We start from the raw sequence: 144179 nt of genomic DNA on the forward strand, positions 1-144179 counted from the left end.
GATATACAGCTGCATTAACTGACTCCTGTAAAGAGAAAGGCCCGCTTACTAATAGGCCCAAAGGTATCATTAGCAACCCACTGATGATGCTTCAACAGAATCCTCATAATTACCTTTAAAGGGTATGAATTTAACTGCTCAGATGGATGAACACTGCAGTTGCTATGATATTTTACAATCTACTACCTTGCTCTTGGCATATCAAACCTAGTAGAATGTGCCGCCGCAATCAAAACTGTTTCCTTCCTTCTAGCTTCCCTAGAGGATCCACACAGCAATTCACATCTAATTCCTGAAATCTAATAGGCGGAAAATTGTTGGAACTTATCATTTAATACATATGAAAGCTCAGCACTATTGTATGTTCTTTCTTTATGAATTCTACCTCACACCTTTTCTCAGCATCCTTCTACCTACTGTTTCTCTGAGCTTATCTGCCTTTCCCATGGATGACCAGGAATAATCCTTGGATAACTAGGATTTGGAAATTAGGGGCAGGAAAAATCGTCATCTCTTTGCAACTTCTACAGAAAGCCTTGCAATAGAAACTGCGCTCCTCTCCACCATACGGTCACCAAAGGGTAGACTATATAAAACCTGGCAGACTATTAGAGAAGGAAGGAATAAATACAGAGAGAAAGATACTTCGTATTGAAAGGGAGGGTTCATCTTAGCAGAAATAGCCTGATCACTGTCACAATTATCATGATTTGAATAGAGGAGCAAACTTACCTTTTCATTGTGTCTTCCACACCCTGTAAAGAAAAAGAGAGGAAGGCTTAGTTTTCAGCACAAACTCTCCTCTTAAGTCTAGTTTCAGGATATGAGATTATACTGAAAAATTCATTATTTCCAGTTTTCTTCCTTAGATTAAAATCATTTGTCATTTCCCTTCTCCTTATAAATATGAAATCCAATCTCACATTTACATTAACTGACAAGATCATAATCTTAATAAAATTGAAAGTCAAACGTTCTTAGGGTGCATGAATGACTGTTCTTTGTCCTGATATACAGAAGTATTCACAGGGGTTTCCCCAAAGTTCTTTGGTGTGTGGACTCCAAATCTGCTGCTGCTGCTGCTGCTAAGTTGCTTCAGACGTGTCCGACTCTGTGCGACCCCATAGATGGCAGCCCACTAGGCTCCTCTGTCCCTGGGACTCTCCAGGCAAGAATACTGGAGTGGGTTGCCATTTCCTTCTCCAAAGCATGAAAGTGAAAAGTGAAAGCGAAGTCACTCAGTCATGCCCGACTCTTAGCAACACCATGGACTGCAGCCTACCAGGCTCCTCCATCCATGGGATTTTCCAGGCAAGAGTACTGGAGTGGGGTGCCATTGCCTTCTCTGAATCTAGAACTTCAAAATAGAAAGGATGAATGCATCCTATGGTTACACATGTTACACATATTATCAAGTGCAAATATAAAGTTAACTTATCTGTTCAACACAGTCATCCCTCATTATATGAAGGGAATTCATTCTAAGAACCCCCTTGGATACTAAAATCCATCGGGTGTTCAAATTTTTATATACAATGGCACAGTATATCTGTATAATATACACACATTTTCCTGTATACTTTAAGCATCTCTAGATTACTTAAAGGCTTCCCAGGTGGCCCAGTGGTAAAAAGTGCACCTGCTCAGCTGGAGACAAGGGTTAGATCTCTGAGTTGAAGATCCCCTGGGGAAAGAAATAGCAACCCACTCCAGGATTCTCCAGGAGATAGTGAAAGACAGGGAAGCCTGGCGTGCTGCCATCCACAGGGTTGCAAAGAGTCAGATACAACTTAACAACTGAACAATGAACAACCAGTATTCTTGCCTGAAAAGTCGCATGTACGGAGAAGCCAGGCAGGCTATATATGGGGTCGCAAAGAGTTGGACACGACTTAGTGACTAAATAACAAGATTACTTATAAGATCTAATATAATGTAAATTCTATGTAAATCATTGTCAGCATTGGCAAATTGAAGTTTTTCTTTTTTGAAATTTCTGAATTTTCTTAAAAAATATTTTCCATTGGTGGTTTGTTGAGTCCCTAGATGCAAAACCTGTAGAGAGTTGGAAGGGCAACTGTATGGTAGAAGGATATAAGAAGGTTTGGGAGATTTTTTTTTTTCTGGCTCTGTTACTTGAATCTTGCCACATAGCCCTCCTTCTTCCATAGAAGGCAAAACTGATGTTTTGTCTCCAGGTTATACTGGAGGAACAAAACCTACCATCACAGAGGTAGAAGAGTCAGAATCTGGACTTTGGAGTCAGAAAAATAACGGAAGTCAAAGAAGATATAATGTCAAATGATACAAGTGTTTTCCAAGCAGGTTGGTGTTCTGCAGCCAACATCCGTCCTTAGTCCTTACCTGGAGCATGTCCACATCTGCTTTAAGGCACATTTCCTTCAGTTCCTCATATGTTTTTCTCAGGAGTTTCCCCATATGAATCATTCTGGCTACATTTCTATTGAGTCGCTGAAAAATAACTGTGCCTTCAATTGCCAACATCTCTAAATGTTTTTGCTTTTCTTCCTGGAGATACTGACACACTTTAGGGTATTCAGCTCGTATCATCACCAGTCGTAGATTTATAAAACCCTGCAGTGACATTGGATGAATTAGATCATGTATTTGGATGGGATTTTATTCTTCCCTTATTATCTGTTGTCTATGTGTTGTATATAGAATGCTTGTCTTCGTTCATTTGGACTACTAACAAAAGTACTAAAGACTGAGTGCTTATTAATAACCGAAATTTACTTCTCACTGTTCAGTAAGGTAAGAAATACAAAATTAGTGCCAGCAGGTTTGGTGTACAGTGAGAGCCCACCTCTTAAATAGGCATCTTTTTTTTTTTTTTTTTGCTTAATAATAATTAAAATATACTCCACTTTACAAAGCACATTCACATACTTGGTTTTCATTTTTTACCATATGCATGTATTTTTTTGTTGAAGTATTATTGATTTTCAATATTGTGTTAGTTTCAGATATACTGTAAAGTGATTCAGTTATCCATATACATGTGTATAGCTAATTCTTTTTTCCAATTCTTTTTCACTATAGGTTATTACAAGATACTGATTATAGTTCCCTGCTGAGTGCTGAAGAGTTGATGCTTTTGAATTGTGGTGTTGGAGAAGACTCTTGAGAGTCCCTTGGACAGCAAGGAGATCCAACCAGGCAATCCTGAAGGAAATCATCTCTGAATATTCATTGGAAGGGCTGATGCTGAAGCTCCAATAATTTGATCATCTAATACAAAGAGCCAACTCATTAGAAAAGACCCTGATGCTGGGAAAGATTGAAGGTGGAAGGAGAAAGGGACGATGGGATGAGATGGATGTGAGTTTGAGCAAGTTCTGGGAGTTGGTGATGGACAGGGAAGCCTGGTGTGCTGCAGTCTGTGGGGTCGCAAAGAGTTGGACACAACTGAGCAACTGAACTGAACTGATAGCTCCCTGTGCTATAAAGTAGGTCCTTGTTGTTTATCTATTTTTATGTAGAATAGTGTATATATGTTAATCCTAAATTCCTAATTTATCCCTCCCCTCACCTTCCCCTTTGATAACCATAGGCTTGTTTTCTGTGACTATTGGCCTATTTCTGATCTGTAAATAAGTGTAATTGTATCATTCTTTTAGATTCCACACGTGATATCATATGATATTTGCCTTTCTCTGATTACTTCCCTTGGTATGATAATCTCTAGGTCCATTCATGCTACTGCAAAGGGCATTATTTCATTCTTTTTATGGCTGAGCAGTACTTCATTGTATAAATATACTACATTTTCTTCATCAACTCATCTGTCAACGAACATTTAGGTTTCTTCTATGCCTTGGCTAAATAGCCATCCTCTGGTTTTGTCCTCACATGGCAGAAGGGGCAAGTCTCTACTAAGCTTCTTTTTTTTTTAGGGCTTCTTTTATAAGAATCCCATTAATAAGGATTCTTTCCTAATGACCTAATCACTTTCCAAAGGCCAAACCTCCTAACACTATCATTTTGGGGGTTAGAATTTCAACATTTGAACTATGGGGGACCCAGACTTTCAGACCATAGCTTCTGTCTTCTGTGCTCCAGAAGGATGTGTTCTCAGAGACCTTCTGGCTCACTCCCTTTGATCCTTTTAGATCTCTACCCAGATGTAACCTTCATGATGGGTATTCTCTGGCCAGCATACATCCCCCAAACCTGTACTATTTATATATATCCCTGCTTTAATTTTCTTCCAAGAACTTTACAAATGTGATGTATTATAAATGTTATTCTTCTTTATTTGTTGTATGACTTCTTTTACAAGATTATATCCTACTGAAGTCATTGATTTGTTTCTTTTTGTCCATTTCCATATCTCTCTGTGGACCTATAACAGTGAGCAACATATCACATGCCCTCCTATGAAAGAATGGTTCATTAGGAAAACCATCTTAAATGATCAGGGTAATTTTGTTATTGTCCTGCAGTATTTTTACAGCACTATGTACAGATTTCTCTTTAATGAAATATTCTGTAATATAGCCTGCTGATGTATCTTCTTTAGAAGTCATTGAGTTCTTTGAAAATGAAAATGTAGTTCAACTTCTTTAGTTTCAGGCTCTCCATTCATAAATGTGAACCAATGAATAATAAAACCCCAAATCCTTAGCTAGGCATCTTGCCGTGGCTATAATTACATTGCCAGCCATACCTCTCACTGCCTGCCTCGTACCGTATGTACTAATTAATAGGAGCTATCTACATGCCCCAGATAATTCTATGATTTTTTCTCATATTTAGCTTTCTTGTCCCTTAGATCTCTGTGTTATGAATTTACAGGTTCTACTAAAACATTAGCTTCAGGGTGATTTTTATTTTTTTGAGAAGCTTTACATTCAAAGTTTATTAAACTCCTACAGAACTGTTTTTTTACCTTCATCCGAGTGACCCTTGCATTTTGTTTTGTGATACTGCATTTTCTTGTCTCTGCTGAAGTATTAGTGGTAGATATTGCTTTATCAAGATAATCAGGAAAAATCTTTTATTTACCTATTGGGGTCATTCAACATGAAATCCTACATTGAAGGTCATGTTTTTCCATATGCAGCCCTCTTTGATCACCCTCTCAGGGGACATTATGATTTAATTCAAGTTCTTCCACTGTAAGTTACCAGGTTATTTGTTCCAAACTGGCTCCAAGGGATTCAGGGTCTGCGGCTTACCTCCCATGCTCTGAATGTGTTGGTCACTTTTTTTATATTTCGTTGATTTTCCTGTTTCTTTTTCCAAATAGACTTCATTTGCATCAGAAGGTGCTCCTGCAAAATAACTATTATTTGTAGCACTAGAATAGCAAAGTTAGTACATTTCAGATATTTTAAAGAAGATATAAGGGGATGAACATGGGACAAACAGTAAAAAGAGCAGATATGTCAGTAATTTTCCTTTGGAATACTATCTCCTAAATCTGGGGAGATCAAACAAAGATGGAATGTCTAAATTTGAAAAAATGTAATCCATTATCTGAGGAATCTAGCATTGAATTTATAATAACCTGGTCAGTTTTCAGAAGTGAATCTTGCTTTTGTTTCTGGGTTTGTTTTTTTTTTTTTTTTTTTTCATGTTACACATTTTTTTAAGTCAACATGAACAAATTCCTAGAAAGACACAAATTACCAAAATTAACTCAAGAAGAAATGGAAAATGTGAACAGGCCTGTATGTAGTAGAGAGAGTGAATCGATAATGAAAAATTTTCCAACAATGAGAAGCCAAGAACCAGATGGTTTCACTGATGAAATGCACCAATCATTTAAAGAAGAATCAATACTAATCTTTCTCCAACTCTTCTAAAATAATGGAAGAGGAAGGAATACCTTTTAATTCATTCTGTGAGGTCTCTTGCTTTATATTTAATTGTGAAATATTAGCCCTCAGTTTTCCTGTGGCACTGTTAGAAAATGTTGGCCAGTGTTTCTAAATCTGCTATAATTAGAACAGGACCATTATAATCATGTTTGTGGTAGCCAATGACTTTTACTGAAACTAGATATTTATCTTCCACACTGTGTGCACGCTTAGTGGCTCAGTTGTATCTGACTCTCTGCGACGCCATGGACTGTAGCCCACCAGGTTCCTCTGTCCATGGGATTCTCCGGGCAAGAATATTAGATTGGGTAGCTATTCCCTTCTCCAGGGGATCTTCCTGACCCAGGGATCAACCCCACGTCTCCTGTATTGCAGGCAGATTCTTAACTGTCTGAGCCACCAGGGAAGCCCATCTACCACATTACTTCTGAAGTACCAGCATCCTAATCCTCATCAATTTCATCATCATTCCTCTCTTTCAGCTCAACAGAATTTAAACATCAGGAAAGCAAGGATGATATCTAGTTTCTTCACTGCTTTATCTCTAGATTTCAGAATAGTGCCTGGCACATGGTGTTCAAAAATTGTATTTGTTAATAGCATAAAGTGATAATGGTTGTTAACCAATGTATTTTCCTCAGTGCTTATCAGATACAGGGTCTTCCACATTTTAAAGTTCAGTCAGAGATATTACTTACCCTGTAGTGCTCTGCAACCTGCATTACTGAATAGTGTTCATGAGTGGCATGCCCTGTGGAACGAGAGCAGAACAAGCACAGCAGGCTCTTGTCAGCTTCACAGAAGTAGAGCTTTATCACTTGGTGTGTCCTACACATCTGCTTGGCAGAGCCAGGTAACTGGCAGATAACTGAGTTTCCGGTGGAACGAATATGTTTCTTAGCAAGAATAGTGCTTTTGAGGTCCATTTTTGGAGATGCCGCCTTGCACACAGGACAGCAAGTAACTGTTGGGGCATCTTCCCACAAGAGACAGAGGCAGGGAGTACAGAATCGGTGCCCACACCTAATGGTGGCAGGGTCTGTGAACGTGTCCTTGCAGATGGAGCAGATGATCTCAGTGGGGAGACACTGTGCGGAAGCAGATGCCATGTTTCTAAGAAAACAAAAAGAAAGGACTTTCTTGACTTTCAGCATGTGAGCTGAGCTTAAGCTTTCTCTCGCCAATACACATATGTCCTATAGGAGGACAGCCCATGTTTTGAGGATGGTGAAGAAAAGAGAGTCCTATAGACCAGTAAAATGTGTTATTATTTTCCACCATTGGCCTCCAGCACTACTTCTCAGTTCCCTATTAGAAATCCAGTATTTTCCACATATATTATCTCTTTTTCAAAGACAAAGAATCAGAGGTTCTGGGATCATTCATAGGTAGCTAATCATATTGTGTCCGAAACTATCACAATTTTCCCCTTTTTTACTCTCTCTGATTGGTTAACACAAGGTATTTGTTCAAATCCTGGCCAATGAAATAAGACGCTAAAATTCCTAGGACAATTCTAGAAAAAATTTTCTTGTTCCAGAAGAGATGCACAGAATTAATGGATGGCTTTTTCTGTTTCTGGTCATTTTCCAGATATAATGCCCACTTGCATAGCCATTTTGTGATCACAGAATGAGTTGGCCTGAGGAGAAAAGCCAATAGTCTAAGGATAACAAAAACAGAAAGAAATGGTTTTTAACAATGGCATTGAACAATAGTTAACTAATTCTGAAGAAGCCAATTCCCAACTAAATTAACACAAATCTCTAGACTTAAAATCCTAGCAGAAGAAAGTTTGTGTTTACCACCACATACAAAAAGAACTTTGCACAGGATCTACTGCCATATACATGTCGGGGGTTCAACAAAAATCATGCAGCATATCATAAGGCAAGAAAAATTTAGTCTAAACAGACAAAGCAGTCATCAAAACCAGACTTAGATATAAAACAGATATTAGAACTATTAAGATAACTAAGATAGTAACGATGACCCTATATGCAAGACAGCAAAAGAGACGCAGATGTAAAGAACAGACTTTTGGACTCTGTGGGAGAAAGCGAGGGTGGGATGATTTGAGAGAATAGTATTGAAACATGCATATTATCATATGTGAAACAGATCACCAGTCCAGGTTCTATGCATGAGACAGGGTGCTCAGGGCTGGTGCACTGGGATGACCCTGAGGGGTGGGATGAGGAGGGAGGTGGGAGGGGGGTTCAGGATGGGGAACACATGTACACCCATGGCTGACTCATGTCAATGTATGGCAAAAACCCTACAATACTGTAAAGTAATTAGCCTTCAGTTAAAATAAATTAATTAATTTAAATAATAATAACTATGATTAGTATGTTAAAGACTTTTATTAAAAAAATGTTGACAACATGCAAGATAGGTAATTTCAGGAAACAGATGAAAAGTATAAGATAAGCAGATAGGCTAGATATAACATATGCAGAGAATTTTATGTTTGGGTTCAGAAGTAGGTACAAGTAAGAAAATTACCAGTGAGCATGGGAGTATGTCAGTGTAAAATACAAAAACTAAACACAAAAAGGAAAAACAAAGAATAAAAAATTACAACAGAACAGAGCATCAAAGAGCAGTAAGACAACATTAAATGTTGTTTAACATTGTTTAACATCTGTGTGATTAGATTTCCAGAAAGAAAATGAAGATATAATAGGGCAAAGTGAAGTGAAAGTCACTTAGTCATGTCCAACTCTTTGCAGGCCCATGGACTATACAGTCCATGGAATTCTCCAGGCCAGAATACTGGAGTAGGTAGCCTTTCCCTTTCTCCAGGGAATCTTCCCAACTCAGGGATCGAACCCAAGTCTCCCACACTGCAGGCAGATTCTTTACCAGCTGAGCCACCAGGGAAACCCAACAGGGCAAAAGAAGCATTTAAAGAAATAATTTTAGAGGCTCTTCCAAAATTAGTGACAGACAGCATAAAAGAGATCTGTGATATTCAGAGAATATCAGACAGAAAAATACAAAACGAATAAGCAAACAAAAACACAACTAGGCAAGTTACATTAAAACTAAATAAAAACAAATAACAAAGAGAAATTCTTTCTTTCCTTCTTTTTTTTTACAAAGATAAATTCATTAAGGGAGTCACAGAAATAGGAAAAATAAAGATTATGCACAGAAAAATAAAGATAAAAATTAGAGCAGAAACCATGCAGGCAAGAAAACAATTAAGTGACATCTTTAGATTGCTGAGAGAAAACAACTATTAACCCAAAATTCTCATATGTAGTGAAAATATACTTCAAAAGTAAAATATTATAATTTTTCAAAAAGAAGAAAGAAAACTTGAGGGAATTCAGTTTTATCAGGTCTAATCTATAAGAAAGAGATAAAGAAGCTCTTCATTTAAAAGCATATGTTGTGCTAAGAAGAAAATTGATCTACTCACAAAAAATAAGTGATACTGGAAATTGAATAAAGGCAAAACATAAGCTCTTATATTTTTCTTTAACTCACTATTTTTTTTAATTTTTTTTAAACTTTACAATATTGTATTGGTTTTGCCATATATCAACTATTTAAAGCAATAGCTTAACAATGAACCATGTGTTTATGAAACTTATGACAAAAATGACACAAGAAATAGAAAAGAGGAATTGGAAATATTATAAGGATTTTACATTAAATGAAAAGCAATATAGTATTACTGAAAGTGGACAAAGATTATTTAAAGAGGTATATTTTGAACGGGGCTTCCCTGGTGGCTGAGTGGTAAAGAAACCGTCTGCAATGCAGGAGATGCAGGTTTGATCCTTGGGTCAGGAAAATTCCCTGAAGAAAGAAATGGCAACCCGTTCCATATTCTTGCCTGGGAAATTGCATGGACAGAGGAGCCCGGCAGGCTACAGTCCTTGGGGTCGCAAAAGAGTCGGACGCGAGCTAGTGACTAAACAACAAGAACATTTTAAGCTAACTATGTATATTCATAGATGATAAAGCTATGAGTGTAGAAAATCCCAAAGAATCTTGTCGGGAGCTGCGGTAGGCATTACTGACAAAATGGAGGCATGGCCCCAGACCCCTCTCCTCATTCCGCAGGCATGGATCCCGGGATGAAGGAGTTAGGCCTTGTAATTCTGACTTGTCTTTTCTTCTCCTCAGCTGAGTTGACTGAAAAGGAATATTAAGGTGCTTATTGTTCTTGAGAGGAGCGTAAGAAGGCACAAAAGCCTTCTGTAGCTGTGCTCAGAAAATAATTCATAAAGTTAATCACTGACATTTGTTCAAGGACTTTTACAAAAGAGTGTTCCAGGATGAGCACAGAGGCCATAGCTTGAGGCCATGGGAGGGATTGCTATCTGAAGCTTATTTGTGAGGAGAATGTTTATGACAAAGGAGTTTACTGAATTTAGGGCTTAGAAATAATTAAAACAGAAGTTAAAGATTTAAGGAATGTTGTAAAGTTAGCATATTTTACTATAGCTTATAGAAGTTAGGAATTTTTAGAGATGCTATAGCTAGAAGCCTTTTTAAGAGATAGTGAGCTCAGGATGTTAGGGGCAAACAGGATTTAGGAAGATAAGTAGTAAACTGAGGAATGTAGCATGAGTTACAATGTAATCACAAGTTAACTACAGGACACATTAGAAGAGGTAGATAATAGATGATAAGGCTGATTCCCAGAGAATCACTAAAGCAGGAACTCTGTTTGAAGAGCAACAATGATTTATGGAGATAATAAATCTGGGAGAGGAGGGACTGAAAATGTCAAACCTCTGGCCCAGTATTTTTGTAAAAATATAAAAGAGAATCTTAAACTTGGAATAAACAGGCAGTCCACAGAAAAATGAGAGGCTGTCTCATTGCAGACACTGTCCATCTCTTCAGGTTGAATCCCTGGCTGCTGGAGTTGGACTCTGGCAGAATCTAATATAAAACATCCTGGAAGTAATAAGCAAATTTAGCAAGGTCAGAAAACAAAGGGCCAATATATAAAAATTGATTTTAATGCCACACACCTGTATGAAAATTTTGTATTTGAATTTCTTTAAACTTCACATTTATAATAACTTCAAATAATGAGTTAGTCAAATGCAATAAGTTCTAGAGATTTGATAAAAAAAAAACATTGTACCTATAGTTAGTGATATTGTATTGTATCATTAAAAATGTGTTAAATGGGTAGATCTCATGTTAAGTGTTCTTATACTACAACTTAAAAAAAAGGGCAAAGGAAACTTTTGCAGGTAATATATTGATATGTTCATTATCTTGGTTTTGATGGAGGATTTGTAAGTGTATACATGTATCAAAAGACTGTCAAATTGTACATTTTAAGTATGCAGAATTTATTTTTTGTCAATTATGTCTGAACACAATTATTAAATTTTAAGAAAATGAAGGTGGCGCAAGTGGTAAAGAACGTGCCTGCCAATGCGGGAGACATAAAAGATGCAGGTTCAATCCCTGGGTCAGGAAGATCCCCTAGAGGAGCGCATGGCAACCTATTTTAGTATGCTTGCCTGGAGAATCCCATGGTCAGAGAAGCCTGGGGGGCAACATCTGTAGGGTCACAAAGAGTTGGACACAAGTAAAGTGACTTGGCATATGTGCATGCCAAAAAAATGAAATAACTAGTTATAATTTTAATAAAATATCAATGGAAGAAAAGAATTAAGATCTAGATAAATGGAGAATTATGTTTATACACTGGACAATTTAATACTGTTAAAATGGCAATCTTCTTCTATATGATATATAAATTTAACATAATCTCTGATAAAACTCTAGAAAAATTTTATAGGTATATACGAACTGGTTTTGAAATGTTTTATGGCATACCAAACAAATAGAATAGCCAAAACAATCCTAAGAAATAAAATCAGAATACTCACATTACTTGATTTTAAAAGTTAGTAGAATTCTATAGTACTAAAAACACACAGTATTGGGAAAAGGAAAGACATACTGATTATTAGAACGAAACTGAAAGTAGAGACCTGCAAAGATATAGTCAGCTGATTTTTTTTTTTTTTACAAGTGTTTAACTGTAGCCAGTATTCTTGGGCTTCCGTTGTGGCTCAGCTGGTAAAGAATCTGCCTACAATATGGGAGACCTGGGTTCGATCCCTGGGTTGGGAAGATCCCCTGGAGAAGGGAAAGGCTACCCACTCCAGTATTCTGGCCTGGAGAACTCCATGGTATAGTCCATGGGGTCGCAAAGAGTTGGACACGACTGAGAGACTTTCACTTTAACTTTCATCAGCACTTCACTGGAGAAAGAATAGCCTTTATCCAGATAAAACACCAAAAGCACAATCCATGAAAGAAATTAACACACTAGGCTCCTCTGTCCAGGGAATTCTCCAGGCAAGCATACTGGAGAGTGGGTTGCCATTCCCTTCTCCTGGGGATCTTCCTGATCCAGGGATCAAACCTGGGTCTCCTGTATTGCAGGCAGATTCTATTTCACTCCAAAGTATTTATCCAAATGAACTGAAAAGACTGACAAGACAAGATAAGACTTCTCTGGATCCACAAAGATTACAGAGATATCTCACTCTTCCTATTAAACCTGGAGCTGCTATGTAAACACAGTAGAAGTTTCTCCCCTATGAGTCAATGGGGAGCCCTTCAGATTCTCTCCTGGCTTATTTAATCCTCAGCAAAACCTAACCATGAAGACATTGGGTCTAACTGAGAATTAAGGGACTGTATCCCAAAGAAGCTGGGATAATTATCCAGTGTGCACTGGCAGAGATTGTGAGAGTTCCCTTAGGACTAGATTTTGAAATACTTGATCAAAGGGCTGGGACATAAAACAGGATAAGAGAGAGTTTACTGGATGGGGACACTTCCTCAGGATACAGAATATAATAGTTTGACAAGGACATTAGAAGATGGGGCACATTTGATGCTTGCAGGCTCCTACAACCCTAGGAAAATGATGGCCCATGCTTAACAATGAAATGCAAGAACTGCTGTGTAAGATGGGACTGGACAGGATTAAAAAGCCAAAGGGCATTTTCATGTTAAAGTGAATATGTTATGAAATCAGAAGATCAATCACAGCATTGTGTTTATCAATAAAGCCACACTATCCACCAAGATTATCACAAATGTGCTGCCGAGAGAGATATAGCATCAGAATGCAGTTCAATGGTAGCTGTCCTCTCCAGGATTAGGACAGTGATAAAGAGTGTTTAGGTAGCTTGGCTACTGATCTCAATCAGATGATAGGATGTTTAACTACCAGGTGCCAGCAGACTGAATCTGTGTAATGACTAGCAAGGGTTGAGCAGGAACCAAGATGACTTGACCCACATGGAATTGCAGAGATAGTTAATAAAATGAATAGCACCCCCAGGGGCAGAATAGATACAAGAGAAGCCAATAATACTGCTGTAAGATACGAACAGAAGAAGGCAAGAAAGTATTATCAAGAGGCAGAGGGGTTTTTTCTCTAGTTAATGATCCTTCTTTCCAGACTTTCCTTATTTTCAGACTTAGAGCTCCTTGATTGACAAGGTGACCACATCCCTTGGAATAAGTTCTCTGTGACATCATGAAAAGTATGTACTGTAGAGATTACCCAGTCCTTATCCAAAGGGACCTATGGTCAATAACCAAAGTGACTTAGGAAAATGACTTAGGAAAATGCATTCAGTTTGACTTCAAACAAGGTAGGAGTTTTAATTGACACTTGAAGACCTGAAGCATAATCCTCATCTCATGTTAGACTAAAAACAAATGAGAATCATTTAACAAAAGCAGCTCTGGAAGACTCCCGAGTATCCTGAGTCTCTTGGGTCTATAGACTCACCTAATAGCATTCTCTTGGAAGCTGAATATGTACTGGACACAAAAGACCTCACTCACAAGTCTGGCAGATGACACTGTCTGGGTTACCTCTGCTGGGGCTGCTGCCCAGAATATCTTCACCTAATCACTCATGTAGCTTCATGGGCTTCCTCACAGCCTGGTAATTAGTTTCCTAGTTATTTCCATCCCAATATTGTCAGGAGGAATTGTGCAACACAACATATCTCACCTGTTATGGTCATAACCCTACCCAGATTCAAAGGGATGGAACACTTTGAATTGTGAGCAGTTTTGAAGTTACATTATAGGACAAGAATGGGAAATGGGATATTGTTGAATCTCTTTGGGGATGAAGAGGAGAGGAATAAATCTTGCTATACCTGCTCTTCCTGATAAGTTGACCTCAGGGATCTGGATCCAGAGAGTGAAGGCCCTGGATTCAATGAGTCTTTTATAGATCTACCTTTCAAGCTCCAGATTTCTATTAAATGGTTCTCTAGCTCTCTGGAAATTTGGTACAATAAATATTTTTAATGTGAGAGGGCCCTTTAAGGGTTTGGTGTCAACTGGACAATCACTCTGAATACAACATAGTAAAAGGCATATTGATACAGATATGCACAATTCTGAATGGGAGAGATGTTCGTTTCCTCACAGGGCACCAGGAACAGACTTGATAATTCCAGGCCAACGGAGTGAAGAAGGTCAGAACCTCTCTTCAGCAGGAAGCCCCTTCTGATGTCTCCATATTTCACTGAAAAGTCTCATCAGTATAGGTCTTGGGGCTTCCCTGGGAGCTTAGTGGTAAAAGAACCTGCCTGTCAATGTGGAAGACACATGTTCAGTCTCTGGCCCAAGAAGATCCCATATGCCGAGGAGCGACTAAGGCCAGGTGCCACAACTGTGGAAGCTGGGCTCTGGACCTGGGGAACAGCAACTCCTGAGCCCAAACGCTGAAACTACTGGAGCTCATGCTCAGCAGCAAAGGAAGCCACCACTCTAAGAAGCCATGCACTATAATGAAGACACAGCACAGACAGAAATAAGTAAATAAAATGATAAAAAATAAAAAGGCAGGCCTTGTGGACTTGTGTCCATGTGTGTCTTCCTGAGGAGAGGGTAGCATATCCAGCCTGTAGTAGACAGATGTTCAAAATCTGTAGCTGAGCCATCCCCTAGACCTTACCACTAAGTGCAGCCTGCAGAGCTTGAAACATGGCCCCATCTTTAGAAACTGCTCTGTTTGCACAGTCTCTGTGCCTCCCATACTCTGAAGGACAGTCAGGCAAGTTCTTCTGACGTCCCACTCTTCTGGACTCTGGAAATTTCTGATGCGGTCTCTGAGACATGGCATCTCTTTGCTAACATCTAGTGTCTGTACTGTCATTCTGCTGTGAAGGAATAGGCCCCGTCCTTGCCACACAGTTTTGAGTGTTCCTGTGTGTATCTCTACTCTGGGCCTACTGAATCAGGATGTCTGACAAAGCCACCCTGAAATCCTTTCCCTTCTCCTTCATTCTCTGTCTGGCCCAGATCTCAGCACAAAGCCACATTCCAGGGCTCTGCTCTTGCTGTTCGCTTTCGTAACATAAGGTGTGTTGATCATCAAAATATCCCAGAATGAAGAGTCAGGGCTGCCAGTTCTTCCCTGAGAACCAGCAATAAATATATAGGATCCTAAAGAGGAGGTGCGGAGAAGGCAATGGCACCCCACTCCAGTACTTTTGCCTAGAAAATCCCATGGAAGGAGGAGCCTGGTAGGCTGCAGTCCATGGGGTCGCTAGAGTCAGTCATGACTGAGCGACTTCATTTTCACTTTCATGCATTGGAGAAGGAAATGGCAACCTGCTCCAGTGTTCTTGCCTGGAGTATCCCAGGGACAGGGGAGCCTGGTGGGCTGCCGTCTATGGGGTCGCATAGAGTCGGACACGAATGAAGCGACTTAGCAGCAGCAGCAGCAAAGAGGAGGTGGCAAAAGGTGAAGCTTTCCAGAATGTTCAGTCTTTTTCCTATGATGTGACTTCAAGAAACTGGAGTGACGTTTCTCTTGTTTTGACTGATTCCACAAACGTGAGAAGGTCGTGACTTACAGGACAAGGGATTTGGGGTATTATATCATAGGAAGAGAGGAAGAAGAAAGTAACGTCCAACGGATCAGAGATGAGAGGGAAACAAGAGATACCAGGAGTAGAGAGGCACTTAGAGAAAGCAGTATGAAAAAAGAAAAGAAATGTAATTGTAGAGAAAATTGGATAACAGGGTTACGTGACCTTGTGGGCAGTTATAGAGAAAAAGTTCAAACAGTGCCTGGTCCAAAGTAAACTACCCTTGCTTTAATTGATGAACCCAAGAGAAAGATAACCCTTGGGCAATATCAGCAAAATTGTAGAGAATATGAGATACTGATAAAGGAGGCAACAGGCAAAATTTTCTGCACATTTCAAAACTATTCTTGGTGGTTAATGTTTAGTTGCTGAGTTGCGTCCAACTCTTTTGTGACGCCATGGGCTATAGCCCACCAGACTCCTCTGTCCATGGGATTTCGCAGGCAAGAATACTGGAGTGGGTAGCCATTTCCTTCTCCAATTCTTGGTGGTAGAAAACTCCCATTTCAAGAAGTTGGCATGAAGCTTCTGCAGTTTAACACCCAAAGTGAAAAAGACATTGGAGACCACTATGGTCTGTGGATAAGAGTACAGATCCTGAAGCTAAATTGCTGAGTTAGACCCGTTGTTCTCTAGACCCTGCCATCTTGAGACGATTCTGTATCTCCACTTGCAAAACAAACCAGGTACCTATTTGAAAGAGGGATAATTGGATCAGCATCTTGTAGAAGAGTTAATTTCTACTAATTATCAAGTAAAAATGACAACAAAAGAGAAAGGGAGCTCAGTCACGAGAAAGACAACAATGTAAGAATTGGAAGAAAAGTAGAGAGTCTTAAGGAAAAGCTAATAAAAATAAAGCAAAGAGAGAAAAGAAAAACCAAATTTGAGATGGTAGTTGATGAAAGGAAAACACCCTTGTCAAAAGGTAGCTGAGTTCAGGAAAAGCATTTAAAAGATTTTTGAAACTTTTAAAATTTATTATAGAAGAATGATGTAGGAAAACATATATCTATGTTTATAATCCAGGTTGGGGATTTCATTTGTTTTCCAAACTCAGGGTTCTAAGTTCCCTGTATTCAGGGACAATTGATGGACGATGGGTCTTATCAAACAAAAGGAAAGTTGAATTCTGATTGTGGGCTGAGTTGGGTCTTTGGGGAAAAAGAGGAACTTGTGCTATACTTGGTCACTCAATCGTGTCCAACTCTGTGAGCCCATGGACTATAGCCCACCAGGCTATTATTCTCCAGAGACAAGATTCCCCTCAAAGATGACAAAATCTTTTGGAAAAGTGGGAATATCAGACTTTCTTTTCTACCCTTCTCATGTGAATTTGTGCCTGCCACCAAACACTAACATTCAAGAGTTTTTCAAAAATGCAGAGATTGCTGTGATTTGTGAGATACATTTTAAAACATTATTTAATCCCTAGAATATGTGCTTGGGTGTTCATTGGAAGGACTGACGTTGAAGCTGAAACTCCAATACTTTGGCCACCTGATGCAAAGAGCTGACTCATTTGAAAAGACCCTTATGCTGGGAAAGATTGAAGGCAGGAAGAGAAAGGGACGACAGAAGATGAGATGGTTGGATGGCATCACCGACTCAATGGACATGAGTTGGGTGGACTCTGGGAGTTGATGATGGACAGGGAGGCCTGACATGCTGCGGTTCATGGGGTGGCAAAGAGTGGGACACGACTGAGCGACTGAACTGAAATGATATGTGCTCAGAATTTTTCCCAAAAAGGATATCAACCCTATAACTGATTTCACACCATGAGGATCTTTTCTATTTATCTTCCCCTCAATCCTTATTTCAATATTTATGAAAGCAACCTTACCAGTCCATCTCAATAAATTTTGCTGGCTAATTTTTTTTAATAAAACTTTCTCCAGTGAAACACAAAATTAAAATAAAGAAAATACTCATACCAAAAATATTAACAAATATTAACAAAATCACTAATAGATGCTAATTATGTATTATGAGTTAAAGTAGTTTATTTTTGTTATTTGGTACTTTACAAATTTGCAAGTAGCAAAAATATTAGTGCAAGACTGTGTTAGGAAAGAGGATGTAGATGGCTGTCTCTGCAGTATCCACAGACCTTGGAATGAACTGTAATAAAGCCTCCTTTAATGGAAGCAAACTCAGAACCACCAAGGTATCCAGAAGGGAGTCTCCAGGTGCAGAGAGCAGCTCTCACCACAACTCCACTTCTTTGAAGATTTTCTGGATAACCCTCGAGGGGACCACAGGTGGGGTTTTTCCACATAATATGGTCCTGGTTTCATTTTTATTCAAACAAGGGTCAGAGAGGAAGCTGGAACTTTGATTACAGGCTTTCTTAAAGGCTCAATTAAAACTACAAGGAAAGACAAACACTAACCAAAAGCAAGGCAATCTTGTTTTATACAACTCACATTTCTCACCTTTCAGTTGGTGCTTCTTCTCAAGGAACCTCTGTGGCCTGATTTTGTTTGTCCCCAACACCAGGGACTGATTCTCTGTCTTTGCCCGCTGTCCACATTCAGGAAGGTGAGGAGATGAGAGAGAGCAAAAGAAGCTCCCCTTCCCAGCTGTGCTGTTTCCCTTCTTAAAAGGGATGTTAGGCCCATTTGATGTTAATTGTCAAGGCCGACGTAGCCTAGTAGGTACATCAGAATCACCTGCAGGGCTTGGTAGACCACAGGCTGCTAGGCTTCAGCCACAACGATTCTTGATTCAGTAGGTCTGGGGTCACAGAGTTTGCACGTCTAGTGAGAGGCGAGTTTGCATATCTAATGAGAGGCGAGTTTGCATAGTTCACAAGGTGCTGTTTCCTGGACCATAATTTGAGAATCTCCGACTGAGACTATGTCTATTACAGGTGATACTTTTAGGTTGTACAGGAAGGATAGTTTATAAAGAATCTTATTGCCAAAAACAGGCTGGAAGCACACTGTGACCTTGCTGCTGCTGCTGACCTTGCTACTATCGCCTTTTATAGTCTGTGGTGGAAAGCATAAAGTGGCTGAAAATGCTGGCTCTTTCTCCTATATAGCTACAGGGCCTTGAGAGGAATTCAGGAGTACCACCATGCATCCTTAGCTTGCAGGGCCCAGAAAATCTAGCAACAAGGTACAGGCCTCTCGTCCAGGGGCCCAGGCAGCCCCACCTCTGGATCATTCCTTTCCCTATCCCAACTTCACAGGAAATATGTCCTTATTACATCAGTTCTCAAAGTGTGTTTTTGAGAATTGTGGGAGTCTGTGAGGTCAAAATTATATTTAAAATAATATTTAGAGAATATTTGTCCTGTGGCCTAGATGGCTTTATAAATATTATTTTATAATTATTTTATAAAATTATTTAGTAATTAATTTTATAAAATTAATTTTATTTTATAAAATTATTTAGTAATTAATTTTATAAAATTATTTAGTAAATAAATATTTAATTATTTTTAGGTTTAATTTCTAATATGGTGTGTGTGTGTGTGTGTGTGTTAGTCTCTGTTGTGTCTGACTCTTTGCAACCCCATGGACTGTAGCCCACCAGGCTCCTCTGTTCATGGAATTTTCCAGGCGAGAATACTGGAGTGGGTTGCTATTCCCTTCTCCAGGGGATATGGCATATTCTGATATTAAAAAAAAAAAAAAAAGCCCAGTTAACAAAAAGCTTGTGGGACTGTACAATAATTTATTAGTTTAACTGAGGTGCAATGTATATACCATAAAATTCACCCACCAAATATGTACAGTTTAATGACTTCTAATAAATGTTTGTTAAGTTTATTTTATTCAACCATCATCACGTCCACTTCTAGTATACATCTGTCTTTCCAAAAGATCCCTCCTGATCTATCACAGTCAGTCCCTACTCCTATCCTCAGCTCCATGCAACCAGATACCTTTCTGTCTCTCTAGTTTTATTTTTTTAGAATCATCACATGTATGAAATCATATTACACATAGTTGCCGGGGTCCAGCCCCAGCTGATCCAGGGTATTCGAAGGAGAGACGGCGTAGGCGACCTATTTATTTGTTTATTTATCAAAGATGTAAAGAATAATAGAATGAGGATAGCTCAGTAGGAAAATTCAGTGGAGAAAAGAAGCTGAGTAGCTTGGTTTACGCGGAAAATCAATATAACCCATGACACCGGGTTAGCTCTGACCATGGAGGCCGCAGGTGCCCTCTCAAATAGCGGAAGGTGCCCCACCTTAGACATCTTCTCGAGTGCGTCTTAGAAGCCCAGGCAAATAAATGGTCACAGAGGATATCCGCGCTCCAGATGGAGACTCAGCTGGAAATTGAGGGGAAGAATGACATGGGGAGACCAAGCTTTGGTGAGCAAGGCCCGTAGCTTTATTTTCAACAGGGGTTTTTATATCCTAAGTTATACATAGAGGATAATAGGGGATGCAAAGTCAGCAGTCTTTGATCCTTATCAAAAACCAGGGTTTCTATCCTACAAATTTATCGTATACAAATGGTTTAGGTGATTTACATCATCTTCTGGCCAGAAGGCCTATTAACATTTTATGACTCTTGACAAAAACTTATCAACAAAGACTTATTTTCTCTAAGAATAATTATTTTAAGGTTTGGCGCCATCTTCCGAAGATAAAATTACATTCCTATAGGGCGGATGTGTAATGGGTTTACAACAAAGGAAAAAATTTATTACCTTAAGGGTCTAAAGTTACTAACACCAAGGCCACTACTTATTTTTTCTACATACCAACTATATTAATTAATACACATTCAAGGATACAATACAGGGGATGTGGAAACTTGGCAGCAAGCATTGGCTCATCAATGAAATCTTTTACTAGTTTTATTCTGACGGTTTCTAACTCTCTGAGAGGTTCTAAGCTATTTGAATATCTTCAGCTTCCTGTGCCCCTCGAGGCTGGGAGACTGTAAACAATCGTATGCATAGCTGTAGGAGTCCGGGTAAACTTGTCAGGCGATTTAGAGAGCCATCTGAGGGGTTTGGATTTAAACAGTCCTAGTTGCCCAGGAACTATATTAATTGGAGCTGTAAGTTAACTCTTTGACAGAGAGAGCGAGATGGTGGTGGGCAACAGCCCCCAGTGAAGTCAGAGGTGAGAGCACAAAGCAATAAAGTAGGCAGACTCTGGTTTGTTGGGGGTAGATGCTCGAGAATATCCGGGGGGACTCCCGAGGCTCGACCCCGCCTTTGCATATGCCGAGCCTCCTTCCTCATGACCTTTGTCACGAGTGAAATGTCTCTCGCCGGCTCCCGGCACATAGTCCTTTGTGTCTGGCCCCCTTCACTTAACAAAATATTTTGAGTTTATTATGCCTTTTTCGTCAATGTAGTTTATTCCATTTTAGCTGAATAGCATTGCATTTTATGAATATATTGTAATTTACATAATTATCCATTAAATAATGGGCATTTGGATTATTGTGAGTTTTTATCTAATATGAATAACACTGCTATGAAATTTCATGTGTCTTTCATTTATTGTGGGTAGATATTGATGTGTGGAAGTGCTGAGTTACTTGTTTTATATATTTAATCATTTAAGAGTCTGTAAAACTGTTGTTCAGGATAGCTGGACCATTTTGTTTATTTTTGGACCATTTTATTTTGTTACCAGCTATTTACAAGAGTTCTAATTCCTCCACATTCTCACCAGCATTTAGTATTGTTTGCCTTCATTACTTAAGCCATTTCACTTTTTACTGTGTAGTGGTATCTCATCGTAGTTTTAATATGCACATGTATTACTAATAACTAAGGATGTTGAGCATCGTTTTATGTATGCTAGACTAGATGTCTGTTTCCCTCAAAACTCATATGTTAAAGCCTAATCAGGTTTACATGGTGGCTCAGACAGTAAAGAATCTGCCTGCAATGAAGGAGACCTAGATTTAATCCCTGGGCTGGGAAGATCCCCTGGAGAAGGGAATGGCTATCGACTCCAGTATCTTGCCTGGAGAATTCCCAGGACAGAGGAGGCTAACAGGCTAATCAACATTGTAATAATGTTTGGAGGTAGGACTTCTGGAGATGACTAGGTTATAAGGGTGAAGCCATCATGAATAGAATTAGAGTCCTATTAGAGAGAGCACCCTTACTCACTCTAACCTGTGAGGGCACCAGGAGACACCGAACCAGGAGGCAGGCCTTCAGCAGACGGCACATCTGCCAGCATCTTGACCTTTGACTTTTCAGCCTCTAGAACTATGAGATATAAGTTTCTGGGGCTTAAAAGCCATCCAGTCTATGGTATTTTTGTCCTAGAAGCTAGAACAGACAAAGGCAAGGTCATTATTTGCCATGGAGATATTAATACTTTCTTTGGTGAAGTGTCTACTCAAGTCTTCTAGTTCGTACCATGGTTTCCTTTGGATTATTGGTCTTATTGAATTGTAAGTGCTCTTTTGGATGCAAAACCCTTAGCTGATACATGTTTCACAAATTTTTTTCTTTCAATCTATAGCTTATCTTTTAATTTTGTTAAATATCTCATTTGAAGAATGAAAATTTTAATATTGATGAATACAATCTAGCAGCTTTTTATTTTGTTTCATTTTGGTGCCATGTGCAAGAAATCTTTGTTAACACGAGGTCACTAATTTTTCTTTTTTATAAATACAATTAGATCAATGATCCACTTTTAGTTAAATTTTTATATGGTATAATGTGAGGATGAGGTTCATTTTGCATATAGTCTCAGTGTTTAAGCTCTATTTGTGGAAAATATTTGTCCTTTCCATTTTTTTATTTATCTTGGTATCTTTGTTGAAAATTAATTGACCACGGTGTTATCTATTTCTGGATTCTAACTCTGCTTCATTGTTGTACATATTTATATATTTCACTTTATGCTAACACCACATTCTGTGTTCATTATAGTCTTCATTACAGTAAATGTACTATACATTTTTAAGCTGGGTAATGTAAATCTTCTAACTTTGTTATTTTTGAAAAATATTTTGAGCACATTAGGACTTTTGTATTCCACAATGATTTTAATAATTTATTAACATATCATTTTTACAGAGTCCAGAGAACCCAGAATCCCTGACCTAATTGAATTTTCCTACAAATGATGAGACCAATTATAGGAATTTAACAAGTGAGCACACACTTGCAATTAAATGATTTTTTACTTCTTTCCTTTAAAAATTAAAAAAGGAATTTAGTTTAACTGTCAGCAGGCTTAAGACTTTCCTAAGCAGATTTATATGCTTAGTTAGTAAAGTGAAAGTGAAGTCGCTCAGTCGTGTCCGACTCTTCGCGACCCCATGGACTGCAGCATACCAGGCTCCTCCGTCCATGGGATTTTTCAGGCAAGAGTACTGAAGTGGGTTGCCACTGCCTTCTCCTAAATCAAATGTTACATAACCTAGCCAGGCCTAATACCATGGCCCCAGCCCTTGCCCTCGGCAATGGTTCACACCCTGAAGAGTGGCTTCTCTCTGGATCCTAAACAAATCTACCTCTTACCCCTTTGTCTCTCAATGAATTTTTGCAATGAGACATCAGAGCCTGAGTTTCATTAGTTTTAGCCAGGCTTGAGTCCCGGGAGAGAGCTGAAGGACAGGAGGAAAAAGCAGTGGGAAAAACGTGCCAAGGAATCCCCTTCATAGCCCACTGGAAAATTTGCTAAATAACTGACCAGTGCTCGCAGTTTCATTGGTCTGATCCTTGGCACAGAGAATAGAAAGGACAGAACCCCCACCGGCTTGGGTAACAGCTACTGGGGCTCAGCAGATAACGCCTTTGGGACATGCTGAGGAGTAGCCTCTCCAGAGTCCCTCAGTTGTGCCCCTGCCACCCGCCTGTTCACGGGAGGTTTGAGGAAACAAGAAACAAGAGATTGTAAAGGTCCCTCCAGCCATAGGAGCGAGGACCTCTTACCTTAACCGGAGGTCTTCTGGACTCTGAGACTGGGCCGCGTGAGCTTTCTGCTGAGTTCGTTTTTCGCTGTCCTGGTTTCCAGCACGATGGGCCTTCCCCTGCACTGGGTTTCTTCACATTCTGCTTCTAGTGCGGGAGCTTCGCTGAGTTGGGTTCCTGCTGTGCTTGGCCTCTTCCATGCGGAGGTTGTTTCAGCCAGGTTAAACCTGAGTCACAGCACCATAGATGTCACGCGAGTGTATGTTCCTCGGTTCTTTGTCTCGTCACAACAAAGATTTGGAGCGACAGACATTAAAGCCCTCAGCGCGTCACAGCTCTCGGGTCTTGGACAAATCGTGTTATAGCTCTTAGGCAAATCAGCGTTACAGCTCTATTTTATTTAGAAGATAACAGGAGAGAGAGAGTTAAAACTTATGTAATTACTTTCACTTAACTCTGAACTATAGATTTTTACATTATTGTTTTGACATTTACAAATTTATATGTTTTCTTTAATTTAATTTTGATATCTAGAGAAAAGTTCTAGGTTTTGTGTAGTTTTGTATTTAGCATTGAAACCTAAAAGTTAATTGTTAAATGAGGAACAGTTAAACCAAATAAAATTATAAATGTTCTATAATTCTCATTTGGGCCTTGACATTTGAAGGGAGAAGTACAGTTCAATAGAAAGCATTCATTCTCCTGCACAAGATCCTATATATATCAGTATGTATATATATGTGTGTATATATATATGTGTATATATATATACTGAATAATCTATATATCAGTCATAAGAAGACTACGGTGGGATGCATCTGTGGAGGAGCTCCTTGGCTTGTCACATTTTATTTCTAACTCACACCATCAGCCATGGACACCTAGGCAGCACTTAGAAAGTGGCCATACTCAAAGTACTAGAGAACAAAGGTCTTTTCCCTTTTAGCTCTTTCTCTTTTCATTGTATATTCTTATACTTCTTCCCCAAGTCTTTTTGTGCAGCAGAGACATTACTTTGCCAACAAAGGTCCATCTAGTCAAAGCTATGGTTTTTCCAGTAGTCACGTATGGATATGAGAATTGGACTATAAAGAAAAGTAAGCACCGAAGAATTGATGCTTTTGAACTGTGGTGTTGGAGAAGACTCTTGAGAGTCCCTTGGACTGCAAGGAAATCAAACCAGTCCATCCTAAAAGAGATCAGTCCTGGGTGTTCATTGGAAGAACTGATGCTGGAGCTGAAAATCCAGTACTTTGGCTACCTCATGCGAAGAGTTGACTCATTGGAAAAGACCCTGATGCTAGAAAAGATTGAAGGCAGCAGGAGAAGGGGACGACAGAGGATGAGGTGGTTGATGGCATCACTGATTCAATGGAAGTGAGTTTGAGCAAACTTCAGGAGTTGGTGATGGACAGGGAGGCCTGATGTGCTGCCATCCATGGGATCACAGAGTCGGACACGACTGAGTGGCTGAATTGAACTGAACTGAGCTTCTTAAGAGAGCAGCCAGTTTTCGGTCTACTTCTTTGTATTTAAGACAGAACTTGGTGAGGTTTGGCAGAAGGTAGGCTGGAGTGGAGGGTGACACTTTTGGAAAAGTACAAATGTGGCATATGAAACTGAACATCAATTTCAATTCAGAATAGGCAATATTCCACTTATATTGTTAAGGAGATTTAATTATACAAGGGACATATCCCAAGTGGGTTTGTGATCTTCTCATGAATTTCCTCTCTTTCTCCTCAGAAATATGTAATAACACTTACACACTTCCAAAAATAATTCACCTGCTGGTCTTGAGAATGAAGAAGTTTGAGCTCTTACTGAAATGTCTGCATAACTGGGATCTTACAAGTGGCCCAAAGACCTAAAGATAAAGTCTAATGGCCAAGACCAGTGCTCTGAAGAAGACATTATAAAGTCATTAGTATATAAGGAGAATAATCTTCCACCCAATGACAACCACTTGTTCAAGTCTACCCAGTCATTGAGGGAATGGGGGGGAAATAGCTTTAAATTTTTTTTCTGAACAACTGTGCAAACTTAAATACTTAGACTTATAACTTGAGAAAGTTTTGCTCTTTGACCGAATTAGTCCTGGAAGCTTAAAAATATGTTAAAAATCACTCCAGAACCAAAACACACAAGAAACATTAGACTTGAATAGAGAGCAAGTAGGGAAAGGGATGGTGGAAGTGACGTCCAGATGGAGGAAGCAGCATGTTCAAAATTCAAAGTGCAACCCTCAGAATAGGAGAAAATATTTGCAAGTGAAGCAACTGACAAAGGATTAATCTCTGAAATATACAAGCAGCTCATGCAGCTCAATATCAAAGAAATGAACAATCCAGTCAAATAATGGGCAGATGCAAAAATGGCCGAGGAGTAGGTGGACATGGAGTATGTCTGTCTCCACGGATACATCAGGAATACAGCTTAGACACAAAAGGGCATGCAGAACACCAGCTGAGAGCAGACAGGAGGACCTGACCAGTGGAAAAGAATATATAGAACACACAAAACTTAGTAGGATAAAGGAACTAGGGGGAAAACAGGAGTGTTAGTAGGACTAGACCTGCCCTCAGCAGGTCGGGGCATTTCAATGCAGGGGTCCAAATCCCCACATCGGGGCAATTGTCTGAGTCAGAGGAGAAACATTTAAGTATGAGAGTGAAACAGCTGATCTGTGGCAGCCTAAATGGAATGAGAATCAGACATATGGCTGCTTGCCACAGCCATACAGTCAGTTCAGTTCAGTCACTGTCGTGTCCGACTCTTTGCGACCCCATAGACTGCAGCACGCCAGGCCTCCCTGTCCATCACCAACTCCTGGAGTTTACTCAAACTCATGTCCATTGAGTCGCTGATGCCATCCAACCATCTCATCCTCTGTCGTCCCCTTCTGCTGCCTTCAATCTTTCCCAGAATCAGGGTCTTTTCAAATGTGTCCATTCTTCTCACCAGGTGGCCAAAGTATTGGAGTTTCAGCTTTGATATAAGTCCTTCCAATGAATATTCAGGACTGATTTCCTTCAGGATAGACTGGGTGGATCTCCTTGCAGTACAAGGGACTCTCAAGAGTCTTCTCCAACACTACAGTTCAAAAGCATCAATTCTTCAGTGCTCAGTTTTCTTTATAATCCAACTTTCATATCCATACATGACTACTGGAAAAACCATAGCCTTGACTAGATGGACCTGTGTGGGCAAAGTAATGTCTCTGCTTTTTAATATGCTGTCATATTATATGTTGGTCATAACTTTTCTTCCAAGGAGCAAGTGTCTTTTAATTTCATGGCTGCAGTCACCATCTGCAGTGATTTTGGAGCCCCAAACAGTGTCACTATTTCCACTGTTTCCCCATCTATTTGCCATGAAGTGATGAGACCAGATGCCATGATCTTAGTTTTCTGAATGTTAAGTTTTAAGCTAATTTTTTCACTCTCCTCTTTCACTTTCATCAAGAGTCTCTTTAGTTCTTCTTCACTTTCTGCCATAAGGGTGGTGTCATCTGTATATCTGACATTATTGATATTTCTCCCAGCAATCTCGATTCCAGTTTGTGCTCCATCAAGCCTAGAATTTCTCATGATATACTCTGCATATAAGTTAAATAAGCAGGGTGACAATATACAGCCTTAACATACTCCTTTTCCTATTTGGAACCAGTCTGTTGTTCCATGTCCAGTTCTAACTGTTGCTTCCTGACCTGCATACAGATTCCTCAAGAGGCAGGTCAGGTGGTCTGGTATTCCTATCTCTTTCAGAATTTTCCACAGTTTATTGTGATCCACACAGTCAAAGGCTTTGGCATAGTCAGTAAAGCAGAAATAGATATTTTTCTGGAACTGTCTTGTGTGTGGGTTGTTTTTTTTTTTTTTTTTTTTTTATGATCCTACAGATGTTGACAATTTGATCTGTGGTTCCTCTGCCTTTTCTAAAACCAGCTTGAACATCTGGAAGTTCACGGTTCACGTACTGTTGAAGACTGACTTGGATAATTTTGAGCATTACTTTACTAGCGTGTGCTCCTGCTGCTGCTGCTAAGTCACTTCAGTCGTGCTTGACTCTTCGTGACCCCATGGACTGCAGCCTACCAGGTTCCTCCGTCCATGGGATTTTCCAGGAAAGAGTACTAGAGTAGGGTTCCATCGCCTTCTCCGACTAGCATGTGAGATGAGTGCTATTATGCAGTCATTTGAGCATTCTTTGGCACTGCCTTTCTGACTGGAATGAAAACTAACCTTTTCCAGTCCTGTAGCCACTGCTGAGTTTTCCAAATTTGCTGGTGTATTGAGTGTAGCACTTTCACAGCATCATCTTTTAGGATTTGAAATAGCTCAACTGGAATTTCATCACCTCCACTAGTTTTGTTCTTTGTGATGCTTCCTAAGGCCCACTTGACTTCGCATTCCAGGATGTCTGGCTCTAGGTGAATGATCATACATTGTGATTATCTGGGTCCTGAAGTTGTTTTGTTTTTTTTTTTTTTGTATAGTTCTTCTGTGTATTCTTGCCACCTCTTCTTGCCATACATAGAGCAGGCAGGAACTCTGGTCCTCTGGAAGGCGCAGTGACTGGGAGCTGGAGTTTGGGGTTATGGAAAAATCCCAGGGCATGCGCTGCTGTTGACTGTGGAGACATGGGTTGAGGGGATGTGAGGGAGGAGATCGTGGTGGGAAATGCCTGTGGAGGAAAGCCAGGAACCATGGAAGCAAGGTGATAATGTGAGTCATGCATGGGGGCGGGGGAGGGGGGGGGCGCAGGGGTGGAGCCATCACCATAGCCTCTCTCTCTTCACATGCCAGCATAGGCAGCAGAACAATAGACAGGCTGGCCCATCAAATGCCTGATGCACCAATCTACAGAATAGGACCCCAGCCAGGGGAGCCCCTCTATGTGCCTGACACAGCAAACAACAGAGAAGGACCCCAAGCAAGGGGCCCTCTAAGTGACTGAACGGGCGGAGCTATGGAGAAAGACTGGCCAAAGAGGCCTTCTAATCACCAGCTACAAGAGGCTGGAAAAAAGACTCTGATCAGGCCACAACTCCTGCGGTGGAGGCAGTCCATGTCCCTGCACACTTGGTGTCACCAGGGTCCCTGCAAGCCAAGTAGCTGTGCCAACTTCATGCTCAACCCTCAGTGGAGCAGAGCTACCACAGGCAAAAAAAAAAAACTCTTGTGTCTATGCGCTCAGGGTTGTTTCTCTCATGTCCAACTCTTTGCAACCCTGTAGACTGTGGCTTGGCAGCCTTCTTTGTCGGGGGGGTTCTCCAGGCAAGAATACTGGAGTGTATTGGCCAATACTGGTTGCCACACTCTTATAGAGCACTGTATTTCCTGTTGCCCTAGCCTCCAATTCCCCTGAGTACCTGGTGCTGCCAGAACCCCTGGGACCCAAGCAGCTGCACTACCTCCACACCTGGCCCTCACAGGAACAAACCCAAGTCCTCCAGGGCAGCCTCAGGAGCAAACCCCAGTGGAAGACCCATATGCAGAGGTGAAAATAAAACCACAATTGAAACCCAGGGGCAGTGTGGCTAAGGAAGAAGACCCAAAACCCTCCCACCAGCTGTACAAGCTGCAGATTAAATACACATGATCAACTAGGCAGACTCTGTGTCTATGGAATATATAAAAGGCCTTTGAGAGTTCCCACAAAAGAAAATGAACTACTTCAGATAGCTTTGGACATTGGAGGCAAGAACACACAGGGGTAGGACCAGATTAGACTCTGACCTGCCCCCACAGCAGGTCCAGAGATCAGCACAGTGTTGGAAGGCATCCTAGGGAGGTGAGGTGGGCTGTGACTCCCAGCGAGGGAAAGGGTGCTTACAGCAGCGACTCAAGAAAAACATTTATTATTCTTATTTTTTTACTTATTCTGTAGATTCTTTTGTATTTTTTTTTTCCTTTCTCTTCCCCTCACCCCCACTCTGTTGTAGTTGTCTATATTTTTGACACTAAGAAATCCAGTTAAGATTTTTTGCTTTTTTTTTTTTTCAGTCATATTTTTTTATTGTTGTTATAAACCTCTGCCTCTACGTTGGGCTTTTGCAGTTCTGTTGAGTTTTCCCCCATCTTTTTTTTTTTTTTTTAATTTTTCTCATTTTTAATTTTTAAAACCTATTATTATTTTTTCTACATTTATTCCTTTGTTTTCTTTTCCTACTGTTCTTTTCTCCTTGGAGTTAATCTTTATATATATAAATCTTCTTTATCTATCTCTATTTAACTTTGCATATCTATTCTTTCTTTCTTTTCTTTCTCCCCTTTACTCTCAACATATTTGTTAGTTTTATTTTCATTGCCTTATTCCCCAATTGGCACCTTGCTTTAGTTTTGTTTTCCAGTTTGTGTTTTAGTTAATTTTGTTCTGGTGGGTATAATTTTTGGTTTCCTTTGTTCACTAGGTCAATCTATTGTACTTTATTTTTGTTGAACTGGTTTGATTTTGATTATGGGTATATATGTATATGTCTATATTCAGTCACATTTTTTATTGTTGTTATACACCTCTGCCTTTATGTTGGGCTTTTGCAGTACTGTGGAGTTTTCCTTTTATTTCCTTTTTTTTTTTCTTCTTTTTTTTTTCTTTTCTTTCTTATAATTTTAATTTTTTAAACCTATTATATTTTTCTACATTTATTCCTTTGTTTGCCTTTCCTACTGTTCTTTTCCCTTTGCAGTTAAACTTTAACATATATAAATCTTCTTTATCTACATCCATTTAAGTTACATATCTATTCTTTCCTTCTTTTCTTTCTTTCCTTTCCTCTCAACATATCTGTTAGTCTTGTTTTCATTGCTTTATTCCCCACTTGCTTTAGTTCTGTTTTCCAGTTTGTGCTTAGGTTAGTTTTGTTCTTAACTGGTAAGTATAATTTTTGGTTTCCTTTGTTTGCTGGGTCAATCTACTGTACTTTATTTTAGTTGGACTATTTTGACTTTGCTTATGGGTGTATATGTGTATAATCCATTATTTTAATTATTATTTTGTAACTGCCATTTGCTTGGGGTTCATCTTTGGTTTCTTGTTCTTGGGTATTTGTTTTAATCTCACTTAATGCCATAACAAACCACTTGTGAAACCTTCGTTCCTGACCAGAGATCAAGCCCTGAGCCTTTGGAGTGGGAGCACTGACTCCAAGACCCTAGACTACCAGAGAACTAACCCTCAGATCAGATCAGATCAGTCACTCAGTCGTGTCTGACTCTTTGCAACCCCATGAATCTCAGCACATCAGGCCTCCCTGTCCATCACCAACTCCCAGAGTTCACTCAGACTCACGTCCATCGAGTCAGTGATGCCATCCAGCCATCTCATCCTCTGTCTTCCCCTTCTCCTCCTGCCCCCAATCCCTCCCAGCATCAGAGTCTTTTCCAGTGAGTCAACTCTTCAGGCTGAGCGCTGAAGAATTGATGCTTTTGAACTGTGGTGTTGGAGAAGACTCTTGAGAATGCCTTGGACTGCAAGGAGATCCAACCAGTCCATTCTGAAGGAGATCAGCCCTGGGATTTCTTTGGAAGGAATGATGCTAAAGCTGAAACTCCAGTACTTTGGCCACCTCATGTGAAGAACTAACCCTAGGGAGTACCCAATAGTGAGAACCCACACAAAGGAAACCACTTGAATACAGAACCCAGCATCACCCAACCACAAGTACCACCCTGTGCAGGATGCCTAATCTAAACAACAAACAAAACAAAAATGCAAACCCAATCATCAGCAGGCAGAATTACAAACCCCACTCAGCCTTGCCCATCAGAGGAAAAACAAACAAGCAAACAAAAACTCAGCACAAATCTCACCCTATATGAAGATCACACCAACCACTGGACCAATCTTAGGAGGGCAGAAACCAAAAGGAAGCATTCAATTTTCTTCAAAGAAAGATTTCAACTTTCCTTGAAGCCTGGGAAAAGGAGACCTCAAACACAATAACTTATAAAAAAATAATGAAAAGGCAGAGAAATACTACACAAATGAAGGAACAAACTAGAAACACAGAACTCCAAATACATGAAGAGGAAATAGGCAAACTACCTGAAAAAGAATTCAGAATAATGATAGTAAAGATAATCAAAAACCCCGAAAACAAAATGGAGAAAATGTGAGAATCAATTAACAAAGACCTAGAAGAATTAAAGAATAAACATACAAAACAAACAACACAATTACAAGAAATAAAAATCCTCTAGAAGGAATCAATAGCAAAATATATGAAGCAGAAGAACAAATCAGTGAGCTGGAAGATAAATGGTGGAACTAACTCTGGAGAGCAGAATAAAGTAAAAAGAATGAAAAAAACTGAGGACAGTCTCACAGACCTCTGGGACAATATCAAATGCACCAACATTTGAATCATAGGGGTCCCAGAAGAAGAAGAGAAAATTAAAGGGTCTGAAAAAATTTTTGAAGAGATTATAGTTGAAAATTTCCCCAACATGGAAAAGGAAATAGTCAGTCAAGTCAAAGAGGCACAGAGAGTCCCATACAGGATAAACCCAAGGAGAAACACATCAAGACACATACTAATCAAACTAACAAAGATTAAACACAAAGAAAGAATATTAAAAGCAGCAAGGGAGCAGCAACAAGTAACATGCAAGTGAAACCCCATATGCTTAACAGCTGATCTTTAAGCAGAAACTCTGCAGGACAGAAGGGAATGGCAGGATATATTTAAAGTACTGAAAGGGAAAAATCTATAACCAAGATTACTGTACACAGCAAGGATCACATTCAAAATTGATGGAGAACTAAGATGCTTTTCAGACAAGCAAAAATTAAGAGAATTCAGTACCACCATATGAGCTTTACAACAAATGTTAAAGGGACTTATATAGTCAAGAAATACAAGAGAAGAAAAAAGATCTACAAAATCAACCCAAAATAATTAATAAAATGGCAATAGGAACATATATATCAATAATTACTTTAAATGTAAATAAATGACATGCTCCAACCTAAAGACACAGACTGGCTGAATGGATACAAAAACAAGACCCATATACATGCTGTCTACAAGAAATCCACTTCAGACCTAAAGACACATATAGTTTGAAAGTGAGAGGATGGAAAAACATATTCCATGCAAACAGGAAGCAAAAGAAAGCTGGACCAGCAATCCTCATATCAGATGAAATAGACCCTAAAATACGGAAGATTATAAGAGATAAGGAAAGACACTACATAATGATCAAGGGATCAATCCAAGAGGAAGAGATAGCAATGGTACATATCTATGCCCCAACATAGGAGCACCCCATTATATAAGACAAAAACTAACAGACATAAAAGGAGAAATTAATAGTAACACAATAATAGGAGGAGACTTTAACACCCACTCACACTAATGGACAGATCATCAAAATGGAAATTAATAAGGAAACACAAGTCTTCAATAATACATTAGATGAAATGGGTCTCATTCATATCTTCAGGACATTCCCTCCAAATGCAGAAGAATACACCTTCTTCTCAAGTCACATGGAACATTCTCCAGCATAGACCACATCTTGGGTCACAAATCAAACTTCAGTAAATTAAAAAAAAATGGAAATCGTATCAAGCATCTTCTCTGACCACAATGCTATGGACTAGATATCAATTACAAGAAAAAAAACCCATAAGAAACACAAATACATGGAGATTAAACAACACGTTTCTAAATAACCAACAGGTTCCTGAAGAAATAAAAAGGGAAATCAAACAATTTCTAGAAACAAATGACAATGAAAACATGACAACTCAAACCTATGGGATGCAGCAAAAACTTTACAGCAATACAATCCTACCTCAAGAAACAAGAAAAACATCGAATAGACAATGTAACTTTACATCTAAAGCAACTGGAAAGAGAAGAACAAAAAAACCCCAAAATTAGTAGAAGAAAAGAAATCATAAAGATCTGAGCAGAAAAAAATAAAAAAAAATGAAAGAAACAGTAGTAAAGATTAATAAAACTAACAGCTGGTTCTTTGAGAAGATAAACAAAATTGACAAACCCTTAGCCAGACTCATCAAGAACAAAACAGAGAAGAATCAAATCAACAAAATTAGAAATGAAAAAGAAGAGGTTACAACAGACAATGCAGAAATACAAAGGGTTATAAGAGACTATTATGAACAACTATATGGCAATAAAATGGATAACCTGGAAGAAATGGACAGATTCTTAGAAAAGTTCTATCTTCTAAGACTGAGCCAGGAAGAAATAGAAATTATGAACAACCCAATTGCAAGCACTGAAATTGAAGCTGTGATCAAAAATCTCCCCCCAAAAAAAGCCCAGGACTAGATGGCTTCACAGGAGAATTCTATCAAACATTTAAAGAAGAGCTAATGCCTATCATTCTAAAACTCTTTCAAAAAACTGCAGAGGAAGGAACACTTCAAAATTCATTCTACGAGGCCGCCATCACCCTGATACCAAAACCAGACAAAGACAACACACAGAAAAGAAAACTACAGGCCAATATCACTGATGAACAAAGATGCAAAAATCCTCAACAAAATTTTAGCAAAAAGAATTCAGCAACACATCAAAAAGCTCATACACTATGATCAAGTTTGGTTTATTCCAGGGATGCAAGGATTCTTCAATATATGCAAATCAATCAATGTGATACACCATATTAACAAACTGAAAGATAAAAACCATATGGTCATCTCAACAGATAAAGAAAAAACCTTTGACAAAATTCAGCACCCATTAATGATTAAAACTCTTCAAAAAATGGGCATAGAGGGAACCTACCTCAACATAGTAAAGGCCATATATGTTAAGCCTACAGCAAACATTATTCTCAATGGTGAAAACCTGAATGCATTCCCTCTAAGACCAGGAGCAAAACAAAGGTGTCCACTTTTGCCACCATTACTCAACATAGTTCTGGATGTCCTAGCTACAGCAGCCAGAGCAGAAAAAGAAATAAAATCAATCCAGATAGGGAAAAAAGAAGTAAAGCTCTCACTGTTTGCAGATGACATGATACTGTACATAGAAAACCCTAAAGATAGTATCAGAAAATTACAAGAGCTAATCAGTGAATTTAGCAAAGTTGCAGGATACAAAATCAATACACAGAAATAGCTTGCATTTCTATATACTCACAATGAAAAATCGGAAAGAGAAATTAAGAAATAAATCCCATTCACCATTGCAACAAAAAGAATTAAATATCTAGGAATAAACTTACCTAAGGAGACAAAAGAACTGTACACAGAAAATTTATAAGACACTGATGAAATAAATCAAAGATGACATGAACAGATGAACAGATATTCCATGTTCCTAGGTAGGAAGAATCAATATTGTGAAAATGACTATGCCACCAAATGCAATCTACAGATTCAATGTGACCCCTATCAAATTACCAGTGGCATTTTTCACAGAACTAGAACAAAACATTTCACAATTCATATGGAAGCACAAAAGACCTCGAATACCCAAAGCAGTCTCAAGAAAGAAGACTGGAGCTGGAGGAATCAACCTTCCTGACTTCAGGTTATACTACTAAGCCACAGTCATCTAGACAGTATGGTGCTGGCACAAAAACAGAAATATAGACCAATGGAACAAGATAGAAAGCCCAGAAATATACCCATGCCCCTATGGGTACCTTATTTTTGACAAAGGAGGCAAGAATATACAATGCGGCAAAGACAGCCTCTTCAATAAATGGTGCTGGGGAAACTGGACAGCTCCATGTAAAAGATTGAAATTAGAACACTTCTTAACACCATAAACAAAGATAAACTCAACATGAATTAAAGACCTAAATGGAAGCTCAGAAACAATAAAACTCTTAGAGGAAAACATAGGCAGAACACTTGATGACATAAATCAAAGCAAGATCCTCTATGACCCACCTCCTAGAGTAACAGAAATAAAAAGTAAACAGGTGGAACCTGATTAAACTTAAAAGCTTTTGCACAGCAAAGGAAACTAGAAGCAAGGTGAAAAGACAACCCTCAGAATGGGAGAAAATAATAGCAAATGAAACAACTGACAACAGATTAATTTCCAAAATATACAAGCAGCTCATACAACTCCATGCCAGAAAAACAAACAACCCAATCAAAAAGTGAGAAAAGACCTTAACAGACATTTCTCCAAAGAAAACCTACAGATGGCTAACAAACACATGAAAAGATGCTCAACACTACTCGTTATTAGAGAAATGCAGATCAAAACTACAATGAGATATCATCTCACACCAGTCAGAATGGCCAACATCAAAAAGTCAACAAACAATAAATGCTGGAGAGGGTGTGGGGAAAAGGGAACCCTCTTGCACTATTGGTGGGAATGTAAATTGATACAGCCACTATGGAAGACAGTGTGGAGATTCCTTTAAAAACTAGGAATAAAACCACCATATGACCCAGCAATCCCACTCCTAGGCATATACCCTGAGGAAACCAAAATTGAAAGAGACACAAGTATCCCATTGTTCATCACAGCTCTATTTACAATAGCTAGAGCATGGAAGCAACCTAGATGTCCATTGACAGATGAATGGATAATGAAGTTGTGGTACATATACACAATGGAATATTACTCAGCCATAAAAAAGAAGGCATTTGAGTCAGTTCTGATGAGGTGGATGAACCTAGAACCTATTATACAGAGTGAATTAAGGCAGAAAGAGAAAGATAAATATTATATTCTAACACATATATATACGGAATCCAGAAAACTGGTACTGAAGAATTTATTTACAGGGCAACAGTGGAGAAACACACAGAGAGAATAGACTTATGGGCCTGGGGAGAGGGGAAGAGAGGGTAAGATGTATGGAAAGAGTAACATGGAAACTTACATTACCATATGTAAAATAGATAGCCAACGGGAATTTGCTGTATGGCTCAGGAAACTCAAACAGGGGCTCTGTATCAACCTAGAGTGGTGGGGTGGGGAGGGAGATGGGAGGGAGGTTCAAAAGGGAGGGGATATATGTATACCTATGGCTGATTCATGTTGAAGTTTGACAGAAAACCGCAAAATTCTGTAAAGCAATATCCTTCAATAAAAAATAAATGCCCAAAAGACCTGAATAGACATTTCTCCAAAGAAGACATACAGATGTCCAACAAACACATAAAAGGATGCTCAACATCACTAATTATTAGAGAAATGCAAATCAAAACTACAATGAGGTATCACCTCACACTGATCAAAATGGCCATCATCACAAAATCTATGCGCAATAAATGCTGGAGCGGGTGTGGAGAAAAGGGAACTCTCTTACACTGTTAGCAGGAATGTAAATTATTACAGCCACTATGGAGAACAGTATGAAAGCTCCTTAAAAAACTAAAAATAGAACCAACATATCACCCAGCAATGCCACACCTATACTTAGAGAAAACCAGCTGTTGCTCAGTCACTCAGTCATGTCTTTCTTGACTCTTTGCAACCCCACGGACTACAGCACGCCAGGCTTCCCTGTCCTTTACTATCTCTCAGAGTTTGTTCAAACTCATGTCTGTAGATTTGGTGATGCCATCCAACCATCTCATCCTCTGTTGTCCCCTTTTCCTCCTGCCTTCAATCTTTCTCATCATAAGGGTCTTTTCCAATGAGTCAGTTCTTCACATCAGGTGGCCAAAGTATTGGAGCTTCAGCTTCAGCCTCAGTCCTTCCAATGAATATTCAGGACTGATTTCCTTTTAGGTTGACTGGTTTGATCTCCTTGCTGTCCAAGGGACTCTCAAAGGTCTTCTCCAGTGCCACAGCTGGAAAATATCAATTTTTAGGGCCCAGCTTTCTTTAAGCTCAAAGTCGCTTCAGCTGTGTCCGACTCTGTGCAACCCCATAGAGGGCAGCCCATTAGGCTCCTCTGTCCCTGGGATTCTCCAGGCAAGAATACTGGAGTGGGTTGCCATTTCCTTCTCCAATGCATGAAAGTGAAAAGTCAAAGTGAAATCCCTCAGTCGTGCCCAACTCTTAGCGACTCCATGGACTGCAGCCTACCAGGCTCCTCCATCCATGGGATTTTCCAGGCAAGAGTACTGGAGTGGGTTGCCGTTGCCTTCTCCCATTGCTTTGACTAGACAGCCCCAATTCGCCCTGCAACAGAAGGCCATTTGCACAAGAACTCTCTGACTTTCAAAAATCTGTAGAGAGAGGAGGAGTGGTATATTTGCTGGCCAACTTCACAGGCTGAGTAAAATTTAAAAACAACAACAACAAAAGAAGAGCCAGGAGAGGACCTTGGAGCTCATCTCTCACCAAAGCAGAAAATGAGGGACCGCTAGAGAGCCAGGGAGAGGAATGGGCAGGCAGACAGGTGGCCATAGCTTTGAGCTTCGGGTGACCCCACCTGGCTCGGTGGATCTTCATTGGGGGAAGGAAGGGTCTTCCCAGCCCAGCCGTCCAGGGACCCTTCCTGGACGTCGAATGTCGAAGTTAGTGATGGCATAGAAAAAAATGAGTGTGCTGATACTGATTGCTGTCCGGTATCCAAAAGCAAGGGCTTCCCGGGTGGCATTGGTGGTAGAGAACCCACTTGCCAATGCAGAAGACGTAAGAGACGTGGGTTCGATCCCTGGGTTGGGAAGATCCCCTGGAGGAGGGCATGGCAACCCACTCCAATGTATTCTTGCCTGGAGAATCCCATGGACGAAGGAGCCTGGTGGGCTACAGAGTTGAGTCGGACACACTGAAGACTCTTAGCACAGCACACACATCTGAAAACCAACCTGGGATCTATCTAAGGACCTAACTCAAACACAACTCAGGGTGGGTGTATGTTAAAAACAAAACCAAAATTCACAGCTCAAAGGCCTAACTAGGGTCAACACCTCGCCAACCTTTCCTCAGGATTTCTCAGGCTTGGTAAAATGGATGGCCAAGAAGCACCAGCTCCCTCCGATCCTCATCCATTCCAGGTAATTATGAATTTCTCTTAATGGTAATGACAACACATCCGATTTTATATGAAAATGCATTCCGAAGGATTTCTCGTCAGTCTGGGACCTTTGGGCATTTAATTCTGGGTACTGGGAGGAGGCGGAGAAGGCAATGACACCCCACTCCAGTACTCTTGCCTGGAAAATCTCATGGATGGAGGAGCCTGGAAGGCTGCAGTCCATGGGGTCGCTAAGAGTCAGACATGACTGAGCGACTTCACTTTCACTTTTCACTTTCATGCATTGGAGAAGGAAATGGCAACCCACTCCAGTGTTCTTGTCTGGAGAATCCCAGGGATGGGGGACCCTAGTGGGCTGCCATCTATGGGGTCGCACAGAGTCGGACACGACTGAAGTGACTTAGCAGCAGTAGCAGTAACTGGGAAGAGGATAGACGAATGAACAGACAAAGAGAAGTAGACAGACAATTTTCCCTCAAGAAACATTTTTCATGCAAGTTTTCATACAAGGGAGAAAAGTACTGATTCATTTGTGTCCTACTGTTTAAGACCCCATGGACTATATCCCGCCAGGATCCTCTGTCCATGGGATTCTCCGGGCAAGAATACTGGAATGGGTCGCCATTTCCTCCTCCAGGGGATCTTCCTAACCCTGGAACCGAACCTGGATCTCTTATGTCTACCTACATGGGCAGGTGAGTTCTCTGCTACTAGTACCACCTGGGAAGCCACCTCTCAGTCACAGAGAAAATAATAAATTGACCAAACAGGAAAAGGAAAACAGACTGCTTGTCCAAGATATGGGGTTCAGGAGCCAGGGCAATGTGGCTTCTGACATTACTGGCATCTTCCCGGGAGCTGCTCAACTATGTTAAAATACATCTCGAGGGCTGGAATTTTCACCGCCTTGGCAAAGTGCTGCAGCTCTCACAAAGACAGGGTGGGAGAGAGAATGGAACGAGAAGAAAACATAATAGGAAAGGAGAAAAGAAACAAAAACTATGGAGACACAACAAAAATATCCACCCTTTCTCACAAGTCTTCACAGATTCTGCAGCAGTTAGCGGGAAACCTTTCTCCCACTTACCTGTTAGACGAGGTTCAAAATTTCTCTTCTCTTTACTTCTATTAATTTATTCCTCTATAGTTAATATCCTCATTTTAACTTTTTTTTAATAAAAAAAATTTTTTTTAACTTTTTCAAAAATTTTATATTATACACTCTAAATCTGTGCAGTTTTACTGTATGTTAATTATCTGTATGTTAATTAATTTTATCAATAAAATTGTTTTCAAAAGCCACAAACAGAAGTCCGGGTCTGCATGGGCAGCTGGGGACTCATCCAGGAGCCCCCTGCCACATCACAGGGAATGTGGCGCCCCTGCCACTCAGGGTGTGGTCCCTGGTCCGGCTTCTAATGACAGGAAGAAATCAAGCCAGGAACCCTGGCAGGACAGTGAGAAGCCTGAGGTTCACATCCTGTCTGCTCCGGCATCAGCACCAGACCCTCAGCTCTGTCTCCTCAGCTTGGACAAGTGGTGTTGCTGTTGTTCAGTTGCTAAGTCATGTCCACCTCTGCAACCCTAAGGACTGCAGCATGCCAGGCTCCCCTGTCCTTCACCATCTCCCGGAGTTTGCCTAAACTCATCTCCATCCAGTCGGTGACGCCATCCAGCCATCTCATCCTCTGTTGCCCCCTTCTCCTCCTGCCATCAATCTTTCCCAGCTTCAGGATCTTTTCTAATGAGTTGGCTCTTCATATCAGATGGCCAAAATATTGGAGCTTCAGCATCAGTCCTTCCAATGAATATTCAGGATTGGTTTCCTTTAGGATGGACTGGTTTGATCTCCTTGCTGCCCAAGGGACTCTCAAGAGTCTTCTCCAGAGCCATAGTTTGAAAGCATCAGTTCTTCGGCACTGAGCCTTCTTTACAGTCCAACTCTCCATTCATATGCGACTACTGGAAAAATCATAGCTTTGACTAGATGGACCTTTTTCAGCAAAGTAATGTGTCTGCTTGTTAATATGCTGTCTAGGTTGATCATAGCTTTCCTTTCAAGGAGCAAGCATCTTTTAATTCGTGGTTGCAGTCACCATCTGCAGTGATTTTGGAGCCCAAGAATAGTATACAGCTAGAAAACATGAGTAAAATACAAACAACAACAGAAGAATTACAAGAGAATGATTTTATTCAAAAAAGGAAACTATTTAGAAAGTACAATTCTATTTGATTAACTTTTAAAAAACCTGCAAACTGAGGAAACATCGTATTAAAATAATTTAGAAAACAAAAATAGTCAAACAATACAAAAACATACAGCCTACAATGGGCATTGTTGAGAGTGTGAAAGAAGAGATATAAATAGCAAAACTCACACACAGGTGCCTTCAAAAGTACTTTAAAGGTCTAGTTTTTGGATTTCCCTTGTAGCCCAGTGGATGGGTATCCACTTTGCCTCGCGGGGGACCAGGGCGGGGGACCAGGGCGGGGGACACCGGTTCAATCTTCCACCTGCTGAGGAGCAACTAAGCCTGTGCACAACTGCTGACCCTGCTCTGTAGGGCCCTACAGTCACAGAACTGAGCCCACAGGCTGCACCACCCGCTACCAGCAGGCCTGGAGCCTCTCCTTAACAGGAGAGGCTCCAAAACAAGAAGCCCACACACAGAAGCCACACCTGAAGAAAGTCCAGGCACAACAGCGATGAAGCCTACTTTTATAGAGAAGAAATTTGGAAATGAAAAAAATAAAAAGGCAAATCAACTTTTTAAAAATATTTGTTCATTTTTGCACTAAAGAATCCACCTGCAATGCAGGAGACCCCGGTTCCATTCCTGGATCGGGAAGATCCGCTGGAGAAGGGAAAGGGTACTCACTCCAGAATTCTTGGGCTTCCTTTGTGACTCAGCTGGTAAAGAATCTGCCTGTAATGTGGGAGACCTGGGTTCGGTCCCTCACCCCAGTATTCTGGCGTAGAGAATTCCATGGGCTGTATATCCATGGGATTGCAAAGAGTGGAACACGACCAACCGACTTTCGCTTCCCTTCCCTTCCCTTCACTGATGCACTGGGTCTTGGTTGCTGCGCACAAGCTTTCTCTCCTTGTGACAGGCGGGGGTTGCTCTCCTTGCAGCGCCTGCGGCTCATTGCGCGGGCGTTTCTCCGTGCGGAGCACAGGCTCTAGAGGTCTCAGGCATCAGTAAGTGCAGCAGGCGGGCTCGGACTCTGCAGTCTGGATCACGGGCTTAGGTCCCGCGTAGCACGCGGGATCTTCCGGTACCGGGGATGGAACGTGTGTCCCCCACATTAGCAGGCGGATTCTTAACCACTGGATCACCGGGAAGTGTTGGGAAATCAACTTTTAAAAGACTTTTAATGGTTCAAAAATGCAGAATAGAGAAAAATCAACTTCTAAGACATCTGAAGTTTTCCACATTAGAAATAAAATTATATAAAATTATTATTACTTTAAGTTTGTAAATATTTGCAAATTTGATATGGAGGAATTTGCAAAATTGTCAGTTAACATTTTTTGACTTAAATTGGACAGATTTGAGTAACTCAGAAATCTCTCGCCTGTACTTTTCTTCTGTATATTATTGGATATGTATGAGTGTGTGTTTTGTGCAATTTCCTTTGATTAAAAATAGACTGAGTTGGAAGTGAATTGCTTTATCTCTTCAATATGAATAAAGTTGCACTTCTCTTAAACTCCTGTTTAGAGTTTGTCACACAGGCTTTGTGAATAAGGCAGATTGGGATTCCATCAAATTCAAGGCTTGAGCCCTTGACAATAATTTTCCTTATCCAGAGGTCTTTCCATAGAAGCATGCTATCTGTTGCTCAAAAAAACCACTGAATTCCTGTAAGTTGATATCTTCTTCTAAACACAGGATTTCAAAAATTCAACAAAAAACTTTACTGGCAGTTCAGTGGTTAAGGCCCTGTGCTTCCACTCCAGGGGACACACGTTCATCCCAGGCCAAGGGAACTAAGATCCCCTCATGCTGTCATGGGGGCAACAACAACAAAAAAAATCAACAAAAAGAATAAATTGAGAAGAATGAACCCTCACATTACATGAATTTTGAACAGTTTACTAAACTATATTCTTATAGGACAAATGCTAGTAAGTACAAATCCCTATCTATTAGGGTGTTAGTAGAAAAAAACCTTAGTTCAGAGTGTCTCTAGTACTGTCTTGTCTTCAGAGAGTCTTGTTTAGGCCCTCTTTCTTTCTTTTTTAACAAAGGCTTTATTAAAAAGCTGTATTTATTTGGCTGCACCGGGTCTTAGTTGCTACGTGCAGGATCTTTAGTTGCAGCATGCGATCTTAGTTGCAGCATGTCTTGTCTTACATGTGGGATCTAGTTCCCTGACCAAGGGAACAAGTAGTCTTAGCTACGGGACCATCAGGGAAGCCCTTCTCTTCCTTTGCTTATCCTCAGATTCTGATCTGCTTCTGTGTCCTATGACATGCGCATCCTAAACTGGAGATAACGCAGTATCAGAGCTGATACACTAACTGCAGAGATGACTATAACAGAAACTTCACTTAAAACTATTTGATTGGATTTGAAAGACTTACAAACATACAAAAAGTTGCAATCTAATGCAACAATTATTTCTTTTTTCCAGAATCATTGAAGAGTAAGCTGTGGACCGCATTACCTTTGAATACTATAGCATATATTTCCTACAAATAAGGATGTTCTCCTACATAACAATACAATACAACCATCAAAATCAGACGCAGTGATGCATTACTGTCATTTTAGTTGAGCTCCATCAAGAGTTGCCCATTATCCCAATAATGTCCTTTATAACAAAAGCATTTGATTCAGAATCTCAAGCTGCATTTATTTGCCATGTGTCTTTTGTTCCTTTATTTTGTAACAGCTCCTCAGTCTTAGCTTTCATGCCCTTGATACTTTTGATGATGAAAGACTGGACTTTTTTTTTCTTTTTTGGCCACACCATTGGGCATGAGGGATCTTAGTTCCTTGGCCAGATATCAAAACCGTGCCCCCTGCATTAAGAGCTCAGAGTTTTAACCACTGAACAACCAGGCAAACACCATGGTTGGATATTCTGTAGAATATCTCTTAAAGTAATTTAGTCTGTTTCCTCAGGATTAGAAATAAGTTATGCATCTTTGACCAGAAAAATCACAAAAGTGATACTGTTTTTATTGCGTTCTACTTAATGTTGCCTGATTTTGATGGTGGACCCTCTGTTGATAATGATCAGGGATTCCCAGCTTTTTGGCACCAGGGACCGGTCTCAGAGAAGACAATTTTTCCATGGACCCTGGGGGAAGAGGGGCTGGAGACGGTTCAGGTGACGATGGGAGTGATGGGGAGCAGTGGTGAGCCACAGATAAAACTTCACTCCCTCTCTGGCTGCTCACCTTTTGCTGTATGGCCCAGTCCCTAACAGTTATATCACTTATTTAAGGTGGTGTCTGCCAGCTTGTCTCACATGAAAGTTGCTTTTTCCCACCTAGGGAGTTCCCTGGTGGCCTAGTGTTTAGATTTCAGGCTTTCACTGACAGGGCTCAATCCCTGGTAGGGTAACAGAGATCCTAAAAGCCTTTTGGCAGAACCAAAAAAATAAAAAGTTACTTTTCCCCTTTTAAATATATTTATGCCTAGGTTCTTGGAACGTATGCAAAAAGCATATTCCTCATCAAACATTAAATCTATGCATTTATATCATTTCAATTTATTCATTCACTTATAACTGTTTGGACTCATGATTTCCAGTTCTATTCAGTAAGTTATAATTAGCTACAAGTATTATTTTTTCTTGTTAGTCTGTCCCAGGTTTGATCAATAGCATCCCTTCAAGATGTCCTCCTCCCTGTCCTTTTGATGTGTGTCCATTATCATTCTTTTTTTTCAAAATATTTATCTATTTGCTTGGCTGCATCAGGTCTTAGTTGCAGCATGTGGGATCTCTGCTGAGAGAGGAATCTTTCGCTGTGAGGCAGGGATTCTCCAGTTGTGGCTCTATGGCTCACCGATTTAGCTGACCCATGGCATGTGGGATCCTCCTGGACCAGGGATCAAACCTGTGTCCCCTTCATTGGCAGGCAGATTCTTATCCACTGTATCACCAGGGAAGTCCACAAAGCAAATTTTAAAGTAGAAGGTAAACAGGAATCACCTCACTCTAAACTCTGTATTTTTATATCAGTTTTAAATTTGATTTCCTCAAAACTAATACAATAAGGAAAGGTATAACATTTAGGAGAGTTGATTGGCCATGAAAGTTGAGTTTTTCTGCTTGATTATATTTTGCTCATCTCTCATCTGGACTTCTGCAATAGCCTATGGGGTCTATTACCTGAGGCCCTAAAACTACTTTATGGGGGCTGCTATATGGGGGCTATTACCTAAGGCCCTAAAACTACTTTATTTAGTTTTAGGGCCTTTGCAAGTAGGTTTAATTGCCACTCTAAGGAGTCTGAATTTTGTTTTTAAGTTTCATGAGAAAGCTTTGAAAGATTTTAATGATAACCTGATCTGACTGACTCTGTAGAGTCTTCTTCGTAAAGTAGCAAAAGAGTGTTGGTGCAGGAACAACAGTTATATCGGGGCTATTGCAGAAGTCCAGATGAGAATAAGCAGCAAACGATACAATCATAGGGCAGCAATGTCCAAAGAGAGCTTGTGCTGAATAATGATGTCAGAGCAAAGGCCCATCCTTCTTCTCTGATGAGTACCTACGAGGCCATTCCTACTTCTCATGAAGTAGGGGTGGAGTAGTGTCTCTTCAGGCCAATAAATTGCAAGGTCAGAATCTTTCTTTCCTAAGCAATACCAAAAACGCAACATACTGATGTTAGGATACTGGTTTTACAGTATTCTTGCTTACCACACAAAAAAGACAACAGCAATTTCAGAATTATGGCCCTGGGATCTAGCTATCTTCTAAGTTGATGTTTTTTAATACTTTTGAAGAAAAACTTGTAACAATGTACAGTTGGCTATAATCATCCTTCAATATTTTTTTAACACATTCAAAGTCCATCTTTACTTTTTTATTTAGTTTTAGGGCCTTTTATCCTATTTTCAATATGGAAGCTACACTAAAATATTTTGATCCAGCTTAAAGGAATTTTTTTAATTTTCAGTGTTAGTTGGATATTTATTTTTGCTGTGGAAGGACAACCCGTGTTTTAAGAAATGGGATAGATGGACTGTTAAAATTTTGGTCTTTCTGAAAACCAGAAAGTATTCACTGAACATTATTTCATGTCCCCTTGGACCTGTGGCTCTTCCCTTGATCTCACTACTATGAGCTTTCATGTAGAATGCCTTTTTTTCTCATAGTAAGGCTATTCATGAATAAGTGAAAGAGGTTTTCAGATGATTGAGTGGTGAAGTTATTGCAGACTCTGGTTCAAACATAGAAAGAGGGTGAAAAAGATCAAGGTTTAGTCAGGTCTGACTCTTTGTGACCCCATGGACTGTAGCCCACCAGGCTCCTCTGTCCATGGGATTCTCCAGGCAAGAATACTGGAGTAGGTTGCCATGCCCTTCTCCAGGGGAGCTTCCTAACCCAGGGATTGAACCTGTATCCTGTGTCTCCTGCATTGCAGGCAGATTCTTTACCCACTGAGCCATTGGGGAAGTATTAATAGTAGTATTATTAAAAGTAATAATAGTAGTGCCCGACAGCCTTTCTCAGGGTGGTCTGAGATTTAGAGAGCAGAGAATAAGCACTATATCATCAATACTGTCAATGCCGTTTAGAAAAATATCGAGTTGATCTTTATTAAGGATAGGGTTTGCAGAATATGAATTATACTGCAATTATTATAATTTGTCCTTGGTCACTCTAGCTGGTCAAGAAGTATCAGTTCACTGAAGGAAAAACATGAAATAATTTTAGTTTTTCCAATTATAAAATTGTTGACTACCCCCTTTTCTGCTGTTTTGTCTTGTTAGCAAACCTTGGGCAGTACTGTGGAAGAAGGCAAGGGATGCTCTTAGCCTCCGGCCATTGACCAACGCCTTCATCTGTAGGCCTAGGCCATGCGACACTAGCACTGGGAGAGCACAGTACCACAGGCCCCCCTTTGGGATGGCCTGGACCTTTGTGATGCTGCAGTCTCTGTTGATGTGGTTGTTTCCTGGTCTCTCTGCATGTGGTCCATGTATGTTTCCTTAGAGCTGTCTTCCCTTAAAGTGAGGCAAGATCCAAAAGTTAGATCAAGTAGGTTTAATTGCCACTCTAAGGGGTCTGAATTTTGTTTTTAAGTTTCATGAGAAAGCTTTGAAGGATTTTAATGATAACCTGATCTGATTGACTCTGTAGAGCCTTCTTCATAAAGTAGCAAAGAGTGTTGGTACAGGAACAACAGTTATATGGGGGCTATTGCAGAAGTCCAGATGAGAGATGACTATGGCTGGGATTAGACAAATACTAGTGAAGCAGCTGATTCATGATATATTTTGATTGCAGAACCCATAGAACCTAGTGGTGGATTTGGAAAAAGGTGTGAAAGAAGAGTATGCCAGAGGTATGCCATGATTTGGGCCAGAGGTATGCCAAAAATCTATAAGACAGCCATTAAAACAACTGCAGAAAGCTGGGAGAGAACTGTGGTGTTCACTTGGGGACAAGGATGTGAATAATCAGCAAACGATACAATCACAGGGCAGCAACGTCCAAAGAGAGCTTGTGCTGAATAATGATGTCAGAGCAAAGGCCCATCCTTCTTCTCTGATGAGTACCTACGAGGCCATTCCTACTTCCCATGAAGTGCATTTTTTTATGGTTTTATGACAACGGGTGTCATCAAGTAAAAACAGATATCTGGTAAAATGGAATAGAGAAAGTGCTGTTAGAAGGAAGATCAAATGTCTAGAGAGCTTTGTTCATGATGTAAAGATACTGAAGCCACACAGGGACTGAGGATGTAAGTGAGGACAGAGGATGAGCATGTTGGAAGAAAAAGCATGAGGGGTCCTCTGATTCTAGCACTGTTATGTGAATGCTTCCATAGAAAATAGGCTAAGGTGCATGTTAATGATAAGGAATGAGAAAAGGAAAGCATGGCTTAAGGGCCAAATAATATAACTTACCAGTGTGAGGATTCCACCTGGAATGTTAGCATTGTGGTACACACACTCTCTACTGACAGGATGGCGTGGGTGGTGGTCCGCTCTGTTTTACACTTTAACTTGGGTCTTTTCTGGATTCTGCATTTACTGCTAAGTACAGTAATTGTGACATCAGGAGGAAATCATCCAATCATGGTTTTCTGCTTTTCTTTTTAAATTTCTTCTCACTTATTTATATGAATCTTTTATACTTTTCATACTATATTCTTGTCTCACTTCTTACCCATTCTACAGGTTATGGTATACTGTACAAAATATTAGCATTCTCAAATTTTACTTTAAGTTTTAATCTACTTTAGGGCAGTTTTTTGACCCAGAATTTTAGAAATTATCAATAGGAATACATCTCTTATCAAGAATCTCAGCCATTGTGACATCAACTTACCACATTTTTAGAAAGGGAATGTTGCTATCTGGATGACCAGATTAACATATCACCCTGTGATGTCATCATATGGGCTCAATAAAGGACAGAAATAGTATGGACCTAACAGAAGCAGAAGATATTAAGAAAAGGTGGCAAGAACACACAGAAAAACTCTACAAAAAAAAAAGATATTCACAGCCCAGATAATCACCATGGTGCAATCACTCACCTAGAGCCAGACAACCTGGAATGTGAAGTCAAGTGGGCCTTAGGAAGCATCACTATGAACAAAGCTAGTGGAGGTGATGGAATTCTAGAGAGCTCTTTCAAATCCTGGAAGATGATGCTGTGAAAGTGCTGCACTCAATATGCCAGCAAATCTGGAAAACTCAGCAGTGGCCACAGGACTGGAAAAGGTCAGTTTTCATTCCAATCCCAAAGAAAGGCAATGCCAAATAATGTTCAAACTACTGCACAATTGCACTCATCTCACATGCTAGCAAAGTAATGCTCAAAATTCTCCAAGCCAGGCTTCAACAATACATGAACCATGAACTTCGAGATGTTGAAGTTGGATTAGAAAAGGCAAAGGAACCAGAGATGAAATTGTCAACATCTGCTGGATCATCAAAAAAGCAAGAGAGTTCCAGAAAAACATCTATTTCTGCTTTATTGATTATGCCAAAGCCTTTGACTGTGTGGATTACAACAAACTGTGGAAAATTCTGAAAGAGATGGGAATACCAGACCACCTGACTTGCCTCTTGAGAAATCTGTATGCAGGTCAGGAAGCAACAGTTAGAACTGGACAAGGAACAGACTGGTTCCAAATAAGAAAAGAACAGACTGGTTCGTCAAGGCTGTATATTGTCACCCTGCTTATTTAACTTCTATGCAGAGTACATGATGAGAAACGCTGGGCTGGAAGAAGCACAAGCTGGAATCAAGATTGCCAGGAGAAATATCAATAACCTCAGATATGCAGATGACACCACCCTTATGGCAGAAAGTGAAGAAGAACTAAAGAACTTCTTGATGAAAGTGAAAGATGAGAGTGAAAAAGTTGGCTTAAATCTCAATATTCAGAAAACTAAGATCATGGCATCCAGTCCCATCACTTCATGGCCAATAGATGGAGAAACAGTGACAGACTTTATTTTTCTGGGCTCCAAAATCACGGCAGATGGTGACTGCAGCTGTGAAATTAAAAGATGCTTACTCTTTGGAAGGAAAGTTATGACCAACCTAGACAGCATATTAAAAAGCTGAGACATTACTTTGCAAAGAAAGGTCTGTCTAGTTAAGGCTATGGTCTTTCCAGTAGTCATGTATGAATGTATAAAATATATATGTATATGAATATAAAGAAAGCTGAACACTGAAGATTTGATGCTTTTGAACTGTGGTGTTGGAGAAGACTCTTGAGAGTCCCTTGGAATGCAAGGAGATCCAACCAGTCCATCCTAAAGGAAATCAGTCCTGAATATTCATTAAAGGACTGATGCTGAAGCTGAAGCTCCAATACTTTGGCCACCTGATGAGAAGAACTGACTCATTGGAAAAAACCCTGATGCTGAGAAAGATTGAAGGTGGGAGGAGAAGGGGACAATACAGGGTGAGATGGTTGGATAGCATCACTGACTCAACGGACACGAGTTTGAGTAAACTTCGGAAGTTGGTAATGGACAGGGAGGCCTGGCGTGCTACAGTCCATGGGGTTGTAAAGAGTCAGAGACACGATTCATCGAACTGAACGGATATTTGTACAGTGAGCATCTTGGTGATCCCTCTTTTATGAAAGATAAAGCAACATCTTCAGACAAAACATATAATTTGATGCTAAAAATTATTTATTTTCTATAGAATCCTAATTATTGGCGTGTTTCTTAAGAAATTTACGTATAGTGTTTTATTAATACACAAGTCACACTTTTTCAAACCTTGCTGTGACCCATTTGATGGGATTTGGACTTTGAAGTTACAAGATTACCTCTTCTAGGTTGGTAGAAGAGGAGGAAAAATATTACATAGGAACAATTTACAGGTAGCTCAAATGGTAAAAAATCCACCTGCCAAAGTAAGAGACACAGGCAGGAGACACAGGTTCAATCCCTGGGTTGAGAAGATACCCTTAAGAAGGAAATGGTGACCCACTCCAGTATTCTTGCCTGGGAAATCCCATGGACAGAGGAGCCTGGCCAGCCATAGTCCATGGGGTTACAAACAGCTGGACATGACTGAGAACACAGGAGTAATTAAACTTTATGAATGAAAAGGATACTGAGTTCTGCCTTGTTAGAGCCCCTGAATACTGAGCAGAACAAATGTGATAATGGTTTTACTGAGAGATTGATTTTTCAATATTTAAAATTTTCTATATTTTTTTCTCCATTTTTTAGCTGCAGGAAAGACCAAAAGGGGTTAGCATACACCAACAGTGTTGCTTTGTTAAGTGTGCTTTGTAAGAAGCAAATATCATCTAAGTTGCTAATAATTAGAAACGGTGATAGAAACATTCTTTTATATGCTTAATTAAGAAGATGGAATAATGAATCTCTATCTATATTTTAGAAAAGGCCAAAGCCCTGCTGAACTAGATAACTGGACTTTATACAATGAATTGCCAAGATAAAGCAGGCAGATGCCACCACTTAAGGCATCGACAACCTTCATATTTAAGGTAACACTGCTCCTTCTTAGAACTTTTTATGTTTAATTACGTATTCAATATTTGCCTTCTCACTGTTGTAGGCTTTCTAAAGGCAAGGACCATATTTAGAATTTTCACAATATCTGAAATGCTGTAGGCTCATCAAATGAGTGAATAATCTAATTTTAATTTGGGAAGATTAATTAAATTGGGAAACTGTTAATTAACACACTGATCTCTTTTATTAGTCAACATTTAATTAGCTATAAAAATTGGGATATGAGTAGGAAAAAACAATTTTCACAAATAACCTAGTAATTTTTTTTCTTAAAAATGAGAAAACCAAACAAAATTTAATAACATGTATATATGGGAGAGGGCTTCCCAGGGGGCTCAGTGGTAAAGAATCTGCCTGCTAATGCAGGAGATGCAGGAGACGCATGATATTTTCGATCCCTGGGTTGCAAAGATCCCCTGGAAGATGAAATGGCAACTCACTCCAGTATTCTTGCCTGTAGAATCCCATGGACAGAGGAGCCTGGTGGTCTAGTCCACGGGGTTGCAAAGAGTCAGACACACCTAAGCAGCCTAGCTAACATGCATAGATAAGAGAGACCCAGAGGAATTCAGTAACTCCCCAAAATGGTCAAAACCCTCACCTTGAATACCATCCTTAGCTAAAGCCATTGGGGGCAGTGGTTTGGGGACCTCAGAGTTGGGGAGGGGGGAAGGCCACTCACATGGAGATAGAAAGCAAAAGATTAGTAAAAAAAAAAAAAAAAATGTAGGGCAGAGACAATGGGATATAGAGAGGAATTTTAACAGCCTCTCCCTGTCTACCATACCAAGGAGTTCATCCTATGGTTATCTATGGTGATGGCTGCATTCCTGGGTCAGCTCCTCTGTTTACATTCTTTTAGGAAGTTAGGGGAAGATCAAAGCTTATTCCTGAGCCTTTGGGGGCCTTGATATTCATCTAGAAATAGTGTAGGGGTCAATGTGAAAGTCAAAGTGAAGTTGCTCAGTCGTGTCCGACTCTTAGCGACCCCATGGACTGCAGCCTACCAAGGTCCTCCATCCATGGGATTTTCCAGGCAAGAGTACTGGAATGTGTTGCCATTTCCTTCTTCATAAGTGGCAAATTTTGCTCTCCTACAGTCCTACCTTCGAAATATTTTTAAAGACATTTCACAGTCCAGAAGTCGATAGATTGCTTTATCTCACTGAGTCAGTTTCTTAGTTTTGACAATAAAGTCATGTCAGTTACTCATTTCAGGAAGCACTGATGCAAGCAGGCTCTTAAAGTTAGGCCTATAGGATATAGGCAATCAAGTATTTAATAAGATGCATTTCTATGGAGACAAAAGTAAAACAAGGTTTAGTGATTAGCGGGAGGTGGTTTAGTGATTAGTGGGAGGTGGTTTAGTCACTCAGTCATGTTCGACTCTTACAACCCCATGGACTGTACCCCGCCAGGTTCCTCTGTCCATGGGATTCTCCAGGCAAAAACACTGGAGTCGGTTGCCATTTTCTTCTCCAGGGTATCTTCCCTACCCAGGAATCAAACCCGGGTCTCCTGCATTGTAGGCAGATTCTTTACCGACTGCACTGTGAGGGAATGATTGGAGCAAATTATAAACTCAATATCTGAGTCTTGAGAGTTTCTACTTGAGAAGATTTGGACAGGGAAGCCTGGCATGCTGCAGTCCATACAGTCGCAAAAAGCTGGACATGACTGAGTAACTGAACAACAACAAAAGCAAGGCGAATAGGCAGCTCACGCTCAGAAACACCAAATTCCCCATTTATCTGGGGAAGAAGTTTGTATGGATAACATTTGCGATGAGGGCTACAGGTGTGTGGCTTTGTGCTGATCGGTTGGTGGTGAGGTAACAGGGTGGGCTGCAGAAATCTGGCCCTCGGCCAGAAGTTGCCAACCTCCACCAGGGTGGGGGGGTCTCAGAAGAATGTAAAGGTATTGTTATGTATATAACATAGGTTCCAGGAGTTACCCTCCTCCACCTGGGTGAGGGTCTCAGAAGAATGTAAAGGTATTGTTATGTGTATAACATAGGTTCCAGGAGTTTCCATCCTCCACCTGGGTGAGGGTCTCAGAAGAATGTAAAGGTATTGTTATGTGTATAACATAGGTTCCAGGAGTTTCCATCCTCCACCTGGGTGAGGGTCTCAGAAGAATGTAAAGGTATTGTTATGTGTATAACATAGGTTCCAGGAGTTTCCATCCTCCACCTGGGTGAGGGTCTCAGAAGAATGTAAAGGTATTGTTATGTATATAACATAGGTTCCAGGAGTTACCATCCTCCACCTGGGTGAGGGTCTCAGAAGAATGTAAAGGTATTGTTATGTGTATAACATAGGTTCCAGGAGTTTCCATCCTCCACCTGGGTGAGGGTCTCAGAAGAATGTAAAGGTATTGTTATGTATATAACATAGGTTCCAGGAGTTACCATCCTCCACCTGGGTGGGGGTCTCAGAAGAATGTAAAGGTATTGTTATGTATATAACATAGGTTCCAGGAGTTACCCTCCTCCACCCAGGTGGGGGTCTCAGAAGAATGTAAAGGTATTGTTATGTATATAACATAGGTTCCAGGAGTTACCCTCCTCCACCCAGGTGGGGGTCTCAGAAGAATGTAAAGGTATTGTTATGTATATAACATAGGTTCCAGAGGAACCAGGAACCTACCCCAAGGCAGCACTGTTGTTTCTAGACTGTCCTCCCTTGTTTCTGTATTCCCTCCCTTCCTTAGATTGCTGTTGTTTAGTCCTTGAGTTTTAGACTCTTTGCAACCCCCTGGACTGCAGCACGCCAGGCTTCCCTGTTCTCCACTATCTCCCAGAGCTTGTTCAAACTCATGTCCATCAAGTCGGTGATGCCATCCAACCATCTCATCCTCTGTCGTCCCCTTCTCCTCCTGCCCTCAATCTTTCCCAGCATGATGGTCTTTCCCAATGAGTCTGCTTTTCGCATCAGATGGCCAAAGTATTGGAGCCAACAGTTTGAACCTGCCCTTTGGAACTCAGGGAAGGTCACAGAGGCTGAATGAAACCGACTTCCTACAAATAAGAAATGGGGGCCACAGAAAGGGTTTGTACCCCGAAGCCCCACAGCATCCTGCTCTGTTTCATAACAGGAGATATACTATCCTTTTAATGTTCTACTCAGTGGACACCTTTGCTCTGACAGCAAAACTGCTTTGGATAGGAGGAATCCAGTCATGAATTGCTAAAGATTGCCTCAAGAATAAAAAAGGGTGGATTCAGGCATCCTGATTACAAGGAAGGCTGTTTTGCAAACCTTGATATCATTTTTTTATGCTATGCTAAGTCACTTCAGTCATGTCCGACTCTGTGAGACCCCATAGACGGCCCACCAGGCTCCCCTGTCCCTGGGATTCTCCAGGCAAGAACACTGGAGTGGGTTGCCATTTCCTTCTCCAGTGCATGAAAGTGAAAAGTGAAAGTGAAGTCGCTCAGTCGTGTCCAACTCCTAGCGACCCCAAGGACTGCAGCCTACCCGGCTCCTCCGTCCATGGGATTTTCCAGGGAAGAGTACTGGAATGGGGTGCCATTGCCTTCTCCGTTTAAAGAGATAAGCTAGGGTAAACAGGACTGGAGGGAGAGGTTAGGGAGGATGACAAAAAACTAGCATCAGTTAGGGTACAAGGCACTTTCGGTGGTTAATCTTATTAATTTGAACCTATAACATTCTTGACAACCCACTCCGGTATTCTTGCCTGGGAAATCCCTTGGACAGAGGAGCCTAACAGGCTACAGCCCATGGGGTCGTGAAAGAGCCAGACAGGATTTAGCAACTAAACAGCAACATTCTAGTGAGATGGGGGACACCCGCAGTTGCAGAAGAAGAAACTGACAGTTACAAACATTTGGAGACTTGTTCTGGTAAAGGAAAAGAAAAGAAAATCCCACCAGTTTCCATGTCGTATGTGGTTAAGAAACTAATGTGTTAAAATTACTTGAAAATTGCTAGTTTGTGCAGAATGTGAATATCAACTAAGGCCTCAATATAGATGAAAGTAAAAGTGAAAGTCGCTCAGTCATGTTCGACTCTTTGAGCCCCTAAGAACTGTAGTCCATGGAATTCTCCAGGCCAGAATACTGGAGTGGGTAGCCTTTTCCTGCTCCAGGGGATCTTCCCAATCCTGGGATCGAAACCAGGCCTCCCACATTACAGGTGGATCTTTACCAGTTGAACCGCAGATCAGATCAGTCGCTCAGTCATGTCCGACTCTTTGCGACCCCATGAATCGCAGCACGCCAGGCCTCCCTATCCATCATCAACTCCCGGAGTTCACTCAGACTCACGTCCATTGAGTCAGTGATGCCATCCAGCCATCTCATCCTCTGTCGTCCCCTTCTCCTCTTGCCCTGTGAAAAGAAGAGAAGTGAAAAGCAAAGGAGAAAAGGAAAGATATAAACATCTGAATGCAGAGTTCCAAAGAATAGCAAGAAGAGATAAGAAAGCCTTCTTAAGCGATCAATGCAAAGAAATAGAGGAAAACAACAGAATGGGAAAGACTAGAGATCTCTTCAAGAAAATCAGAGCTACCAAGGGAACATTTCATGCAAAGATGAGCTCAATAAAGGACAGAAATGGTATGGACCTAACAGAAGCAGAAGATATTAAGAAGAGATGGCAAGAATACACAGAAGAAGTGTACAAAAAATATCTTCATGACCCAGATAATCATGATGGTGTGATCACTGTAGAGCCAGACATCCTGGAAAGCATCACTACGAACAAAGCTAGTGGAGGTGATGGAATTCCAGCTGAGCTATTTCAAATCCTGAAAGATGATGCTGTGAAAGTGCTGCACTCAATATGCCAGCAAATTTGGAAAACTGAGCAGTGGCCACAGGACTGGAAAAGTTGAACTGCAAGGGAAGCCCAAAAAGGCATTCTGCATGAAAGCCTATAGGAGTGAGAGTGCCTAGTTGTGTGCGACTCTTTGTCACTCTTTGGACTGTAGCCTGCCAGGTTCCTCTGTCCATGGGATTTTTCAGGGAAGTATACTGGTTGTTACTCCTGCTAAGTCGCTTCAGTCCTGTCTGACTCTGTGCGACCCCATAGATGGCAGCCCACCAGGCTCCCCCGTCCCTGGGATTCTCCAGGCAAGAACACTGGAGTGGATTGCCATTTCCTTCTCCAATGCATGAAAGTGAAGTGTGAAAGTGAAGTCGCTCAGTTGTGTCCGACTCTTTGTGACCCCATGGACTGCAGCCCACCAGGCTCCTCCATCCATGGGATTTTCCAGGCAAGAGTACTGGAGTGGGGTGCCATCACCTACTCTGAAGTATACTGGAGTGGGTTGCAATTCCCTTCTCCAGGGGAGCTTCCTGACCCAGGGACTGAACCTGTATATCCTGTGTCTCCAACATTGCAGGCAGATTCTTTATCCACTGAGCCATCGGGAAGATAACAGATAAATGTTATCAAAATGGAAAATACGAATACCAAACAAAGCACATCATAGTCAATTAGCCTATAAGGAAAAAAATAGTAGGACTTTTATTTTTGTTTAAATTTACCTCATCCTTGGACTGTAGCCTACCAGGCTTCTCCATCCACGGGATTCTCCAGGCAAGAACACTGAAGTGGGTTACCATTTCCTTCTCCAGGGGATTTTCCCAACCCAGGGATCGAACCTGTGTCTCCTACATTGGAGGCAGACGCTTTAATCTCTGAGCCACCAGGGAAACCCAAATTAAAATTTTAAAAAATGTTTATTTTTCTGAATGTGTTACCATATACACGTTAGTACAGTTCAGTTCAGTCGCTCAGTCGTGTCCGACTCTTTGCGACCCCATGAATCACAGCACGTCAGGGCTCCTTGTCCATCACCAACTCCCAGAGTTCACTCAAACTCACATCCATCAAGTCAGTGATGCCATCCAGCCATCTCATCCTCTGTCGTCCCCTTCTCCTCCTGTCCCCAATCACTCCCAGCATCAGAGTTTTTTCCAATGAGTCAACTCTTCACATGAGGTGGTCAAAGTACTGGAGTTTCAGCTTCAGCATCATTCCTTCCAAAGAAATCCCAGGGCTGATCTCCTTCAGAATGGACTGGTTGGATCTCCTTGCAGTCCAAGGGACTCTCAAGAGTCTTCTCCAACACCACAGTTCAAAAGCATCAATTCTTCGGCGCTCAGCCTTCTTCACAGTCCAACTCTCACATCCATACATGACCACAGGAAAAACCATAGCCTTGACTAGACGGATCTTTGTTGGCAAAGTGATGTCTCTGCTTTTGAATATGCTATCTAGGTTGGACATAACTTTCTTTCCAAGGAGTAAGCGTCTTTTAATTTCATGGCTGCAGTCACCATCTTCAGTGATTTTGGAGCCCAGAAAAATAAAGTCTGACACTGTTTCCACTGTTTGCCCATCTATTTCCCATGAAGTGATGGGACCGGATGCCATGATCTTCGTTTTCTGAATGTTGAGCTTTCAGCCAACTTTTTCACTCTCCTCTTTCACTTTCATCAAGAAGTTCTTTAGTTCTTCTTCACTTTCTGCCATAAGGGTGGTGTCATCTGCATATCTGAGATGATTGATATTTCTCCTGGCAATCTTGATTCCAGCTTGTGTTTCTTCCAGTCCAGCATTTCTCATGATGTACTCTGCATAGAAGTTAAATAAGCAGGGTGATAATATACAGCCTTGACGTACTCGTTTTCCTATTTGGAACCAGTCTGTTGTTCCATGTCCAGTTCTAACTGTTGCTTCCTGACCTGCATACAAATTTCTCAAGAGGCAGATCAGGTGGTCTGGTATTCCCATCTCTTTCAGAATTTTCCACAGTTTATTGTGATCCGCACAGTCAAAGGCTTTGGCATAGTCAATAAAGCAGAAATAGATGTTTTTCTGGAACTCTCTTGCTTTTTCCATGATCCAGCAGATGTTGGCAATTTGATCTCTGGTTCCTCTGCCTTTTCTAAAACCAGCTTGAACATCAGGAAGTTCACGGTTCACATATTGCTGAAGCCTGGCTTGGAGAATTTTGAGCATTACTTTACTAGCATGCGAGATGAGTGCAATTGTGCGGTAGTTTGAGCATTCTTTGGCATTGCCTTTCTTTGGGATTGGAATGAAAACTGACCTTTTCCAGTCCTGTGGCCACTGCTGAGTTTTCCAGATTTGCTGGCATATTGAGTGCAGCACTTTCACAGCATCATCTTTCAGGATTTGAAATAGCTCAACTGAAATTCCATCACCTCCACTAGCTTTGTTCGTAGTGATGCTTTCTAAGGCCCACTTGACTTCACATTCCAGGATGTCTGGCTCTAGATGAGTTATCACAACATTTTGATTGTCTGGGTCGTGAAGATCTTTTTTGTACAGTTCTTCTGTGTATTCTTGTAAGATGTGATTGGTGTTGCAAATAAGATGGTAGGTGTTGCAAGTAAGATTGTAGGTGTTGCACGAGGGCATCAGAGGGGAGACACACTCAAACCATACTCACAGAAAACTAGTCAATCTAATCACACTAGGACCACAGCCTTGTCTAAGTCAATGAAACTAAGCCATGCCTGTGGGGCAACCCAAGACGGGTGAGTCATGGTGGAGAGATCTGACAGAATCTGGTCCACTGGAGAAGGGAATGGCAAACCATTTCAGTATTCTTGCCTTGAGAACCCCATGAACAGTATGAAAAGGTAAAATGATGGGATACTGAAAGAGGAACTCCCCAGGTCATTAGGGGCCCAATATGCTACTGGAGATTAGTGGAGAAATAACTGCAGAAAGAATGAAGGGCTGGAGCCAAAGCAAAAACAATACCCAGCTGTGGATGTGACTGGTGATAGAAGCAAGGTCTGATGCTGTAAAGAGCAATATTGCATAGGAACCTGGAATGTCAGGTCCATGAATCAAGGCAAATTGGAAGTGGTCAAACAAGAGATGGCACAAGTCAATGTTAACATTCTAGGAATCAGTGAACTAAAATGGACTGGAATGGGTGAATTTAACTCAGATGACCATTATATCTACTACTGTGGGCAGGAATCCCTCGGAAGAAATGGAGTAGCCATCTTGGTCAACAAAAGAGTCCAAAATGCAGCACTTGGATGCAATCTCAAAAACGACAGAATGATCTCTGTTCGTTTCTAAGGCAAACCATTCAATATCACAGTAATCCAAGTCTATGCCCCATCCAGTAATGCTGAAGAAGCTGAAGTTGAATGGTTCTATGAAGACGTACAAGACCTTTTAGAACTAACACCCAAAAAAGATGTCCTTTTCATTATAGGGGACTGGAATGCAAAAGTAGGAAGTCAAGAAACACCTGGAGTAACAGGCAAATTTGGCCTTGGAATACCGAATGAAGCAGGGCAAAGACTAATAGAGTTTTGCCAAGAAAATGCACTGGTCATAGCAAACACCCTCTCCCAACAACACAAGAGAAGACTCTACCCATGGACATCACCAGATGGTCAACACCAAAATCAGATTAATTATATTCTTTGCAGCCAAAGATGGAGAAGCTCTATAGAGTCAACAAAAACAAGACCAGGAGCTGACTGTGGCTCAGATTATGAACTCCTTATTGCCAAATTCAGACTGAAATTGAAGAAAGTAGGGAAAACCACTAGACCATTCAGGTATGACCTAAATCAAATCCTTTATGATTATACAGTGGAAGTGAGAAATAGATTTAAGGGCCTAAATCTGATAGATAGAGTACCTGATGAACTATGGAATGAGATTCGTGACACTGTTCAGGAGACAGGGATCAAGACCATCCCCATGGGAAAGAAATGCAAAAAAGCAAAATGGCTGTCTGGGGAGGCCTTACAAATAGCTGTGAAAAGAAGAGAAGTGAAAAGCAAAGGAGAAAAGGAAGGATATAAGCATCTGAATGCAGAGTTGCAAAGAATAGCAAGAAGAGATAAGAAAGCTTTCTTCAGCAATCAATGCAAAGAAATAGAGGAAAACAACAGAATGGGAAAGACTAGAGATCTCTTCAAGAAAATTAGAGATACCAAGGGGACATTTCATGCAAAGATGAGCTCGATAAAGGACAGAAATGGTATGGACTTAACAGAAGCAGAAGATATTAAGAAGAGATGGCAAGAATACACAGAAGAACTGTACAAAAAATATTTTCACGACCCAGACAATCACGATGGTGTGATCACTCATGTTAGTACAGTGGTGCCTATATACAATATTCGAATGAATAAATACAAAATATAAGCATTAAAAAAAAAAAAGAAAGAAATTGATGCGTTATCACGGAGCAGGCAGAACCAGAGATGCTTCCCAAGCGTGAGCAGTTAGAAATTAGATTTCGGCAGGGGGTAATCAACAGGGAAGACAGAGCTGTGGTTAAATATTATTGACTGCGGAAATTTGGCAGTTCCTGGAAAGAGGTTGGTAAGTAGAGTTGATTAGGGGCATTTTTCAGCGGCCTGCCCGCGAACGCAGACTTTGCCCGGGGTGGACAAGGTGGACGGAGCCTGCCACCAAGAAGCATGTCTCCTCCCCCGGCAGGGTCGTCTCTGCCTCGTCGAGGCCTCCGGGCGACCGCAGGGACCGGCAGCTCGGGGCCGGCGTCCCTCCGCCTTCGGAGCCGCGCGGAGGCTGGCGGGGCCCTGAGGACCCGCCCAGGGGACCGCGCTGGGCGGCCGCCTGGGGGGCCCGCGCGCGCCCGGCCGCGCGCCGCCGGCTCGCCCGCGCCCCCGCGGCGCGCCCCCGCGTCCGGCCCCTCCCGCTGCAGTCCGAGGAAGCCATGGCCACCAGCGGGCGCCGACCGTACCTGTGGATATTCCTGGCCGCAGCGCTGGCGTCCTTCCTGGCTGGATTTACGGTGGGTAAGTGTGCTGACCGCTGCCCCGGGCGCCAGGCGCCCCTCCACTCTGCGGCCTGCGTGGAGAGAAGAACGACAGCCTGCGGGAACGGCCGCGGCGCCGCGTCCCAGCCCGACTGGAAGCCGAACGCGATGCATTCCGGCATGCCGAGCTCGGGGCTTCCCTGGTGGCTCAGCGGATAAAGAATCCGCCTGCAATTCAGGAGATCCCATTTGATTCCTGGGTCGGGAAGATCCTCTGGAGAAGGGATAAGCTACCCACTCCAGTATTCTTGGGCTTCCCTGGTGGCTCAGCTGGTAAGGAATCCGCCTGCAATGCAGGAGACCGGTTCCATCCCTGGGTTGGGAAGATCTGCTGGAGAAGGGATAGGCTACCCACTCCAGGATTCTTGGGCTTCCCTGGTGGCTCAGACGGTAAGGAATCCACCTGCATGTGGGAGACCTGGGTTCGATCCCTGGGTTGGGAAGATCCCCTTTAGAAGGGAACGGCTACCCACTCCAGGTTCCTGGCCTGGAGAACTCCATGGACTGGACAGTCTATGGGGTCTCAAAGAGTCGGACACGACTGAGAGCCTTTCGCTTACTCAGGTTACTGTTAAGAGCCGTTGTAAAGAAAATTTAGAGTTGCCATTATTCGCAGGGGTCAAAGAGATTGTTTCGTTTCCAAGAGTCGAAACTTGTAACTGCCCTTCTGTGATCATTTATTGCAAAAATCTCTGGGGAATCCTCCCCGTGTGTCAGCCGCTGCGCTGTGAAGCAGACCTCCTTGGGAGAACAAGAAAGATAGAGGCCCGTGCTCTAATACATAACACGAGGAAAATGACAAGATTCTCTCTCATCTAAAACTCCTTTAACCAACTCAGAATTACACAGCGGAATTTGAAGGTTTTCTGCATTTAGTTTGAATTCTTCGCACCGCCGCCGGTGATCTGTTTCTCTGCTGAGGGCTCTTTGTGTTGTTGCTGTTTTTTGACTTTTGGGGTGGGGGGACTTTTAGTTTTTATAAAAGTCAAAAGCACTTATTGTGTATGTAATATGCATATGTCCCCACCCCCACCCCCCACAGGTTGGCTTAGTAAGCCCCTCAAAGATACGGCCACTTCAGCAGACAGTCACCAGAATTTAAGGTGGAAACTGATATCTGAGATGAAAGCTGATAATATAAAATCATTTCTTCGGTAAGTTTGTTTTGAATAAGTGATCTTAAAAATAAGAATTTTGACACAATGCAGAGTGAAAACTGTTTGAAAACTGATTATATTGATGTGGGTAACCTTTGTGTGAAATGATATAATATCATATTAATTCCTGGTAGTTTAAATGTCCCTTTATACCACTCTTAGAGTAAAATCTATTTGAATGATGCCGAAGTCTTTCTTCCCTGACTCGTGTGCAAAAAAAGTCTTTGGTTTCTTTATTAAGAGATGTTCCAACTTCATGCACTTTGAAGGGCAGCTGAACGTTACTCTCTGTTCCCCAGGCCTGGGTCTAATCAGGGAATTTATTTAAATGTCACATTCTATCAGGAAGACTCAGATGGTGGTAAACTTTGATTTAGAGAGAAAGAGATTAAAGTTTCAGATTCCGTTCACCAAAGATTAAACCTTTGTCCCATCTACAAACTTAAGGGACATAAAGAGGACAGAAAGAAAGCAGAAGGATCAGTGCAAAACCCCCAGTGTCTTAGCAAGAGAAAGAATGACATTCAGGGGAGTGATTATGAAGTTCTTGAAGACAGCTATTGTGACATTTATTTCACTAAAGAAAAAAAAAAAAACAGTTTTATTGAGGTATAAGAAAATTAGAGACACCAAGGGAACATTTCAAGCAAAGATGGGCTCGATAAAGGACAGAAATGGTATGGACCTAACAGAAGCAGAAGATATTAAGAAGAGATGGCAAGAATACACAGAAGAACTATACAAAAAATATCTTCACGACCCAGATAATCACGATGGTGTGATCACTCATCTGGAGCCAGACATCCTGGAATATGAAGTCAAGTGGGCGTTAGGAAGCATCACTACAAAGCTAGGGGAGGTGATGGAATTTCAGTTGAGCTATTTCAGATACTAAAAGATGATGCTGTGAAAGTGCTGTACGCAATATGCCAGCAAATTTAGAAGACTCAGCAGTGGCCACAGGACTGGAAAAGATCAGTTTTCATTCCAATCCCAAAGAAAGGCAATGCCAAAGAATGCTCAAACTACCGCACAATTGTACTCATCTCACATGCTAGTAAAGTAATGCTCAAAATTCTCCAAGCCAGGCTTCAGTAATATGTGAACTGTGAACTTCCAGATGTTCAAGCTAACTTTAGAAAAGGTAGAGGAACCAGAGATCAAATTGCCAACATCTGCTGGATCATGGAAAAAGCAAGAGAGTTCCAGAATAACATTTATTTCTGCTTTATTGACTGTGCCAAAGCCTTTGACTGTGTGGATCACAATAAACTGTGGAGAATTCTGAAAGAGATGGGAATATCAGACCACCTGACCTGCCTCTTGAGAAATCTGTATGCAGGTCAGGAAGTAACAGTTAGAACTGGACATGGAACAATAGACTGATTCCTAATAGGAAAAGGAGTACGTCAAGGCTGTATATTATCACCCTGCTTATTTAACTTATATGCAGAGTACATCATGAGAAACGCTGGACTGGAAGAAGCACAAGCTGGAATCAAGATTGCCAGGAGAAATATAAATCACCTCAGATATGCAGATGACACCACCCTTGTGGCCGAAAGTGAAGAAGAACTGAAGAGCCTCTTGATGAAAGTGAAAGAAGAGAGTGAAAAAGTTGGCTTAAAACTGAACATTCAAAAAACTAAGATCATGGCATCCAGTCCCATCACTTCATGGCAAATAGATGGGGAAACAGTGGAAACAGTGGCTGACTTTATTTTTGGGGGGCTCCAAAATCATTGCAGGTGGTGACTGCAGCCATGAAACTAAAAGATGCTTACTCCTTGAAAGGAAAGTTATGACCAACCTAGACAGCATATTAAAAAGCAGAGACATTACTTTGCCAACAAAGATCCATCTAGTCAAGGCTATGGTTTTTCCAGTAGTCATGTATGGATATGAGAGTTGGACTATAAAGAAAGCTGAGCGCTGAAGAATTGATACTTTTGAACTGTGGTGTTGGAGAAGACTCTTGAGAGTCCCTTGGACTGCAAGGAGAGCCAACCAGTCCATTCTAAAGGAAATCAGTCCGGAATATTCATTGGAAGGGCTGATGCTGAAGCTGAAACTCCAATACTTTGGCTACCTGATGCAAAGAGCTGACTCATTGGAAAAGACTCTTATGCTGGGAAAGGTTGAGAGCAGGAGAAGAAGGGGATGACAGAGGATGAGATGGTTGGATGATATCACCAACTCAATGGACATGAGTTTAGGTAAACTCCAGGAGTTGGTGATGGACAGGGAGGCCTGGCATGCTGTTGTCCATGGGGTCTCAAAGAGTTGGACACAACTGAGCGACTGAACTGAACTGAGCTGAATTTCCATAGAATATACGGCATCCATATAAAGCTTATAATTTGAGAGTGTTGACATATGAATAATACACTCAGCCAACCTCCTCCTCAATCAAAAGACAGAAAAATTATATCATGGCTTTGCAGTTTATTCCTCCTTCACTCTCTATGGGTTCCTTTTTATTGTCTAATATTTTATTTAAATAGAATCATACAATATGTGCTCTTTTATGTCTTTCACTCAGCATAATGAATGATTTTGGAATTCAGCCAGGTTGTTGATTGTATCTGTGGAGTACATTGCTTTTTATTGTTGAGTATTATTCTGTTGTATCAGAGAAGGCAATGGCACCCCACTCCAGTACTCTTGCCTGGAAAATCCCAGGGGCAGAGGAGCCTGATAGGCTGCAGTCCATGGGGTCTCAAAGAGTCGGACATGACTGAGCAACTTCACTCTCGCTCTTCCCTTTCATGCATTGGAGAAGGCAATGGCAACCCACTCCAGTGTTCTTGCCTGGAGAATCCCAGGGATGGGGGAGCCTGGTGGGCTGCCGTCTATGGGGTCTCACAGAGTCGGACATGACTGAGGCGACTTAGCAGCAGCAGCATTCTGTTGTATGGATGGATCAATTCAGTTCAGTCGCTCACTTGTGTCCAACACTGTGACCCTATGGACTGCTGCACGCCAGGCCTCCCTGTCCATCAACAACTCCTGGAGTCTACTCAAACTCATGTCCATCGAGTCAGTGATACCATCCAGCCATCTCATCCTCCGTCGTCCCCTTCTCCTCCTGCCCCCAATCCCTCCCAGCATCAGAGTCTTTTCCAATGAGTCAACTTTTCAAATCAGGTGGCCAAAGTATTGGAGTTTCAGCTTCAACATCAGTCCTTCCAATGAACCCACAGGACTGATCTCCTTTAGAATGGACTGGTTGGATCTCCTTGCAGTCCAAGGGACTCTCAAGAGTCTTCTCCAACACCACAGTTCAAAAGCATCAATTCTTCGGTGCTCAGCTTCCTTTACAGTCCAACTCTCACATCCATACATGACTACTGGAAAAATCATAGCCTTGACTAGATGGACCTTTGTTGGCAAAGTAATGTCTCTGCTTTTGAATATACTATCTAGGTTGGTCATAACTTTTCTTCCAAGGAGTAAGCGTCTTTTAATTTCATAGCTGCAATCACCATCTTCAGTGATTTTGGAGCCCAAAAAAATAAAGTCAGCCACTGTTTCCACTGTTTCCCCATCTATTTGCCATGAAGTGATGGGATCAGATGCCATGATCTTCGTTTTCTGAATGTTGAGCTTTAAGCCAATTTTTTTACTCTCCTTTTTCACTTGCAACAAGAGGCTTTTTAGTTCCTCTTCACTTTCTGCCACAAGGGTGGTGTCATCTGCATATCTGAGGTGATTGATATTTCTCCAGGCAATCTTGATTCCAGCTTGTGCTTCTTCCAGTCCAGCATTTCTCATGATGTACTCTGCATATAAGTTAAATAAGCAGGGTGACAATATACAGCCTTGACGTACTCCTTTTCCTATTTGGAACAAGTCTGTTGTTTCATGTCCAGTTCTAACTGTTGCTTCCTGACTTGCATATAGGTTTCTCAAGATGCAGGTGAAGTTGTCTGGTATTCTCATCTCTTTCAGAATTTTCCACAGTTTATTGTGATCCACACAGTTAAAGGCTTTGGCATAGTCAATAAAGCAGAAATGGGCTTTATATAGGGCAGGAATTTAAAATTTTGATAAAGTTCAGTTGTCTTTTGTTTCGTACTTTTGTGTTCTATCTAATTTAGCCTATGAGAAGTTGTGAAGATTATTTTTGAAGTTTTATGATTGTAGCTTGTGTATTTAGGTCAGTGGTCCACTTCAAGGTAATTTTTATGTGTAGTTTGATATGAGTTGATGATTTTCTAAATACAAATATGTAATTATTCTTACAAGATTTTTTTAAAAATTTCCTTTCCCTTTTGAATAGCTTTGATAGATTTGACTAAAATCACTTGACCATAATGGCTTGTTTTTGGATATTATATTTTCTTCTGTCATTGTGTCACTCAGTCATGTCTGACTCTTTCCAACCCACGTACTACAGCACACCATGCTTCCCTGTCCTTCACTATCTCCTGGAGTTTGCTCAGACTTGTGTCCATTGAGTCGATTATGCCATCCAACCATTTTATCCTCTGTCACCCACTTCTCCTCCTGCCTTCAATCTTTTCCAGCATCACGGTCTTTTCCAATGAGTCGGCTCTTTGCATTAGGTGGCCAAAATATTGTAGCTTCAGCTTCAGCATCAGTCCTTCCAGTGGATATTCAGGGTTGATTTCCTTTAAGATTTCCTTTTAGTCTTGCTGTCCAAGGGGCTCTCAAGAGTCTTCTCCAGCACCACAGTCTGAAAGCATCAATTCTTCATTGTCAGCCTTCTTTATGGTCCAACTCTCATGTTGGTACATGACTGCAAAAACCACAGCTTGGACTACATGGACCTTTGTCAGCAAAATATTTTCTTCTGTTGATCTATTAATCTCAGTACCATGTTGTCTTGTTTGGTATAGCTTAATAGTAAGTTGAGTAAAATGAGATAGAGTTAATCCTACATATTTTGCTTTTTAAAAATTGCTTTGACTATTTTATTTGCATTTTCAAATAAATTTTTTTTTAATTTTATTTTTAAACTTTACATAATTGTATTAGTTTTGCCAAATATCAAAATGAATCCATCACAGGTATACATGTGCTCCCCATCCTGAACCCTCCTCCCTCCTCCCTCCCCATACCATCCCTCTGGGTCGTCCCAGTGCACTAGCCCCAAGCATCCAGTATTGTGCATTGAACCTGGACTGGCATCAAATAAATTTTAAAATCAACTTCTCAATTCCTACCAAAGAAAAAAATACCTGCTGGAACTTTGATTAAAATTGCATTGAATTTGTGAACCAATTAGAAAGAGTAATTTAATCTCTTCATTCATTGTAGGGATGTACTGTGTGTGTTAGTCGCTCAGTCGTGTCCAGCTCTTTGTGACCTTGTGGACTGTGGTCCAGTCCCTGCTAGGCTCCTTTGTCTATGAAACCCTCCAAGCAAGAATACTGGAGTGGGTTGCCAATTCCTTCCCCTGGCGAGCTTCCCAATCCAGGGATCAAACCCAGGTCTCCTGCTTTGCAGGTGGATTCTTTACTATCTGAGCAAACAGGAAAGCCTTAGGGATGCACTACAGTTTACTCAGTAGATCCACCTGCCAATGCAGGAGACACAAGGGAAGCGGGTTCATTCTCTGGGTCAGGAAGATCCTCTGGAGGACGAAATGGCAACCCATTCCAGTATTCTTGCCTGGAAAATTCCATGGTCAGAGGAACCTGGTGGGCTGCAGTCCACCGGCTTGCAAAGAGTTGGACACAACTGAGCAAGCACACACACACGTGCATATGACCGTATTATGACTGATAAAACAGGAGAAAAATTTAGTTGAGATCCACTACAAAGTTTTCCCCTGTTAAAAGAAACACAAAAGAGGAAATAACTTCTCCTGAACATTGTAGCCTGAATATATGATGTTGGAGCTGCAATGCCTATCTTGGGACCATAAGGAGAAATTCAGTAAAGTTGTTCCCTGATGCTTTTTTTTTTTTTGCACTTCTTTCATTTTGGTGGGTTGATGAAAAGGTGGGAGGCAAACCTTAATGATTAATCCTTCACCTTAAATGAAGGGAATATACTTACCTTACCCTCCCCCCCCACTGTAAGAATATTGTTTATTCACTAAAGGAAATAAAACAATAATGAATTATGTGAAGTAAAATTTTAAATATCCCCAAGCCCTGGTGGTTTTCTTGTGCACGCAAAAACTTCTGTCTACAAACACATTAATACTTCTTTAAAAAAGTTAGTTTATTTTGTTTGATTGCATCGGGTCTCAGTTGCAGCCCACAGGCTCTTTTTGTGGCATGGGGGCTTCTCTAGTTGGGGTGTGTGGGCTTAGTTGCCCCGTGGCATGTGGGATCTTAGTTCCCTGACCAGGAATCAAACCGGCATTACTGCATTGCAAAGTGGATTCTTTTTAGTTTTCTTGGCTTTCCCTTCATGGGTCTGTCTATTTAAGACCTTTGTTTTGGATTGTCAGCATCTGGCTTGGCCCTTTGAGGCTTCCTATCAGGAATGCTTTAAGTCAAAATGCACGTGTGGGAAGGTGGATTATTAATCACTGGACTAAAAGGGAAGTCCTGATACTTCCCTCCGCCCCCAAATATTGTATAGTATTAAATGTCAGTAACTTGCAGCTTTGATTTAATGATAATAGATGTGGAAAGCTTCACAGAAAAGAAAATGATTGAAGTATCGTAATGAATAGTTAATAGCTTACAGCTGGGGAATGTAAATAACTAGGAGTGGTGTACAGGGATATTTATGTAAGTAGGATGATACTTTTGTCTAAGAGAAGATCTTGTGCAGAGGCCAGAAAGGGTGGTGATTTTAGGAGACCAATTAGCATATTAAATGATAAGAGTGAAGAAGTTTATAAGGTGAGTGGTAAGAAATGAACCTGGAAAGTGGATCAGATTAAAAAAAGGGTCCAAATGCTATGTCCAATGTGAACTTTATAATGCAGAATATAAGGAGCCATAGAAGGATTTTAAGCAGTTGATCAGTATGATCAGACGAATGATTTAATTCCACAATGGATCTTCTGGACCCAGGAATCAAACCCAGGTCTCCTGCATTGCAGGCAGGTTCTTTACCAACTGAGCTATGAGTGAAGCCCTACTAAATTATAAGCAACTTATTTAACTGCTCTCTGTTAATGTATTTGCAAAATGCAGATAATGGAAAAAAGGTGGTTAGGATTAAATCAGAAAGCCCATGTGAAATACCTCATCAGGTTACTGGCATATAGTAAGTTTTCAGTAAGTACTGATTTTGCTTTACTCTCTGTCTTTTTTGGTTGTTCTATGATTGACTAAAACACCAGTGTATAGAAGTATAATTGGGCTACTTACGGAGGGAGGGGGTTTGGGAAACTTTTAAAATATTTACCTCAAGCAAAGTGAATTTCATTTGAAACTATGTTTCTGAAGTTACTTAACTGTTGCAAATCATTTAGACTCAGAACCAAGAGATCATTGCCCAAACTCAGTTCAGCAAATCTGAATTATGTAATTCCTGGATAACAGGCAAGTACTGAGCATTTGGAAATAAAAACATAAAGATGCATGAACTTGAACTTCAATGGGATAAATAAACAACTGTATACAGTAGGGTGAAAACAGTGCCAAAAGTGCAGGCTAGCACAGCTGCCCGGCTGGTGTCTGGCAAACATGATGATCTTAGTTTGAGAATATCTTTACTTCCTGATAAGCAGCAAGAAGTTAGCACCGGTGGCGTAGGGATGTGCCATCCTTCCCTCATGTTTGCTCATCCCCGAATCCCTGCTGACTGTGTTCAGCACCAGATGTGTTCTTTTCTGAGGAAGCACTGTCCGGACCAGCTCAACAACGAACTGACCCGAGGGAGCAGAGCCACAGAAGAATAAGGAAAAAGAAGACTCAGAAATGAAGTGGGGATCAGGAGGCTGATGCCATTCGCAGGCAAAAGCCCAGATCCTAACCCTTGCAGGCCTTTTATTAACTTCTCCTTCCTTGCTTGTGCTCTAGAGATATCTGTTCTTTAGTCTCAGATGTCAAACCTTCAGGCCTTTCATGCTTCTGTTTAGCCCTTCGGCTAGTGACTCCCTTTCTCAGCAACCCCCTCAAGGCTCTGGTGACTGGTTTTCCATCAGTCACATCAGTACTTCAGCATCTTGTTTTCAAGATATCTTTCCATGTTGTACATTTTACTGCTCCCAGCCCTTCACCTGGGGGTGATATAAGAATATATATAAGATATAAGAAAATATATATATATTATATATATATATATATATATATATATAAGATATAAGAAAATAAGAAAGTCATTCTTATTATTCAAAGAACACCTGTTAATTATAGTACAGGCCTGTGCATAGTATATTCCCTACAAGCACATGTGAAAACTGCAGTTACACACAAATATTTAAAAACTGGCATATCTAGAAATCCCTAGCTGTGTTTTTTATATCTCGGTTATAGAAATGATACTTAACATCTAAAATATGAGTTATGCATCTAGAAGAGTTCTTAGGACATTTTCTGAATATAGTCTTTGAATCCCACTTTAATTTTATTTTCATTTCAGTTCGTTTACAAAGCTACCTCATCTGGCAGGAACGGAACAAAATTTATTGCTTGCCAAGAAAATCCAAAACCAGTGGAAGAAGTTTGGACTGGATTCAGCTGAGTTGGTGCACTATGATGTTCTCCTGTCTTACCCTAATGAGACAAATGCCAACTACATATCAGTCACGGATGAACATGGAATTGAGGTGACTGATTTACAATATTGTATTAGTTTCAGGTGTACCGCAAAGTGATTCTGTTTTATGTAAATTTTTTTCAGATTATTTCCCATTATAGATTATTATAAGTTATTGAATATTGTTCCCTGTGTTACATAGTAAAACTTCGTTACTTCCCTACTTAATGTATCTGTTAATATCTGTTAATGTATCTGTTAGTGTATCTGTTAATCCTATAGTGCATGCTAAGTTGGTTCAGCTGTGTCTGACTCTTTTTGACCCCATGGATCATACCCTGGGAGGATGCTCTGGCCATGGGATTCTCCAGGCAAGAACACTGGAGTGGATTGCCATTTCCTCCTTCAGGGGATCTTCCCGACCCAGGGATCGAACCCGAGCCTCTTATGTCTCCTGCCTTGGCAGGAGGTTCTTCACCACTAGCACCACTTGGGAAGCCCCAGAATACTGGAGTAGGTCTCCATTTCATTCTTAAGGGGATCCTCCCAACCCAGGGATTGAACCTGTGTCTCCTGCCTAAGTCTCTTGCGTTGTCAGGTAGATTCTTTACCACTTGAGCCACCTGGGAATTGTTAATCCTATACTCCTATTTTATTCCTTCCCCCATTACTTCCCTGGTGGCTCAGATGGTAAAGAATCTGCTTGCAACACGGGAGACCTGGGTTCGATCCCTGGGTTAGGAAGATTCCCTGGAGGAGGGCGTGGCAACCCACTCCAGTGTTCTTATCTGGAGAATCCCATGGACAGAGGAGCTTGGCGGGTTACAGTCCATGGGGTCACAAAGAGTTGGACACGACTGAGCACAGCACATCCCTTTCTTCTTTAGTAATGATAAGTTATTTTCTATGTCTGTAAACTTTCTCTTTTGTATATAGATGGATCCATGTTATTTTTTAGATTCCAAATAAAAGTGATGTATTTGTGTCTCTGACTTACTTCACTTAGTATGATATTCTCTAGGTCTACCCCTCTTGCTTGCAAATGGCAATATTTAATATGCTTTTATGGCTGAGTAACATTGCATTGTATATGTAAACCAAATCTTATTAAACCAGTTGTCTGTTAATGGGCACGTGGCTTGTTTCCATGTCTTAGCTATTGCAAATAGTGCTGTTTCAAATATTTGGGTGCATGTACCTTTTCAAATCAGAGCTTTTGTCATTTCTGTATATATGCCCACAAGTAGAATTGCTAGATCATACAGTAGCTCTATTTTTAGTTTTTTAAGGTGCCTCCATACTGTTAGGTCGGAGAAGGCAATGGCACTCCACTCCAGTACGCTTGCCTGGAAAATCCCATGGATGGAGGAGCCTGGTGGGCTGTAGTCCATGGGGTTGCTAAGAGTCGGACACGACTGAGCGACTTCCCTTTCACTTTTCACTTTCATGCATTGGAGAAGGAAATGGCAACCCACTCCAGTGTTCTTGCCTGGAGAATCCCAGGGACGGGGGAGCCTGGTGGGCTTCCGTCTATGGGGTCGCACAGAGTCGGACATGACTGAAGCGACTTAGCAGCAGCAGTAGCAGCATACTGTTAGGATAGTGGCTGTACCAATTTACACTCCCACTAACAGTGCAGGAGAGTTCCTTTTTCTCTACACCTTTTCTGGCATTTGTCTTAGATTTCTCTGATGCTTAGCGATGTTGAGCATCTTTTCATGTGCCTGTTCACCATCTGTATATCTTCTTTAAAGAAATATCCATTTAGGCCTTTTGCCCACAAAATGTATTATTCTTTAATAGCAATATGAAATGTTTCTAACTTTATGTGTTTCAATTCTTGCTAGATTTTCAATACATCATACATTGAGCCACCACCAGATGGATATGAGAATGTTAAGAATATTGTACCACCCTATAATGCCTTTTCACCCGCGGGCGTGCCAGAGGTAAAATAAAAGACACTCAGTTCTTTAAGCCTTTATTTAAAAATACCTATGTAAAGGAATAAAACCAAGAAAACTAGGTGGATCATACATGTTAATTCATACTTTGAGACTCCATCCTCTACATAACCTCCCTAAAAACAATTTTTAGAAAAGAAATACTTGAGAACCAGACCCTGATAAGCACATGCCATTCTTTGAAATAACTCAGAAACTGCTGCACATGTCTTAATTCAGTAAGGGCAGTAGATAGTTTTCAAACTTTTTTCCTTTGTCCATTGTCTGACTTTGTTATAGATTTGTAGATCTGAATTGATAAATCATACCACAGAAGTTCTAATAATAACTCCACCCATAAATACCATGGTTGGAAATAACGTAGCTACTTTTATTTACAGTATTCCCCATACTCAGTGTACACTAGTAATTTCTTCAAACATTTAAACACTGTTTAAATATTTTACATATTATCTCTCTTTTTTTTAAACTTTCAGGATACTGAAATATTTTAAAAGACTTCTCCAGAATTAGCATGGGTGTGTTTATTAAGCCCAAGACAAGAAAGATAACTTTTTATTATGATGCAGTATTATGGAGCAAGGAGAAGGCAATGGCACCCCACTACAGTACTCTTGCCTAGAAAATCCCATGGACGGAGGAGCCTGGTAGGCTGCAGTCCATGGGGTCGCACAGAGTTGGACACGACTGAAGCGACTTAGCAGCAGTTGATTTACAATGTTGTGTTAGTTTCAGGTGTACAGCAAAATGAATCTGTTTGACATATACATATATCTTCCATCATCTACTTTTATTTATTAAACTTTAATCGGAGAAGGCAATGGCACCCCACTCCAGTACTCTTGCCTGAAAAATCCCATGGACGGAGGAGCCTGGTGGGCTGCAGTCCATGGGGTCGCTAGAGTCGGACACGACTGAGCAACTTCACTTTCACTTTTCACTTTCATGCATTGCAGAAGGAAATGGCAGCCCACTCCAGTGTTCTTGCCTGGAGAATCCCAGGGATGGGGGAGCCTGGTGGGCTGCTGTCTATGGGGTCGAACAGAGTCGGACACGACTGAAGCGACTTAGCAGCAGCAGCAGCAGCATTATGGAGCAAACTTATACTTTGGTTTTCTCTTTAGCAGTGTTTTGTATTTTTGCTGTTGTTGTTTGTTTTTATTTTCAACAGGGGGAGCTTGTATATGTGAACTACGCTCGCACTGAAGACTTTTTCAAACTAGAAAGAGAGATGAACATCAACTGCACTGGAAAGATTGTTATTGCCAGATACGGGAGAATCTTCAGAGGAAACAAAGTACTTTGTTATTTGCTTTTCTAAAGGGAAAAATAATATATAACCAGTAAATATAAATGATTTACATCATTTGCATTATGGTTTCCAAAAATTGCCATTGGTTGGTTTAGTCACTGAGCAGTGTCTGACTCTGTGCAACCCTTATGGACTGCAGCCCACCAGGCTCCTCTGTCCATGGGATTCTCCAGGCAGGAATACTGGAGCGGGTTGCCATTTCCTTCTCCAAAATTGCCATATATATATATATTTATAAATTTGTTATTTTCATGGTTGCACAGAAAAATCCTGGGGTTTTATTTGTTTGCTTGTCTTTTGTCATTGTTGTTTTTGCTACCTTGTCTATCTGGAAAGGGAAATTATTCTTCTTAGTTTTACTACCAAAGCTATGTTGTTTTTTTATTAAAATGATGAAATTTTATATAAACTAAAAAATGAAAATCCATATATTACTCAATTCATTCATTGCCCAGATGTAATCAATTCTTAATAGGTCTTTTCAGGCCTAATTTTGTGAAATATGAATGCATGTCTTCATATACTCATTTTACGTAATTTCTTCTTTTTTCTTAACAAAGAGGGCATCAGATACTACATATTGTATAAATTTATTTTTTTCACTCAATAATAACTCAGAGGTCAGCACATTGAGAGTTATATAATAAGATGGTTAAGAGTATAGGGTGCTAGATCTGTGTAACCTGGCTTCTTGTTTGGTGCGGGTTCCCTATGCTCTAGATCTTTTCCTGTGAGCAAGTTACTTAACCTCTCTGTGCCAGTATCTCTTCTTACGTGAAATAGAAATGCTAATAATAACATTAATCTCCTAGAATCCACAGTAGGATTTATCAACCTTACATTTGAAAGCATTTAGGATAGTTACAAGTACTGAGTAATTTCTTGTAACTGCTTATTAAGTAAAACTTCATTTTGTAAAACTCTTTGTTTGGCTGTACTGAGTTTTAGTTGCAGCACACAGGATCTCTAGTCATGGTGCTTGAGCTCATAACCAGCATGTGGGATCTAGTTCCCTGACCAGGGATCACGCCTGGGCTCCCTGCATTGGGAGCTCCAAGTCTTGGCCACTGGACCATTAGGGAAGTTCCTCCCTCATCATTGTAGATGGCTATGTAATATTTTACAGAATTATTAAGCAATTTATTTAACTATTCCACTTGTCTTAAATTTGTTACTGTTACAAATATTTATATTGTGAGCATCATTGTCCATATGTACTTGAACATTTGTATGAGGATTTTGGTAATATAGATTCACTCCTAGAAGCTGAATGGCTAAATCATAGTGTACAGTTGAATCAAATCTATGGCAACATAGATTTGAACTGTGTGAGTCCACTTGTTCAGGGGTATTTTCAATGGTTAATAATAGTATTATACAGTTACTACATGGGCTTCCCAGGTGGCACAGCGGCCTGCTAATGCAGGAGACACACAGGAGGTATGGGTTCAGTCTCTGGGTCAAGATCTCCTGGAGTAGAAAAGGGCAACCAACTCCAGTATTCTTGCCTAAAAAGTCCCATGGACAAAGGAGCTTGGCAGGCTGCGGTCCATAGGGTTGCAAAGAGTTGAACAGGAATGGGGAACTATGCACATATTCAGTTTCTACAAGGTCAGAGGTTGGTTGAAACCACAGATGCAGACAAACGGAGAATACAGAGGGCCAAGCCTAAGTTATTCTTGGATTAACCCTGCATTGTTCAAGGATCATTTGTACATTATTTCAAAAGTTTGATGGGCATCATAGATTTGTACTTCAAAAAAGTTGTATCAGATTTTACTTTTTCTAATCTTTGTCTGAATACTGGGAAGTGTTTTAGCTGATTGATGGTTATCTATCTTTCATTATACTACTTCTGGTAATCAAGAATTCAGTATCTTACAGGATACATTTTCCTATTTGTGGTCAGTTTGAATTGTTAGAAAAATATTTAAAAAACACTGGGCGATGTTTCAGACACTAAGTTCTGGGTAGCTTTTCTTCTTTTCTTTCTCTTCTCCTCTTCTGCCCTGGCTCTCTGCAGTGAGATGATGGAGTGTTAACCATTGGACCACCAGGGACTTCACCTGTGTAAAATTTTAAATTAGCTTTTTTAGCTCCACAGACATTTACATCATCTTAAGTGTGTGGTCTGGAGGAAGCACAAGATGGAGTCAAGATTGCCGGGAGAAATATCAGTAATCTCAGATATGCAGATGACACCACCTTTATGGCAGAAAGTGAAGAAGAACTAAAGAGCCTCTTGAGGAAAATGAAAGAGGAGAGTGAAAAAGTTGGCTTAAAGCTCAACATTCAGAAAACGAAGATCATGGCATCCAGTCCCATCACTTCATGGCAAATAGATGGGGAAACAATGGCTGACTTTATTTTTCTGGGCTCCAAAATCACTGCAGATGGTGATTGCAGCCATGAAATTAAAAGACGCTTACTCCTTGGAAGGAAAGTTATGACCAAGCTAGATAGCATATTGAAAAGCAGAGACATTACTTTTCCAACCAAGGTCCGTCTAGTCAAGGCTGTGGTTTTTCCAGTGGTCATGTATGGATGTGAGAGTTGGACTAATAAAGAAAGCTGAGCACTGAAGAATTGATGCTTTTGAACTGTGGTGTTGAATAAGGCTCTTGAGAGTCCCTTGGACTGCAAGGAGATCCAACCAGTCCATCTTAAAGGAGATCAATCCTGGGTGTTCATTGGTAGAACTGATGTTGAAGCTGAAACTCCAATACTTTGGCCACCTGATGTGAAGAGCTGACTCATTTGAAAAGACCCTGATGCTGGGAAAGATTGAGGGCAGGAGAAGAAGGGGACAACAGAGGATGAGATGGTTGGGTGGCATCACCAACTCGATGGACATGGGTTTGGGCGGACTCCCGGAGTTGGTGATGGACAGGGAGGCCTGGCGTGCTGCAGTTTATGGGGTCACAAAGAGTCAGACACGACTGAGCGACTGAACTGAACTGAAGTCTGTTTTTCTAAATGTTGGAGAGTATGCATGCTCATTCGCCTTGGTCATGTCCAACTCTTTGTGATCCAATGGACTGTAGCCCAGCAAGCTTCTCTGTCCATGGGAGTTTCCAGGTAAGAATACTGGAGTGGGTTGCCATGCTCTCCTCCAGGGGATCTTCCCAACCCAGAAATAGAACCCACATCTGTGTTGCCTCCATTGCAGGCAGATTCTTTATCATTGAGCCACCTGGGAAGCCCCAAACACTGCGGGATAGATAGTTAAAGTGAGTTAGACAAGGTCCTTGTTCTCAAAAAATAGTAGTAGAGAAGAAAGATGTTTAACAGTTATTTTACAATGCTTTGATCCATCTTGTAATATAGTCATATATAAAACATGGAAGATGTGTAGAAAAGAGAGACATTAATTTTGCAGTTTTAGGTATACTAGGAATGCTTCACAGAAAAGGTAATAACTTGTTTGGAGTTATGTTGAATAAATGTGAGTTGTTAAGTCTACCTGGGCAGAAATCGTATTGAAGCCTAAAAGAACTGATTGTTACCAGTGTGATAATAAAAGTGCGTAAGTTTCCTTATGTTATTAAATTGGTTTTATCTTACAAGGATAAGTCAGTCTTTTGCCATTTCTACATTATGGATTGCTTATTGCCCCTGCAGGTTAAAAATGCCATGTTGGCAGGAGCCAAGGGAATCATCTTGTACTCAGATCCAGCTGACTACTCTGCTCCTGGGGTGCAGCCATATCCCAAAGGGTGGAACCTTCCTGGAACTGTAGCCCAGAGAGGGAATGTGTTAAACCTGGACGGTGCTGGTGACCCCCTCACTCCAGGCTATCCAGCTAAAGGTAATAGATGAGCCTGTTATGGCCCACTCATTTTTGCAAAAATATTACTTGTCCTTACAGAAGGTGTAAAAGTAAGCATCTATAGAATACCATTAAAATTGTGCACAATTGTATTTTGGATTGCTACTGCTAGGAATTTAAAAGAATTTCCCTTTTATTATTTCAGCTTTAAGTTTCCATGAGGTGTGGACGTGGAGCGGGTAGTAGACAGTTCAGTTCCCTTCTGCCTTTAGTAGAGGTTGAAGAACACATGTCCAGGGTAATACTATTCTTACCAAACTAGAACTTAGGGTTTCTGAACTGTGTAATGATTTTATATTTCTACAGATCACATATTTTTATTTTTGAAAATATCAATGAGTTTTTTTGTGTGATTTAATATGTAAAATGTGAAAGGTTTTCACATTTGTGTAACCATATCCACAATCAAGATAATGAACGTGTCCATTACCCTGAAAAGTTTCATCTCATCTTTTTGTGATGCCTTCCTCTCAACCCCACTCCCTCCCTGCCAATCCCTAGGAACCATTGATTTGCCTTCTGTCTAGTATAATAATTTTGAGCTTCAGCTATGTTGATGTCTGTGTCAATATTTCAGTTCTTTTTGTCATGGTTGTTGAATGGTATTCCATTGAGTGGATACTCTACAATTTGTTTGTTTACTTTTTCTTGGGAATTTAGATTGCTTTAAGTTTTGGAGATATTACACATAAAACTTCTACGAACAGTTGTATGCAAGTCTTTATATGTATATATACTTTTGTCTCTCTTGAGTAAATGAATAGAAATGGCATGGCTGGATAACATGATAGATGATTTTCAAATTGTTTTCCAAAGTGCTTGTACCATTTTGCATTCTAGCAGCAGTGTGTGAGTGTTCCATTTGCTGCATCCTTGCCAGCGCTTAGTATGGTTGATCTTTTTAACTTTACATTCTAATCGATACGAAAGTCTCCAGGTTACAATTCTTTTTTAAAGTTTTGGTAGCTATTCTGGTTCCTTCCCATGTGAATTTTAGAACTGGCTTATCAATTTCTACCAAAAAGTCTCCTGGGAGGTTGATTGAGGTTGAATTAAACCTATAAGTCAGTTTTGGGAAAATTGATATTTTAAAATATGGGATCTTCTGAGCCATAAACATGGTACAGCTCTCAATTTACTTAGGTATCTGTAACTTTCTCTCAGCCCATTTGTTGTTTCACTGTACAGACCATGTGTATCTTTTTTCACATTTATCCATAATAATTTCATAGTGTTATTCTTTTTTTAATTACATTTTAAATTTCAATTTCCAGTTGACCGTTGTTAGTAAATGGAAATGTTGTTTCTAGAGGAAACATACTGATCTTGTGTATTGATCTTGTATTCTGTAAACTTATCAATAATTAGTTCTGCTAGGTTTTTTTGGATTCCATCAGCTTTTGTATAGGTGATCATGTCATATGCACATAAAGAGAGTTTTATTTCTTTGTTTCTGTTCTGGATGCCTTTTCTTTTTCTTTCCTTATTGTAGTATCTGGTACTTCTAGAAATTGCTGTAAAAAGTTGTTAGAGCAGATATCCTTGCCATGTTCCTGCCCCCAAAGACTGTCCCTGTCTTTCTCTGTTAAGTAGGATCTTAGCCATAGGGTTTTTTTTTTTTTCTTTCAGATTTTATAGATTCTTTTAAATCTGATAAAGATTGAGGAAGTTCACTTCTAAAAGTACTATGAATTTTTATCTTAGCACATTTTTCTCATTTGACTAGCAATGTGTAGTGAATGTTGTCAGATTCTTTTACTGTACCTAATAAAATGATCTTAAATTGTTCTTATCTATGTTTTTCTTCAATTATACATATTGATTTGGTGGGGTGGGGGTGCACCCCGTGAAGCTTACTGGATGTTCTCGAATAAGGTATTAAAGGCAGGCCATGCTTGTAAAGACAGAATCCTAATCACTAGGCTACCAGGAAATTCCCCAGATTGATTTTTGAGTGTTAAACCAAAACAACCTGGGATAAACTCTAATGGAACATTCTTTTTTTTTTTTTCAAATTATTTATGACTACAGTCTTCATGGCTGTGTGCAGGCTTTCTCTAGTTGCAGTGAGTGGGGGGTTCTCTCAAGTTGCAGTGCACAAGCTTCACACTGCAGCGCCTTCTCGTTGCAGAGCACAGACTCTAGGTGCACGAGCTTTAGCAGTCGCGGCACTTGGGCTCAGTAGTGGTGACACAGGGGTGTAGCTGCAGCATTTGCGAACTTCCTGGACCAGGCACCGAACCCTTGCTGCTGCACTGGCAGGTGGATTCTTAACCACTGGACCGCCAGGGAAGTCCTCATTGTATTATTCTTCTATGTAATAATGGTATATTACTGGAATTGTGCTAACAATTTTGCTAAGAATCTGTCTTTAATAATAACGGATATTCTCCTATCAATTTACTGTCTTGTAATATCTCTGTCTCGTTTTGGTAGTAGTAACATTGACTTCATGGAATGAATTAAAAATTACTTCATAAGACTGTTCTATACATCAGTGTCTCTTTTGCTGTCTCATACACCAGGTTATTGTTACCATCTTTCTAAATTCCATATATATGCGTTAGTATACTGTATTTATGTTTTTCCTTCTGGCTTACTTCACTCTGTATAATAGGCTCCAGTTTCATCCACCTCATTAGAACTGATTCAAATGTATTCTTTTTAATGGCTGAGTAATACTCCATTGAGTATATGTACCATCACTTTCTTATCCATTCATCTGCTGATGGACATCTAGGTTGCTTCCATGTCCTGGCTATTATAAACAGTGCTGCGATGAACATTGGGGTACACGTGTCTCTTTCCCTTCTGGTTTCCTCAGTGTGTATGCCCAGCAGTGGGATTGCTGGATCATAAGGCAGTTCTATTTCCAGTTTTTTAAGGAATCTCCACACTGGACTCTGTGGGAGAGGGAGAGGGTGGGAAGATTTGGGAGAATGACATTGAAACATGTAAAATATCACGTAAGAAACGAGTTGCCAGTCCAGGTTCGATGCACGATACTGGATGATTGGGGCTAGTGCACTGGGACGACCCAGAGGGATGGTATGGGGAGGGAGGAGGGAGGAGGGTTCAGGATGGGGAACACATGTATACCTGTGGCTGATTCATTTTGACATTTGGCAAAACTAATACAATTATGTAAAGTTTAAAAATAAAATAAAATTTAAAAAAATGCAATAAGGAAAAAAATAAATAAAATAAAAATAAAATTAAATTTTAAAAAAAGAAGAAAAAAAAGCAATCTGAATAAATAAATAAATAAAAGGCAAAAAAAAAAAATTACTTCATCTTCTTCATTTTTCTGCAAGTGTTTATGTAGAATGAGTTTGATTTTATCTGAAAACGTGGCTCAGTGGTAAAGACTCCACCTACTAATGTAAGAGATGCCAGAGATGCAGGTTTGATTCCTGGGTCAGGAAGATCCCCTGGAGGAGGAGATGGCAACCCACTCCAGTATTCTTGCCTGGAGAATCCCATGGAGAGAGAAGCCTGGTGGGCTGTAGTCCATGGGGTTGCAAAGAGTCAGATGTGACTGAGCAACTGAGTATGACATGGCATGATGTAGAATCCTTCAGTGAATCGATATGGGCCTGGTATTTTGTTGGTAGGAATGTTTTTAATTGCAAATTAAATTTCTTCAGTAGGTATATGGTTGTTTACATTATGTATTTAATCTTGAGTGAGATTTGCTAGTTTAAGATTTTGTCCATTTCATCTAAGTTGTTAAATTTATGGGCATATAGTTCTTTGTAATATTCTTCCTTTCTTCTCTCTCTTTCTTTCTTTTCTCCAGGTACTGGAGTGCTATTCTCTTCTTTATTTCTGATATTGATGGTTTATATCTCTTTTCTTTTCTTGATTTGGCTTGCAAGGAATTTATCAATTTTGTTAATCCACTCAGAGAACCAGCTTTGGATTTCGTTGATAATTTCTATCATTTGTCTGTTTTCTATTTCTAACATTTCTGCTCTGGTCTTTAGTAGGATATATCCTTTCTTCTGCTCATTTTTGCTTTATTTGCTCTTATTTTTTCAGTTTCTTAAAGTAGAATTTGATGTAACTTGTTTGAAACCTCTCTTTTTTCTAAGATAGTTGTTTTAATGCTCTAGAAAACTCTATTTTGGCTGAAACCACAAGTCTCAATTAGAATTTAAGCCTGACAATACTTTTCATCTTCCTTTAAGGAGAATATTGTTATTATTTGAGTAAGAAATTTTCACTTATTCCCAATACCACTTAGTTCAGTCACTCAGTTGTGTCTGACTCTTTGCAACCCCATGGACTGTAGCACACCAGGTTTCCCTGTCCATCATCAATCCAGAGTTTACTCAAATTCATGTCTGTCAAGTCAGTGATGCCATCCAACCATCTCATCCTCTGTCCTCCCCTTCTCCCTCTGCCTTCAGTCTTTCCCAGCATCAGGGTCTTTCTCAATGAGTCAGTTCTTTGCATCAGGTGGCCAAAGTGTTGGCGCTCCAGCTTCAGCATCAGTCCTTCCAATGAATATTCAGGACTGATTTCCTTTAGGATGGACTGGTTGGATCTCCTTGCAGATCAAGGGACTCTCAAGAGTCTTCTCCAAAACCACAATTCAAGAGCATCAATTCTTCGGTGCTCAGCTTTCTTTATAATCCAACTCTCACATCCATATTTGTCTACCAGAAAAACCATAGCCTTGACTAGATGGACCTTTGTTGGGAGAGAAATGTCTCTGCTTTTCAATATGCTGTCTAGGTTGGTCATAACTTTCCTTCCAAGGAGTAAGCGTCTTTTAATTTCATGGCTGCAGTCACCATCTGCAGTGATTTTGGAGCCCCCCAAAATAAAGTCAGCCACTGTTTCCACTGTTTCCCCATCTATTTGCCAAGAAGTGATGGGACAGAATGCCATGATCTTAGTTTTCTGAATGTTGAGCTTTAAGCCAGATTTTTGACTCTCCTCTTTCACTTTCATCAAGAGGCTCTTTAGTTCCTCTTCACTATCTGCCATAAGCGTGGTGTCATCTGCATATCTGAGGTTATTGATATGTCTCCTGGCAATCTTGATTCCCTTTTATGCTTCATCCAGCCCAGCATTTTGCATTTCCTTCAGTTCTTATTTTACAGTTCTTTCTAGTTTCAGAATCTGGGACACATTTTCCAGGTATTTAGTTAACTGAAGCTTCTCTAAAAAGGATTCAAGATATCCTTAAGGAAATAAAATATTCTTGGGAAATTCAAGAGAATTACATGAAATGTCAAAGCAAATATAGGAATCTGTAATCCCTGTAATTGATTTTATATTAAAATGCAAATGATTTAATTTCTTACTGTCAAATTTAAATAGACCATATTAGATAAAACAGTCAATCGCTTTGGGGGAACTTTAAAAGTTTGGATATAATATCAAACATATAGCAAATCTGCATTAGTAATAACAGGAATTCTTTTATACCCTTTGCTCGATTCTTCAGTTGTTTTCCTCTTATGCAATTGATTTCTGCAGAGTACACCTTCAGACTTGATGTTGAAGATGGAGTGGGAATTCCCCAAATCCCTGTACATCCCATTGGATATAATGATGCAGAAATATTTTTACGGTATAGTTTTCCAGTTGTATTTGAGAATAAGATCTATTACACTAAACATCTATTTTCTGTTCTAAAACCTACCTATGTTAAAAGTGAAGTCTTGTATCAGAATTGACTCCTAAAGTAGGGAATATAGAACACATCTTTTTTTCTGTAAGGAAAGAGCAGTTTATTAACTAAGAAATAATAAGAAAACAGTCCTGTATTTGCTACAAATGAAAGTCTCAAAAGGAAAAACTATGTCTAAAGATAAAAATATTGACTTGCAATTTTTGAAGTAGTTAGGTTATCTTAGGTATTTGTATTTGACCTGCATTTCAAAAATGTGCTGATACCCACAACTCACTGGATTTGTAAACTTATACCAGTTACCCAATCTTTCTCCAATTCAGGTTCCTTCTCTGAAATGAAGACAGAACTAGTTTCTGCCTGATAGAGTGGTCATGAGTAGGTGAAATCATTATATAAATATCATAGGAAAAACATTCAGTCAGTGTTTGCTATTACCGTATTATGTAACTGTTGGTTCTTTTTCAGATTTCCTAATGTCTATTTTTTGTTTAATGTATGTGCAAATGCCATTCAGTAATGTTTTTTGAGTGGCTACTATGTAACCAGCAGCTTTTCTAGAAATTAATTTCTTCTTCTCCTTAATTTCATATGTTTAGGATTTCTTGAACCTAATGCTTTCCTATGTAAATAATTAAAGTCAGAAGCAGAGAGGCTGATGCACTGATGTTTCCCATTTCCCCTCACTATTTTGGTTGTTTTTTCCTTAGCTCTTTTTTTGGTGGGAGGCTGTGCTGTGAAGCACATGGGATCTTAGTTCCTCAACCAGGGCTTGAACGCAGACCCAGGCAGTGAAAGGCCAACTCATAACCTCTGGACCGCCATGGAATTCCTCTCCTTAGCTCTTACCACTAGCATAGCAACATTTTACTTATGTTTCTCAGTTATGGTTCTCTTGCTAGGATGTAAGCTCTGCAAGGGAAGGAAATTTTACAGTTCCCAGCACTTAGTAAATCCTCAATATATATTTGTTAAATGTTTGAATAAAACCTCATCGACTTACTTTGTGATTTCTTTTAGAAATTGTGATGCTCAGCCTTTTTTTTTTCTGTCATTTTCATTTTCTCTTGACAGTTATTTGGGAGGAATTGCTTCACCAGATGAGAGCTGGAAGGGAGGTCTTAACGTGAGTTACAACATTGGGCCTGGCTTTGTAGGACACGATTCTTTCAGGTAGTTTTATGTTACTTTAGTATCCTACTAAAAGTTTACATATTTAGTGGAAAAATGTCAAGATAAGTGTTCTGCCAGTTTTGCTTTGCTTATATTTTTTTTCTCATTTTTCATAGTGAATAATTATCGTTTAGAAATACTTAGAGCTTCCCTGATGGCTCAGATGGCAATGCAGAACACCTGGGTTCAATCCCTGGGCTGGGAAGATCCCCTGGAGAAGGAAATGGCAACCCACTCCAGTGTTCTTGTCTGGAAAACCCCATGGACACAGGAGGCTGGCAGCCTCCAGTCTAAGAGGTCTGCAAAGAGTTGGACACGACTGTGTGACTAAGCAAAAGAATTACTTATGGAATGATGTATTAAATTCTTCTTCCAACAGGGATATCACAACATTTGTTTTTTACATCTCAAAAATTGCTACATCTGAGTTACAGGTTTAACATTTTAAGTCTCCTCTCTTTTTTCTAAAGTATTTATTTGGCTGTGGCAGGTCTTGGTTGTAGCACGTGGTATCGTCTCTGACGAGGGGCTGAGCTGGGCTCCCTCCACTGGGAGCGTGGAGTCTCAGCCACTGGACCACCAGGGGAGTCCCTTAACTTCCCTCTTTACCTAACGTTTTTAAAGAGCTCTTCAGATAGCTGTCAAAATGCTATGCATGTGAAGCACTAGCTTAACCTAAGGGAAGGAGTAAAAGAGAAGACAGACAGGTTCCAGCCTTTTTAGTGATCACTTCCTGTGTGTGGGTTAAATAAGTTAAAATGGGTATGCACATAACTGTTATAAGGCTCAATACACTTATTTTAATTATTATTGTTATCAACCCATGATAGCACTTTTGAGGAGGCATGATCACAGAATATGTTTCATTGAGCTTAATTTTACAGAAAGAATAAGTTTTCCAGTGGATCAAGTTAGGCAGGAAATGTCAGTGGCAGAGAACAGCTTGTCCAAAGTTGTACAACATCATGGCATGATCAGAACTTTAAGTACTTTGATTTGCTTGAAAGGTAGAGAGGAAGGGAAACTTAAAAATTGATGAATTGCAGAAAATATAGCTGTTTTTATTGAGACAAAATTATTAAGTCAGTCTTGTTTGCTAGAAATTTACTTAACAATATGAAATTATATTTTGAGAATGTCTTTTAATTTCTATTAAAAGTTTTATTTCAGAACTTTTAAATTATTGCTGCTGACAAGTGTTCAGCCAAGTCTGACTTTTTGCAACCCCATGGACTGTACCCTGCCAACCTCCTCTGTCCATGGGATTTTTCCAGGCAAGAATACTGGAGTGAGTTGCCATTTCCTTCTCCAGGGGATCTTCCCAACACAAGGATAGAACCTGTGTCTCTTGCATCTGCTACATTGGCAGACAGATTCTTTACCATTAGCACCACCTGGGAAGCCCTTTAAAGTATTAGGAGTTCTGTTTTATTTTATAGGAATTTTAGAAATATTTTTATGTAAGTGTTTATCTCTCTCAATTAGAATGGACTTCTTTTAATATAAGAGACTTCATTATCTAATTATTAATACTTTCGAGGTACACAATGAAAGATATATGCCTTTCTGATTTATAAACAGAAACATACAAACACGGAGAAATCAATAAACACATGGCTACAGTCACAGTTCAAGAGTAAGCTCAGAAACAGACAGACATCAAAAAGCTGTCCATCTTCACCATGAGCAAAAATCCCTATTTGATTTGAACTCAAAGTGGGCAAATACACTATTTAAAAAAAAATAATTGCTAAAAACAAGACTCGGTATCATTTCTTATCTAAGAGATCTTCATAATAATGCATTGATCAACTTATAGAGATTACCAAATGGTAAGACCTGAAACCAAATTCTTTACCATTGCCACCACAAATGGGATGTAACTTATCTGCTATAAGCAAACTAGAAACATAAACAAAACACAGAATCAGTAGGAAAAAATAAGTTGGAGATACAGAGATTCAGGCAAGTTAAAATTTTATTGCTGCTTGGAATGTACATCTGAAAGTCAAGGAAGACGTGTCTGGGTTTAAGCTACCCATTCTTGGCTCTCCAAGAAGAATCCATTGTACATCTTGGTGGGACTTCCAGAAATGATAAAGGATTATTTTTTTTAAGTAAAACCATAATTCTCGTACGAATATAAAATGAGTTTGTGTAAAAATTTTATTTAATGCAACAAGGGAACCTGAAAGGAGTTAAAAGCTGGTTCAAAGGAGAATTCAAAGATGATACAAAAAATGAGCTCCTTAGGAATGCTGCAATGAGTATGCTTAATAGCTGAAAAACTGATTTCTTCCACATTAGGAAAGGAAAGTTTATGAGAGAAATTGTGCATTTCAGTGGACATGAGTTATTTGTATTACCAGATTTCCACAAGTTAAATTCTGTCTCTGTAGAGTTTTTAAATAGTCTTATCAAAGACTTTGATAGGCAGAAGTAACTCTGATATGTGAGCTGAGTTTGTTCTCAGATTTCTCCAGTATTTCCCTATATAGGAGGATATTCATTCCTTTCACAAATATTTATTGAGCATTTACTGTACCCTGGCACCATTCTGGGCACTGGGGATTCAGCAGTGTACAAAACAGGCAAAAACCCCTGCCATCTGGAGTCTATATTCTTGAATTCAGTTTATTTGGAACGTAATGAATTTGAAGTGATAGCAGGACATTATGGGCCATTATGTGTAATTTAATCTTATAGGCAACATCCCTTTAGGAATTAACTTGTAATAAAATGCAACATGTTCTTCCCTGTTGCAAGGCGGGGAAGGTGAAGGCCCATCTGAGTCAAATTGCCCCCAGGGCAGGTCTTGTGATGGTGCCAGATTGGAGGCTCAGGTTTTGGAAGGCTCAGATAGAGCACAGGGGTTCCTTGTGTCTGTATGGCTACATCCCTGGCTGATGTCATTGTCATTCAGGTTCCTGGCAAGTCAAATTCCCTCAGCATAGAATCCCAAATTGAAGATCAAATTCCTCTGGAAATCATTTCTGTCAATGGTAAAGCAGGAGATGCCCCAAAGTCAATCTCCCCAGTTGTCCAGAATTTCAGGAACTTCATTTGCAGAGCCCACAACGTTCTTGCTGACCCACTGGAAACCATAGCAGTATTTCTCTAGGTAATTCTTTTAGGTACTTCTGGAGTCAGTGATACTAAAAACTAGAAAAATATAAAGATTAAAGATGTAGATGAGTTTCTTTGAGAATCTGAGCAGATAGCTAGTTTATTTTCCGTTTAGATTAAAATAGATTGTCTTCTCTCATTCCTCATTGTTGCAGCATTCTTTTATTTTCTTCATTTAATTACATATGTCAGTGAAGTTGGGTTTCTTACTAATAGATCTTAGGCTCATATATTTAGAAACATGCTAAAGAATACTTTTGCTTTTTGCTATTAATTTCTATCATTCAGAAGCAAAAATAAAATCTTTTACTAAATATCTTAAAATGCAGAACAACACCCACTGATTAGTTTTCCCCTAAAGGCACTTTTTAGTTGAATACTATTCATGAATTATATACACATTCAGAATCACAATGTACTTTTAGGGTGAGAAACACCAGAATCTACACTTAACAATATACAGGATTTGATGTATTAGTTCTTGCATTCAAAAATGAACTAAAAAGTAGAAAGTTCTGGGGTTCCCTGTGCACTTCCTATGAGCCTGCCATAGGTTAAAAATTTTTGTTCCCCTCTGATAAAGAGGCTCAACATTTTCCCATGTCAGTTTGGCTTTATAAAATGTAAATAGCATTTTTTTTTTTTTTATCATTTTCTGATCTTGATTGTACTTTCCTGTGAATTCTGATTTGGTTAATTACAATTGATGAATGAATATTTAAAAGGAAGACCCAGATCAGAATCAACAGTGATGGCCTGGAACAGTTTCATCATATAGCTATCTTATACACTTTAGCGGGTGTTTCTCAAACTGCCATTTAACAATAAAGTTTATCATGTTTCTTGTAGGCAGCACTCAATCAGCTCTTTAACAGTATACTGATGGACCGTTTTGATAATCTTGGAAAACATTAACTGAATATCAGGAATTAATATTACTATAAAACAAATAAAAAATAAGCTTCTCTGGAGACTTCCCTGGGGGTCAGTGGCTAAGACTCTGAGCTCACAATGCAGGGGGCCCGGGTCCTGATCAGATCTCACATGCCACCACTAAGATCTGGTGCAGCCAAATGAATAAATACATATTTAAAAAATTAGGCTTCTTTGACCTTTAGTAGATAATAGGTTCTCTCCCTTATTTTTGTAATTGTGTAGCATGTATTTAAAAATTTTAGAATGAATATACAAGCTGTGTTTAATAATAGAATATTTTGAACTTTAAATATCAACAATAGAGCTATGAAGGAGGAAAAATATATTGATGTTTGATTTTTAAAATTTGAATTTAATGTGCATGCTTCAGTACACAGGAGTAAGATGTCATGATATCTGCAACTTACATGCAAATGGCTCAACAATATTACAGTTATTTCAGTTTGCATGGTGGGTATTTGGGAAGTTATTGCCCTGTTATACAATTTTCTGTACTTTTGATATTTCTTATAATAAAACAGTGGAAGAAAGCTGCTAGACATAATGCTCCATGTGAAGTAATTTGTCCCCTTTGAAATTCTAGGAAGGTTAGAATGCATGTTTATAATATCAATAAAATTACACGGATTTACAATGTAATCGGAACTATCAGAGGATCTGTGGAACCTGGTAAGTTGATGGATTATTGTAGTTGTTTGGCTTTATAAGATTGCAAGAAGGTGTTAGTCCATGGCTAATTTTTTCCTGGCTGATGTGAAATGACTAACTTTGGAAGAAAAAAGTATAATTCTAAAAGAAGACTCTACTTTATGGTGTTCATTTCTATGGGGAAACTCAAGAGGAAGTTTTTTTTTTTTTTTCTGATTAGAACATAACATTTTTAATATGCTTTATTTTTAGTGTGATTTTAGTTTCAGAATAAAATTGAGTACTAGGTACAGAGAGCTCACATGTAACCCTTGCTCCCCTCAAACCCCATGTGTAACATCTTGTACTGTGGTGGTACATTTATTAGAGGAAGTTTAATTTAAAATCATAAGTTGTACTCTTTATAAATGTATTCAAAGTTGAAGTTCTTTTGAACACATTTTTTCCCAGACAGGTATGTTATTCTGGGAGGTCATCGGGACTCCTGGGTATTTGGAGGCATTGACCCAACCAGTGGGGCTGCTACTTTGCAAGAAGTTGCCCAGAGTTTTGGGAAACTGCTCAGAAGTGGTAAGTAGTGTTTCTGTGGTAGGTGGTGACAAAAAGTGAAAAACTGAAATTTCCTTTGCTTTTCGGCAGATATACCTAGTTATGTGTGTTAACAATGATTACAGGCTGGAGACCAAGAAGAACTATCATTTTTGCCAGCTGGGATGCAGAAGAATTTGGACTTCTGGGTTCTACAGAATGGGCTGAGGTAAATAAGACAGAAGAGTTCTTGTTTTCTTGGTCAACAGGCAACAAGTATTTATATCTCATGACTGAAGTGACTTAGCCTGCATGCATGCATCAGAGAAGGAAATGGCAACCCACTCCAGTGTTCTTGCCTGGAGAATCCCAGGGACGGGGGCGCCTGGTGGGCTGCCGGCTATGGGGTCGCAGAGAGTCAGACACGACTGAAGTGACTTAGCAGCAGCAGCAGGATAGTCACAAATAGGTTCCATTACCTAATATGGTTTTAATTTTGATAAATAGTCAAGAGAATTTAGGAATTAGAGTTTGTTTTTACTTTCATAGCAGATTGGCAAAACAGAATATCCTCTTAATTACTGGACTGTGAACAAATTTATTATTGTCAAAATATTTTAGTTTGTATTATTTGTTTTGTAAAAAATCTGTATGTTCAGAAAGTAGTTAAAACTAGCAGGCTGTTTCTGACAAATGACTTAACTTGTCTAAAAACTGATACAGATCCTTGGAGTTACTTTTCAAGCTTTTGAAGTTTCTTTGGATTTCTTCTATCTAAGAAAACATCAGATGTTCTATTATGGTGACTATACTCTATTATAATTTCACATTTATAGATTTGATACATAATTGTAAACATGGGTTTATTTTACCATTCATGAAAGTGCCTGATTGTGGAGTATAAGATGATAATTTTGTAAATTGACTTAATTTTTGCTTCAGCTATGATTAATTCTGTCGCTGACTCTTGATGCTTTAAGTGTCTCTCCTAGGCTCCCCTCTGTCATCTTCTTCCCTTAGCCTCTCTGTCCAGTATCTCTAAGTTCTTAAATGTGCAAGGTAAGCTCAGAAGGCAAGTGTGCCGAAAACAATTTCCCTCACCATCGTCTACTTTATAAGTCCAGATTTTGTAGAATTGCTTTAAAGCATGTCATGTATTTCTTGCCATCTATTGTTTCCTTCTGACTCCTTTCCTCTTACTTTACTTAAACAAAATATGAATTAGATAAATACGGAAGTAAAATCACACACAGTTACTTGTATCACTTATGCTTTGTTCCATTTATATTGCAAAGTTTTATTATTACGCTGATATTGTGAATATGCATTTTGGAATAGACTTAACTGTAGATGAATAATTTCTTAGGAATACATGCATGTATAAATATATATTTCAGTTCCTATAATTTCAGCAGCTTAAAATGAAGATAAAACAAATCCAAGATATAATATGCCTTGCATTAATTTAAATACATGTGGGTTAAAAGACAGTTTCGATACTGTTTCTAGTTTTCTGCCAGATTCTTGATCACATTCCACAGCATCCTTACCTTCTTAAATATAGCTTAGGAATCTTCTTTATTTCTACTGTAAGTATGTTATAATGGGGACTCTGACTCTATTTATCTATAGCAAAGTCAGCTGTCACCTGACCTGTGGGGGCAGCTGCAGAGATAAGAATCCTCATTTGTGTAATAACCACTCACAGCTTTAAATGTTTTTATTGTGACGTATTCTTATATGGTAGCAAGCTAGAGAGAGTAGAGAGGTCTCAGCATATTCACATATGTGTGTGACACTAGCCTTCCTCTGCTTTATCTTATAGGGTGAGTGTGTCAGACAGAGAGAAAGAATGTCTTCTCAGTCCTGTTGTCCATCCTCTCTCCCTCTAGTGTTTTTCTCTATTCTCTGCTTTTTTTTTGTTCTTTTTCTTCATCATACCTTAAAAAAGTTTTAGATAAATGCAAATTTTCAACTATTCACTTTAAATGATAAATTTACATGGGTATATCCAGTTTCAGTGGATCTCACACTTCTATGTATATGTAATGATTGCTAGAGATTCAGTTCAGTTCAGTCTGACTCATTGCGACCCTATGGACTGCAGGCCAGGCCTCCCTGCCATCACCAACTCCCAGAGTCCACCCAAAGCCATGTCCATCGAGTCGGTGATGCCATCCAACCATATCATCCTCTGTTGTCCCTTTCTCCTCCTGCCTTCAATCTTTCCCAGCATCAGGGTCTTTTCAAATGAGTCAGTTCTTCACATCATTTGACCAAAGTATTGGAGCTTCAACTTCAGCATCAGTCTTTCCAGTGAATAATTCAAGACTGATTTCCTTTAGGATGGACTGGTTGGATCTCCTTGCAGTCCAAGGGACTCTCAAGAGTCTTCTCCAACACCACAGTTCAAAACCATCAGTATTTCAGCACTCAGCCTTCTTTATAGTCCAACTCTCACATCCATACATGACTACTGGAGAAACCATAGCCTTGACTAGATGGACCATTGTTAGCAAAATTATATATCTCTGCTTTGTAATATGCTGCCTAGCTTGGTGATAGCTTTACTTCCAAGGAGTAAGCGTCTTTTAATTTCATGGCTGCAGTCACCATCTGCAGTGATTTTGGAGCCCAGAAAAATAAAGTCTGACACTGTTTCCTCTGTTTCCCTATCTATCTGCCATGAAGTGATGGGATGGGACCAGGTGCCATGATCTTAGTTTTCTGAATGTTGAGCTTTAAGCCAACTTTTTCACTCTCCTCTTTCACTTTCATCAAGAGGCTCTTTAGTTCTTCTTCACTTTCTGCCATAAGGGTAATGTCATCTGCATATCTGAGATGCAGGTTATTGATATTTCTCCCAGCAATCTTGATTCCAGCTTGTGCTTCTTCCAGCCCAGCGTTTCTCATGATATACTCTGCATACAAGTTAAATAAGTAGGGTGACAATGTATAGCCTTGATGTACTCCTTTTCCTATTTGGAACCAGTCTGTTGTTCCATGTCCAGTTCTAACTGTTGCTTCCTGACCTGCATACAGGTTTCTCAAGAGGCAGATGAGGTGGTCTGGTATTCCCATCTCTTTCAGAATTTTCCACAGTTTATTGTGATCCACACAGTCAAAGGCTTTGGCATAGTCAATAAAGTAGAAATAGATATTTTTCTGGAACTCTCTTGCTTTTTTGATGATCCAGCGGATGTTGGCAATTTGATCTCTGGTTCTTCTGCCTTTTCTAAAACTAGCTTGAACATCTGGAAGTTCACGGTTCACGTATTGTTGAAGCCTGGCTTGGAGAATTTTAAGCATTATGTACTAGCATGTGAGATGAGTGCAATTGTGAAGTAGATTGAGCATTCTTTGGCATTGCCCTTCTTTTATTCACTCACAGGGCATGGGAACTGCACTCTGATAATACTTTTGCCTCAGGGCTCACTGCTATTGCTATGAACAGTAACTAAGCATCATAATGTTTTTCTTGTTTAAATGTATCAGTGTTGTCAACCAAGCAGTTAACAGCATTTTCTCAGAAATTATTGTCAAAGGTATGGGTTTTATAGAGGTATTTGTAGACCCCTCTTATACCCAATTAATCTATTTTGTTTATATTCCCACAAAATGCTGTGAGTGAAGTAACAACTTTGCTTCAACTATAGGAGAATGTAAAAACACTCCAGGAGCGAAGTGTTGCTTATATCAACTCAGATTCATCTATAGAAGGTAAATTTTATTTTTGATTGTTATTAAATAGTATACCATCATTTAAGTCTGTACATTCAGTTTGTAAACCAAGGTTTTCCTCTTCCTATGTGATACCTCAATACCTTCATTTTCCATTTTACTAGAGAGAAAATCATTATAATTCAAATGAATCAATGTGATTCGTAACTAAATGATTGATCCTAATTTCTTTATATTTGCCTATTTTGAATTACTAGTCTTTAGCAGCCTTGATGGGAGGGGAGTTTGGGGGAGAATGGATAAATGTATATGTATGGCTGACAGCATTTGCTGTCCACCTGAAACTGTCACAACATTGTTACTTGGCTTTAAAATAAGTTTTTTTTTTTTAAAAAGAATATTTTTATTAAACACACTATGTGTTTTGACGATTATTCGAGATATTTTAGAGGGTGGTTAAACTTTGTATTGAATAACATTGAACTACCTGAGGTGCCAAAAAGAGGAAAAGAAAATCTCTAGTATGTCATTACATTCTTCATGTGGAGATAGTAAAAGGATTGGACTAAAATATTTCAGAAGAAATATTTTACAGAATATTTTATACAGAAATACCTCCTGAATGTAATGAAACAGATTTGAAGGGAGCAAAATCTACACACTTCCTTTGACTCTAATATGTGACATTTGTATCTCCAGGCTTTGTATTATTATTTCTAGATACATGTCAGAGCGCACTTACTAGCCACTGACATGCTCTGGTCTAATGTCTGCTGTATACTATTGTATTAAATGAGTGAGGGAATTCCCTGGGGTGGTCCAGTGGTTAGGATGCCACGCTTACACTGCTGTGGGCCTGGGTTTGATCCCTGGTTGGGAAACTATGAATGAAGAGAATGAATACTGTGGCCTTACCCCTTCCTTTGCCGAAGTCCCCCTGAGTGATACTGCCTTAGTGAAGAATGACTCACTGGTACTGTGGGAGCTGCCGCCTTAGCAAACTCCAGTGTCCTAAGTGTGTCCTGCAGCCTCTCTCGCCACTGAAGAATTATTTCCATCCTATTTTTGTTGTTGTTGTCTTAAATAATAGTCTTTATTTTTACACAAAGTGCTGCAAAACGAGGCAGTTCCCCAAGGGTGACTTGGAGCTAGAAATTCCATCCGGAGTGTGTAAGTGTTAGTCGCTCAGTTGTGTCCAACTCTTTGCAACCCCATAGACTGTAGCCTACCAGTCTCCTCTCCATGGAATTCTCCAGACAAGAACACTGGTGTGGGTTGCCGTTTCCTCCTCCATGTTTCCACCCTATTTTTAATTCTCTGGGAATGATGCATTCAATTTGAAGTTTATAGTATCTTGTTTGTACTTGGAAAATAAAGTTAGAATTAAATATAGATTGGAGTTTCATTTGGAAGTATTAAAATACTTTATGTGTCTTGTGTATTTTTCAGGCAATTACACTCTCAGAGTTGACTGTACACCCCTTCTTCATCAATTGGTGTATAAACTAACAAAAGAGGTATGTAGTAGATGTGTCTTAATTTTTTCTGATGGACAGTAAATAACTCTTGTTTTCTAAGTTGGTGATACTTAGAGTGGAGAAAGGAACGGAGAGTATATGTTTGTAAGTATATGTTTAATGAGGGTAATAAAAAATGTTTGTGTGTGTATCCCTACATAAGTTCTTATAGGTCCCAACTAGAAACCTGAGGTCATGTAGCTTATTAAAACCCATTAAATTCCAACATTGTTTAAACAGACTTTCTGAAATTAACTGCTCCTTTTCACCCCACCTGCCCTGCAAAACCAGGACTCATTGACAGTTTCAAGGTCAGCTCTTTAATGTCTGTCTGCTGTTCTAAGGCCTCATTGTAGATCATCTTGGACGATCTCCTAAGTACATGGCCAGGTTACTAACAAGTACAAATTATAAATGAATAGGAGTTTGGGCTGGGATTTTTTTCCCCTGCCATTTGTAAAAGCATATTTTTCTATAAAGAGTATAAAACACAAATGTTCATGTAGATAAAAAGAGACGTTGATGTGAAATAACATGTGCTTTAATATTGGCAAAAATGTAATTGTTCTGTCTCTTTTCTTAATATTTGACTTATCTTTTCAGATCTCCAGCCCTGATGATGGTTTTGAGAGTAAATCTCTTTATGAAAGCTGGTTAGCAAAGGACCCTTCGTCAGAAAGTAAAACTTTGCCTAGGTAAATCATTTGTATGCACGTTTTCTACCACAGGATCAGTTGAGTTCCCAGACATGCAATTGTTTCTCCAGACATGCAATTCTCAGATGTCTCAATGGTTTGAGAATATTTTTGCAAATATTTAGTAAAAGATTATTAGGTATTACTTTGCATTCTTGTATAAAATTACATTCAGATATGTATTAAATAAGGGCTTCCCAGGTAGACACCCTGCCAATGTAGGAGACACACGAGATGCAAGTTTGATCTCTGAGTTGGGAAGATCCCCTAGAGGAGGAAACAACAGCCCACTCCAGTATTCTTGATTGGAAAATTCCATGAACAGAGGAGTCTGGCGAGCTACAGTCCATAGGGTCACAAAGAGTCAGGTATGGCTCAGCACATGAATTATATGTATTAAATATATTAATAAATATAACTTCAAATGGTAATGATGAAGTAAAAAAAAATGATGGGTTATTTCTTTCTAAATTTATTAAGGTGCATTATCAGCATCCGCCAAGTTATGTCTTTACCTGTGGTTAGTTTAGAATTTGTGCAAGAATTAATTTTTACTTCTCATTTGTACAACAGCTGTCTTGCACTTATTTTGTATTTATATTTGTTTTCAACTGCTATGCTATTTCTAAAACCAGCTGTTGGTAACAATTCATAGCAAATAAGGCTTGTGAGAGTTTAAATGTATCTTCATTATGTTTTATTTACTTATCCAGAAATAAGAAAAACACTAGAGTAAAAGATTAAAAAACATCCCAAGGTCTCAATCTCAAAAACACATCTAATAGTTTGGAAGTATATAGTTAGGTTCTTAATGTCTACATAATTTTATATTCTGTTTTACTGACATCATTTTGAGTGAAAATCTTCTATGTCATTACATTATATATAAATATATATGTATGTATACACTGGCTTCTTAATTATATGCAAAGAAATAAATTAGATTTATTTCTGAAATATACCAGGGCACATTTAGAGTCTTCGTGATCTTAAATGTAGACTTTCTCATGACAGTTCTCATACTAGACCACAGTTCTCTGAGGGGAGAGATCATATCTTATTATTTGTTTTTCCCTCAAAAAATACCATAAATGCTGAGGCCATAGTTACCCGTGAACTTCCTGATGTTCCAGCTGGTTTTAGAAAAGGCAGAGGAACCAGAGATCAAATTGCCAACATCCGCTGGATCATGGAAAAAGCAAGAGAGTTCCAGAAAAACATCCATTTCTGCTTTATTGACCATGCCAAAGCCTTTGACTGTGTGGATCACAATAAACTGTGGAAAATTCTGAAAGAGATGGGAATACCAGACCACCTGATCTGCCTCTTGAGAAATTTGTATTTGAGAATTTGCAGGTCAGGAAGCAACTGTTAGAACTGGACATGGAACAACAGACTAGTTCCAAATAGGAAAAGGAATACGTCAAGGCTGTATATTGTCACCCTGCTTATTTAACTTCTATGCAGAGTACATCATGAGAAATGCTGGGCTGGAAGAAGCACACGCTGGAATCAAGATTGCCGGGAGAAATATCAATAACCTCAGATATGCAGATGACACCACCCTTATGGCAGAAAGTGAAGAGGAACTAAAAAGCCTCTTGATGAAAGTGAAAGAGGAGAGTGAAAAAGTTGGCTTAAAGCTCAACATTCAGAAAACGAAGATCATGGCATCCGGTCCCACCACTTCATGGGAAATAGATGGGGAAACAGTGGAAACAGTGTCAGACTATTTTTCTGGGCTCCAAAATCACTACAGATGGTGACTGCAGCCATGAAATTAAAAGACGCTTACTCCTTGGAAGCAAAGTTATGACCAACCTAGATAGCATATTCAAAAGCAGAGACGTTACTTTGCCAACAAAGGTTCGTCTAGTCAAGGCTATGGTTTTTCCTGTGGTCATGTATGGATGTGAGAGTTGGACTGTGAAGAAGGCTGAGCGCCAAAGAATTGATGCTTTTGAACTGTGGTGTTGGAGAAGACTCTTGAGAGTCCCTTGGACTGCAAGGAGATCCAACCAGTCCATTCTAAAGGAGATCAGCCCTGGGATTTCTTTGAAAGGAATGATACTAAAGCTGAAACTCCAGTACTTTGGCCACCTCATGTGAAGAGTTGACTCATTGGAAAAGACTCTGATGCTGGGAGGGATTGGGGGCAAGAGGAGAAGGGGATGACAGAGGATGAGATGGCTGGATGGCATCACCATCTCAATGGACGTGAGTCTGAGTGAACTCCGGGAGTTTGTGATGGACAGGGAGGCCTGGCGTGCTGCGATTCATGGGGTCGTAAAGAGTCGGACACGACTGAGCGACTGATCTGATCTGATTTGATAGTTACCAGGTTGCCAAATTTGGTGTCACTGCCCAACTCTGGTTGTAGTCAGTACAGATTTATAGTTTTATCATAGGTATAAACAGATGTAATAGGGAAGTTCCTTTTTTTCCACATTTTAATCAACTTTATTTTCTAAAGTTTAAAAATAAATTTTAAAATAAATTAAAGTTTGTTATTTTAAGTAATAAAAAAAGTTTTCATTGTTTAAAATCAGCATATCGTCAGGGTGTTGTTGTTTAGTTGCTAAGTCTGGTCCAACTCTTTGCAACCCCATGAACTGTAGCCTGCCAGGCGCCTCTGTCCATGAGATTTTCCATGCAAGAGTACTGGTTGTGGGTTGCCATTTCCTACTGCAGGGGATCTTCATAGGAAAGTTTTCTTGAGGTTGGTATACCTTTTTTAATTTTTGCAAAGGTACCATACAGTTCCTTGCAGTTGTTGGGACAGGATTCATTGTCCCATCTATTTATATTATCTATTTTTGCATTTATTTATTCATGTGTGTGTGTTATATTTTACATTTAGAATCAACAAGCTGGGATCTGGAAGTGATTTTGAAGCTTATTTTCAGAGACTTGGGATTGCTTCAGGAAGAGTCCGTTACACTAAGAATAGGGTAAGCCATCTTCTTTATTTTGGATACATAGCACTTAATCCACTTTCTTTTTGTTAGGAATTCTGTCATTTAGTGGTTGGGCACTGGGCACTGTGCCCTGGGAAGAATGCCAGGGATAGAGCTAAGACTGTAGGTCCTACTGTAGATAGACTGAGAAATAATTTGTGTTATTTTGTGAATGTTCACTGCCAGGGTTATTCAGTGAAGTGGTAATTGACAGAGTAATGCCAGGTGCTTAGCTGGTTATCACTGCCAAGAGGTTTGCATCCTTCTTCTGATGCAGGTGTTGTTGGAAAATTTAGTTCTTTTCTGGTCTGCCCCATTGCATCTCAAGCACATTGATGGGATGTAAGTATATGGGTTAGGCAAACCTATACCATTTTTGTCTATGTTATAAGTTATGTCATAAGTCATATTGAAGATTACATCAGTACACTTAGGTCTGTCAAAAATTTTACTAATTTTCTGATAAGTGCAATATGCCAACAACATGCTTGTCTAGAATACATATCCCTTGCAAATTTGACTATCCAGAATACAACTAAAAACAGGGAAGTTAGCAAAAACAGCTGCAGAATAACCCAAAATAAGTGCATAAATCAGTATACTGCTACTCATTACACTTCATTCGTAAGAGATGTACTTTTGGGAATTCCCATCAATCAGACTCCATGCTTCCCCTGCAGGGGGCACAGGTTAGATCCTTGGTCGGGGAATAAAGGTCCCACGTGCCATGTGGCACAGCCAAAAATTTTCTTTTAAATATCAAAAGACATATACACAATGGAGTGTTACTCAGCCATTAAAAAGAATACATTTGAATCAGTTCAACTGAGGTGGATGAAACTGGAGCCTATTATACAGAGTGAAATAATCCAGAAAGAAAAACACCAATACAGTATACTAACGCATATATATGGAATTTAGAAAGATGGTAACGATAACCCTGTATGCAAGACAGCAAAAGAAACTCAGATGTATAGAACAGTCTTTTGGACTCTGTGGGAGAGGGATAGGGTGGGATGATTTAGGAGAATGGCATTGAAACATGTATAATATCATGTAAGAAACAAATCGCCAGTCCAGGTTCGATGCAGGATACAGGAAGCTTGGGGCTGGTGCACTGGGATGACCCAGAGGGATGTTATGGGGAGGGAGGAGGGAGGAGGGTTCAGGATGGGGAACACGTGTACACCCGTGGCAGACTCATGTTGATGTATGGCAAAACCAATACAATATTGTAAAGTAATTCGCCTCCAATTAAAATAAATATTTAAATTAAAAAAAATAAAAATAAAACGACAAAAACTCACCACACTGTACACTTAATGCTGATGAATGTTATTAAATTACACCTCATTAAAGCTGCCTTTAAAAAAAGAAAAGAGAGGCACTTTACTCTCTTTCAAAGCCTGTTCACTTTTGTATTCTGTCATCATTCTGAACAAAGTGATCTAGTTTTTAAGACAATGCAGATTAAAAGCAGAATGTTAGATAAATGGAAGGAGATAGATACAAAGATTTCTTTCAGTGATATGAAAAGCAATAAAAATGATAGGTTTATATCAAAGGAACAGGTAAACTAATGTTAAGAAAAGCAGATCTAAGTAGTCAATATTTACATGGGGTACCATCCTGTAACAATTTGTTTATAATGATAATCCTTAATTTTGTAACAAAGATTAGGTGGCATGTGGATATACATTACTTGGGAATGCAGGCGAAGGGCTTAAAGGTACAGCTGACCTTTAAACAACTCAGGAGACAGAGGTGTTAACCCCTGGAGAAGTTGAAAATCATGTGTAACTTTACATTTGGGATCCTATAGTATGTATTTATTATAAAAAAAAATCTGTGTATAAGTGAATCCCTGCAGTTCAAACCCATGTTGTTAAAGCGTCACCTGAATAACCCTCCAGTTATTATCAATTACTGAGCTGCACAGAACCTTTCATTCTCAATCAATTGATTTCTAACTGTGCTGATATTCGAGTATGTACTCCTTAATTGTCAGCAAAGCAATGAGGAAAATTTTCAAGAAGCAGTATTTTAAATGAAGATTATATGAATTACTAAGTGAATAATGGTAAAATTTTAAGTTGGTGAACATTTCATGGTGAACTCTTAGTGAATTAGCCTTAAGTTTCTCCTTTATTGTGATGAAACTCAGCGTACCATATGGTTATGTTTTTTAATGGAAGCATTTTATAATTCCATAAAATATAATTTGAATATTTAATATTTTTCTATACTTGATCCCTCTCCACCTTTTTTTCCTCCAGAAAACAGATACTTACAGCAGCTATCCAATATACCATACAATTTATGAGACATTTGAGTTGGTAGAGAAGTTTTATGACCCCACATTTAAAAAGCAGCTTGCTGTGGCTCAGCTACGAGGAGCATTGGTTTATGAGCTTGCAGACGCTAAAATCATTCCTTTCAATATTCAAGACTATGCAAAAACTTTGGAAAACTATGCAAGGAGTATCTATAATTCATCCAGGAAACATGAGCAAGCATGTAGAGGCCATGGAGTATCATTCGGTAAGAAATGGTTGGGCAGGTATTTTACAGTTGTCAAGTTAGAGCTTTAAAATATCCTCTCCTGTCATCAATGCATACAGTTTCATCCAAGAATTTATCCCCACTTCATTTCACCATTCTGCCTTCTAGACAAAGAACTTTAAACACCTATTACACAGTGCCATTTAGTTTGATATGTGTAGGATGAATCCATTGTGCTAAGTTTGTGCTGCAAACATTGGGCTGATAAATATTTTCCCTATATTGCTGCCTTTAAAAATGCTTTTATTGTTATAAGTACAATACTATTATAGTGTAACCATATTACAGAAAGATGGGGAAGTAGAGAAAGCCACAAATTCCGCTACATATATGTATTATAATTACTACCATTATTATTACAGCATTTACCTATTAGTGTTTTCCTACATGGAGGATTTTTACATAGTTTTCAGCATTCCTTCCTTTTCTATCTTGCCTTTTTGTGGTTGCTGTTTCACACCAAGTCTCTCTTGGGAAGCAGTGATGAAATTTATTATAGCACAGAGTAGTGTAGGAGCATTAAGCATTGTATCTTAAAGTAGTTTCCTGGCTCTAATATTTAGTCACTGTCAGATCTTGGGAAAGTTACTTAACACATTTATTGTCCATTTTATTGTGAATAAAATAGGAAAATATGTTTCCAAGATTGTTGTGGAGATTCAGTTGGTTGGTACATAGAAATAATGGTGACTGACAGTGCTCATAATGTTAGCTATTATTACTGTTTTATTGTAACCATTCTCTTTTACTATTCTGGGAGTACATCTTCTTTGTATATATAAAGTTAACAAACATGTACTGAGTGTCTGCTGTGTACCAAGTGCTCTGTTATTTCCTGGAAAATAGAAAGAAGTTTAAGAAATAGTCATTGTCCTCACAGAGCTTATATTCTCATGGAGAAGGAGAAGACCAGACACAGGAGATAAGCTGTTAGAGGGATACATGGAGAGTACTCTAAGGGCCCTGAAAATGAGTACTGGATGGTCAGTAATGGTTTCTGAATATAGTCACATAGCAATTAGTAATCTTCAGAAAGAGGATTAGCAGCAATACTAAGATCTAGAAACTGAAGCAAAGAAAAATTTAGAAAATGGTGCTTACATCATTATGACTCTACAGTCACTGCAGTGATGGGGAAAATGAAGAGAGATGAAACGAAGAAGCAAGCAGAGCCTGAAGCAGGATGGGTGTGCGGAGTCCTGTGGCTGTCCAGCATCTGTTTCTCTTCATAAATGCCCCAATTTCTTTCTGGTGAATTAGCCTTTACTAATTTTTATTATGGAGGGTCCAACTGAGAGACAGATTAAACAGTTGCAGCAGAAGGACTGTGTACAAAGTTGATGGATAGATGGATATACAGTTCTCTACATCCTGCTTATCAACTCATTGCATTGTCTTATATTCCTAAGACTCTACTAAAACTGCTGTTTCCAAAGGTTTCATTTACTTATGCCACTGAATCCTAGGGACACGTTTCGATTTTTCTCTATTAATATTTTGACTTTTGTGTTTCATTTGAAATTTAAAGTTTCTTCAACACTCTTTTCCCTTAGCTTTCATAATAGCTACTATTAGATTGTTTGATTTGTACATAATATTAAAAGCAGCAACAATAATTGAAGGCCAAAAGAGGACCTTATTTCTTCTATTGAATGTACTTATACTGAATGCATTACTTACTAGCTTTGTAGTCTCACAGAGATCCCATGTTTGGAGCTGTAATACTTTATCTATAAAATGAATATTGAATCCCCTGCATTATAGGATTAATGCAAGAAGCAAATCAATAATGTATGGTAGTATCCAGTTTTGAAAAGATGGAAAATGATGAACAGGTTGTTATAAAAATGATACACTTTCCTAATCTCTTTTCTTAGAAATTTTGTGAACTAAAGATTGATCAGACCAAACTGGATCCCAGTTCTCAGAGTTTGAATGTATCAGCTTGTCTGTCACAGGTTGCCTTAAATAAGATCTTAAATGTACTACTTAAAAACTAAAAATGACATTATTTTATTCTGTAATAATTATAGGAATGAAGCTCATTTATAGTGTCTGGCATACAGTTGTCCCAATAAAAAAGTACTGAAAGAATAAATAAATGAATGCTGAGTTTCTGATAAATTGAGTTTTTATGTCCTAGACTCTTGAAATTTGTTACTTCCTTCAGAACCAATTTTGCCATTTAAAATTTTATACATTATTTCTTTGTTACAAGATATCCTCATACATTCCAAGGATCTACAAGAAGACTCAGTAGAAAAATAGTTTCAATACCTATTGAGTCATAGCAAGCTAGCATGGGGACGGCGGGAAAGTGAAACTGAAATGTGAAGCACTTGTGGTTAATAATTTCACCTCTATTCTTCTATTTTTTAAAGAGTCCTTATTTTCTGCTGTGCAAAACTTCTCAGAAGCCGCTTCAGATTTCCACAGAAGACTTTCACAAGTTGATCTGAATAAGTAAGTTTCAAATGTAAAGCTATCTACTGTTTTTAAAAGCAATGTGGTTAGTGGAATGAACTGTGTGCCCTCAAAGAAGCATTCAATTCAGAATCACTGCTAATAATTCATAATTCAGATTATGGTCTTCCAACCAGCAGCATCAGCCTCACCCAGGAGCTTGTTAGAAAGACAGAATATCAGAGCTCGTGCCAGACCCGCTGAGTTGGAATTCTGCAGTAGAGTCTCCAAGTAGTTTGTATTCACATTAAAGTTTGAGGCACGTTGCTACTGAAAGATAAAAAACTCATCCCATGGCGGGGGCTAAGGACACATGTCTTTGGAAGTTTGCATGGTAAGAATTCTGACTGCTGCTGGTAATTCATAATTCTGAGGGTTTAAGTGCATTCATAACCCATTTTACTACAGTCCCAAATAGTCCTGTGAACAGTGTAGAAATTCTTTCTTATACTTTTTTTTTTGCATGTCCTTTAACCTCTTACCACTTGAAAGTTGAAAAATAATTTGAATTATACTCAAAGCATTATTTAACAAGCATAAACTGCACCACCTCACACTTCATATCACTTTTCTTAATATTTTTAAAATTCATTCAAACAAGGTTTCCCACCTCCCATGCAGGCAGAAAGCTGTGTCAATCATTGTGAGGGGCCTTTCTCTCTCCCTGGGGTTGTAGGACAACCTAGGGAACTTGTGCAGCACCCCAAAAGATTAAGTTGGCAGATTCCAAGTATGGAGGGGCTCCCTGCCCACGAGGTACAGCTGTCTGTCTCCCTGCCTGGAGACTCCTGCAAACTCCCTTCATTCTGTGTTGTTCAGCCTTTACTCTGCTACTTTCCTCCATGGTGGAACTGAATGACTTATCAAGAATAGCTTGGCAGTCCACGCTGTCTATCTTTGCAGGGGTCCTGGCTCTCCTGCAAAGAATTAAAAATGTCTTTCACTTCTTTAGGGAAAGTCTGTGGTCTTGAAAAAGAAATCAAACCATTTCCTAATCAGTCTCTTTGTCTATTATAAATAATAGAAAGATGTGCCTGCTGTTATATGCAGCTTACCATATAAGCCTGGGTATTTAATATTCATTTTCTTAGAAGTCTGTGATTTAGAAGTTTATTTTCCCCATGCCTTATCCTTATTTAATAGTTTGAAATGTGGCTTCATGGTAAGGATTTTAATTATCTATTTTTGTATTCTCAAAGCCCCATGGTAGTGAGAATCATGAATGACCAGCTGATGTTTCTTGAAAGAGCATTCATTGATCCTCTTGGTTTACCAGGAAGGCCGTTCTATAGGTAAGGAGGTAACAGGTATTGCACTAAAGGACACCAAGCATGTCACTCTGACCCAAACCAGCGTTCCTGGAGGTCTGCTTTAAACTACTGTGAGATGAGTGGAAAGTGGATATGTGTACTGAAGGAAACACGGGTGAGATTATGCAGGTGGCCTTAGTGGTGAGGAACCCGCCTGCCGGTGCAGGTAGACGTAGGAGACGGGGGTTCGATCCCTGGGTCGGGAAGATCCCTTGGACGAGGGCACAGCAGCCCCCTCCAGTGTTCTTGCCTGGAGAATCCCATGGACAGAGGAGCCTGGCAGGCTACAGTCTATAGCATTGCAAAGAGTTGGACACATCGGAAGTGACTTAGTGTGCATGCAAGATAGTATACTTTTTTTTTAATTTATTCGGCTGGGCTGGGTCTCAGTTCCATCATGCAGGCCCTTTGTCTGTGCACACGGGCTTTCCAGTTGTGCCACACAGGCTCAGAAGCACATGGGCGCTGTAGTTGGGGTGTGTTAGGCTTCATTGCTCCACAACACGTGGGATCTTAGTTCCCCCACCAGGAATTGAACTCCTGTCCCCTTCATTGCAAGGCTAATTCTTAACCACTGGGCCACCAGGGAAGTCCCTTAACAGGGTAATCTGTAATATCAGAAAAATTAATTTCATATCCTGTATTGCTTTGCTACAGATATAAATGGCAAATGATAGTTGAAAAAGACTCTTTGTGACAAAATCTAAAAGACAGAATCTTAAAGGGGATCTTATAGCTCATGTGGTTCAACTTTCTACATGAATCTTTTCTGTAGGGTTTCAGGAAAGTGGTTATCCAGCCGCTGTTTGAATCTTCCAATGATGGGAGACTTGCTACCACATGAGAAAGTTCATTCAGTTATAAGAAAGATCTACTTAATAGAAAGTTTTCATCATGAAGATATATTTCCCCATAATTTTCTCCCTCTGACCTTGTACTGCTCTCCAAGTCAAGTAGAATAGTCTCGATCTATTTCCATATAGCGTTTAGGGTTTCAGAAGATGGGTGCCATAGTTTCTCGTAACGAATTGTATTTTTTCCCAGTGTCTTGGCTGCTTTTGGATAGTCTCCAGTTTGTCAAAGTGCCTTTTAAACTGTGGTTCCTTGGTAAAAATTAGAAAGGGCCTAGAGTCAGAAATCTATGTTCTAGTTCACTTGGCACATGTGTGATTTACAGCAAGTCATATCTAGGGCTTGCTCATCTGAATTAAGAGGGTGATAACAAGCTATTTTACAAGGCTGTTTATAGTCAAGTGACACAAACAAAAGATAGCTCTACATATTGCATTTCTTATAAATATTAGTAATTAGTGTTAACATTTAATTGATTATAATCCTAGGCATTTAGAACCCATCTCTGCCAAATACCAAGTGTCAGCTGGGCAAATTACTTCTCCAAGACTCAGATTCCTCAGCAGTAGATGGAGATTACTGTGCTTATACCCCATAGGTTTATAAATTTAAGGCTTGCAGAGGATTTAGCTCAGAGAGGGATACACTGGGTACATACTTGCTGTTTTTAGTATGTGTGTTGCAGAAGTGAGCACAATAGTTGCTGTTTTTATAAAATCTTACATATTGTAAAGATAAATGTTTATTGATACAAATAAAATAGCAGCCATCAGTTAAGTATTTACATAAAACAAAGATTGAAAGCCAATTTATAGATTAATCTTTTTTTGCCTATGAGTCCATCTTTATATATATATATTTTTTTCAATTTATATGATTTATAAGCAGAATATCTCATTTTCAAATTCAGGCTCTATGGAGTTCCACAGAATAAAAAGGGGCAGTTCTAACACCTAGATGTGTCTGTTATTTCCTTCAGAGAAAATCAGAGATGAGAGTTTGGTGTTAAATTTTGAATGCAGTTATGTACACATTTGGTTGTTTATTTATTCATTTATATTTACATAAATGAGACCATATATCACCTTGCAACTGCCTTTTTGGGTAACAATTTATCTTAGAGGTTTTTCTGTGTCAGTATATATTCTTTTAGCTATTCTCATCTGTTTCATTGTTTTCCATTATATGGCTTGCATGTGTAAATGTTTAGTCCTTATTGAGTTTTTATTTTTTATTTATTTTTCCTTATTGAGTTTTTAATTAATTTGTTTTTTCCCTCAATTACTTACTATTAGAAAAGTACTGCTATAAAATGTCCCCAAGACCTACTTGAACATTTAGTATCTCTATAATCAGTACCTGGGATTTCAGGGTCAAAAGGTTAAACACATTTTAAATTTGATTAAGTAGCTGAGAAACTGTCCTCCAACTTAAAATATGTATTGGGAACTGTTCATTGAACACGAAGGCTATATTCTAAAGTGAGGGAGAGGCAGTTCAAGACGAGGAGATGCAGACCTCACCGCTCCCAGACACAGAATCGACAGCCACAGATGGAATGGTTTCCTCTGGGAAAAAAGAAAACAAAACCCTGAAAACTAAGTGAGCAAGTCCTCCATGTCAGGTGAAGGAGAAGTGTGGGTGTGAAAGGGGTAGAGGAGGCTCCTGACCAGTCTCACCGCAAATCCCACTCCACTGTGTGGTTGTAGCAACCAGCCGTCAGGAGGGAGCTCACAGACCCAGAGCTTCCCTCTGGGGAGCAAAGGGTTTGTCCCCAAATGAGCCACCTCACCTGTGCCTGAGGGTGAGCCTCCCCAATATCTGGCTTTGAGAACCAACGAGGCTGCATCCATGAGACCAAAGGGATGCACAGAAGCTAGAAATAGCCTGGGCCAAAAGAACTCTGCTAGATCACCAGCCCCAGCACAGAAGCAGCCCTTGAGTATCCCCCAGATTCTACGTGAAAGAGGTTCATTTGTTGATCTTAAAGCACTGGCTCAAGGGACAGGGACCGGTTAGAACCCTCTCTGGGGTGGAGGCTGGTGGGTACTCTGCTTTCCTCTGCCTTGCTGAGGCTGTGGGCACCATCTTTCCCCTCTTCTTTCCTGAAGGCGATGGTCTTCATGCAGTCCCTCTGCTGAGCTCCAGAGCACCAGTATCTCCAGAGGGAAGCTTTTATCTGCGTGTGGTGGTACTCTGGCTTCTGCACCTGGTGTCCTGGTTTTTCCAGCTGTCGCCAGCAGACACTCCTTGATTGCTTGGCTCGAGGTTGGGAGGGTGAGGGGGGCTTGCATTCCTGAATCCCATGGGGGTGTAACAATTGGAGAGCCAGTTCTTGCCACAGAGCAGACTGAAACACACCCCAGGTCTTTCTGAGGAAGAGGCTCCTTTGCCTGGCCAAGAGCTTCAGCCTGAAGGGCAGGGTTTCACTCCAACATGCTTCTAGAAGTCTGCAGGGCTGCCCTTGGGTAGTGAAGGCTGGTGGAAGCGCTCTCTGCTTCTCTGCCTCACTCCAGCTTGACCCTCTCTCAGAAGGGAGCTTATACCCTTTTCTGGTCCTCCAATTTTTGAAGCTGCTACTGGGGACGCCTCTACATTTTCTGACTGTGGTGACCAGAGGGAAGTATGCTTGCAGCTCTCAAGGGGATAGATAGGAAAAGAGAGGCAACAGACCCAGGGGCTGTCTTCTGGGGAAGGAGGCCCATAATCCTGTAAGCACAGCTCCAGGTTGAGGGGCAGGACTCTGATTCCACCCATGTAAGTGCTGGCTGTAAAGCAGAGAGAGACCCAGGAGGGCGGTGCTGTCTTCACACTCTCTCTCTGCCATGGTCCGGGAAGCCAGCATCTCTTGGGGGAGCTCTTAGAGATGTCTGGTGCCTCAGCTTCTGTGGCTGCTGCCCGAGGGGTGCCCTGATCCCGTGGCTCTGGTGGCCAGACAGGACTGCTTTCCTTGGTCCCACAGGGTTACGATGATCTCAGAGTCAGTGCGCGGGAGGCTACCGCCTGCAGTCACTGCACAGATGGCAGACTGAAACACAGCCTGTCTTTCTGTAAAAGAGGCCTGTTGGCTTGTCTTAGAGCTTCATCCCAAAGCACGGGGTTTTAGGCTTCCCAGTGGCGCTAGTGGTAAAGAACCTGCCTGCCAGGGCAGGAGATGCAAGAGATGTGGGTTCAGTCTCTGGGTCAGGAAGATCCCTTGGAGGAGGGCACAGTAACAGTCCAGGATTCTTGCCTGGAGAATTCCATGGACAGAGGTGCCTGGCAGGCTACAGTCCATAGTGTCGCGAAGAGCTTGACATGACTGAAGTAACTTGGCACACAGGCACCAAATAGAAAGCACGGAGTTAAAAGAAAGAATACCTTAATGCAATTGAGAAATGCACTGGATGGGTTCACTAGCAGACTAGATGAAGCAGAAGAATCAGTGACTTGGAACACAGGCAGTGGAACTCACAGAGCAACAAAAAGTAAGAAGGGTTTTTTAAAAGTGATGACCGTTGAAGGGACCTCTGGGACAACATCAGGTGAAGCAATGTGTGTCTTATAGAGGTTCCAGAAGGAACTGAAAACATCCCTAACCTGGGGAAGGAAACAGACATCCAGATCAGGAAACCCAGAGAGTGCGAATAAGATGAACTCAAAAGATACCCACCCTAAGACAAGCTGTCATTAACATGTCAGGAAAGGTGTGAACAGGACAGTGGAACTCCCCTGGTGGCCCAGTGGTGAAAACTTCATGCTCCCTCTACAGGGGGCATGTGTTCGATCTCTCATCAGGGAACTTAGATTCTGCGTGCCATGGCAAGGCTGATTAAAAAAAAAAAGTCTCAACAAACTGGATACAGAGGCAATGTGTGTCAATATAACATAGCCCATATATGACAAAACCACAGCTGCCTTTATGCTCAATGGTGAGAACCCCAGAGCATTTCCTTTAAGATCAGGAACAAGGCAAGTATGCCCACTCTCACCATTTTTATTCAACGTGGTATTGGAAGTCCTGGCTGTAGCAGTTTGGAAAAATAAACAAAGACATCCAAATCAGGAAGAAGTAACTGTCACTATTGCAGAAGAAAATACTAATGATTCCACAAATAAACTGTTGGGTTGGCCAAAAAGTTCATTCAGGTTTTTCTGAAAGGTCTATGGAAAAACTCAAATGTACCTTTTGGCCAACCCAATGTTAGAATAAATGAAATCTGTAAAGTTATAGGACACAAAAATCCATGTACAGGAACCTATGGTGTTTCTATATACTGATGATAAGAAGAAAAATTAAGGAAACACCTCATTTACAATTTTATCAGGTTTTCTTGATTCCTGAATCAATAATATTGTACAATACTCTCCCTCTACAGTTCTCCAGAAGATGGCATATGTACTAAGTAATATCTGTGACCTGTATCTCTAGTATCTCAGCTTACATATAGGTCAGACTATTAATATTTATAAACAGTTCAGCATGTATACTTGTTTCATTAAGGATGATCCACTTAAGACCATACTAAAATTCAAGAGCCAAAGCAATAAATCCTGATATACTCTGGGAAATCTAAATGATGACATTATAAATGTCTTCGATCATTAATACTTACAGAGACTTCTATATTTTGTCATATAGTAGCTTTACATTCTGAAGTAGCTCTAGGGTTTGACTGTTAGGCCTAATTCCTTTTTTTTTTTTTAAAAAGAAGGGATCTGAAGCACTGCCCCCGGCTGCCCACAGCTGCCTTTAATTTACTTTGTCTGCGCTGGGTCATCATTGCTGCGAGCAGTCTTTCTCTGCTTGTGGTGAGGGGGGCCACTCTGGTTGCAGTGCCTGGGCTTGCTGCGGCGGCCTCTCTTGTTGTGGAGCGTGGCCTCTGGGCTGTGCAAGCTCAGGAGTGAGTGTGGGCTTAGTAGGTGTGGCACACGGGCTGGGTTGTCCCGCAGCATGTGGTGTCTTCCTGGACCAGGGCTTGAACCCATGTCCCCTGGATTTCCTTAATTACCGGACCACCAGGGAAGTCCAGGCCTAATTCCTGATAAGAGTGATTAATCCAATATGTCCCTTTCTGCAAGGTAGAATTACATGCAGTGGGGAGAGAAGTGGCTTGATCTCCTGAGTTACTTACAAGATGAAGCAGGAAATCAGGTCCAGACTTTCCTTCTAGATCACAAATAAGTGTGTCTTTGTTGGCAACCCATATATAGCTGCTTTGCCTTTGTGGAATGGGCTTCGTTATCCTTACTAATTATGATATTTTTGAAATACACGCTACTTTGCTTGTTTCTTTTTAATTCTGAAGAGTATTGGGAATAACTGTCCTTCTTGTGGAATCTTTAAAAAAGGCAACACAAATGTAATTATTTTTTAATCTCTTATTAAAAAACATCCATAAATTATCCATGCTTTGTGGATATGTAGGCAGTTAGACAACTAATGCCTGTAATTTACAGGAAAATATCTGCTTATTTCTAGCTGCTTGGGTTGATAACGTGATATGATTCACTAGACCGATCTTATCAACTCCTTTCTTTGCTTAAAATTGTCCCATTGCCTAAGTGTCTCAAACAACAACATAAGGTTTTACTTTGGAGTAACAAAAGCAGATATCAGGAGGAGACACAATATTTCATTATGAATGAGATCTAACAAAGACACCACAAAAAAAGAAAGGAAAAGCATGTGAAATGTCATGTAAGAGTACTCTTTAGCTCAGCCTGTTCTCTGTGTTTTTTTCTGCTAGGCACATCATCTTTGCTCCAAGCAGCCGCAACAAATATGCTGGTGAATCATTTCCTGGCATCTTTGATGCTATGTTTGATATTGAAAATAAAGCAGATCCTCATTCAGCCTGGAAAGAAGTGAAGAAACACATTTCTATTGCAGCCTTTACAATCCAAGCAGCGGCAGGGACTCTGAAAGAATTCTTATAGTAAAGTCTCAGGTAACTGGCTGCCGTTAAAAGTCTGAGGATAAAATCCATCTTTCTGTTAACACATGAAGCCAGAGCATGCTAAAATTTTGCTTTTCATGTCATGTTTTGACTTTAGACTTCCAGCTTGTTCATCTGTAAAGAGATTTTTGGCTCTGAAAATTTAAAACTTCATCATCAAAGTGCTAATCCAATAAAACAAACCAAAGAACTTCATCATTTGTAGTAGAATGGAGTAAGAAATGGCAACCCACTCCAGTATCCCTGCCTGGAAAGTACCATGGACAGGGAAGGCTGGCTGACTACAATCCAAGGACATGACTGAGCATGGCCATGCATGCATATGGAAAAAGAGATAAAGTAAATGAAAATTCCCTAAAATAAAATATGGCAAGGAACTTAAACTCTTCAGACATTGTTGGCTAGAATGTAAAACAGTTCAGCCACTTCAGAAAACAGTCTGGCACTTTTTTATAAAGTTAAATATATACTTATAGCTCAAATTCTACTTCTAGATATTTACTAAGGAAAAGTAAAAACATGATCACCAAGACTCTTAGCATGTTCGTTGCAGCTTAATGTGCAAATAACTGTAAGGAAAGATTGAATGCATGAGGAGAAGGGGATGACAGAGGATGAGATGGATGGATGGCATCACCGACTCAGCAATAAAATGAAAGAATTGCCAGTCCATGTAACATTATTGGCAGACATTGTCGAGGGCAAGAAGCCAGACGCAAAAGAATGCTTAGCATGAGATTCTTCTTAATACACGAAGAAGCAAAACTAATCTATGGTATTAGAAATTAGATCATTGACTGCATGGGTCAAATAAGGGTCAGGGAGGTTTGTGGCACAGAGGGAAGTTTCTGGCATTATGGGAGTTTTCTCTATCATGATCTGGGTGATGTTTACACAGGTATACACATTTGTCAAACCTCATCAAATTGTACACTTAAAATGTATAACAATGATAAATGTTATTACCAATAAACAAAATCTGGCAAGCAAATTGGAATAGCTTCATTTTCCATCTTTTCTCATAATTTTTAGTAAGTCAGTTATTGAAAAAAAAACATTGGGATTCTACCTTTCTCTCTGCATTACCAGATCTAACAAATACCTTAAAATTTAGTAGAATACATCGATTTTTTTCCTAAAAGCAAAGTGATTGAATTGTCTCCTAGCTTGCTTTCTCTTTATCTTAACATTTAAAAATAAAATTATATAAATATGCATGTAATACTGATATATATGTATATACACATATATAAATATATACATTTTTAAGCTTTAAAAATCCTTCTGTGAATGGAGAGTTTGTGGCTAAATTTACACCCTCCCTGCTTTTCTCCTGCTGCCTCACCTTCTGTGAAATCATTATGGAGTACAAACGGTAAAGAAAAGTGTAATAGCCATGCTTTTGATAGCTTCAACCCTACTGAATAATATGTCTGACAGGTGAAAATAGTTGACCCTTGAAGAACATGAGGGTTAGGGGTGCTGACTCTGTGCAATTGGAAATCCATGTGTAACTTGCCAGTTTGGTCACTCCATATCCTTGTTTCTGCATGCATGCATTCAACCAACTTCATGCATTCGTGAAGGACTGTTGCATGTATTTAGTGAAATCAGGTAAACAGACCTGTGCAGTTGAAACCTATGTTGTCCACAGGTCTGCTGTAGTTGCCACAAATCTTCATACTCAGTCCTGTTGAACAGAATCATACTAGCTTGTACAAACTTTCATGAAGGGCCTAATGATTCAGAATTGTGGGTAATCTAAGACGAAAGCTTCCTAAAGCTTAGTTATTCAATTATTTTGCCAAAAAAGAGAATCAAAATCAGATGAACCCTCATAGGCAGGCAGGCACACTGACTACAATCAGAAGCTTTAAAGGGCAATAAAAGGTATTACTTATGAAATAAAAATTTATAAATCATATTGCTGCTGCTGCTAAGTCACTTCCGTCGTGTCTGACTCTGTGTGACTCCATAGACAGCGGCCCACCAGGCTCCCCCGTCCCTGGGATTCTCCAGGCAAGAACACTGGATTGGGTTGCCATTACCTTCTCCAATACATGAAAGGGAAAAGTGAAAGTGAAGTCGCTCAGTCGTGTCTGACTCTTAGTGACCCCATGGACTGCAGCCTACCAGGCTCCTCCATCCATGGGATTTTCCAGGCAAGAGTACTGGAGTGGGTTGCCACTGCCTTCTCCGAAGGAGTACTTACATAGCAATAATCACTCTACTTATAATAAATTCAGTTCTTTAGTCAAGGCATGGAGTGGCTGGATGTATTACAAAGACCTAACTTTTTCAGCTCTAAAGATACACATAGGCTCAGGGTAAAGATTTGAGTGTAAGAGGATATTCTGTGCAATTGGAAAGCAAAAGAAAGCAGGTACAGCCAGACAAAACAGACTTGATGCCAAAAATAGTAAAAGACAAAAGGTCACTGTATAATGATAAAAAGGTCAAAATATCCAGAAGATACAGCAGTCATAAATATAAACCCCACATTGGTACAATGAAACTTGTTAAGCAAATTCTAACAGAGCAAAAGGGAGAGATAGATAATGCAATAGTACTAGAGGCTTTCAATATCACACTGATAAGTGACCACTGATAATCCACATAAAATCAATAACAAATACTGAAATTTAACCATACCTGTAACAAATGACCTTAATAGACATATAAGATTTGAAATGAGCAGCAGAATATACATCTCAAGTGCACACAGAACATTATCTAGGATAGATCATATGATATGAAAAGAAATGAAAGCAAAAACACATCTCAATAAATACTGAAATCATGACAACTGTCTTTTTGGATAGCAATGGTGTGAAACTAGAAATCCACAAGAGGAAAGCTGGAAAATCTACACATACATGGAAAACAAACAAGACACTCCTACTAAACAACCAGTGAGTCAGAGGGGAAAAAAAATTATCTCACAACAAATGAAAATGGAAATATAACCTATCATGGGATGCAGGTAAAGCAGTTCTAAGAGGACAGACTATAGCAAATAAGTTCATATATTAATTAAATCTCAAAAAAAAAAAAAAAAACAAAAACAAAAAAACCCTAACTTTATACCTCAAAGATCTAGAAAAAGTTATCAGGAGGAAGGAAGGAAATAGTCAAGATCAAAGTGGAAATACATGAAATAGAGACCAGAGGGGGGAAAAATAGAATTAACAAAATTAGAGCTGACTCTTTGATAGATAAACAAAACCAACAAAACCTTTTACCAGACTAGAAAAAAAAAAAAACAACTCAGAAATGAAAAGGAAGACACTACAGAAATATTAAAGACCATATTAGACTATTATGAACAACTATATGCCCACAAGAGAGCCTTGAAGAAATGGATAAACTATAAACACAAACTACCAAGACTGCATCAGGACGAAGTGGAAAATGTGAACAGACTAGTAACAAGCAAAGAGGTTAAATCAGTGATCAAAAGCCTCCCAACACACTCCCGGGACTGGATGGCTCCATTAGCAAATTCTACCAAACATTCAAAAGAAAATTAATATCAGTCCTTCTCAAAGTCTTTCAAAAAGTGAAGAGAAGGAAACACTTCCAAATTCATTTTTTGAGGCCTCTAATTACCCTGATTCTAAAGCTAGAAAAGAACACTTAAAGAAAACAATAGAGCAATATCCCTAAGGAGTTTAGCTACAAAAACATTCAACAAAATCTTAAGACACAAAGGGGTTACACATCATGATCAGATGGGATTTATTCCTTGTATCCAAAGATGGTTCAACATGCAAATCAATAAATGTAATACATAACATTAATAAAAGATAAAAACTGCATTATTATTTCAGTAGATGCAGAAAAGCATGTGATAAAATACAACATCCTTTAATGATTAAAACTCCCTAGGCAGACTGGGTATAGAGGTACATACCTCAACATAATAAAGGCAATAGATAACAAACCCACAGTTAACAGATACTCAGTGAAGAAAAGCTGAAAGCCATTCCTCTAAGATCAGGGAAACAAGGCAAGGAGGCCCACTTTCACCATCCTGTTTCTATAACCCAGGGTTTCCTGCTCTGGCTAGAACAGATCATTTGAAAGTTTGTACGGACACATAAGAACCTGAATAGTCAAAACAATCTGAGAAAGAAGAACAGAGCAGGAACAATCACATCCCCTGACTTCAGGCTATATTACAAAGCTACAGTAACCAAAATAGTATGGTAGTATCAAAAAAACAGACAAAACACACAGGTCAGTGGAACAGCATAGAAACGCCAGAAATAAACCCATGTTCTTATGGTCAATTAATCTATGACAAGGGAGGCAAGCATATACAATGGAGAAAAGATAGTCTCTTCAATAAATGGTGCTGGGAAAATTGGACAGCTACATGTAAAAGAATGCAATTAGAACACTCTAATGTCATACATCAGAGAAGGCAATGGCACCCCACTCCAGTACTCTTGCCTGGAAAATCCCATGGATGGAGGAACCTAGTAGGCTACAGTCCATGAGGTCGCTAAGAGTCAGACACAACTGAGCGACTTGACTTTCATTTTTCCCCTTCATGCATTGGAGAAGGAAATGGCAACCCACTCCAGTATTCTTGCCTGGAGAATCCCAGGGATGGGGGGCCTGGTGGGCTGCCGTCTATGGGGTCGCACAGAGTCGGACACGACTGAAGCGACTTAGCAGGAGCAGCAATGTCATACATAAAAATAAACTCAAATTTACTCAAGAATAAATTCAAACTCTTTGCATTAAAGACCCAAATGTAAGGCTGGATACCATAAGATTCTTAGGAAAATACAGGCAGAACACTGACATAAATCACAGCAAGATCTTTATCAGTCCACGACCTAGAGTAATGAAAATAAAAACTAAAATAAAGACATGGATTAAACTTAAAAGCTGCTGCACAGCAATGGAAACCATAAAATGAAAAGATGATGAGAATGAGCCATTATCTTATACCACTTGTAACTTGAAATATGTCAAAGATCTAAACATAAGTTCTGATAATTTAAAATTCTTAGAAGAAAACATAGGAAGGAAACTCCTCAACACTGGTGTTAGCAATGATTTTTTTGGATGTGACAACAATAAACAAATAGGACTCCATCAAATTTAAAAGATTTTACACAGAAAAGAATAATAAAAACAACCAAATGAAAAGGCAACCTACAGAATGAGGGAACGTTTTTGCAAATCAATTTATGATAAGGGGTTAATATCCAAAATATAGAGAGACCTCACATAACTAAGGAACAAAAATGCAAATAATCTGACTTAAAAATGGGCAGGATCCCATGAAAAGGCACATATATACATTATTATGTATAAACAGATAGTAGGAAGTTGCCAAATAACACAGAAGCCCAGCCTAGTACTCTGTGATGACCTACAGGGGTGGGATGAGGGGAGGGAAGGGAGGTTCAGGAAGGAAGGGATATATGTGTGTATTTATGTGTGTATTTATATATATATATATATATATTTATATAATTATGACTGATTTGTGTTATTGTAGAGCAGAAACCAACAGAAATTTGTAAAGCAACTATCCACCAATTAAAAAATTAATAAACTAAAAAAAATAAATAAAAGTAGGCTGAAGACCTACACAGACATTTTCCCAAAGACATACAGATGGCCAACAGGTACGTGAAAAGACGCTCAATATCAATAATCATCAGGGAAATGCAAATTAAACTACAATGAGGTATCATCTCATATCTGTTAAAATGGCTATTATTAAAAAAAACGAGATAACAAGTGCTGGTGAGAATGTGGAGAAAAGGGAATCCTTGGCATACAGTATGGAAAAGTGAAAGTGAAGTCACTCAGTCGTGTCCAACTCTTTGCAACCCTGTGGACTGTTGCCTAGCAGGCTCCTCCATCCATGGGATTCTCCAGGCAAGATTATTGGAGTGGGTTGCCATTTCCTTCTCCAGGGGATCTTCCCAACCCAGGGATTGAACCTGGGTCTCTGCATTGCAGGCAGACGCTTTAACCTCTGAGCCACCAAGGAAGCCCCTATACAGTATGGAGCTTCCCCCCCAAAATTAAAGGAAGGACTAACATGACTCAGCAGTTCCACTTCTGGGAACAAAGTGAAACCAATAACTTGAAAAGATATGTGTACTCCAAAGGTTATGGCCAGATTATAACAGCCAAGATATGGAAAAAACTTAGTGTCCATCAATGGATGAATAAAGAAAACATGCTATTTAATACACATATAATGGAATATTATTCAGCCACAAAAGAGGAGGGCATACTGCTATTTGTAAAAACACGGATGGCCTAGGCACATTATGCTACCTGAGACGTCAGACAGAAAAAGATGAGTACTATATGTTATCACTCACGTTTGTAAGTTTAAAAGTCAAACTTGCAGAAACACAATAAAATGGTGATTAACTCAACAAGTTAAAGCAATGGTACAAATTTACAATAAATAGTCAAAAATCTCGAGATATAATGCATGCTACAGTATATTACAATACAATCATCAAAATTGTGATGATTACAATAAATTGTGAAACATTCTGAAAGAGATGGGAATACCAGACCACCTCACCTGCCTCTTGAGAAACCTATATGCAGGTCAGGAAGCAACAGTTAGAACTGGACATGGAACAACAGACTGGTTCCAAATAGGAAAAGGAGTATGTCAAGGCTGTATATTGTCACCCTGCTTATTTAACTTATATGCAGAGTACATCATGAGAAATGCTGGGCTGGAGGAAACACAAGCTAGAATAAAGATTGCCAGGAGAGATATCAATAACCTCAGATATGTAGATGACACAACTTTTATGGCAGAAAGTGAGGAAGAACTAAAAGAGCCTCTTGATGAAAGTGAAAGAGGAGAGTGAAAAAGTTGGCTTAAAGCTCAACATTCAGAAAACTAATATCATGGCATCTGGTCCCATCATTTCATGGCAAATAGATGGAGAAACAGTGACAGACTTTATTTTTTTGGGCTCCAAAATCACTGCAGATGGTGATTTCAGCCATAAAATTAAAAGACACTTACTCTTTAGAAGGAAAGTTATGACCAACTTAGACAGCATATTCAAAAGCAGAGACATTACTTTGCCAACAAAACTCTATCTAGTCAAGGCTATGGTTTTTCCAGTAGTCATGTATGGATGTGAGAGTTGGACTATAAGGAAAGCTGAGCGTCAAAGAATTGATGCTTTTGAACTGTGGTGTTGGAGAAGACACTTGAGAGTCTGTTGGGCTGCAAGGAGATCCAACCAGTCCATCCTAAAGGAAATCAGTCCTGAATATTCATTGGAAGGACTGATGCTGAAGTGGAAACTCCAATACTTTGGCCACCTGATGCGAAGAACTGACTCATTTGAAAAGACGCTGATGCTAGGAAAGATTGAAGGTGGGAGGAGAAGGGGATGACAGAGGATGAGAGGTTGGATGGTATCATCGACTCCATGGACATGACTTTGAGTAAACTCCGCAAGTTAGTGATGGACAAGGAAGCCTGGCATGGTGCAGTCCATGGGTCATAAAGAGTCAGACATGACTGAGCAATTCAACTGAACTGACAGTATAATACAATCATCAAAATTGTTAGAGAATTTATTCCAACTTCCAAAAAAAAGGATACTAAGGTGATAGAGGTGTTAACTATCACTACAATGGCAATCATGTTAGAATGTCAATATGTATCAAATTAACATTTTACACTTTAAATTTACATGTTACATTTCAGATATGTTTTAAAAAAACAAAAGCAAAACAACAACAAAACACTCTAGAAGAGGATAGTGCCTGATTTGAGTACTTTACACCCAGAACAGCACTTCCTTGTCAGACTTACACTGTCATAAAGAACATACAATAAACTCCCATTTATCTATCTCCCAGCTCAAAGAATCATCCCCCTGCAAAAAGAAAAAAAAAAAAAAAAAGTTTTTTCCCTAAGCATATCCTATTCAGTGGTCCACATGCTAAGAGATTCTCATAAGAATACTTTTGAAATAGCAAGGAAATATTTTGCTAGTTACAAATGTTTTGCCTGTTTTATTCAGTTCAGTTCAGTCACTCAGTTGTGTCCGACTCTTTGCGACCCCATGGACTGCAGCACACCAGGCCTCCCTGTCCATCACCAACTCCTGGAGTTTACTCAAACTCATGTCCATTGACTCGGTGATGCCATCCAACCATCTCATCCTCTGTCGTCCCCTTCTCCTCCTGCCTTCAATCTTTCCCAGCATCAAAGTCTTTTCCAATGAGTCAGCTCTTCACATCAGGTGGCTGAAGTATTGGAGTTTCAGCTTCAGCATCAGTCCTTCCAATGAACAAAAAGGACTGATCTCCTTTAGAATGGACTGGTTGGATCTCCTTGCAGTCCAAGGGACTCTCAAGAGTCTTCTCCAACACCACAGTTCAAAAGCATCAATTCTTCGGCGCTCAACTTTCTTTGTAGTCCAACTCTCACATCCATACCTGACTCCTGGAAAAACCATAGGTTTGACTAGATGGACCTGTGTTGGCAAAGTAATGTCTCTGCTTTTTAATCTTCTGTCTGTCTAGGTTGGTCATAAATTTTCTTCCAAGGAGTAAGCATCTTTTACTTTCATGACTGCCGTCACCATCTGCAGGGATTCTGCCTGTTTTATTATTATATATATTTTTAAGGCCTTGCTGTGGGGGTAGTGGGATCTAAGTTCCCCCAACCAGGACCAGGGATCAAGACTGAGCCCTGACAGTGAAAGTGCTGAATTCAAACCATTGAACTGCCAGGGAATCTCCTATTACTGACTTAAAAAATTTTGGTTTTTATTATTTTTTTCCAACACCAAAAACATCTTGCATTGGGATGTAGCCAATTAGCAATATTGTGATAGTTTCAGGTGTGCAGTGAAGTGACTCAGCCACACGTACACATGCATCCATTCTCCCCCCAACCCCCTCCCATCCAGGCTGGCACATGACCCTGAGCAGAGTTCCATGCGCTATCCAATATGTTTTTCTTGGTTATCCATTTTAAATATAGCAGTGTGTACATGACCTTCCCAGAGCCCTTAACTGTCCCTCCCCCCCCCAGCATCCGCCAAATCCGTTTTCTAAGTCTGTGAGTCTCTTTCTGTTTTGTAAGTTCATTTGTATTTCTTTTTCGATTCCACAGTTAAGGGATGTCATAGGCTATTTCTGTTCTGTCTGACTTCACTCAGTTTGACCCCCTCTAGGTCCATCCATATTGTTGCAAATGGCCTTATTTCATTCTTTTTAACGGCTGTGTGATATTTCAGGGTGTGTGCCTATGTGTGTATACACCACATCTTCTTAAATCATTCCTCTATTGATGAACATTTAGGTTGTTTCCATGTGTTGGCTATTGTAAACAGTGCTGCAATGAACATTGGGGTGTAGTATCTTTCGGGGACATGTTTTTCTCTGGATACAGGCCCAGGAGTGGGATTACACGGCCATAGGGTAGCTCTATTTTTAGTTTTTTAAGGAACCTCCATGCTGCTCTCCCACAGTGGCTGCACCAATCTATATTCCCACGAACAGTGAAGGAGGGTTCCCTTGTCTCCACACCCTCTCCAGCATTTGTCGTTTGTGAATTTTTTGGTGATAGCCATTCTGAGTGGTATGAGGTCACTATCTCATTTGATTTCCGTTTCTCTAATAACTAGCAATTTTGATCATTTTTTTATGTGCCTTTTCATGTCTCTTCTTTAGAGAAATGTCTATTCAAGTCTTCTGCCCATTTTTTAAGAGTGTTGTTTGTTTTGATGCTAATAAGTGACATAGCTGCTCATAAATTGTGCAGACTAATCCCTTATGAGTCACATCATTTGCAAACCCTATTATTGACTTTTAAATTCAAACTTAGAAAAGCCATGAATTTCTATTACAATAATTTCATCATTTAAACATGTTTTTATGTTGAATGACATAGAAGTAAACCAATAAAAAGCATGTGAAAGGTAGGGATATGGTTTAATTTAGAAATTCTAAAAATTTATTCTAGGGAAAATTGTAAAGAATGCCAATATATGTGACCAGGATACATACTGCAACATTTCATCATAGTAAAACTGTAAACTAAATATTCATCAATGGGAAACTGATTAACTTCCAGTATAATAACCATAAGACTGAAACAGTTTTCCTTTTTACTGTAAGTTGTCCATGAGTTATTTTTGAGTTAGGAAGTGAAATCTTGAGAAAAGTAAAGGCTAAGATGCCACACTGAATACCCACAGAGCTCACACTGGGGTTCTGGGCTTTTACTCTTTGCACCTTTCTGTATTGCTTTAAGAATTTCTTATAATAAGAACTACAGTAATGCTGTTCTCATTTTGAAGAAAAGTCCGTAACGTTCAGGATGCAATGAAGTTCAAAGATAGAAACTTTTTTTGTATCTTAGGAATTTACTACTTTTTCTATTCTGAGGACATAAATAACACTAATTTACAGAAGCATACATGGGCTATTTTGGTGTTTATTAGCTCAGAATTTTAAAACTATCAATTGACTTTCAAACTTTCAAGTTTATACATGGAAATGAGATACAAGAAAACAATTATTTCTCCTCTAGTCAACTTTCAAAGTATAGAAATGGGTTTAGTAAAACAATAACGTCAGAAATAATTACAGTACTATAATAGATTTTAATCATTGTGCTGTCGTTGCTTTTTAATGTGAGTGCGTCATCTGCTCTGTTTCCTCTCATTTCAGTAACTCCTATATTCATCCACTTCTGTCAATACCAAGGGCAGTTATTCTGAATTCAGGCCAACAATATCTTTCACTTAAATGATGTAACAACTTCCTTTCAAATCACCCACTTCCTTTCCCCTATTGTACTACAATTATAGTAACTTCAGCCCAAGTGAACTTCCTAAATGTGATCATGCTGCACTCAGCAAACCTTTCAATATGGACTTCCACACTCCCAGGAATGATATAGGTAGTAGGTATTGGTAGGCAATCACTGCAGTTCGAACAACTAGAAAAAAATTCATTGAATGCACGTTTTTAGAAATATCAAAAAGCTGTGGAAGCAGTGAAGACTAAATGTATTCAATACTAAAACTCTCCAAGTACTGCTGACAACTACTGATTACTTCCCTGGGGGCATTTGCCAATTCTAGTTATGAGCTAATGATCAGATTTGGCCTAGATTAAAGCACTTTACAAGGGAACATCAGCAGAGCTTCTAATGATCGTATTCTAGTACCACCACAATGTACTAGAATCTAGAGTAACCTAAAACCAAAGGCTGGGATGTTTGCTCAGGGGCGAGGACAAGACAGAAAACTTGAGGGCTCAGCAGACTAACAAGAGTTTTCTTGAGACCATCGTTATCCCTCAATTCCAGGTCTTTTCATCTCTTTCTCCTCCCTCTTCTATTTGGTTAAATCCTGCCCAGTTTTTCAGGACGCTGGTGTCTGCCCCCCCAAAAATCTATGTATAAAATCTACCAAATATGCTCTCACAAGCACTCTTTACAGTATTATCTTTAGCATAGTTTTTATTTGATGACCTTTTGCTTTCCTTGATGGAAATTTCTCTGGAAGCAGAGGCCCACGTGTTTAGTCAATTATCCCCAGCACATAAGAAGTGGCTAAAAAAATGCCTCCTTAAATGAAATAAAATAAGCAAAGGAATGGCTACAATACTTAAAGGTGGTCACAAACTTTTGTATCTTATCAAAAATTTTAATAAAATCTACAAATTTCATTAACTACCAACACAGAACAATTCCTTGGGAGAAAGAAATATTAAGACACCTAGCCTTAAGATGACCTGACAAAGCATAGTAATATACAAAAGATCACGCATGCATGGCAACAGATCTCTGTTTGGAAGAAGCGACCTATAATTTATAACACAATAATTTTACATGTGGTCCTTGATTCATTAAAACACTAAAGCTCAGGTTTAAGTGTTTCTCCCTGTATTTGATGAGACAGGCACTCTTTTCACAAAGAATCTTAGCTTTACATGACTGAAATGAGTGAATTTATTTGCCTAATGCACTAATAATTCTTTTTAACTTATGGTTTCTTTCATCCCATTACAGTTTAGTCACTCAGTCAGGTCTGACTCTTTGCGACCCCATGGACTGCAGCACGCCAGGCCTCTCTGTCCATCACTAACTTCTGGAGCTTTCTCAAACTCATGTCCATCGAGTTGGTGATGCCATCCAACCATCTGATCCTCTGTCGCCCCCTTCTCCTCCCACCTTCAATCTTTCCCAGCATCAGGGTCTTTTCCAATGAGTCACTTCTTCGCATCAGGTGGCCAAAGTATTTTCAAAGAAGTTTCAGCTTCAGCATCAGTCCTTCCAATGAACAAAAAGGACTAATTTCCTTTAGGATGGACTGGTTAGATCTCCTTGCAGTCCAAGAGACTCTCAGGAGTCTTCTCTAACACCACAGTTCAAAAGAATCAATTCTTCAGCTTTCTTTATAGTCCAAACTCTCACATCCATACGTGACTACTGGAAAAACCATAGTTTTGACTAGACGGACCTTTCTTGGCAAAATAATGTCTCTGCTTTTTAGTATGCTCTCTAGTTTGGTCATAACTTTTCTTCCAAGGAGCAAGCGTCTTTTAAATATTTCATGGCTAGTCACCATCTGCAGTCATTTTGGAGCCCCCCAAAATAATGTCTGTAACTGTTTCCACTGTTTCCCCATCCACTAGCCATGAAGTGATGGGACAAGATGCCATGATCTTAGGTTTCTAAATGTTGAGTTTTAAGCCAACTTTTTCACTTTTCTTTTTCACTTTCGTTAAGAGTCTCTTTAGTTCTTCACTTTCTGCCATAAAGGTGGTATTATCTGCATATATAAGGTTATTGATATTGCAACTGGCAATCTTTATTCCAGTTTGTGTTTCATCCAGCCTGGCATCTCGCATGATGTATTCTGCATTTAAGTTAAATAAGCAGGGTGACAATATACAGCCTTGACGTAGTACTTTCCCAATTTGGAACCAGTCTGTTCTTCCATGTCCAGTTCTAACTGTTGCTTCTTGACCTGCATACAGATTTCTCAAGAGAGAGGTAAGGTAGTCTGGTATTCTACCTCTTGAAGAATTTTCCACAGTTCATTGTGATCCACACAGTCAAAGGCTTTGGCATAGTCAATGAAGCAGAAACAGATGATTTTCTGGAACTCTCTTTGCTTTTTCGATGATTCAACAGATGTTGGCAATTTGATCTCTGCTTCCTCTGCCTTTTCTAAATCCAGCTTGAACACCTGGAAGTTTACGGTTCATGTACTGTTGAAGCCTAGCTTGGAGGATTTTGAGCATTACTTTGGTAGCATGTGAGATGAGTGCAATTGTGCGGTAGTTTGAGCGTTCTTTGGCATTGCCTTTCTTTGGGATTGAAATGAAAACTGATTTTTTCCAGTCCTTTGGCCACTGCTGAGTTTTCCAAATTTGCTGGCATATTGAGTGCAGCACTTTCACAGCATCATCTTTTAGGATTTGAAATAGCTCAACTGGAATTCTATCACCTCCACTAGCTTTGTTCATCATGATGCTTCCTAAGGCCCACTTGACTTCACATTCTGGGATGTCTGGCTCTAGGTGAGTGATCACACCATGGGTGTGATTTGGGTCATTAAGATCTTTTTCATATAGTTCTTCTGTGTATTCTTGCCACCTCTTCTTAATATCTTCTGTTTGTTAGGTCCATACCATTTGTCCTTTAATGAGCCCATCTTTGCATGAAATGTTCAGTTGGTATCCCTAATTTTCTTGAAGAGATCGCTAATCTTTCCCATTCTATTGTTTTCCTCTGTTTCTTTGCACTGATCTCTGAGGAAGGCTTTCTTATCTCTCTTTGCTCTTCTTTGGAACTCTGCATTCAAATAGGTATATCTTTCCTCTTCTCCTTTGCCTTTAGCTTCTCTTCTTTTCTCAGCTATTTGTAAAGCCTCCTCAGACAACCATTTGGCCTTTTTGCATTTCTTTTCCTTGAGGATGGTCTTGATCCCTGCCTCCTATACAATGTCATGAACCTCCATCCATAGTTCTTCAGGCACTGTGTCAGATCTAATCCCTTGTATCTATTTGTTACTTCCACTGTATAATCATAAGGGATTTGATTTAGGTGATTACCCAGATGCTCTAGTGGTTTTCCCTGCTTTCTTCAACTTAAGCCTGAATTTGGCAATAAGGAGTTCGTGATATGAGCCACAGTCAGCTCCTGGTCTTCTTTTTGCTGACTGTATAGAACTTCTCCATCTTTGGCTGCAAAGAATATAATCAGTCTGATTTTAGTCTTGACCATCTGGTGATGTCCATGGGTAGAGTCTTCTCTTGTGTTGTAGGAAGAGGCTGTTTGCTATGACCAGTGCATTTTCTGGGAAAAATTGTTAGCCTTTGCCCTGCTTCATTCTGTACTCCAAGGACAAATTTGCTTGCTACTCCATGTATCACTTGACTTTCGCCATTCCCTTCTCCAGTGGACCACATTTTGTCAGAACTCTCCACCATGACCTGTCCATCTTGGGTGGCCCTGCACGGGATGGCTCATAGTTTCACTGAGTTAGACAAGGCTGTGGTCCATGTGATCAGATTGGTTAGTTTTCTGTGATTGTGGTTTTCATTCTGTCTACTGTCTGATGGAGAAGGATAAGAGGCTTATGGAATCTTCCTGATGGGAGAGACTGAGTGAGGGGGAAAATGGGTCTTGTTCTCATGGGCAGGGCCATGCTCAGTAAATCTTTAATCCAATTTTCTGTTGATGGGCAGGGCTGTGTTCCCTCCCTGTTGTTTGACCTGACACCAAACTATGGTGGAGGTAATGAAAATAATGGCAGTCTCCTTCCAAAGGTCCCATGCATGCACTGCTACACTCAGCGCCCCCAATGCTGGAGCAGGCCACCGCTGACCCATGCCTCCACCGGAAGCTCCTGGACACCCCGTTACAGTAATGTTATTTGCTGATGAACATTGTTTTCCAATGATTTATACCTAAGAATACAGATTTAGAAAACTCTCAAATGATAAGGCCAGATTCTAGATGCCAAATAAGGCCAACAAAGTACAAATTAATTGCCAAGGGGCTTTTACTTTCATTTAGCTCTGCAGATTCTTATTAATAGCCCATCAGCCCTACAGAGGTCCTTATCAAGAAAGTTCATAGCTCAATTAACTACATTTATCTTTTCACAATAATGAATACACTTGATACTAAGAAAGAAAACACTAAACACTAATAGAGAAATGGCAGTGCCAATTTTAGATTTTGTCAACTACAAATTGGCAGTTGCCATCTAGCACTACCACCGTCCAAGGGCAGAGAAGCCCCAGCAAGACTTTAGGCTCTAGAGCAGCGGCTGCGTGGTGCTAGAGCGGCTGTGAGGAGATACCCAATGTTCAAGGGCAAAGGAGAAGCCCCAGCAAGACGGTAGGAGGGGCTAATTCATGTTTAGAATCAAACCCCATTTCTGCCAGAGACGCTCAGAGGGCTCAAACAAACCTTGTGCAGACCAGGACCCAGGAACCCCATGGAGCCTGAGCCAGAACTGTGTTTGAGCATCTCCTGTGGAGGTACGGGTCAGTAGCTCTGGGTGCAGCAGACCTGGGTATGACATAAGCCCTCAGGAGGAGGTCACCATTAACCCCATCATAGAGCTGTCAGAACATACACTGGACTGGGAAATAGATTCTTAGAGGGCATAACAGAACCCTGTGTGCACCAGGACCCAAGAGAAAGGAGCAGTGACCCCACAAGACTCTCCCGGATTTACCTGTGAGTGTCCAGGAGTCTCTGGCAGAGGTGTGGGTCGGAGGTGGCCTGCTGCAGGGTTGGGGGCACTGAGTGTAGCAGTACATGCATGGGATCTTTGGAAGGAGATTGCCATTATCTTCATTACCTCCACCATAGTTTGGCCTCAGGTTAAATAACAGAGAGGGAACACAGCCCTGTCCATAAACAGAAAATTGGATTAAGATTTATTGAGCTCGGCCCCACCCATGAGAACAAGACCCAGTTTCCCCCTCAGTCAGTCTCTCCCATCAGGAAGCTTCCATAAGCTTCTTATCCTTCTCCATCAGAGGGCAAGCAGAATGAAAACCACTATCACAGAAAACTAACCAATCTGATCACATGGTCAGAGCCTTGTCTAACTCAATAAAACCATGAGCCATGCTGTGTAGGCCACCCAAGACAGATGGGTCATGGTGGAGAGTTCTGACAAAACGTGGTCCACTGGAGAAGGAATGGCAAACCACTTCAGTATTCTTGCCTTGAGAACCCCATGAACAGTATGAAAAAGCAAAAAGACAGGACACTGAAAGATGAACTCCCCAGGTCGGTAGGTGCCCAATATGGTACTGGAGATCAGTGGAGAAATAACTCCAGAAAGAATGAAGATGGAGCCAAAGCAAAAACAACACCCAGCTGTGTATGTAACTGGTGATGGAAGTAAAGTCTGATGCTGGAAAGAGCAATATTGCATAGGAACCTGGAATGTTAGGTCCATGAATCAAGGCAAATTCGAAGTGGTCAACAGGAGATGGCAAGAGTGAACAGTGACATTTTAGGAATCAGTGAACTAAAATGGACTGGAATGGGTGAATTTAACTCAGATGACCATTATATCTACTGCTGTGGGCAAGAATCCCTTAGAAGAAATGGAGTAGCCCTCATAGTCAACAAGAGTCCAAAATGCAGTACTTGGGTACACTGTCAAAAATGACAGAATGATTTCTGTTCATTTCCAAAGCAAACCACTCATAATCTTAATAATCCAAGTCTATGCCCCGACCAGTAATGCTGAAGAAGCTGAACGGTTCTATGAAGACATACAAGACCTTCTAGAACTAATACCCAAAAAAGATGTCCTTTTCAACATAGGGGACTGGAAGGCAAGAGTAGGAAGTCAATATCTGGAGTAACAGGCAAATTTGGCCTTGGAGTACAGAATGAAGTAGGGCAAAGGCTAACAGAGTTTTGCCAAGAGAACGCACTGGTCATGGCAAACACCCTCTTCCTACAACACAGGAGAAGATGCTACCCATGGACATCACCAGATGGTCAACACCGAAACTAGACTGATTATATTCTTTGCAGCCAAAGATGGAGATCTATACAGTCTGCATAAACACGACCGGGAACTGACTGTGGCTCAGATCATGAACTCCTTATTGCCAAATTCAGACATAAATTGAAGAAAGTAGGGAAAACCACTAGACCATTCAGGTTATGACTTAAATCAAATACCTTACAATTATACAGTGGAAGTGAAAATATCTTCGAGGAATTAGATCTGCTAGACAGAGTGCCTGATGAACTATGGATGGAGGTTCATGACATGGTACAAGAGGCAGTGATCAAGACCACTCCCAAGAAAAAGAAATGCAACAAGGGAAAATGGTTGTCAGAGGAGGCCTTGCAATAGCTATGAAAAGAAGAGAAGCAAGAGGCAAAGGAGAAAAGTAGCAAGGAGAGATAAGAAAGCCTTCCTCAGTAATCAGTGCAAAGGAACAGAGGAAAACAATAGAATGGGAAAGACTACAGAAGTCTTCAAGAAAATTAGAGATACCAAGGAAACATTTCATGCAAAGATGGGCTCAATAAAGGACAGAAATGGTATGGAGCTAAGCAGAAGATATTAAGAAGAGATGGCAAGAATACACAGAACTATGTAAAAAAGATCTTCATGACCCAGATAATCACGATGGTGTGATCACTCACCTAGAGCCAGACATCCCGGAATGTGAAGTCAAGTGGGCCTTAGGAAGCATCACGACGAACAAAGCTAGTGGAGTTAATGGAATTGCAGTTGAGCTATCTCAAATCCTAAAAGATGATGCTGTGAAAGTGCTACATTCAATATTCCAGCCAATTTGGAAAACTCAGCAGTGGCCAAAGGACTGGAAAAGATCAGTTTTCATTCCAATCCCCAAGAAAGGCAATGCCAAAGAATGCTCAAACTACCGCACAATTGCACTCATCTCACATGCTAGCAAAGTAATGCTCAAAATTCTCTAAGCCAGGCTTCAAAAGTACATGAACCATGAACTTCCACATGTTCAAGCTGGATTTAGAAAAATGCAGAGGAACTAGAGATCAAACTGCCAACATCCATTGGATTATCGAAAAGCAAGAGAGTTCCAGGAAAACATCTTCTTCTTACTTATTGACTATGCCACTGATGCTTTTGAACTGTGGCACTGGAGGACTCTTCAGAGTCCCTTAGACTGCAAGGAGATCCAACCAGTCCATCCTAAAGGAGATCAGTCCTGGGTGTTCATTGGAAAGATTGATGCTGAAGCTGAACCTCCAATACTTTGGCCACCTGATGCGAAGAGTTGACTCACTGGAAAAGACTCTGATGCTGGGAAAGATTGAGGGCAGGAGGAGAAGGGGACGACAGAGGAAGAGATGGTTGGATCGCATCACCAACTCAGTAGACATGAGTTTGAGCAAACTCTGGGAGTTCATGATGGACAGGGAGGCCTGGAGTGCTGCAGTTCATGGGGTTGCAAAGAGTTGGACACGACTGAGTGACTGAACTCAACTTTGTGTGGATCACAATAAACTGTGGAAGATTCTTCAAAAGATGAAAATATCAGGCCACCTGTCCTGCCTCCTGAGAAATCTGGGTGCAAGTCAAGAAGAAAGTTAGAACTGGACATGGAACAACAGACTGGTTCCAAATTGGGAAAGGAGTATGTCATGGCTGTATATTGTCACCCTGCTTATTTAACTTATATGCAGAGTACATCATGAGAAATGCTGGACTGGAGGAAGCACAAGCTGGAATCAAGATTGCTGGGAGAAATATCAACAACCTCAGATATGCAGATGACACCACCGTTATGGCAGAAAGCAAAGAACTACTAAAGAACCTCTTGATAAAGTAGAAGAGTGAAAAAGCTGGCTTAAAACTCAACATTCAGAAAACTAAGATCATGGCATCTGGTCCCATCAGTTCATGGCCAGTGGATGGGATAACAGTGGAAATAATGGCAGACTTTTTTTGGGGGGCTCCAAAATCACTTCAGATGGTGACTGCAGCCATTAAATTAAAAGACGCTTGTTACTTGGAAGAAAAATTATGACCAACCTAGACAGCATATTATGCAGAGACATTGCTTTGCCAACAAAGATCCATCTAGTCAAAGCTATTGTTTTTCTAGTAGTCACATATGGATGTGAGAGTTGGATAAAGAAAGCTGAGCGCTGACGAATTGATGCTTTTGAACTGTGGTCTGGAGAAGACCCTTTAGAGTCCCTTGGACAGCAAGGAGATCCAACCAGTCCATCCTAAAGGAAATCAGTCCTGGGTATTCATTGGAAGGACTGATGCTGAAGCTGAAACTCCAATACTTTGGCTACCTGATATGAAGAGCTGACTCATTGGAAAAGACTCCGATGCTGGGAAAGATTGAAGGTGGGAGGAAAAGGGGACAAGAGAGGATGAGATGGTTGGTTGGCATCACCGACTCAATGGACATGAGTTTGGGTAAACTTTGGGAGTTGGTGACGGACAGGGAGGCTTAGTGAGCTGCAGTCCATGGGGTTGCAAAGAGTTGGACATGACTGAGCGACTGAACTGATCTACCACTACGACTAAACTACATTCTGCTGCAGCTGCTGAGTTTCAACACACCCTGAAAGAGTTCAGGGTGGAGAGCAGGAATGAGGCATTCTGTGCTCTGGGAAACTTGTACATGTATTCAGATAGTTCAGAAGCTGATTTCATGAGTCCAATTTTTGCATCTCCTTTGTCTAGAAAAGCACTAAATTCCTTCACCATGAACCTGCTCCTTGTGATCAGCAAAACTTTCTTCAAAAATACGTGCTTTGGACTCAAAGGGTCCTATGTGAAAAATCACTTCTTCCAAAAGCTTTTTTATATAATCCCTATCTTGTTTAGATGGACTAACCTGGTGGCTCGGTGGGAAAGAATGCGCCTGCCAAGGGAGGAGATGTGGGTTCAATCCCTGGGTTGGGAAGATCCCCTGAAGGAAATAAACCTAGGAGTTATTGTTAAAAATCTCACCCTCTAATCTCTAATTCCTTTGTGTTGAAGTTAAATCTATTATTTTCTCTTCCTACTGATTCCGCTGTATTTCACACCTTCATCCTAAAGGGCCTTTCTCCTTAAACCACTTCTAATTGTACCGTTCATTACAATGATCTATTTAGATAATTTTTATATATATATACATTGGCCGTGTCACTAGACCTGGGGGATCAGAGTTCCCTGACCAGGGATTAAAACTGGGTCCCTTGCAGTTGGAAACTTGGGAGTCCTAACCACTGGACTGCCAGGGAATTCCGTAACAATGATCTTTCTAAAATAATATGTCTTATTACAAATTAATGAAAAAAAAATCTCAAATATATGAAAAAACCTCAAAGAAAGAAGTGAGGGGAAAAATTTGTCCAACTCACTCTGAGATTGCAGGAGTCTAAAAATGGATTAAGTCTGCAGACAGAAAACTACCTAAGCACTGCTCCAAGGGATAGATCTGTTTTGCACGGTAGATTAGGTTACAAATTCTGATACTGCTGTACATGTATGCTGAAACTGAACAAGTAAACAGACAGTGGATGATAGAAGCCAGGGCTGTTTACTGTAGGAGTGGGGAGACACACACCATTTCCTGTGGAGGTCCTTTAATGGACCGGAACCTGGTGGTCCAGAGTCGACAGATAAGAAAGTGAAGGAGAGAGAAAGAGGCTGATATTCCTTGGTTTATGCAGAAAGCCAATAAAGTCCCTGAAACAGAGCTTGCTCTGTTCACCGAGGCCTCAGGCGCCCTCTAGATGGGGTGAAGGCACACAGCGCCTTCTTGAGAGGGTCTTAGAAGCCCGTGCAGGAATGTGAACTCAGAGTGCCTCTGCACTCCAAAGAAATAGCCTGAGAGGGAGAGAGAGAGAGAAAGCAAGACACGGGGACCAAAGCTCTGATGGAGCAAAGGTGTTTTATTCAACATTGTGTAGGTATTTATACTGTCTTACAAGACAGCTATTTTCAGTAGAGATAAAATCAAAACTTACAAGGAAACAAGAGGTCATCCATATGAAAGAGAGAGGGTTGTAAATAATCACTTTTACTATATGGTTCATAAAAAGGAAGAGGGTACTTAAATATCTGGATTCCTCAGCCCCCAGGAGAGGCTTGCCTCTTCTCTTAACTCCTGAATATTTAGGAATTAATAAGGAACAGAGAATTCCTGACAGATCCAAAACAGCACACAGGAAGCCTCCTGTTAAATGCTTCCTGACAATTTCCCAATAAGAAGAACCTAGAATCTTTGGAGAAATGACTGCCTTGAGCAGGCTCAAGTGCCAGAAAGAATGTGCTAACACAAAACCAAAACCAAGCCAAACCGAAAACAAACCCACAGTGACAGGCCAGGGGCGTGACAAAGGAACACAGAGGCAACTGAAAGGCTACAGGAACCAACGCTGGACAACTTGAGAAAGCAACATGGAGTATAACTCAAAGTCTAAAAACGAGTCTATCTGGGTGTGTGTGTGTATATATATATATATGATTAAATAAACCAGGAGGAAACAAATCTTCCAGTGCACAAAAATCCTAAATCATGTATGTAGATACTCTACCCTTCAGAGACGGAGCATAACTCCCTAGCCTTTTTTAAGTGTGGGCTGCACATGACTGAAAGAAGACCAGACACGGAGTAACTTCCCTCTTACAAGTCTCACGGACACCTCAGCCAGACTGCAATGGTGAGCCACCTTGACAGTACCTATTCCACACCACCAATGAGAATGGCACTTTACCCCTGGGGTTTTCTTTCTCAAAACACATATGTTTAATCCTAAGGAAAACATCAGACAATTCCCGATTATAAGACATTCTACAAAATACCTGACCAGTACTTCTCCAAACTGGTAAGGTTTTCAAGAAAGTTTGAGAAACTGTCAAGAAGAAGAAAAGACCAAGGACAAATGATGACTAAATGAAATGTGGTGTCCTGGATGGGAGCCTGCAACAGAAAGAAAGACATTAGGTGAAACTAAGGAAATCAGAATGAAGTATGGACTTTGTTCATAATAATGGATCAATACTGGATCATTAACTGTAAAAATGTACCGTACTAATGCAAGATGTTAAAAATAGTGGAATATATGGGAATTCTGTACTATCTTCACAACTTTTAAATCCAAAATGGTTCTTAAACAAAAAGTTAATTGAAAACAAATGAAGCTGATAAAAAGAAAAAAACGCAAGCCTCATTAGACATCCACACTGCTAGTGTTTTCCCATCATAGAATAAAATGGAAATTCTTCCACAAACTTTTGGACACCACTCCCAGAGGCTCTGATTTAGCAGGTCTGACATGTTGGGGACCAAGAATTTCCATTTGTAACAGATTCCCAGATGCCGACACTGCTGGCCTAGAAGTGGTATTTTGATGACCAATAACCTGGACTACAAGATCAAAGCCAACAATTCAGATTCAAAAGCCAGCAATTCTTTTGCTATTTATCCCTATATTTACAGTCTTATCTTTTTCTGCACATGTTATGCTCCAGACCTAAACTGTTTCAACCAATTCTCATACTAATGGAGAAAACTAAGGTAAGTTTAATATGGTTTCATAACATATTTTATCCAACACACAGGTATAAATTCCTGTCTACAAGCTATATGCAAAATACATGACAATCAAAATGACAATGGCAACTTTTTTGAACTGAGGAGGACTCTGAAATTTCTTTGGAAGCTGTTTAAAGAAACTAGAATCCTTAAGAGTTGTTAAATCATAAATGATACGTTTTTAACCCAGCTATTATTAGAACCAAAACCATACAGACAAAAGGACTACATACTTTATTTTATAAATTTATTTTCTAACAAAACATATGAAAAAGTAAGATTTTTCCTGGTAACTAAACACAATGGTACTAGTTTTCCATGCAGTATACGCCAATGTTTCATGGAACCCATTAATTCAACTGACAGACACAAGCAGCATAAAACAGTCAGGAGCACAGAACACAAAGCCAGGTGCCTGAGTTTGAAATCTCTATTCCACAACTCACTAGTTTTGCCATCGGGCAAGTTATTAAACTTGTGCCATATATCAGTTTCCTTGCCTGTAACAAGAGAATATACCTCACAGGGTATCATGAGGATTAAGTTCATATTCATAAGTCCTTAGACTGGCCCGTAACAAGCGCTGCATGCCTTGATGTTTGTAAGAGCCAGCCAACATGCCAAGTACTACACTAGAAAACAGGAGTATGATGGTTGGCCTAGACACAGTCAAGGCTATATGTGGTCTATAAGAGGATACAACCATTAACAAATCAATCACACAAATAAATAATTAATAAATATGGAACTCTAAACTGAAATAAGCAACATGAAGGATGACAATATTTTTAAAAAAACATTAATACACTCATCTAATCTCATTTTTGGAACAGAAAGTATTACAGGTTCAGGGAGTAATAAGCATTTTGACAGAATGATAATTCCCTCTCCCAGGCTTAATGTTTCTTAGCAGTCTTAAAAGCATAATTTAACAACACAATCATCTGGACACTGTTATCTGCTGAGTCAAAAAGGATTAGCAAATAAAATTATTTTGCCACGTAATTTTTAAGCAACATAAAAATGTTTAAGGCTGGAAGTTTTCACTTAAGTATACATTAAAGGTGGCCTACTAAATTGGAAAAATAAGAAAAGGCATTAACTGGCATTTAATAAAACCATACCCTTTAAAAGTAACTTTTTTATGGAATTCTTCACACTAAGAGCTATACAAAAACTTAAAGAAGTAAAATCAAACTATGCAAAAAAAAAAAACAAGCAACCTTTGCAAGTCTAGTATTTTAGAGATAATGTCAAAGGTATAAAGTATAAAGCACCATGCATCTGTACTTAAAAAAAAAAAAACCAAGCCACGCAACAACTCCAGAGGAGTTTAACTTGTAAAAGATTTGGGCAGAAAGGAAGCAATCAAGTAAAACACCAACTTCCCAGCTACCCAAAAAACAAAAGAAATGAAACTTGGAAACTTAGTTAGAAACAAGGTAGGACTTAGTTTGCATTATAGAACTGAGGCTAAAGAATTATAACATAAGCAAAAGAATGAAAATAAGTATCAAAAGTGAATACCAGGTCAAAATAATTTGAATGAAACAAACCAGAAAATTCCTTAACTTTCTGATAATAAAAAGTACCTGGCCATTACAAAGAAAAAGAAAGGTTACGGACCTCATAAAGTGAGCTTTTAATCCTTTTTTTCTTTACTCCAACTTTTTTTCTTTACTCCAAACCCGTCCCCTGCAGTAGAAACACAGAGCCTAAACCACTGGACCACCAGGGAATTTTCACTTTCAAGATTTTCTGTTAATTTATTTATTACAGGTGTATGTATAACATAAATTTTCAATCTGGGTAATGATTTTTTTTCCCCAAAGCAAGGGACGGTAGAGCAATAACCCAGTCATCTTAAGATACTGGCAAGAGCTCCTTAAGGGTCTGTTCACCCTCAGATCGCTAAAGAACTGTCTAAAGAAAACCAAACAAGTTTACTTAGTAAGAATTAAAATCTCTGGCATAAAATATAAATTTTAATAAAATAGATCACTGCAGTACTCTGCTAATATTTGGTTACAATGTTTGTCTATGATAGGTTGATTTCAATTTATATTTTAATGGCTCATAAATTGCTGGTTTTAATTACTATCAAAATACTAGGTCTCAAGAGCTACTCGGAAAATCGTGTTCTACTAAAAACAAATAATCAAAACTAATGTTCAACGTTAGTTGATGGTATCGTACCAAGGCTAATTCTTAGTTTTGTAAATGTTCTAATGATATGTAAGATTTTAGCAGTTGGGGAAGATTAATACAGGACATAAAAAAAAACTGTACTTTTTTGCAACTTCTGTAAATCTAAACTTATATGAAAATAAGAGGTTAAAAATAAAAGTTCAAATTCTCAGCACTTTTCTTCCTTTATATTAGTGAACGTGCCAAGCAAGAAAAATGCTATTTTAAATTTCCCTAAAATGTTGACTTACCCATCAGATTAGTTATCAAGTGTACAATAAACCTAGCTTTATTTTGCTATAGTAATTACTATGAATACACTAAGATAGATGAAGCTTTTCTAGAGCAACAACTGAATAAAGTTACCCAGAATTTTGACCCAGATTGATAATTAAAACTCATTCTACTTAATTTTAACTGTACGTATGAGTCTAAGATAATTGTTTATATTTAGATTTTTATTTATGCAACAAATTCAGAGGTTCATAGGAATAACAAAGGAAATAGAATGGTCCCTAGTATAATCAGACTAAATACATAAATTGTGAGTATATAATGTATAGATAATACATTATATATAAAGGTGAGTGGTTTGTAACTAACTCTTACATGAATAATATTCTTGCTTTAAATAATGGTTCAAGGGTACATATCACGTATTGCTTAGGGGGAAAAACCTCAGGAAGGAATGATCAGTAAAGGGCCTAGTAACCTTATCTCAAATCAAATCAATTATCAATCCTTATTCTAGATTTCATGTCTCTAAATGAACTCAGGTTCCAGAATTATGAAAAGTTAAAAAAATTTAAATACAACCCCAAGTACTAGAAATATGCATTTCGTTTGGGTCCAATCTCCAGTGCAAAAATTTCTTGCCATGGTATTTTAGTGTCATAAAAGCTGGCTGCCAATTTTTCTGTCTTTATACGTAACACAGCTAAACCATTTAATAATTACACTAACTACATCTAATAGTTATTTATTTGTTAAGGGTAATAGACTTGAGAAACACTATTAACTAAAACTGTACTTCCGCAAACTTTTCAAGTCCATTAATACCAAGAAAGAAAAACACTCAAGAAGCTTAAGAAATAATTATTTTAATCTACATAAACATAATATATACTCACATGTATTAAGTTTTGCCGTAGTTTCTGCCTTCATAACATGTCTTAATTTCAGTTTCCTTTGTGAACTCTGCACTGCCTCAAAAACTAATTATCCTTTAATGGGTTCAATTAGCATGAACTATCTAATTCTGTGATACCTATGTTTAATCAATACAATATATAATCAACACTGTATCACCTAGAATTGTCAAGCTGTTTGTGAAAACTTAAAAAAAAAAAAAAAAACCTTCAAAAGAATAAGCTATTTTGTTTATTTCACATGTAATAGCTGTCATAAAGCAAAGTTTAAGTATTTACTTTTCTGATACCCTTATGTATTTCCAAAAGTCTTTTAGCCTGCAATTTTACAGACAGTTTTCCACCAGGGAGGCCAGATAATATATATAATTTATCTTTATAACTTATAAAAGATTCTAAGAGGGCAGGCACAAACTGTAAGTTAGGTACAATTCAGTCATAACACCATACAAAGACCTTATGAATAATTAGGAAAGAGATGTTAACACTACTGTTTAGTCTTATAAAATGGTGAATTTTAATCAAATTGATACCTTTTAATTATTTATGTTTCCTATATTCTTAGATCACAGTGCTTGGCAAGTATACAGGTACTGATGTAATTTTTAATCCAATTAGTTGTAAATGAATTCTGATTTGTTAATCAATGTTTGTATTTCCTTGCTACTACTTAAGTATGACACTACCATGAGTTAATCCCCCTACAAAATGTTATTGTTGAGTGGAAAAGCAATGCAGAGCTTCATCTCTTCCTTAAAGATTTTCAAGTATCATAGGAACACAGATTCATGAAAAAGCTAATTAAAAATTTGACATTCCATCTTGTTTTAGTGATTAATTATAGGATAAAAGAAAGAGATGTAAAAACAAATGTTTCTTTACATTTCTCTGATTAATGTAATATTATGCTAAGAAATATTAAAACTGTTATGAGCCATTTTCTAGCTTCTTCAAGTATAGGACACAACTACAGTTCTATTAGTGAAGAGAAATGAAGAATTAATTTAGGTAACTCAAAAGCGATATGGGAGGCACAAAAAGATAAACCAACTTTGGCTTTAACCTACTGCAGACCCTGAAATGCCAGATTCAACAACAACAAGAAAACAAGAGCACAGCGGCAAGCCACCACTTGACCACATAGCAAGAATTCTGAAACAGCCAGTAACATTTCCTTCCCTTCCCAACTCATTCCGTTGTCTCTTCCTTTTGTTTTTCCTCGGTTTTGGCTGCAGGCAGTTCAAGGCTTGCCCACTGCATAGGTTCAGCTTTTCTCATGGTGATCTCAATCTTTGTTGCAGTCATAGTTACGTAGCTTCGCTTTACATCAATCACCTGTAACATATTAAAGAAAATGCCAGTATTCTGGATGGCTTTACTAATTTTAGAGGCAATAAGTTTAAATGATACACAAGATTTCATGTCTATGCCTACTGCTAACAGTCAAAACTCCAAGCTTCTAAGGTCATCTCTAGCCTTAGATGTAAACTCCTGGGTAAGAAATAATGCTAAGTTATTTATCTACTCTGCATCAATGCTTACCTAAAGTACTGTCTTTTATTATAAAATGGCATTTTAAATACTAAGAAAAAATTCTGCTGGATTTATAATACTTACACCCCATAATTTCACATTTTGATGAAATTCCTTCTCTCCTTCAAATACAATGTGTACATTTAACTGGAAAAAAAAAAAGTAGATTAATGGATCAAAACCAAAGTAAGGATTTATGATATTAAAACAGTGATTATAAAAATAAGAAGACACGGATAAAAATCATTTAAGTTATTTTAAGCAACTGCCAATATTATACTTTGAGAAAACCGTTAACAGTGAAAAAAATATTAACATGGAATTTCATATTGAGAACTAAGTAGCATTATTATCTATAAATCTTCTAAGCCACTACAGTACTTTCAGGATGCTTCAGAAATATCTCGCTGAGAACGTTCACTTAAAGTAGTTTCTAGGAAAGTAATTTCAAATTATTTTTTTGAATTGGAGAAACTTTTAAAAATCTTAAAACAGCTCAAGCAAGATCAACATTTTACAATACAGTAAGAATAATGTGTAGTGATTTCCCTGGTGTTCCAGGGAACACCACTGGAAGAATCCGCCTCCCAATGCAGGGATGAAGGTTCAAGCCCTGGCTGGGGAGCTAAGACACACACGCCGCAGCTGGAGAGGGCCCGGGCTACCAAGTGCCCGCACAGCAACATGGAGGGCCCTGCACGCTGCAGCCGCAACCTGACACAGAGAAGACACACACACTTTCAATGGGACAACGCACAGGACAGAGCTGCCTAGTGTACTCACCAATGTGCTATTTGCTACCACTTGACTGAGCTCTGGAAGTGAATTTTTCGCATATACTGAAATGGTGACTTCACCCCCAGTCTGATGCCAGTCATGTCTACACGGAACAACCTTTTTCCCCTGCAATATAAGAGAAACTTTGAATTTACAAAGTGTCTTAACCTCTTAAAAAGAGTAATCTGACCCATTAAAATTGAGAAAAACACCACATAAAATTGAGCCCTTAATATTTTTAAGCATAAACAAATTCTAAAGCCCCTATCAAGAAGTTTAACCAATAAAACAAAATACTAGCTTTATGACTTAAGACCATACTTTTGAGACTGAAGTAGAGATATTTGCTCAACAATATAAACCAGACAACATCTTAATCTCATGCATAATAACTTTCCAGTTATTTTCTACACACTGAAATTTGAGGAAAAATAATTGACTAGTTTTAAGTGTCTGCTGTTCTTATTGAATATTTTCCTCTTACAATAACATGAATAAAAGGTAAGAATTTGTGGAAATAATCTTTTGATTACTATTATGGAAATAAATTATTACCTATGAATGATACACTGCTGTAACAATAACTACTTGAAAGATGAAGTGTGATGTGTCTTATAACTGAGGGTAATTTAATGCATGAGATTGTGAGACACTATTATTTGAAAAAGCAGTATTTATATTTTTGTATAATTACGCCAACTGAATTTAAATTACTTACACCACTTAAATTTTTTTGTCCTTAAACACCTGGCTTAGTCACTCAATAGTTGACAACTATATGCATTAAAAAATAATAAAAACGTGTTTTTCATCAAGAGTTATACTATGAAAACTTAAGCACACAAAACAACATTTTATTTTTTCAAAGCAAAACTTTCAAATTTTCGTACCTTGGAGAAAATACAGGGAGATTTCACTTTTTACTAATAAAACACTCATAGAAGTTTTGTGGTAGACAAATCATTATAACTTAACAGATAACATTTACAATATCTAACCCAAGTGTTATTAAAAAGCAGACATAATAATATATGCTAATATACACTGAATTCCTAAAGTAATCTAACATAAAGATACACACACTGAAAACATCATTGTCTTGGACTTTTTAGTGCCAATACAGCACATAAAACTAATTTAATGTATTAAAAGACACGTTAATAACAACTAACAAATATGTATTTAGCAATGAGTTGCTTGCCTTCTTACAGTTTAATGGGATTTTCCAAGATTATTTGCATAGCTACAAGTCTTTTAAAATGCTGTTAGGTAAGTAGAAACTGATGCTTTCGCTTTTCTTTTGCTAAGTTTTCTGGTAGCAAGCAGAGGCTGATTCATGTCAACGTATGGCAAAAACCACCACAATACTGTAAAGCAATTAGCCTCCAATTAAAATAAATAAATTTAAAAAACACAAAAACATAAACAATTCCAAAGAAACAAGTCTACAATCCTACCGTTTGGCCACTAGATGGAGTGTCTGTCATGTATAAATGGCTGAATGACAGTAAGGGGCCAAAAGAGCATCAGAGGTCTCAATGGTAACTCAAATGACCAGAAAAGTGATTTTTAAACAGAAAAAGTCAAAACAAAGTATGCAATTACAGAAAAATATGCTTCCATTTAGACTAGCTTACTATTTCAAAACAATCTACATATTTGTAATCAATATACACAATGGTTATTCTGATCAAAGAGCAGTGCGTTAAGAGCTTGACTCAGATTAATTTTAGATTTTAGTTAGGTTCATCAAACTAAGGAACTTTTTTTTTTTCTTGAATCTAAAGACAGAGTAATCTCAAATGTCTTCAAAATGACTCAGATAAATACACTCCAATAGGCTATTTTTTAAACATTACTTACAGCATCCTTTTTAGTCCACATGTGTTTCCCTGTTGTACAGCCCTCTTGGGCTAAGAATGTATTAAAATCAGAAGTTTTTCTTCTACAACAGCTCCAGTATTTCATCCTTTAAATTATCATAGAAAAATTTTAGAAATAAAATCTGACAGTCAATTAAATTTGGAAGTGTTATAGTAATAAGTAACTTAAAAAAGTAAGCATGTAACTTTAGTATTTTACAAGTGTCTAAGTTGCTAAAGGATGGCATCACAGACTCGATGGACGTGAGTCTGAGTGAACTCCAGGAGTTGGTGATGGACAGGGAGGCCTGGCATGCTGCAATTGATGGGGTTGCAAAGAGTCAGATATGACTGAGTGACTGAAGTTGCTAAACAGTTAACACTACCAGAAGACCAATAACCAGAATGCCATTTAGTATAGCAATTCTGGCATTCCTGAGTGAAGATGCTTAAAACCATCACAAAATCCAAAATCAGCTTTTCACTGACAGTTTGCATCTCAGTTTCCTCATGAAGCTACTATGAAATGGTTGATCAAAGATTGAAGACCTTCATATTTGAATAAACCAGGAAAGTGAGAACATGCAAAAAATCTAAAAACGAATGTTTACATAACCTGTGATAGGCAATCCCAAAGTAAGTAAAAAATTAACTTGAGAAAAATCTAACACTATTTACTCAAGAAAGATCTAACACTGGAAGACAAAAATTACAGTAAAACTTTGGGTTTGTGTCCTGAACATATGGAAACAGAGTGGAAGATTTTCATAGTACTGTGTTTCTATAAACTACAGTGTAACATAATGAGAGAGGTGCTCAGCTGAGGGCTGTGGAAAAGTATTGGTTTTCTCAAGATGCCACAATGTTGGGGTCTTAGTGTCCCAGGGCCCCAAATTCCAAATGTCCTACCAATGGGCAGGGCAGCTCTTCAACAAAACACCTATTCAGCTTAAAGAAAAAAAGTATCCTATTGTAATATAAAGAAATATTAAAACACATGAGGTTTGAATCACAGTGGTCACTTCAACCGTAACCTTGTATCAGTTTTCCCACCTGTAAAAAGAAGGCAAACTCACATTTCTATGTTAAAGTTTAAATGACAATATAAGTAAAATACCTAATATTGTCACATGGCAAATAATGTTTAAAGGCATATTAACATTTCTAACATCTACCATAAAGTTTTCATTAGTCTGGTTTAAGTTACCCTTCGTGGAAAATAGGTACTCCAGAATGATATACACAGACTTCTTCTAGACTCTGTGGACCCTGGTATGTCTACAAGAGAAAAAAAAGAGGGAAAAAATTAGTTTCATATCTCAATGTTACATTTCACATGTATTTGTAAGTACTGGTGACCTCTATGAACTATGAAAATGCCCAAGAGGTAACAATTACCTAGAACATTCATAAATTCACTTCAGGCCATTCCAATAAGGAATGAAAAAAGATTCCTGTTTAGATATGCTTAAATTTCAGTTCCCTGTGAAAAAGGTAAATATTAAAGTAGGCAACAGGATGTATCAGATGTTTTTTAGACTTTTGGGTATGAGGACACATCCCAACATATTCCAAACATATTCAGGTATGTTCTAGAAATTTACAGGCCAATACTAAAACCAAGAAATTAGTGTTCTCATCAGAAACATAGTTATAGCATGATTATGTGCTCACACAGTAAACTCTGTGAGCATTATGAATTGAAATGGAAAATCGAATAAGCAATTCTGAAGTCCAGGGTGATGACTTCTTATCCCTACAAAGGGTAAAATGAGCTGCAGACCTATATATATATCCAGGGTTTGTCTGGAAGATCCGGGCCCCATTGCTGCTGTAGATGAAGGCTCTACAGATGAATTCACAAAAAGTTATGTTAATAAAACATAGATGCAGCCAGTAGTATATTTTCTGTCTACTTTGGTATTTACAGCAACCATCCTACAGTTACAGAAAATAAAATTCTGTACATTTACTTTTTGTAAATTCAGATTACGGGGTGTGTATCTCCTGAAGATATTCCATGGGCACCCAAAACCCAGCGCATTAAGATTCTGAACTTCTATCACTACTGTTCCCCAGACCTCCTACTCTTCTTCCCCACCTTATCTGATGGCACCGTATCTACTGAATCTCTCAAAGTAAAAATTCTTCAAGTCCTCTTCAGGTTCTCTTTACCTTCTACCCTCATGTAGTCTATCACAAAATCCTGTCAACCTGAATTTTAAAAAAAATCTTACCAGTTTAATTTGCTAAACTTCCTCAAGATCACTAGCAGATTCTCGGCAATGAAACTCTGCTAAAAGATTCTGATGAATTTCTCTGCCTTCAGTTTCTGGACTCTACCATCTACTTAAACATGCACCACTCTCTTGTTTAAAGCCCTTTAAATACCGCTACCTCAAACCATATACAATAATCAGTGCCAGTGGTCTGCACATTTAAATGTGCCTCTAAGCCCAAAAAGAAACAGACTTCCTAAAGAGGATAGAGAAAGCCCATCATGAAGGAAAAGATGAACAAACTGAGTTTCATTAAATTTAAAGAGACTGTTTATTAGAAGACATTATTAAGGCGGTGAAAAAGTATAGTCTCTCTGACAAAGGACTTGCAGCTAAAACAGATGAAGAA

General features: G+C 39.4%; 3 protein-coding genes and 1 non-coding gene across 7 annotated transcripts in view; 1 reads left to right on the plus strand and 3 right to left on the minus strand.

Moving 5' to 3' along the window:
- Window positions 1-6955, minus strand: part of LOC113885841 (tripartite motif-containing protein 77-like) — a 9208-nt gene extending 2253 nt beyond the window's left edge. The window contains exons 1-5 of the mRNA XM_027531558.1: window positions 6545-6955; window positions 5202-5297; window positions 2365-2595; window positions 733-755; window positions 1-25 (exon numbers count right to left, since the gene is read on the minus strand). The exon at window positions 1-25 is cut by the window's left edge and continues 73 nt beyond it. Coding sequence (XP_027387359.1) covers window positions 1-25; window positions 733-755; window positions 2365-2595; window positions 5202-5297; window positions 6545-6955 — 786 coding nt within the window. The remainder of the gene's footprint in view (window positions 26-732; window positions 756-2364; window positions 2596-5201; window positions 5298-6544) is intronic.
- Window positions 6956-60396: 53441 nt separating this feature from the next.
- On the plus strand, window positions 60397-112460 carry NAALAD2 (N-acetylated alpha-linked acidic dipeptidase 2). 4 transcript variants are annotated; one of them, XM_027531547.1, is made up of 20 exons: window positions 60398-60516; window positions 61579-61690; window positions 70211-70397; window positions 72175-72276; window positions 73463-73588; window positions 77225-77411; window positions 82923-83016; window positions 84151-84249; window positions 88895-88980; window positions 89410-89529; window positions 89634-89716; window positions 93144-93207; window positions 94618-94685; window positions 95289-95380; window positions 98241-98331; window positions 100614-100878; window positions 103281-103362; window positions 104562-104654; window positions 111254-111454; window positions 111561-112460. In XM_027531547.1, exons 1-19 carry the CDS (start codon window positions 60435-60437, stop codon window positions 111441-111443), a joined length of 2223 nt encoding a protein of 740 aa, XP_027387348.1. In that variant the 5' UTR covers window positions 60398-60434; the 3' UTR covers window positions 111444-111454; window positions 111561-112460. The 4 variants fall into 4 exon arrangements, with proteins under 4 accessions (XP_027387349.1, XP_027387348.1, XP_027387347.1 ...); XM_027531546.1 differs by having other exon boundaries at window positions 111254-112460; XM_027531550.1 differs by having other exon boundaries at window positions 60432-60512; window positions 111254-112460.
- A 4951-nt stretch (window positions 112461-117411) lies between these two features.
- Window positions 117412-117482, minus strand: TRNAC-GCA. Its single transcript has one exon. It is a non-coding gene; the product is annotated as a tRNA-Cys (tRNA).
- Window positions 117483-134263: 16781 nt separating this feature from the next.
- Window positions 134264-144179, minus strand: part of CHORDC1 (cysteine and histidine rich domain containing 1) — a 24455-nt gene continuing 14539 nt past the window's right edge. The window contains exons 7-11 of the mRNA XM_027532868.1: window positions 142759-142829; window positions 141553-141658; window positions 139696-139815; window positions 138997-139059; window positions 134264-138714 (exon numbers count right to left, since the gene is read on the minus strand). Of these exons, the coding sequence (XP_027388669.1) occupies window positions 138568-138714; window positions 138997-139059; window positions 139696-139815; window positions 141553-141658; window positions 142759-142829 (507 nt within the window). The 3' untranslated portion in view covers window positions 134264-138567. The remainder of the gene's footprint in view (window positions 138715-138996; window positions 139060-139695; window positions 139816-141552; window positions 141659-142758; window positions 142830-144179) is intronic.

The sequence above is a fragment of the Bos indicus x Bos taurus genome, chromosome 29 (genome assembly GCF_003369695.1).
Source record: "Bos indicus x Bos taurus breed Angus x Brahman F1 hybrid chromosome 29, Bos_hybrid_MaternalHap_v2.0, whole genome shotgun sequence".
Taxonomy (NCBI): Eukaryota; Metazoa; Chordata; class Mammalia; order Artiodactyla; family Bovidae; genus Bos; species Bos indicus x Bos taurus.

Bases quoted from the DNA above. Each gene is read 5' to 3' on its own strand.
- NAALAD2 (XM_027531546.1), top strand. From the start codon at position 60,435: ATGGCCACCAGCGGGCGCCGACCGTACCTGTGGATATTCCTGGCCGCA. The intron at 84,250-88,894 runs GTAGTTTTATGT...TTGAAATTCTAG, and splicing joins GTAGGACACGATTCTTTCAG to GAAGGTTAGAATGCATGTTT. The intron at 100,879-103,280 runs GTAAGAAATGGT...TATTTTTTAAAG, and splicing joins AGGCCATGGAGTATCATTCG to AGTCCTTATTTTCTGCTGTG.